At 40.0% G+C, this 144,179-nt stretch overlaps 7 protein-coding genes and 1 pseudogene across 7 annotated transcripts in view; 2 read left to right on the top strand and 6 right to left on the bottom strand.

Moving 5' to 3' along the window:
• The window catches only part of LOC146980856 (uncharacterized), a 9,022-nt gene extending 155 nt beyond the window's left edge, over positions 1–8,867 (bottom strand). The window contains exons 1-5 of the mRNA XM_085788030.1: positions 8,855–8,867; positions 4,956–5,591; positions 4,820–4,853; positions 3,219–4,441; positions 1–2,185 (exon numbers count right to left, since the gene is read on the bottom strand). The exon at positions 1–2,185 is cut by the window's left edge and continues 155 nt beyond it. Coding sequence (XP_085644156.1) covers positions 90–2,185; positions 3,219–4,441; positions 4,820–4,853; positions 4,956–5,591; positions 8,855–8,867 — 4,002 coding nt within the window. The 3' untranslated portion in view covers positions 1–89. The remainder of the gene's footprint in view (positions 2,186–3,218; positions 4,442–4,819; positions 4,854–4,955; positions 5,592–8,854) is intronic.
• Positions 8,868–20,042: 11,175 nt separating this feature from the next.
• On the bottom strand, positions 20,043–40,508 carry LOC146980855 (uncharacterized). Its single transcript, XM_085788029.1, has 5 exons — positions 40,490–40,508; positions 24,659–25,294; positions 24,518–24,559; positions 22,976–24,169; positions 20,043–22,469 (listed from the first exon to the last, which is right to left on the bottom strand). The coding sequence occupies exons 1-5, from the start codon at positions 40,506–40,508 to the stop codon at positions 20,389–20,391; spliced, it is 3,972 nt and encodes a 1,323-aa protein (XP_085644155.1). The 3' UTR covers positions 20,043–20,388.
• A 15,015-nt stretch (positions 40,509–55,523) lies between these two features.
• On the bottom strand, positions 55,524–65,806 carry LOC146980854 (uncharacterized; annotated as a pseudogene).
• A 4,069-nt stretch (positions 65,807–69,875) lies between these two features.
• Positions 69,876–71,234, bottom strand: LOC146980853 (sperm-associated microtubule inner protein 10-like). The gene is made up of 3 exons (XM_085788078.1): positions 71,126–71,234; positions 70,689–70,797; positions 69,876–70,072 (listed from the first exon to the last, which is right to left on the bottom strand). The coding sequence occupies exons 1-3, from the start codon at positions 71,158–71,160 to the stop codon at positions 69,878–69,880; spliced, it is 339 nt and encodes a 112-aa protein (XP_085644204.1). The 5' UTR covers positions 71,161–71,234; the 3' UTR covers positions 69,876–69,877.
• Positions 71,235–75,818: 4,584 nt separating this feature from the next.
• Positions 75,819–81,925, bottom strand: LOC146980852 (uncharacterized). The gene is made up of 5 exons (XM_085788027.1): positions 81,910–81,925; positions 81,515–81,568; positions 80,385–81,017; positions 78,685–79,869; positions 75,819–78,376 (listed from the first exon to the last, which is right to left on the bottom strand). Exons 1-5 carry the CDS (start codon positions 81,923–81,925, stop codon positions 75,819–75,821), a joined length of 4,446 nt encoding a protein of 1,481 aa, XP_085644153.1.
• Positions 81,926–88,387: 6,462 nt separating this feature from the next.
• Positions 88,388–89,161, top strand: LOC146980851 (nuclear factor 7, brain-like). Its single transcript, XM_085788026.1, has 2 exons — positions 88,388–88,536; positions 88,606–89,161. The coding sequence occupies exons 1-2, from the start codon at positions 88,388–88,390 to the stop codon at positions 89,159–89,161; spliced, it is 705 nt and encodes a 234-aa protein (XP_085644152.1).
• Positions 89,162–99,235: 10,074 nt separating this feature from the next.
• On the top strand, positions 99,236–106,210 carry LOC146980850 (NXPE family member 3-like). Its single transcript, XM_085788077.1, has 6 exons — positions 99,236–99,493; positions 100,463–100,891; positions 101,661–101,956; positions 103,928–103,998; positions 104,806–105,000; positions 105,666–106,210. Exons 1-6 carry the CDS (start codon positions 99,338–99,340, stop codon positions 106,205–106,207), a joined length of 1,689 nt encoding a protein of 562 aa, XP_085644203.1. The 5' UTR covers positions 99,236–99,337; the 3' UTR covers positions 106,208–106,210.
• Positions 106,211–109,502: 3,292 nt separating this feature from the next.
• On the bottom strand, positions 109,503–113,573 carry LOC146980849 (uncharacterized). The gene is made up of 3 exons (XM_085788025.1): positions 112,808–113,573; positions 111,281–112,114; positions 109,503–111,178 (listed from the first exon to the last, which is right to left on the bottom strand). The coding sequence occupies exons 1-3, from the start codon at positions 113,571–113,573 to the stop codon at positions 109,560–109,562; spliced, it is 3,219 nt and encodes a 1,072-aa protein (XP_085644151.1). The 3' UTR covers positions 109,503–109,559.
• Between the last annotated feature and the right edge of the window lie 30,606 nt (positions 113,574–144,179).

Genomic DNA, 144,179 nt, shown 5'->3' with positions numbered 1-144,179 from the left:
AAAGAAAGTTGCCCTTGTACCAGCAGAGTGTTTGTTTCTGGTCTAACTTGATGTTATCTCAGTTTTTCTCTGCACTTTGGATCTTTTCCTCATGAAATCTGACAGGGCTGCTGCTCCTCTGGGCCCAGAAGTTTCTCTTTCAAATCAACAATTTCCTTTTCATGTTTTTTCTGCAGTTCCTCCAGGTCTTGCCTGTCACTGTCTTCATCTTGGGTCGCACTTTTCTCTTTCAACTCTTTCATCTCTTCCTCATGTTTTCTCTGCAGCTCACCCATTTTTTCTTTCTCATTTGTTTCATTTTCTTGCAGAAGTTTCTGTTTTAATTCATTCAGTTTTTTCTCGTGTTCTTTCTGTAGTTTATCCAGTTCTTCTTTCTGCTTTTGTCGCTGGTGTTTCAAAAACTTCAGTTCCCACTCTTTAATTTCTTGCTCCTGTTTGATGGACAGCTCAGCTCTTCTCATCCTCTGATCTTCTTTACTTTGGTTCACTAATTCTTTCTCCAATGAGTTCAATTCTTCTTTGTGCCTTCTCTTAAATTCCTCCAGTCTCTCTTTCTCTTTTCTTTGGTTTTCAAGCGGATGTTCTTTTAGAAGATCATCCATCTCTTTTTTCTGTGTGTCCTGAATCATCTTTATTCTTTTCCTGTTTTCTGCTTTTTGTGTCAGAAGTAGAAGAACCAACTCAGTCACCTCTTGTTTACTTTTGTCCTGTAGTTCATCCATATGTTGTTTCAGATTTTTTTCTTTGTGTTCTGAGAGATCCTGTAGGTTTTTATATTCTCTCTGTTTCTCTTCTATGTCGTTTTTCAGATCCATCACTTCCTTCTTGTATTTGTCTATCAGAGCTGCAAAGTCCTCCTCCTTTTTCTCTCTGAACTCATTGAATTCTTCTTCAGCTTGTTTTCTGGCCTCCTCCTCAAACTTCTTCTTCATCTTCTCCATTTCTGTTTTATACTTTTCCTCTAATTCTTTACGCTCCTTCTCTTCCTGTTCTCTTCTCATTCTGTCCTCTTCTTTTCTTTTGTTTTCAGATTTTTCTCTTTCTTGTTCATATTCTTCTTGGAGTTTTCTGAGTCTTGTTTGTTCTTCCTGTTGTCTCTGTTCATCTTCTTGTTTTCGTTTTCCCCACCACTCTTCTTGTGTCTTCTCCCAGGCCTCCTGTTGTTTTTTCATCTCCTCTTTACTCTCCTTCAGCTTTTTGTCAGTGATCTCTTTTGATTCAGATTCTGATCTTATTTCATCCTCCAGGTCTTTTATTTTTTGTTCCCACTTTTGTCGTTTTATTGCTTCATGTTCTCTTTTCTTCCTGTCTTCTTCTTCTCTCTCTTCCCTTTCTATCTCTCTCTGCTGACATTCCTTATTTATCTTGTCCTCCATTTCCTTGAGTTGTTTGTCTCTTAGTTTTCTCTCTTTTTCGATTTTTTTCTCTCTGTCTTCCATTCTTCTTTCCATGGCTTCCTTTTCTTCTTTATGTTTTCCTTCTAGTTCCTCCTTCTCTTTCTTGAGCTGTTCGTTCTCCATCAGGATCCTTTTAATTTTTCTCTGTATCGCTGCTTCAGCCTCTTCCAGCATCTCATTGGTGTAGCAGCTTCCTCCATTTCTCTTCACCATGGTGTCGATCTTCTTTATCAGCTCTTTGACTTGTGTACAATTTCCTTCATCATAGTTATTAAACACATGGTATCTTCCTCCACAGTCTGAGATCAACTTCTTAAAGGAATCATCACATTTTTCTTTAATGTACTGATCAATGGACCGCTTCTCACGAATCAGTGTATCTCCTCTTGTAAAAAGAATGATGGTGAACTTCTCTGAATTCTTCCCAAAGACTTCCTTAATGAATTTCAGTGTCTCCTTCTCCTCTGCTGTGAATCTTCCGATCTGTAACACCAACAGGAAGACATGCGGACCTGGAGCCAGAAGATTGATACATCTCACCATCTCATCATTAACTTCTTCATGGGACAAGGTTGTGTCAAACAAACCAGGAGTGTCGACCACAACAACAGGACGACCGTCCACTTCGCCCTGAGCTTTCTGACAAGACCTAGTGACTGATGTTTGACTTGATTCAGCTATAAACGGTTCTCTTCCCAGTATGGTGTTTCCTGTAGAACTCTTCCCACTTCCAGTCTTCCCTATCAGGACAATCTTGAGACAGTCAGAACTTTGCTTGTCTTCATCACCTGTGAAATGAGAAGATCTGGAGTTATTTCAACAACTTAGTATTTGGACATTATAGATTACAAGATGTAAAGCATAGATTTTAAACCCCTTGATGTTTTTCAAATTATGCTATGTGAAAGCCAGCTGTAAAAAAAGAATACATTTTAGCAAATTTATTGAAAAGGAAAAGCTGAAATATCATGTTCACTTAAGTATTTAAGCACTTTGTGTAACATGTGAAATCCAGCTCAGTTTCCTCCAACCTCTGATCACCTTGATCTACCTGTGGTAACTTTCTGGGCATGGGCTACAGAGGTCAAAGAGAGGATGATGTCAGTGATCTGGGATAGGCTACTACTACAGTATGTTGACTTTTGCCAAAAGCAGAATGACCTTGATCATTCTTGGAACTTTGTTCAAAATGGCTAGTTAGCCATTTGGCCTCAACTCTAAGCTTCATTTGGACGCATTTTCTCACATCATTTTCTTGTTGCAATAACAGCAGTCTTTGTTCATAATACTGAGCTGATTACCACTTCCTATTGAAAACCGTATTTAATTCAGACACAGTCACAATCACCATAATTCACTTTGACCCTCACATCGATTGAGGAAAAACTCCCAAGAAAACCCTTTTAACAGGGAAAAAGTTCAAGAAACCTCAGGTTGAGAGACAGAGGAGGGATCACTAACCCAGATGTGCAATGAATGTTGTGTACAAACAAGAAAACACTTTACAACACAGAATGTGGGAAGACATGGAAATTGTAAGTGAAAGTGATAATGAAAGAAAGCAGGTAAAATGCACATTTTGGCTGCTACAGCAGACACATAAGATGACATGTGCATGGGACCATGAATAGAGACATAGATTCCCCAAAAATCTTCAACAGGTATGAAGAGAACCATTGTGAAGCTGTGGTCAATATTCCTACCAGTGTCTTGGTCCATCAGTCAGGACCTGTGTGATTTTAATTATTGTGAAATAATATTATATTAATAGACACAAACACCATTCCATGTCATATTTTAAATAGGTTTTACATTACTTACAGCCATCTTCAACATTTTTTGTCCGGTCCTTAAGTTCATCCTGTAGTTTGGTGATGTGTTCCTCTTGTTGTATGATCTTTTCTATTTGCACATGTGCAAATGTCTCAGTTGTGTAGCAGAATGGTTTGTCCTTGTCAGCTCTCATCTTGTCCACAGTGTCCAACAGCTCAGGGATCTGCTGTTTGTCCTTGATGTTGACAACAACAGATCTTCCTCCACAGCTCTGACAGAGCTCCTGGATGTCTCTGTTATCTCTGACAAAGTTAACAACAGCTGGAGCTGTAGGATCTGACTCCACAGTGAACATGATCATGGTGAAGTCATTGACTCTACAGCTGAATGTGTTCTGAATGGTCTCTAACTCTTTCTTGTCTTCATCAGTGAGGGGACCCACAGGTAGGACCAGGATGAAGCCATGGACGCCCTCAGGATCACAGAGGGAGATACACCTGAGTGATTCCTCCATCACTTCCTCCTGAGGTTTTCCGTACAAGGCAGGAAGCTCCACCAGGGAAACCTGACGTCCACACACCTCTCCCTGGTGTTTAACACACTCTGATGAGTTGGAGACTGAATGAAGCTCTGTCTGACCTAAAATGGCCTCAGCTGCTGAAGTCTTCCCTGCTCCTCTCCTCCCACACAGAACCAGGTTTAGAGCTGGTTTCTTGGGTTCAGACTTTGTTCTCCTGGTCTCTTCAGTGAAGGTGAGGAAGGTTCCTCTGTTTGTTTGCACAATGTTCTCAATCTTCTCCATCAGCTGATTATGGTCATTTTCAAACATGTTGTATTGTCTTCCTCCACAGTCTTGAAGCAGTTGATGAACAGTAGATTGTGATCCACTCTTCTTCTCTGTTAAGACGACCATCAAGTGTTTCAAAGCATCTTGACCAAACAAACTCAGGATGAAGTTCAGAGTTTTTCTTTTCTCCTCAGTGAACTCAGAAGGCTTCACCAACAGCAGCAGAACATTTGGTCCAGGAGAACAAAGAGACACACAGTTCTTCATCTCTTCTCTCATCATGTCCTTAGTCAGACTGAACATGTCTGGAGTTTTCACCACTTTGACTGATTTTCCTCTCCACTCTCCTTTAGTAGCCTCACATGGCTTTTGTGGGTTGAATTTAAAAAAATCTAAATGTTTGCTGCCAGTGATCCATTTGGTGAATGTTTTCTTATTGTCCTTGATTTTACCAATCATCATGATCCTCAGTTCACCTGCAATGACAGCCCAAAAACTAATCATTAGGTTGCAGAATAAAATAAACAAATTGTTCACGTCTTAATTCATCACATTAACTGTAACCCACCATTAGTTACACAACAACAAGGAGGGATTTACACAAAGCCTCTTATTGTATCAAAATTGAAATGCCCCTTAATTTGATAAAATATGAACATTTTATGTCACAGTCTCTCAAGTAAGTTTTTTTCTTCTTCTTTAAAAAAAAAACATTTTTAGTGAGTTTATTATGGATTCTTCTCAGTCAGTTACCTTGTCATTAACCCCAAATTAATATACTATAGATCTCAGTGTTGTGTTGTGTTGTGAATTATCACTGTATTTACCTGGATAATAATGACATGTTATACACTTACATGGTTGGGTCATTGAACACTCACTGGGAGCTTTCACATCTGTCAAAGACACAGTAATGTCAAGTACAACAGTGGGATTCTGTTTTCAGTGATTAATAATTAAAGCTGTAATTTACTGAGTGATTGTCCTCCTGCACTTACCAACAGATTTTGTCAGAGCCGAGTGAAAACTGGTTCCTTCCTCTTGTTTCAGGTTTTCCTGATCACATGTTAAACCTGGTGCTGCTTCTTCAGAAACATCCCAGTCCACATGTCCATTGTTTTCCTTCACAATTTGACCCATTCTTGTTAACAGCTCTGGAAGTTCAAGGTTCTCCTGCTTCAAGTATCTGTATCTACAGATTCTGATCATGTGTTTTAATGGTGGATGGTTCATGTAGTTTTCACCTGAACTCTCCTCTCTGGGTGTTGATATCAGTATCAGTGAATGATCAAATGATTGATCACTGACGAGTGTCATGACTCTGCAGAGCCTCAGGTTGTGTTCCTCAGTGAAGTCTTCAGGCTGTAGAACCAGCAGGAACACATGAGGTCCAGGACCAGAGAGACTCACACAGTCCTTTATAAACTCTGTCAGTTTGTCTTCAGAGATGTTTGGATGCAGCAGATCTGGAGTATTAATGAGGACTATTTGTTTCTCCTTCCACCGTCCACTGACTCTCTGACAACAGTCTGGTTCTTCTTCAGTGTTGAACTTGGTCTCTCTCAGTATCAAGTTCCCCACTGTACTCCTCTCAGACCAGCTGTTCCCCAGCAGAACAACCCTCAGCTCAGACACTGAAGAGAAAAGAAAATGAATTCTCTCAATGGCAGCAACAAAAAGCTTTTTTAATAGTGCAATGACATTTTCTTTTTACAGTGTTAAACATTTAATTTGTGACAGAATCAAGATTGTTCCACGTATACTTCATATTTAATATTATTTTAAACCCTATCAGTAAATGTTTGTACTTTGATTCATACATGTAATCACTCTCAAAAACTTTGCTACATTTTTTCTCTCCACCCTTACCTCCGATGCAGATACTGCTTGGATTACGAATGACAAAATACAGTAATCAATATAGGAAAAATAAGCTCAAGTTAATTTTAATTATATATTATCTTAATGGACATACAACATGAATGGTATTTACAAAATCTTGGGACAAACACCAAACACTGTCAGTTCAGTTTGACTCACTGTCAGATGGCAGGTAAGGATTCAGAGGGTCCGATTCTTCTGTAACTATAAGAATATGAAAATAGACAGATTAAATGTTTCATTATTTATTTTACATGTAACCTACTGTAGCACTACCAATGGCATCATGGAAAACCAGAATTGCTGAATATTCCTACACTAAGCAGTAGGCTACTGATATTACTTAATGACTGTTTAAATAATGAAGAGCACAGTAAAGATTATTTCAATTCTCAGAGAGACTGATATCTCATGCAGTTTAACTCACAGTTAGGGCGGATGAGGTCAGGGCTGCTGCTGCGCCTCTGGGAGATTAATTTATAATCGTCTATAAAACCACAGAAAATAAAATAAAAAAATAAAAATCATTAAGTCAGCATCAATGTGCTGACTTGAGTAGACAAAATGCAGAAATTGTTGTTATAGGTAATCTCAGTGATGGTTCACTTGGGTTTGGTCTTGCAGATTATTTTAAATTCACTTCATGAGTTCATTGTGTGGATCATTATCCAACAAAGGGAAGTGTAAACACATCTATGATGAAACTTGCTCCAGGTATCAGATCCATGATCTACGGAAGCCGTTAAGGGTCATAGATACATACATTTTAATTCCTCCGTTGTCCTGTGATAACGAGATATTTTTCCTCCGTTTTCCCGAGATAACGAGATAATTAATTTTAATGAATAAAGCCTAGTTCTCTGTTTGTGTTTTGTGCAAGGAATGAATTAATATTAACAGCTGTTTTTTCAGCTCGCTTGATGGCTTGCTATTAACGTTATTAGGGTCCGGGCAGCTAAGCTGCCGGGACACTATTGTATTCCTAGGAATTCTTCTTCTTCTTCTTCTTCTTTCTTTCTTTCTTCTTCTTCCAAGGAAGTCATACTTCCCATGGGCGAAAACTCACCAAACTTTGCACAAAGGTTCAGTCCCATGCCAGATTCACTCAACTCCAAGGACATGTGCCCCCCCCTCCCAGGGGGGGCACAATAAGCGTTTAAATTTAAAAACTTTAAAAATTCCTACCAAACCAATGGTAGATGTTACAGTGTTGAAACTTCACCACAATGTAGCCTCAATACTGCTGAAACTTTTGTCCACTTAAACTTATTACAAATTATGAAGTCCATCACTCTGTTTTTTTCAATAACTGTAAAACTTTTAAAATGTATCTCCTCCCACAATTTTTGCTCAATTGACACCAAACTTGCTACAGAGCATCTCCAGACCGTCCTCCACAAAACTTGTTTCTCGGATTTTTGATTAAGCAAAAATTGAGCCTACAGTGCATGAAAACGTTTGACTGTAAACAGTACTATAAACATATACCATCAAATTCTTGCTAAATACATTTTCAAACTTCCTGGAAAAAAAATGAGAATATTCTGGAGTCATGGTTGATGAAGTTTGGCAAATATCAGAATTTTAATTCAAAAACTGAATTTTTGAGAACATTTTGAATTCTGCTCTCATGGGAACAACTGCAGTCAATGTGAGACTGGAATTTATAAACATCATATTTTCTCTTATGAAGCAAAACACTTATCATTAAAAACAAATCACCAACATTTCCATGCTGTCAAGATGCAATTTATGTATTATAAGATTTTTGTTTAGATGACTGAATTATTGACATTTTGACCATTTCATCACAACAGCTGCCCGGGCACTGGCTCACCTGAGTGGATAAATGAAGCTACACAGCAGGTTTCACTACCAGCTAATTAGCTCAGTGGGTTAAGAGCTGGTTCTTGGTGTCAGAGGTTGTGAGTTCGAGACCCAGCGAGGGTGAAGATGATGATGATGACAGTTCGAAATGGCAGATGTCCTCAAGCTATTTTGCTGTCTAAATGCAATTTATGTATTAACAGATTTTTGTTTAGATAACAGAAATCTGCGTTCACAACTGCTGCCCGGACACTGACTCCCTGAGTCTATTTGAGAAGACACACACCATGTCTCACTTCCAGATAATTAGCTCACTGAGTTAGGAGCTGGTTCTTGGTGTCAGAGGTTGTGAGTTCAAGACCCAGCCAGGGTGATGATGATGATGACAGATCAAAATGTCAAATGTTCTCAACACGAAACACAAGACAATTGTCCTAATGGTGGCATCACAGCATGCTTCTAAATTTAAAAATCCAAATAGCTTGGACTGGACCATGTGCGAAGGCTCCTAATATCTTAGACTCATAGTAGATGTTTGACAGATACATATCATTATTTTACCTCAAAAACAGATTTTTCTTTTTCTGCCTACACGACAGTGAATGGCTTACTCAATTTGTGAAGCCACTGTTGAATGCAATTTGTCAATTAGCTCAGTACGATAGACAACGGTCTTTGGTTCCCGAGGTTGTGGGTTCAATCCTCAACTGATGCAAATTGGACATTATAAGGACAACTGTCCTGTCTTCCTATTCTCCTGTTTGTTGCTCAGAATTGCCTAAATTTGCCCAAAAGTAGCCCGGACCCGACCCATCGCTGCGCAGCAGCTATAATCTATATTGGTCTTCAAGGAGACGTCAGTCAGCATGACATGTCACATGTGTTGGAAATCTCAGGCCTATCACATTTCATTCATTATCTCTCAAATCAATAATCCTGTTATCTCTGGAAAACGGAGGAAACAAAATGTATGTATGTATGGCCCTTTGGGCTTCCGTAATGATCAATGCACCCTGTGAGGACAATAATTGTATTCTGTTTGTTACCAACTGACCTTCTTTATTTTTTTCATGTTTGTTTTAATCTTCAGGTGTTGAGGGAGTCTGTGTGTTTCAGGTGTCTAGACAACTTAACATGCTGCAACATGTTGTTCAAGTGTGAAATAAAATATGATGCTTCACCGACTCACCTGTTGCAGCCATCTTTGTTGAAGACATCAGGACCAACTCGGCTGGAGGGAACAGGAATAAGATAAGTTTCTGTAACACTCAAATCTGTTATTTACATTACACACTTGGACTCATTTATATTGACCAAGTTTTCAGTTTTTACGGATGCATGGTCGGCCTGATATTGAAAATTATCGCCCGAAAATACACAGGTAAGTCCGACAATGACATCACTGGAAGCTAATGATAATTAGCCAACATCACCTTGATTTGGCTCATTTTCAGTCCGTTACCTGAGTTGATTTGAAACAATCTTTAAGGGATAGTTCACCCAAAATTGAAATGTCAATTTCTCATTATCTACTCACCCTCATGTGGACTAAGGGCTGGGAGAAGTTTCAGAGTCCTCCGTGGCTTCTCTGAGTTACAGGGGGTCTCGGCGTAGCAGTGCATGTCCATATAACAATTTCGCATTTCGTACAATACAAGACAGACATTACATACGAGCAGCATGGAAGTATTTTGATGTTTTTTGGTGTGTCTTTTTGTTACGAAGACAGTTGGTATCCATTTGCAACCGTTATATGGACATGCACTGCTACGCCGAGACCCCCTGTAACTCAGAGAAGCCACGGAGGACTCTGAAACTTCTCCCAGCCCTTAGTCCACATGAGGGGGAGGAGATAATGAGTGACATTTCAATTTTGGGTGAACTATCCCTTTCATTTTTGAAGAGTCATAACTGTTCTTGTTGTTGTTGTGATTATAACAGTGGTGCCAGTTTTATTATTTGGTTAAAGCAGAAGTAAGCAATATTAAAGTCCCTGGAAAGTGAAATTGGAGTTTTGTTTCAAAATATATTAAAAGTGTTCAAAATGTATTGATAAAAACATGCAAAAAGACTCATTTTTGTGCAGTGCTTAATTTTAGAGGTTAGGGTTTCACAGTTTCACTCTGCTTCAGTGGTCTTTGTTTTTAAGGGCAGGCTTACAGAGGGGGCGCCGTGACGCACTGGCGTCCCTACTTTCATAACTCCTCCCATGTGCACAGTAATATTATAAATACTTCAAGAATGCTAACGAGCGTCTGCTGCCACTACCCCTGGAGCTACCAGCGCCGCCGGAGCTACCAGTCCACTAGCTTGGTCTCTGTCTTAATAAAATGTAATGCAGACTTATCAGGTCATTGTAAAACATTTATTTATTGATGTAAATGTGGTGTTATTTGAACATAGTCTAGATCCCAGAGGCAGTGCTGCTCTTATGTGAAACATGAAGCTCCACTTTTAATTCAAACAAACTAATGAGACTGCCACCATGGGACCAGCCGGCCCCCGGTGGCAAAACTCTAAAAGCTAAAACAGCCACAGTCCAGGTGAACCTCTGCAGCGTCCGTCCCACAGCTCACCGACACAGCAACGGCTACACCGGCAACAAAACCGTGGGCCGCCGCCGTCAGCAGACGAATCTCCGCTTGCCCTGATAGCATTAGCTCGGCGGCTAGCACTAGGCCCGTCGTCCTGTTCTGACGGTGGCGGCCCTCATTGTTGTTGTGGTGTAGCCTTCAAGGCTCCCGTTGCTGTGGCGGTGAGCCGTGGGTCCGATGCTGCAGTGGCTCGGGACCATGGAGGCTCGGGGTGAACGAACGGGGCTAGCCGCCGAGCTAACGGTTAGCGCCGGGCTAGTCGAGCTAACGCGTTAGCGCCGGGCTAGTCGAGCTAACGCGTTAGCGCCGGGCTATTAGCCGCCGAGCTAACGCTATCAGGGTAGCGGAGATCCGTGTGCCCCCAGCATATTTCCCTCACTGCTCAGTGTGTATCGGAGACATTCAGATAAGAGCTGGACTCAGACTCGGGCTCAAGCCCGTAGCTGCTCGGGTACGATGTGACAGTTAGCAGTAGGCCATTTGATTGACAGTTGAAACTTGATGAAGCTCAGCAAGTGGGCGGGGCTTTGGTGCCTGCAGCAGACATCCAGAGCTGCGAGAACTGCCTCATTTAGTCATGATTTTAAAACCTAATTTCACCTACTAAACGAATTTTTCTAGCATCCAAAATTGGCAGGATGGTTAATAGGACATATGTCTGGGATGTGATTAACTCAGAAAACGAATCCAGTGTCACTTTCCAGGGACTTTAATATTAATATAAGTCTTAAATAGTTATATCTTCCGACAGCAATCACTTACATAGAGTGTTTGGTCTGAAACACGGGTCTGTCAGTCACTCTGCTTTGCTCTGAGCCGAGGAGAAAACTTTTCTCGTATCCTACAATTTTTATCCAATGAGGAGAGAGAACGGCATGCAGGGCTGTGTGTGCAGCCAAAGGGATGCGCCTGAATTTGGTGACGTAGTGACGAGGACTGTTATGGTGCGTTCAGGGCAACCCGTAACTCGTGTTTTTCCGACCTGTGAAGTGGTACCAGTTCGATCAGGTACGAGTTCACGGGTCAGAAGTTACGAGTGGCCGTTATAGTGACTTTCACAGGTAAAACAGGTCGGAAAAACATGAGTGGGTTGCCTGAAACGCTACAAAGTTGTAAGTTGTGACTTGAAGCTGTAATTTACGGTTTCAAAAGCCTGCCTGGAACGCAGCATTAGCCAAAACAACCGGACCGCTTACTTCTGCTTTAAAGTCAGGGTTGGTGATCCTGGAAAAACGGTTCTAGCATGCCGCATTTTGAAAATACCACAAAATGCCACAGAATAAGATCCCCAACCCTACCTTTAAGTCAGACACAGAGCAGCTATAATGTTAAATTCATCTATACTCACTACATCTTAGCCTTAACCTCAGGTGTTACTACAAATGTTATCAATTATCAATTAGAAGCAGGAAGTTATCAGTATCTGTGGTTAAAAAAAAAAAAAAAAGAGTTATCATGAATCCCGGTAAAATCTAAACAGGGAAGAGTCAACTCTGTCTCACCAACATGTCATCACTATCATCATGAGTCAAAAGATATAGCCTAAAGATCAGTGAGTAAGATTCGACTTGGCTTTTCATTATAAAATAACAGTTCCACTGCTTGTTTAGGCCTACGTCTTAACATAAATCACATTTAACTTCTAAAAAAAAAAAAAAACATGCGGCACTAGGACACCGGAAACCATATAAGGTAGTCTAACTGCCTCATAGCCAGCAGGAATGCAGTCTTAAATACTTTGTCTCAGACGTGCGCCATCTTTGGGTGTTGGCTTCTTGTTAGTTACTGTTACTTCTTTGCAGTTGAATCTTAAATAAGCACAATACCAAATAAAGAGCTATGACTGGCATCGCCTCTTCCAACGCCGCTGTGACTTAAACCATTTTTGCTGCTCTTGAAATTAAGCATTTAACTCTTCACATAAGACCTGATTTAGAGAAGTGTTTCCTGCCCTGATCATGATTTATGTAACCCTTCTTCCTGATTCTACCACTGAAATCTGAAATATCAAATCACTAGTGCTGTTTTGCTATCCTACTGATCCTACGTATTTCTATCACAATTTCATATCAGTTACGTTTCCTGACTGTCTCATGCAGGTTGCGACGCCATCACAGTGACAAATCCAGTCCACTGACGGACATTAAGATCTGAGTGACTAATCAGATGTAGAAATTAGATGATGAAATGCACTCACCTGCGGATGATCAATAATCCATCTCTAACGTCAGCCTTTCTCCTGATTTGATCAGATTTCCTCACTACTACGATGAATTTTTAATTGAAGTTGTTCAAGTTGCTTCGACATCTGAACTTCATGTTGTAACCAGTCCGACTCCAATCCGAAAGTGAAAGTTATCTATTGACTATAAACAATTTATTTGACTAGAAGCTGCTGAGATCTAAATATTTACACGTGTACATCCCGTTTCATAAATATCCCCATCCCTCTGACGTGAAGTTTACTACAAATAAAAAACAAAAAAACAGCTCAGGTAAACATTCATGAGGCACGGACAAATTAAAAATCAAGTCTGAAACGAGAAAGCTTCTAACTGATTGTGATTTAAACACATTGAACCGGGCAGGAAATATTTTAAAGTTGTGCAGCAAATACTGTGTTAAAGTTGTTAGGGGAGAGTGGGGTAAAGTGAGACACTTTTTACATTTGCTCCCCTCTAAGCGAGCTAAAATGATTTATCAGTAAAATTTACACATTTCCCATTAATTCAGGATGTTGCCTAGCAATGGAAATTATCATAATGTATTTAGGATGAAGGACAGTGAAAATAAGATTGTTTTAAAAAAAGTGGTCTTGTGTCTCACTTTACCCCAGCTCAGGGGTAAACTGAGACAAACCAGAGAAATCAATGGGGTAAACTGATCCACTTACTTTTTCTACTCTGAAACTACCATAACAACACATGTTGTCACAGTTAGAATCCTGACAGCTGCTTGACAACCACACATCCCAGAACTAATGTCGGACTAGTAACAGAATCATGGGGATTGGTCAATTAAGCACTTTTGTTTTCTCAACACAAAGTGACTCAAGACCAAAATCATATACAACACAGAATGTTTTAATTAACATTCAAATGACAGATAGAACCAGTCAGATAGTCTGGGGGTCAGGTTGTAGGCCCCGACAATCGTGACCATTTTGATCAAAAGTCCTCTTTTATGTGGGGGGAGCCGACAAAGTGGAATGTGACTAAAATTGAGTTAATTAACCAATAAAGAAGTGAGCTGACTGAAGAGCACATCATAACAAAGCAGTGTGGCTACAGATCATGTTTGATCACGCAAGATTTCTGGCTTGGGGGACGAGATTCTAGTGTGAATCTTTGTGTGTGGTGCTCACAGTGTCTCACTCATGGATTTATTATAATACATCCATGGTCTCACTTTACCCCGCAGCATTTGTCTCACTTTACCCCAACACCCCCATTTTAGAAAAAACGACCTCTCTTAGAAATTCAGGCTAATTTTCAGCCAGCATCATCACATGGTTTTATATGTTGGTAGTTCATCATCATGTATCATATAAGTTTTTCTACCTGAATCCATTTGCTTTGGCACAACAGTTGATTAAATTGACACCAAGAAAATTTACTTTTACATGCAAAAATTATATTTTTGTGAAAAAAACATGCTTTCCAGAGCATCATGAGGTCCTCTCCTTCATGACCATGGGGAAATGGAAGGGGCTTGAAAACATAATGGTCAGATGACCAAAAATGTGTTCCGTTTTCTAGATACAGGGGGTGTCTCACATTACCCCACTCTCCCCTACAGACTCTGCAGACAGTAACAAACCACCTGTTTGAACAAGCGCTGACGTGTGGAGCTCTTTTCATTATGTCAGAGCTCCACCTGCTGGACGCAGAGAGGCATCAGACAGTCAGCTCACTGAACAGACTCCACTCAAACAAGTAGCCTATATTAACAAGTTACATAAAACGTTTTGCTCTTACCTTATTAGCATGACATGAGAACCCAGCAGCCCACAGGTTCAGACAGCTCCAGGGCTACAGCTACAGAGACACAAAGCAGCAGACTAAGAAATAAGAAACAGAAGAACTACAAAGCAAAGCAAAGCGACAACAAAAACAACAGAAAACAAATCAAAACTGGCCATAAAGAGACAGAAAGAAAAAGTGAGTGTCATAACTACACCACAAGAGCCATATGAGGAATTTGGTTTACGGATGGCCAAGGAAGAGGGGGAGATAAGGGAAGGGGAAGAATATTATTATTTTTCTTTTCTTTAAAAAAAAAAAATCTAATTTAATTTAATTACTTTTTAATTTTTTCTCTTTTGTCGTTTATTCTTGATTTTACTCATTTCCTTGTCATGCTTCATTGAGTAATTCCAGCTCAATCCCCAGCACATACTCCATACTTATCTAGGCACACACAGAACACACACACATACTCACATGTCGTATACTACCACAACATATGTAGTTTTGTCTAATTTGTCTTGTCAAACTTTGTAACTTTTGTATGTCCTTCTCTGTTTGTGTTGTTTGCCACTTGTCCTAGCAGCAGCTAAAACAAACAAAAAAGGAAAAAAAAGACAACAAACAGACAAATGAGCTGCAGACAGCAACTCTGATCCCAAGAACCATACAACAGTTAAATCACGCAAGTCACCTTAAGATGGCAGTCACTACAATCATAATTTGGAGGAAAACAAATAACCAATCTTGCGATTTTATCAATTACATTAATATTTTAGCATAAAGAGATGCCAAAAACGAGCAAAACAAGAAGCAACCAAAAAATTAGTAGCCTACAAGGAAACACAAAACAACCACAAAGAGAAGTAAAATAGACCAAAGGAGATGAAAAATGACACAGAATCAGTTACTACTCTCTCAGACAGCTGGTTTGGACCCAGTCTGAGCTGAACTCCACTCACTTTCATTCTGGATGTTTGGCCCCAGTGTAGTAGGATTGTGAGATCCATTGTCTCAGAACCATCCATGTCCATATTACCGTCATTATCTGGAACATAATTTCATAAATCCATCAACATGTAACACAGACCTGAAGTCACACTACAGCCCAGAAACACATCAGCTGCTCTAGACAGTCACAACACTGAGCACTGACACGGTGGTGCGATCAATACTGTAGCCTACGATAGGCCTTACATTAGCCTATACATTTTACAAAAACCTGACAAGAAAATAAATCTGGACTCAAATGTGGAATAAATATATTTCGCTTTTGTAATGCAACACAACCTATTTCTTGACAAACTTCACATCATTCGTCACACATCATTTAGAACAAGAGCCGTGTTCCTGTCCTGCTCAGTGTCGCCAAATTGCATTAAAATTTCAATAGAAATACAGCAATAAAAAAATCTATTTCAATGTAATATTTAGAAAGTATATTTTTATAAGTAGCCTATACAGTAAAATCCACTGTAGGCGGATAAAATCTTAAATATTTATCATTCTTTTGTGAAAGAGAGACATTTTCAGCGGCATTCAGTCTTACTTTTGTTTTGTTTGTTTTTTAAAAATAGGTTCAAATGTCATTTCAAATGACATACACCCACCATGAATACAAACTGTAGCCTACATTTTAACATAGGGATCTGGTGCATGCTTTTAAAATGTTTAATATTTCTGAATTGCTCATCATGCCAACATGTCACTGATCCAACTATAGCTAGTAATCCCACCTAATCCCCAAAAAACAAAACAACAAAACAAAGAAATAGACAGAGGGACTGGGGCAGAGTTAAATGTGGTGAGAAGGACTAAAAGTTCACTGTTAGCATCGTTAGCATGACTAGCTGTTTGGGCGGTTACTACAGTAACTGGTTCAGGCTATTACCTATTTAAAGAACTAAGTTAGCTGGTTAGATATGTGCAGAGTGCAGACATATGCCTTAAATACCTGCCAATTAGTGCTGACAACTTAATTAAATGATACTAGAATTTCACTCACTTCAAAACAGGAGAACAACAACAACAACGAGCCACACTGTCCGATCCTTCAAAAGACACCGACACCATGAACAGTTGTGTTTAGCTAAAAACAGTCACTAGTAGCTAACAGCTTTCAAACGGTCGCGGTCACCTGTCAATCAAAGCGGCCCCGCCCTCGATGACGTTTCACTTAACGAGATCACATTATTTTGCTCCAGACACAGAAATAGGAATAATCCGATTCTGAGAGACTTTATTGACAGGTCCAGAGAACAGCCTGACATCAAAATGACATTTTATCAGAGGTAAGATCAGCAGGAAATGGAAAGCGGTGACTTTGTTCAGTTTCGGCAACAAACTCTCGTGAGATTTCACAACATCTCTCATCTGTTCATAACTGCTACAGTGATAGAAACGCTTTCAAAACACAAATGTTCTTCTCAGGGACCTATGTGAAACCCAGAATTTATATTAAAAACTGAAACAAAACTAGTACTTTTTCATTCAGTTGGCTTTTATTATCAGTGTAGGTTTCTGGAGTGAAAACAGTCTATCCAATTCCACTTATGGACCGCCTACCTCTACCCGAAGGAGACACACTATAAAAAGTAGAAATAAAAACACTATATATTTTTTTATTATCAAAATACATTTATTTTTCATTTATATTAATAATTTCCATATCTATTTATAAACACTTGTGTTTTTTTCATAGCTTTCTGACATTCTCTTATTCTTATGCTTCTTATCTATAAAAATAATGTATTTATTTTTCATAAGGAGTCTGCTCACAGGGAAACAAACCAAATCAAAAATGAACACAATACATTTCCCATAAACCTCTGTGTGTGTGTGAACACAAATCTGTGTGTATTACAGCATACAGTAAAGTAAAGACATCTGGCATCGCTGCTGGTTACATACTGTTTTCCTTCCATGTCTATTTTCAGTTGTTGTTTTTTGACAGAGAAAGACAGAGAGAGAGAACCTGCAGGCATAGCCCTTAAATATAAGTGGTAGTTCAGGCTTCAAAATAATTGACACACTGTTAATGATTGACAAAATCAGCAAAAACAAACATAAATGTTACAGGCCCCAGACTGTGGTTCCACGTGAACAAAGCATTTATCTGTAAAAAACAGTTTTAAAAAAAATATAGCTGCAATGAAGGCATGGCGTGCTCTGCCAGTGTCTGCCGTTGGAATTTCTCCTGTATTTAAAATTTACAAACTCAATATACAATATTCACACATTTCAAACATTATATTTCTCATACAGTCCATGTTAACTGTGGCTTCAGGTGAGTGCAACATCCATACACCTATTATTATGGTCTTCCTGATTCAGCTTTATCATCAGATATTGGGGTTGAGCTGTTTTGAAACCTCACATGACTAAAGACCTTTCTTTACTCATTGACAGGTTAAGGGGTAAAAATGTATTTTGTTCCGTCAATGGTGATTTATATTTTCCTTGCAAACTCATCTATCATCTCTCATTATAGATAAATTTTGTCCGATATTTATCTATGTCAAAGAATCTCATCAGATTAAAAAAAAATGCTTTCTTGTTTCTGAGCTCTGAGGTTTTAATAATCTATAAACATGAACACTCGCACATGACCTGAATGCAGCACAAACTAAAACAACAGTGAGTAAATTCAGTTGATAAGTGAGAGCAATTTAATATACAGTAAAACAAAAAACAGTGCAAACAAAACAAACTTCAGCAAAAATAAATCGTGGAGAAAAAAAAAATCCCTAACAGAGGGAAATAAAATCACTAAATGAGTTTGATTCTTATTACAGGATCACAGTGATGCTCATCTCTGTAACAGTCCATGAAGTGTCTCTGTTCAGGATGAATCTCTTTACTCTGCTGCCACCTGGAGGCCAAACCACAGAACTACCACCAGATCAATATCAACTCTGATCATCAATAATGATAATAAACTCAGGAGGCTCTCATTTCATTCAGTCAGAGGACCAACATGGTGTAAACTCACTGAATCTGTATTTTGAAGTACAGCATGGTGCGTTCAAGAACAACTCAGACAAATGAGAGCTGGCTGCTGAACAACCTCTCTTCCTTGTTCTTGCTCAAGTCAAATTGTTGTGTTTTCGCTGGATGGATCGGTGTCCATTACGCTCCGAGGTTTGGCACGTGTCCTGACGCGTCCAGGAGGAGATGGAGAGGAAGAAACAGAGAGAGAGAGATAGAGGGATACTTGAGATAGAGAGATAGGGGGTACTTGAAAAGATAAAAGACCATCAGAGATTTTATTTAGAATTTTTACTCCGTGAACGTTTTTCTTGAGGAATCGGAATACAGTGAAACAAATTAGGCCTACCAAAGCTTAACACAACAAAACATGTGTGGATATAAAGCTATGTGTGTGTTATAGCATAGTAAAGACATTTGTCATCCCTGCTGGTGACACGCTCAGAGACCTAGGCACGCAGGGAAGAGCGCGTGAGTTGTGTGCGCGTGCAGCAGCAGCATCATTAGCATAGAGAACAACAGCTGCTTTCTCTGTCTAAGTTCTTGATGCTGAAGCCAAACACTGAACAATGAGGACAGGGACAGAAAGACAGGAACCAGCTTTACCAATTTAACCAGTTTAACTTTATTACATAAAAGTTCAGATTACATGTTATACTGTATGTCATCATGAATTTGCTGAGAGTGAGTAATGACAGCATTCAACATTTGCTGAATAATACTTTAGAGTAAAAACTTTTAAACCAGGGGAAAAGTTCTTCAAAATGCAACACTAACTGAATTTTAAAATGGAAATTACTCATATTGTGCTCTTGTAAGATAACAAGTACTTTAAACACTTGATCAAAAATATTTTGTTTCCAGTACATTAAACAAAGCATTTACTGCTATCAAACAGAAAAAACGGACATCAACTATGACTCAGTCAAAGAAAAACAAACAAAATGCATGGAGTGCTGCTTGGGTGTAGAAAAGGGTGAAAAAGGAAAAAGGTTTAGGGATCCAAGTAGAACTTATAGAGGCACTCATGAGGGTAATAATTAAAGCAGAAGTAAGCAATATTTTTGTGTTAATATAAGTCTTAAATAGTTCTATCTTCCGACAGCAATCACTTACATAGAGTGTTTGGTCTGAAACACGGGTCTGTCAGTCACTCTGCTCTGCTGTAAGCCGAGGAGAAAACTTTCCTTGTATCCTACAACCTTTATCCAATGAGGAGAGAGAACGGCATAAAGGGGCGGTCCTCTCAGTGTGTGCAGCCAAGGGATGCGCATGAATGTGGTGACGTAGGGACGAGGGCGGGGACTGCTAACTCCATCGGCTGACAGGAAGTTAGACAAAACCACCGGATCGCTTACTTCTGCTTTAAAACACCTTAATTCGTGGCTAGTCTAATAAAAACATGCCAACGCATTTCAGCCAAAAAGGCCTTCGTCAGGACAAAGGCAAAATGTTAGTTAGTCAGCTCAGTTCATGGTGAAATAGGTAATCAAATATGGCTGCTCAGTGTGAACAGGTAGGTGGTCACATGATCAGCTTGACCTACCAATGACAGAGTGATTCGTACCCGTGCAGGGAAGTTACATAGTGCAGTTTCAGCCGACGCGACCCCGCTCAGGCTGCAGCGGCAGCACCATTCATCCTATTAACCATTTTTCTACCATTGCAATGAGTCTGGATTCTGGAAACATTATTTTAAGGCCGAAAAACTCCGCAATGTTACTTTAACATCATTAATTCAACAAGTAATAATACAGTATAAATCCATTTGTGGACATCATGAAAAATCGAAATAATTATTTAACATGATCATATAGGGGAATCTACAAACAAACCAGTAAATAGTTTCAACAGCCAGTTGAAGTAAAGAATAAAAGAAAATGAATTTGAATTTGAAAAAAAAAAATCCTTTGCAGAAAACCCATGCTTTGAAAATTATTCAAATTCAATTGTATTTATATAGCACCATATAATGCAGATGCAGTTCAGAGTAGGCTACTTTACATAAAGATAGGACAACAAATTAAAAAGCAAACAGCATAGCAAATTATCCTTGAAAGGCAATAAAAACAAAATAGCTGGCAAAAGAAAGTTGCCCTTCTACTAGCAGAGTGTTTGTGTTTTTCTGGTCTAACTTGATGTTATCTCAGTTTTTCTCTGCACTTTGGATCTTTTCCTCATGAAATCTGACAGGGGTGCTGCTCCTCTGGGCTCAGAAGTTTCTCTTTCAGATCAACAACTTCCTTTTCATGTTTTTTCTGCAGTTCCTCCAGGTCTTGCCTGTCACTGTCTTTATCTTGGATCGCAATTTTCTCTTTCAACTCTTTCATCTCTTCCTCATGTTTCCTCTGCAGCTCACCCATTTTTTCTTTCTCATTTGTTTTATTTTCTTCCAAAAGTTCCTCTTTTAATTCATTGAGTTTCTTCTCGTGTTCTCTCTGTAGTTCATCCAGTTCTTCCTTCTGCTTTTGTCGCTGGAGTTTCATAAACTTCAGTTTCCACTCATGAATTTCTTGCTCCTGTTTGATAGACAGCTCAGCCTTACTCATCCTCCGATTTTCTTTACTTTGGTTCACAAGTTCTTTCTCCAATGTTTTCATTTCTACTTTGTGTCTTTCTTTAAATTCAACCAGTTTTTTCTTCTCTTTTCTTTTGTTTTCATGTGAATGTTCTTTCAGAAGATCATCCACCTCGTTTTTCTGTGTTTTTTGCATCCCCTTGATTTTCTTCCTGTTTTCTTTCTTCTGGGTCAGAAGTATCAGAATCAACTCAGTCATCTCTTCTTTTTGTTTGTCCTGCAGTTCATCCATATGTTGTTTCAGAGATTTTTCTTTGTGTTGTGAGAGATCCTGTAGGTTTTTATATTCTCTTTGTTTTTCCTTTATTTCTTTCTGCAGATCCATCACTTCCTCCATGTATATGTCTATCTGAGCTGCAAAGTCTGCCTCCTTTTTCTCTTTGAACTCATTGAATTCTTCAGCTTGTTTTCTGGCCTCCTCCTCATACTTCTTCTTCATCTTCTCCATTTCTATCTTAAAGTTTTCCTCTAATTCTTTACGTTCCTTCTCTTGCTGTTCTCTTCTCATTCTGTCCTCTTCTTTCCTTTCGTTTTCAGATTTTACTCTTTCTTGTTCATATTCTTCTTGCAGTTTTCTAAGCCTTGCTTGTTCTTCCTGTTGTCTCTGTTCATCTTCATGTTTTCGTTTTTCCCACCACTCTTCTTGTGTCTTCTCCCAGGCCCTCATCTTCTCTTTACTCTCCTTCAGCTCTCTGTTAATGGTTTCCTTTGATTCTGATTCCGATCTTATTTTGTCCTCCAGGTCTTCTAACTTTTTTTCCCACTTTTGTCGTTGAATTTCTTCCTGTTCTTTCTTCTTCCTTCCTTCTTCTTCTCTCTCTTCCTGTTCTCTCTGTTTCTCGTCACGTTCTTCCTTTATCTTTTCTTCCATTTCCTTAAGTTGTTTGTCTCTCTGTTCTCTCTCGTGTTCAATTTCTGCACTTTGTTCATCCATTCTTCTTTTCATGTCCTCTTTTTCTTCCTCATGTTTTCTTTCTAGTTCCTCCTTCTCTCTCTTCATCTCTTCATTCTCCTTCAGGATCTTCTCCATTTTTTTCTGTATTGCTGCTTCAGCCTCTTGCAGCATCTCATTAGTGAAGCAGCTGCCTCCATTTGTCTTCACCGTGGTGTCGATCTTCTTTATCAACTCTTTGACTTGTGTGTGATTGTGTTTATCATAGTTAGCAAACACATGGCATCTTCCTCCACAGTCTGAGATCAACTTCTTAAAGGAATCATCACATTTGTCTTTGATGTACTCTTCAACAGACAGCTCCTCATGGTCCAGGTCATCTCCTCTTGTCAACAGAATGACGGTGAACTTCTCTGAATCCTTACCAAAGACTTCCTTGATGAGTTTCAGTGTCTCCTTCTCCTCGTCTGTGAATCTTCCGATCTGTAACACCATCAGGAAGACATGTGGACCTGGAGCCAGAAGACTGATACATTTCACCATCTCATCATTAACCTGTTCATGGGACAAGGTTGTGTCAAACAGACCAGGAGTGTCGACCACAACAACAGGACGACCGTCCACTTCACCCTGAGCTTTCTGACAAAACCTGGTGACTGATGTTTGTCTTGATCCAGCTTTGAACTCTTTTCTTCCCAGTATGGTGTTTCCTGTAGAACTCTTTCCACTTCCAGTCTTCCCTATCAGCACAATCCTGAGACAGTCTGAGTTATTCTTCTCATCATCACCTGTGAAAGATGAAGACTTGGAGTTTATTTAAATGCAGACAGTATTACTTATTAGACGGCAAAATGAGGAGAGAGAACGGCATGCAGGGCTGTGTGTGCAGCCAAGGGACGACGTGAATGTGGCGACGTAGGGACGAGGACTGTTATGGTGCGTTCAAGGAAACTCGTATTTTTCCGACCGTGAAGTGGTACCAGTTCGATCTGGTACGAGTTCACCGGTCGGAAGTTACGAGTGGCCGTTATAGTGACTTTCACCGGTAAAACAGGTCGGAAAAACACGAGTGGGTGCCTGAAACGCTACAAAGTCGTAAGTTGTGACTTGAAGCTGTAATTTACGATTTCAAAAGCCTGCCTGGAACGCAGCATTAGCGAAAACGATCGGACCACTTACTTCTGCTTTAATGTCTAAAAATGGTTGAAAAAAATAATTTAAAAAACATGGTCCAAAATGGTTCAAGTTCTCATTATATGCCTATTTACATACCCAATAATTGCTCAGTACTTACAACTCATTTTGCCTTTTGTTCTCCACTCCTCCAGTTCCGTTTGCATTCGGGTAATTTTTTCTATTTGCACATATGCAAACGCCTCAGTTGTGTAGCAGGATGGTTTGTCCTTGTCAGCTCTCATCTTGTCCACAGTGTCCAACAGCTCAGGGATCTGCTGTTTGTCCTTGATGTTGACAACAACATATCTTCCTCCACAGCTCTGACAGAGCTCCTGGATGTCTCTGTTATCTCTGACAAAGTTAACAACAGCTGGAGCTGTAGGATCTGACTCCATGAACAGGATCATGGTGAAGTCATTGACTCTACAGCTGAACGTGTTCTGGATGGTCTTTAACTCTCCTTTGTCTTCATCAGTGAGGGGACCCACAGGTAGGACCAGGATGAAGCCATGGACGCCCTCAGGATCACAGAGGGAGATACACCTGAACGCTTTCTTCATCACTTCCTCCTGAGGTTTTCCATACAAGGCAGGAAGCTCCACCAGGGAAACCTGACATCCACACACCTCTCCCTGATGTTTAACACACTTTGATGAGCTGGAGACTGAATGAAGCTCTGTCTGACCTAAAATGGCCTCAGCTGCTGAAGTCTTCCCTGCTCCTCTCCTCCCACACAGAACCAGGTTTAAAGCTGGTTTCATGGGTCCAGACTTTGTTCTCCTGGTTTCTTCAGTGAAGGTGAGGGAGGTTCCTCTGTTTGTTTGCACAATGTTCTCAATCTTCTCCATCAGATGATTTTGGTCATCTTCAAACATGTTGTGTTGTCTTTCTCCACAGTCTAGAAGCAGTTGATGAGCAGTGGATTGTGATTTATTCATCTTCTCTGTTAGGACGACCATCGAGTGTTTCAAAGCATCTTGACCAAACAAACTCAGGATGGAGTTCAGTGTTTTTCTGTATTTCTCACTGAACTCAGAAGGCTTCACCAACAGCAGCAGAACATTTGGTCCAGGTGAACAAAGAGACACACAGTTCTTCACTTCTTCTCTTAATTCTTTCGCAGACAGACTGAACATGTCTGGAGTGTTCACCACTGTGAATGGTTTTCCTCTCCACTCTTTTCTGGCAGCCTCACAGTGTTTTTGTTCTTTTTTCCTTTCCATAATTAATGTTTTGCTCCCAGTGAAAGATTTGTAGAGTGTTTTCTTTTTGTCATCACTTTTACCAATCATCACAATCCTCATTTCATTTGCTAAAAAATCATAAAAACACATTGTCATTATTATTACAGTTCATTATATTGGGTGTATTCAATCATTACTTTAACACAGATGTATACATAAATGAGTGATTGCCTAATATGTATCAACATTTGTTTTCAATGTAATTTTAAATACACAAATCTTCTCTCAGTTACAGTCTATCAAATGGGCACCTGTGGATTTAATTTCCAGTTTGTTATTTATGGACCCTTTTCATTAAGTTACTGATTCTACAGATGTAAATCTGTATCTGTAAAGTCAGTCAGAAATGTCTCATCTAAACATTGTGTTACATATTGCTGCTTTATTTTCCTGGATAATAATGATGTTACACTTACATGGTTGGGTCATGGTTGAACATTCACTGGGAGCTTTCACCTCTGTCAAAGACACAGTAACATCAAATACAAAAGTATGATTCTGTTTTCAATGATTGAAAATTAAAGCTGTAATTTACTGAGTGATTGTCCTGCACTTACCAACAGTTTTTGTAAGAGCCAAGTTAGAACTGGTTCCTTCCTCTTGTTTCAGGTTTTCCTGATCACATGTCAAACCTGAAGATGCTTCCTCAAAAACATCACAGCTCACATGTCCATTGTTTTCCTTCACAATTTGACCCATTCTTGTTAACAGCTCTGGAAGTTCAAGGTTCTCCTGCTTCAAGTATCTGTATCTACAGATTCTGATCATGTGTTTTAATGGTGGATGGTTCATGTAGTTTTCACCTGAACTCTCCTCTCTGGGTGTTGATATCAGCATCAGTGAATGATCAAATGATTTATCACTGAAGAGTCTCAGGACTCTGCAGAGCCTCTGTTTGTGTTCCTCAGTGAAGTCTTGAGGCTGTAGAACCAGCAGGAACACATGAGGTCCAGGATCAGAGAGACTCACACAGTCCCTTATAAACTCTGTCAGTTTGTCTTCAGAGATGTTTGGATGCAGAAGATCTGGACTGTTGATGAGGACTATTTGTTTCCCCTTCCACTGTCCACTCTCTCTCTGACAACAGTCTGGTTCTTCCTCCGTGTTGAACTTGGTCTCTCTCAGTATGAAGTTCCCCACTGAACTCCTCTCAGACCAGCTGTTCCCCAGCAGAACAACCCTCAACTCAGACACTGAAAAGAAAATTAATTCTGTCAATGGCAGCAACACAAGCCTTTTTAATAGTGCAGTGTGTGTACAGTAAATCAGCTTAACTATGATAGTCTATACTATGAAATTGTAATGTTAAATCACCTGTGTGTTGTTCTTTTTTATATACCATGTTAAACATTAATTTGTGACAGAAACAAGATTGTGCCTCATGTTCAATATTATTTTATACCTTATCAGTAAATGTTTGTACTTTGATGTTGTCAGTCATACATTTAATCACTCTCTAAAACTTTGCGCATTTTTTCTCTCCCCCCTTACCTCCGATGCACACATTGTTTAAATTACTAATGACAAAATACAACTAGAAAAAACATTTCCAAGAATGGAAATGGTGTGAATGCTTCCAGCAATGCTGAATGAGCTGAAGAAATTGTTGAAAGAAAGATTGAAACAAGAGAGAAAAAAGAAAAGGACAGAAAGAAAGAAAGAAAGAAAGAATCAAACAAACAAAGAATCAAACAAACAAAGAATCAAACAAACAAAGAAAGAATCAAACAAACAAAGAATCAAACAAACAAAGAATCAAACAAAGAAGTAAAAAGACAGAAATGGAGTGAAAGAAAGAAAGAAAGAAAGAAAGAAAGAAATGGAGTAAAAACAAAGGAAGAGAAAAGGAGTAGAAAAAAAGAAAGAAAGAATCAAACAAACAAAGAAGTAAAAAGACAGAAATGGAGTGAAAGAAAGAAAGAAAGAAAGAAATGGAGTAAAAACAAAGGAAGAGAAAAGGAATAGAAAGAAAGAAAGAAACAATCAAACAAACAAAGAAGTAAAAAGACAGAAATGGAGTGAAAGAAAGAAAGAAAGAAAGAAAGAAAGAAAGAAAGAAAGAAAGAAAGAAAGAGAGAGGGGGATGATAGATAGAAAGAGGTAGATGGATGGATGGATGGATGGATAGAGAGGGAAGGATAGAAAAAGTTACATAAAATACAAATGAAGGAGTAGAAGAAAGAAAGAAAGAAAGAAAAAAAGGAGACAGAGGGGTTAAAAAATAGGGAGGGGTATAGATAGATAGATAGATAGATAGATAGATAGATAGATAGATAGATAGATAGATAGATAGATAGATAGATAGATAGATAGATAGATAGATAGATAGATAGATAGATAGATAGGACACATGTTAAAAGCTGCATCCTCTGTCCTAGGCTCCACCTGTAATTACACTACTATTTATAGAGGTGGAAAGGTTAAATGTCTGAACTGAAAGAGAGAAAAAAATTAATTGTTGGAGATGTTTACATCAAAAGTATAAAATAATTGAGAGGCTGATGAATTTGAGCTGAAAACCTGTGTGTGTGTGTCTGGGTGTGTGAGTCTGACGGTCTCTCTGTCTGCGTGTACATGTGCAGAAAGTAAAACTGTTGATAAGCGCCACAGAACTCCTCTCTCCCTAATGATCTGATTGATTACACCTGTGTGGCAGCCTGCCCTCAGAAGTTACCATGGTGACTCAACTAACTGCTTACATTTTACTGTGTGGAACAGTGTTGTGTTTGTGTGTTTATCTGTTTGTGTATGTGTGCATGTGTGACTGTGTGTGAGCGTCTGTGTGTGTCTGTCTGTGTGAGTGTGATGTCTGTGTGAGTGTGATGCCTGTGTTTGTGCGTGGACATCCTCTGTCAGTCTGGTTTATCATGTGTCTGTGTGGGGCTGTGTTTAAAAACATCTTAACGAGCGGCCAGGCTGCACCTGACCTGTTCTATTAATAGACTTTGATAACGAGCTGGCCCCAACAGCTGGACCAACTGCACACAGAGCAGAGCAGAGCAGAGAGATTTGAGCTCTGTGCAGCTTCCCAAAACAGCCCATAAAAAGAGAACCGTAAATCTCTTATCAGAATGTGGTCATGACTACTGGGCAAGGAGACCTTCCTGAGCACATTGATGTGAATTAAATGTTTGTAGGGCAAAAACTTTTCTTGCCGTCGCAGGGTAGAAAAGGGGGGCATTTCTGCTTTTCTAAAAAAATCTGCTCCTACTTTTATATTGAAATGGATGAGCCACTGGAGCGGGTCTAGCTGGACAATTAGGCTCACTGAGACAATTCTGTAAGTCTGTTTGCTGTTTTCAGCACATCAGATGAGAGACGACAAGTGTGGCTACAAACCGGTGAGGAAATCATGTGTCTAGAGTTTAATTTGTGGCCGTGCTGGCAATTTATCCAGAAAAAATCCTGAATGTTTTTTCGATCCCTCTCACTCTAATGATGATGTCACTCACTCTAAGCCCTGCTCGTTAAACGCAATACACAACCATTATAAAGTTGGATTTTGTCGAAAATTTTAATGATTTTAAAACAGCCAAATACCTAAAAACTGTTGAAGATATCAATAAGCTGAGTAATATGTGAATAGATTAAAAGTTTGTCTACAGTTTAAAAGTGAAATGGAGTCTGTGGGAGAAAGTATGCTGAAGTTTTAGAGGTTCAAAGTAGTAAGAAGATTTTAAAAGTTTGAAGATGTTTTCAATGCATTCCTATGGGAAAAAAATTGCAGAAAAAGTTAAATATTTTAAAAAGTATAAATAGTTAAAAAGAGAAAAGTAATGCCGATAAAGTTCAAAAAAAGCTGCACGTTTTGATATATGAATTGTTGAAGTCGCACAAAGTATGAAGGACTAGTTAAAGACCGTAAAAAGGAGGAAAGTAGTAAGAACTAGAAAAAGCATTTCCAAGAATGGAAATGGTGTGACTGCTGACAGCAACTGAACGCTGTTGCAGAATTAGCAAATAGTGCAAGCTGTGATCACCATACAAATGTTTGACCAAGGTCAGAATCGAACCCACATCCTCATGGTCATTAGACTTCCACTCTGCCTCTAGGCCACAGTGCACACACAGTTGCAGAGACTGTTGTCTGTTAATGATCTGCACACTGTCAACATCAAGAAAGCTTGAGAGTCAAGCTTGAATGACTTAGAATGAAAATGTCTGTGAATTTCAGGCTGAGCACTAACCATATGGCCACAGAGAACCTGAGTTACAATGAGCTTTATACTATGAGGAATCAAAGACTGTCCAATGACAGCTGAATAATTGGAATCAAAAGTCAAGCAATGAAGTGAAAAGACTGAGGCAGGAATCGAACCCATGACCATATGATCACTAAACCTTTACTCTGCCACTCGGCTACAGAGAGCACACTGCTTTCAAAACTGTTGTCATTCATTGTAATGTGATGATGTGCTGCAAACTGGTATGAGTAATCAAGGAGATAACAAACACCTGTAACCAATTGAAGGCGGGGGAGGAGAGCAGAATTCAACATAACATAACAAGAATTCTTCCCTTGGATTCGAACCAGTGACCTTAGGGTTGGCAAACATCCACCCTAACCCCTACACTACAGTGGAGTTGTGAAGAAGAGAGGTTGAGACTTTGATGAATGTGAGATTTTTTGTGAAAAAGTTAAATATTTGAAAAAGTATAAATAGTTAAAAAGAGAAAAGTAATGCCGATAAAGTTCAAAAAAAGCTGCACGTTTTGATATATGAATTGTTGAAATAGCACAAAGTATGAAGGACTAGAAGGAGACCGTAAAAAGGCGGAAGAAAATGGCCAAACAGAAGAACAATAGTGTGACTGCTTCAGCAGTCACACTAACTAGAAAAAGCATTTCCAAGAATGGAAATGGTGTGAATGCAATGCTGAATGAGCTGAAGAAAGAAAGAAAGAAAGAAAGAAAGAAAGAAAGAAAGAAAGAAAGAAAGAAAGAAAGAAAGAAACAAACAAAGAAAGAAACAAACAAACAAACAAACAAACAAAGAAGTAAAAAGACATAAATGGAGTGAAAGAAAGAAAGAAAGAAAAACAAAGGAAGAGAAAAGGAGTAGAAAGAAAGAAAGAAAGAAACAATCAAGCAAACAAAGAAGTAAAAAGACAGAAATGGAGTGAAAGAAAGAAAGAAAGAATAGATAGATCAGAGGGGTTAAAAAATAGGGAGGGGTACAGATAGATAGATAGATAGATAGATAGATAGATAGATAGATAGATAGATAGATAGATAGATAGATAGATAGATAGATAGATAGATAGATAGATAGATAGATCAGAGGGGTTAAAAAATAGGGAGGGGTATAGATAGATAGATAGATAGATAGATAGATAGATAGATAGATAGATAGATAGATAGATAGATAGATAGATAGATAGATAGATAGATAGATAGATAGATAGATAGATAGATAGATAGATAGATCCTATGTCCTAGGCTCCACCTGGAATTACACTACTATTTATAGAGGTGGAAAGGTTAAATGTCTGAACTGAAATTCATGAGAAAAATATAAATTGTTGGAGATGTTTACATCAAAAGTATAAAATAATTGAGAGGCTGATGAATTTGAGCTGAAAACCTGTGTGTGTGTCTGGGTGTGTGAGTCTGACGGTCTCTCTGTCTGTGTGTACATGTGCAGAAAGTAAAACTGTTGATAAGCGCCACAGAACTCCTCTCTCCCTAATGATCTGATTGATTACACCTGCGTGGCAGCCTGCCCTCAGAAGTTACCATGGCGACTACCATGCTTACATTTTACTGTGTGGAACAGTGTTGTGTTGTGTCTGTTTGTCTGTTTGTGTATGTGTGCATGTGTGACTGTGTGTGAGTGTCTGTGTGTGTCTGTCTGTGTGAGTGTGATGCCTGTGTTTGTGCGTGGACATCCTCTGTCAGTCTGGTTTATCATGTGTGTGTGTGGGGCTGTGTTTAAAAACATCTTAACGAGCGGCCAGGCTGCACCTGCACTGTTCTATTAATAGACATGATAACGAGCTGGCCCCAACAGCTGGACCAACTGCACACAGAGCAGAGCAGAGCAGAGAGATTTGAGCTCTGTGCAGCTTCCCAAAACAGCCCAGAAAAAGAGAACCGTAACTCTTATCAGAATGTGGTCCTGACCATCGGGGCAAGGAGACCTTCCTGAGCGAGCCAATGTGCATTAAATGTTTGTAGGGCAAAAACTTTTCTTGCCGTCGCAAGGTAGAAAAGTGGGGCATTTCTGTTTTTCTAAAAAAATCAGCTCCTACTTTTATATTGAAGTGGATGAGCCACTGGAGCGGGTCTAGCTGGACAATTAAGCTCATTGAGACAATTCTGTAAGTCTGTCTGCTGTTTTGAGCACATCAGATGAGACACGACAAGTGTGGCTACAAACCGGTGAGGAAATCATGTGTCTAGAGTTTAATTTGTGGCCGTGCTGGCAATTTATCCAGAAAAAATCCTGAATGTTTTTTCGATCCCTCTCACTCTAACGATGATGTCACTCACTCTAAGCCCTGCTCGTTAAGCGCAATACACAACCATTATAAAGTTGGATTTTGTCGAAAATTTTAATGATTTTAAAACAGCCAAATACCTAAAAACTGTTGAAGATATCAATAAGCTGAGTAATATGTGAATAGATTAAAAGTTCGTCTACAGTTTAAAAGTCAAATGGAGTCTGTGGGAGAAAGTATGCTGAAGTTTTAGAGGTTCAAAGTAGTAAGAAGATTTTAAAAGTTTGAAGATGTTTTCAATGCATTCCTATGGGAAAAAAATTAGCAGAAAAAGTTAAATATTTTAAAAAGTATAAATAGTTAAAAAGAGAAAAGTAATGCCGATAAAGTTCAAAAAAAGCTGCACGTTTTGATATATGAATTGTTGAAATCGCACAAAGTATGAAGGACTAGTTTAAAACCGTAGAAAGGCGGAAAGTAGTAAGAAGAAAAACTAGAAAAAGCATTTCCAAGAATGGAAATGGTGTGACTGCTGATAGCAACTGAACGCTGTTGCAGAATTAGCAAATAGTGCAAGCAGTGATCACCATACAAATGTTTGACCAAGGTCAGAATCGAACCCACAACCTCATGGTCATTAGACTTCCACTCTGCCTCTAGGCCACAGTGCACACACAGTTGCAGAGACTGTTGTCTGTTAATGATCTGCACACTGTCTCACTCTGACATCAAGAAAGCTTGAGAGTCAAGCTTGAATGACTTAGAATGAAAATTTCTGTGAATTTCAGGCTGAGAGCAGCAGTTTCAACATGAAGCAAGTTATCAGAAGTCAACAGAGGACAACTGGGAAAATAATTCACTATAATTGTTGTTGAGGCAAGATTTGAACCAGCAACCTTCAGGTCTCCAGACCAGCAAGCTAACCACTAGGCTACAGACAGAGACAGTATGTGAGGGGTAAAGAAAACCTTTGATAAGAGGATCACTGGCTTCTGCTTAAAAAGAAAAGTAAGGAATCGAACCCATGACCTCATGATCAATAAACCTTTACTCTGCCACTTCGCCACAGAGAGCACAGACATAAGCATGTTTCAGACAGAGTTGTGGAGAATTCTCAGCATTGGGCTGAATGAGAGCAGAGAGCTCCCTGGCTGCATTTAAAAAATATTTAAAATTATTATCTAAGTCTCTTTGCATTTTTGACCAGAATTTTAGCCAGAAGACAAGTGTGGCTACAAAACTGGAGAAAATAATTTGTCTAGAGTTTAATTTGCAGAAAAAGTTAAATATTTGAAAAAGTATAAATAGTTAAAAAGAGAAAAGTAATGCCGATAAAGTTCAAAAAAAGCTGCACGTTTTGATATATGAATTGTTGAAATAGCACAACACCTAACACACTAACCATATGGCCACAGATAACCTGAGTTACAATGAGCTTTATACTATGAGGAATCAAAGACTGTCCAATGACAGCTGAATAATTGGAATCAAAAGTCAAGCAATGAAGTGAAAAGACTGAGGCAGGAATCGAACCCATGACCATATGATCACTAAACTTTTACTCTGCCACTCGGCTACAGAGAGCACACTGCTTTCAAAACTGTTGTCATTCATTGTAATGTGATGATGTGCTGCAAACTGGTACGAGTAATCAAGGAGATAACAAACACCTGTAACCAATTGAAGGCGGGGGAGGAGAGCAGAATTGAACATAACATAACAAGAATTCCTCCCTTGGATTCGAACCAGTGACCTTAGGGTTGGCAGGCAGTTACCCTAACCCCTACACTACAGTGGAGTTGTGAAGAAGAGAGGTTGAGACTTTGATGAATGTGAGATTTTTTGTGAAAAAGTTAAATATTTGAAAAAGTATAAATAGTTAAAAAGAGAAAAGTAATGCCGATAAAGTTCAAAAAAAGCTGCACGTTTTGATATATGAATTGTTGAAATAGCACAAAGTATGAAGGACTAGAAGAAGACCGTAAAAAGGCGGAAGAAAATGGCCAAACAGAAGAACAATAGTGTGACTGCTTCAGCAGTCACACTAACTAGAAAAAGCATTTCCAAGAATGGAAATGGTGTGACTGCTGACAGCAACTGAACGCTGTTGCAGAATTAGCAAATAGTGCAAGCAGTGATCACCATACAAATGTTTGACCAAGGTCGGAATCGAACCCACATCCTCATGGTCATTAGACTTCCACTCTGCCTCTAGGCCACAGTGCACACACAGTTGCAGAGACTGTTGTCTGTTAATGATCTGCACACTGTCAACATCAAGAAAGCTTGAGAGTCAAGCTTGAATGACTTAGAATGAAAATGTCTGTGAATTTCAGGCTGAGCACTAACCATATGGCCACAGAGAACCTGAGTTACAATGAGCTTTATACTATGAGGAATCAAAGACTGTCCAATGACAGCTGAATAATTGGAATCAAAAGTCAAGCAATGAAGTGAAAAGACTGAGGCAGGAATCGAACCCATGACCATATGATCGCTAAACCTTTACTCTGCCACTCGGCTACAGAGAGCACACTGCTCTCAAAACTGTTGTCATTCATTGTAATGTGATGATGTGCTGCAAACTGGTATGAGTAATCAAGGAGATAACAAACACCTGTAACCAATTGAAGGCGGGGGAGGAGAGCAGAATTCAACATAACATAACAAGAGTTCTTCCCTTGGATTCGAACCAGTGACCTTAGGGTTGGCAAGCAGTTACCCTAACCCCTACACTACAGTGAAGTTGTGAAGAAGAGAGGTTGAGACTTTGATGAATGTGAGATTTTTCGTGAAAAAGTTAAATATTTTAAAAAGTATAAATAGTTAAAAAGAGAAAAGTAATGCCGATAAAGTTCAAAAAAAGCTGCACATTTTGATATATGAATTGTTGAAATAGCACAAAGTATGAAGGACTAGAAGAAGACCGTAAAAAGGCGGAAGAAAATGGCCAAACAGAAGAACAATAGTGTGACTGCTTCAGCAGTCACACTAACAAAGAAAATGGCCGAACAGAATAACAATAGTGTGAATGCCTTTTGCATTCACACTAACTAGAAAAAGCATTTCCAAGAATGGAAATGGTGTGACTGCTGATAGCAACTGAACGCTGTTGCAGAATTAGCAAATAGTGCAAGCAGTGATCACCATACAAATGTTTGACCAAGGTCAGAATCGAACCCACAACCTCATGGTCATTAGACTTCCACTCTGCCTCTAGGCCACAGTGCACACACAGTTGCAGAGACTGTTGTCTGTTAATGATCTGCACACTGTCTCACTCTGACATCAAGAAAGCTTGAGAGTCAAGCTTGAATGACTTAGAATGAAAATGTCTGTGAATTTCAGGCTGAGAGCAGCAGTTTCAACATGAAGCAAGTTATCAGAAGTCAACAGAGGACGACTGGGAAAATAATTCAGTATAATTGTTGTTGAGGCAAGATTTGAACCAGCAACCTTCAGGTCTCCAGACCAGCAAGCTAACCACTAGGCTACAGACAGAGACAGTATGTGAGGGGTAAAGAAAACCTTTGATAAGAGGATCACTGGCTTCTGCTTAAAAAAAAAAGTAAGGAATCGAACCCATGACCTCATGATCAATAAACCTTTACTCTGCCACTTCGCCACAGAGAGCACAGACATAAGCATGTTTCAGACAGAGTTGTGGAGAATTCTCAGCATTGGGCTGAATGAGAGCAGAGAGCTCCCTGGCTGCATTTAAAAAATATTTAAAATTATTATCTAAGTCTCTTTGCATTTTTGACCAGAATTTTAGCCAGAAGACAAGTGTGGCTACAAAACTGGAGAAAATAATTTGTCTAGAGTTTAATTTGCAGAAAAAGTTAAATATTTTAAAAAGTATAAATAGTTAAAAAGAGAAAAGTAATGCCGATAAAGTTCAAAAAAAGCTGCACGTTTTGATATATGAATTGTTGAAATAGCACAACACCTAACACACTAACCATATGGCCACAGAGAACCTGAGTTACAATGAGCTTTATACTATGAGGAATCAAAGACTGTCCAATGACAGCTGAATAATTGGAATCAAAAGTCAAGCAATGAAGTGAAAAGACTGAGGCAGGAATCGAACCCATGACCATATGATCACTAAACCTTTACTCTGCCACTTGGCTACAGAGAGCACACTGCTTTCAAGACTGTTGTCATTCATTGTAATGTGATGATGTGCTGCAAACTGGTATGAGTAATCAAGGAGATAACAAACACCTGTAACCAATTGAAGGCGGGGGAGGAGAGCAGAATTCAACATAACATAACAAGAATTCTTCCCTTGGATTCGAACCAGTGACCTTAGGGTTGGCAAGCAGTTACCCTACCCCCTACACTACAGTGGAGTTGTCAAGGAGAGAGGTTGAGACTTTGATGAATGTGAGATTTTTCAATGATGCTTAAAATAAAAATAAATGAGTATACATTAGCCACACCAAGTAAGGAGAGGACTTTTTTGTGACCTGTGACTATTTTTTGGTGAATTAAAATGAATTAAAAAGCACTTAACAGCAAGTTACAAAGTTGAGCTCCTTCTCCTGCTGATGTGAAAAAAATGCATTGAGCTGAATGGGAGCAGAGAGCTCCCTGGCTGCATTTAAAAAATATTTTAAATTATTATCTAAGTCTCTTTGCATTTTTGACCAGAATTTTAGCCAGAAGACAAGTGTGGCTACAAAACTGGAGAAAATAATTTGTCTAGAGTTTAATTTGTGGCCGTGCTGACAGTTTAGCCAGAAAAACTCTAGAATGTTTTTTTGCCTCTATCCACTCTGACACCACTCTGGCTCTGCTCGTTAGACGCAACACACACACATTATAAAGCTGAAAAAAATCAGAAAAAGTTAAATATTTGAAAAAGTATAAATAGTTAAAAAGAGAAAAGTAATGCCGATAAAGTTCAAAAAAAGCTGCACGTTTTGATATATGAATTGTTGAAATAGCACAAAGTATGAAGGACTAGAAGAAGACCGTAAAAAGGCGGAAGAAAATGGCCAAACAGAAGAACAATAGTGTGACTGCTTCAGCACTATTGTATTGTAATACTAACTAGAAAAAGCATTTCCAAGAATGGAAATGGTGTGACTGCTGACAGCAACTGAACGCTGTTGCAGAATTAGCAAATAGTGCAAGCAGTGATCACCATACAAATGTTTGACCAAGGTCGGAATCGAACCCACATCCTCATGGTCATTAGACTTCCACTCTGCCTCTAGGCCACAGTGCACACACAGTTGCAGAGACTGTTGTCTGTTAATGATCTGCACACTGTCAACATCAAGAAAGCTTGAGAGTCAAGCTTGAATGACTTAGAATGAAAATGTCTGTGAATTTCAGGCTGAGCACTAACCATATGGCCACAGAGAACCTGAGTTACAATGAGCTTTATACTATGAGGAATCAAAGACTGTCCAATGACAGCTGAATAATTGGAATCAAAAGTCAAGCAATGAAGTGAAGAGACTGAGGCAGGAATCGAACCCATAACCATATGATCACTAAACCTTTATTCTGCCACTCAGCTACAGAGAGCACACTGCGTTCAAAACTGTTGTCATTCATTGTAATGTGATGCTGTGCTGCAAACTGGTATGAGTAATCAAGGAGATAACAAACACCTGTAACCAATTGAAGGCAGTGGAGGAGAGCAGAATTCAACATAACATAACAAGAGTTCTTCCCTTGGATTCGAACCAGTGACCTTAGGGTTGGCAAGCATCCACTCTAACCCCTACACTACAGCGGAGTTGTGAAGAAGAGAGGTTGAGACTTTGATGAATGTGAGATTTTTTGTGAAAAAGTTGAATATTTGAAAAAGTATAAATAGTTAAAAAGAGAAAAGTAATGCCGATAAAGTTCAAAAGAAGCTGCACGTTTTGATATATGAATTGTTGAAATAGCACAAAGTATGAAGGACTAGAAGAAGACCGTAAAAAGGCGGAAGAAAATGGCCAAACAGAAGAACAATAGTGTGACTGCTTCAGCAGTCACACTAATAATATTAAAAAAAGAGAATAAGATTTGAATAACAATAGTGTGAATGCTTCCGCATTCACACTAATAATCAATATAGGAAAGGTAAGATCAGGTTAATCATATATTATCATGCCATATCTTAATGGACACACAACATGAATGGTATTTTCAGCATCTTTGGACAAACACCAAACACTGTCAGTTCAGTTTGACTCACTGTCAGGTGGCAGGTCATGAAAGCTGCTGCCGCACTCAGGAGTTTGAGATTCTTCTGTAACTATAAGGATATGAAACTTGAAAAGTAAGTATTTATTTTACATGTAATCTAATACAGTGGCATCATGAAAAACCAGAATGTGTGTAGGTTCCTACACTACTGATATTACTTAATGATTGTTTGAATAAAAAGGAGTAAAGATTATGTAGTTCCTCAGATGAACTGATGTCTCATGCAGGTTTACTCACAGTTTGGGCGGATGGGTGGAGGGCTCATGCTGCGCCGTCTCGGGGAGTTTGATTTACCATTGTCTAAAAACATAAATATAGATTTAACCTCAGACATATATTTAAAACCTTTCAAATGATACAACTATTTTCACAAATATGGTCCATGGGAAGAAGAAGAACAGGGAAGAGATTTCAGTTAATGTGCTGCTGACTTTGATGAAACAAACAGCAGTAATACTATTAATATTACTGTCACTGTATTAAGCTCACTGTGGATTCAGATCTCATGTAAAAACAGACTTACTGTTGGGTGCCACAACTAAGAGCTGCCACTGCCACAGTGCCTCAGATGCATCCCATAATTTAAAGAGATGTCAATATTCAGTCTGTTATCTACGGAAGCGTATTGCATTCACTTGAATAATAATAATTATTAAAAATCATTTTTTTCTGAGTAATTTGTTTTGGTTTGTTTTTTAAATATTTTTTTCTGTTCTTCTGACTATTTTTTTTCTGTTTTTTGTGGTAATTTTTTTCTGATGTAGCTATTGAGATTTTAAAATCCCACGGGAAGCTCCCACCTGCAAGTAACGTAAGGACTGATTTCAAAATAAATGTGCTACATCAGACTGCTCTTTTCTGAGTGACACTCTCTGAGGTGGAGTTCTGTAATAACAGGTAGCTAGTTTCTTTTCAATTTGAGATTCTTGTGTAACTATGAGGAAGGATATGAAACTTGAAACATTTAAAGTAAGTACTTATTTTACATGTGATCTAATACTATAGCATCATGAAAAACTAGAATACATGTAGGTTCCTACACTAAGCAATACTGATATTACTTAATGATTGTTTGAATAATAAGGAGTAAAGATTATTTAATTCCTCAGATGAACTGATGTCTCATGCAGGTTAACTCACTGTTCGAGCGGATGGCTGGGCTCCTGCTGCGGTTCTGGGATTTGTCTAAAAACATAAATATAGATTTAACCTCAGACAAACTATTTTCACAAATATACACATTGCCCCATGGGAAGAAGAAGAACAGGGAAGAGATTTCAGTTAATGTGCTGCTGACTTTGATGAAACAAACAGCAGTAATTACTGTCACAGTATCAAGTTCAAAACACTGAATTGGAGAAGGATAAATAATATTCTCATTTGTCCAGGTCATAGTTATCTCAAAGAAAGCCAAGCCAAGAGGCTTCATCAGTTCATGTTCACACTATATTGCGCTAAATGTACAGTATTCAAATTACCCCGCAATCTCTTTTTTCAATTTAATAGCAAGAGCTACAATGCAGCACAGAAACTCCATGTTGTAGACTCGTTGTAGAATAACATTTTTTATTAAAAAATAGGAACAGAAAACCTTGTTGTCCCAGTTTGTGATCCTCAAAAACAGACTGCGACTTATTCCAGCGCGATTTATATTACGGTAATGTCCAACTATCAGAATATAGTGACAGTTCCAGAAAATATGACTGAATAATTTTTACCAACTGAAGCTTTAAGAGTGTGTGTGTGTGTAAGATGAGAGAATGTGTGCATTTTTAAATAACATTGGTTCTGCTTTCAGCCTTGCTGCCTCTATGTGGGAAACACAGACTCAGCTATCCATTTTGTGTCCTCTTTTTCTTTCTCCTTTTCCTTCCATCTGCCTAAGCTCATGCATCGCACACACACACACACACACACACACACACACACACACACACACACACACACACTTTGTTTATGTTGTTTAGTTATACAGGTTATACAGTAGTTATCATTGTGTATTTTGACATATTAGAATTTAACATCCCCTCTTGTTTCGTGTTGTAATGAATATTTACACTTGTATTGTTCCCTGTTTCATGTTGTCTTATCACCTGTATCGCGCTATGTAATAATACAAATAAAAAAAATAAAATAAAAAAGTTTTAAAAAAAGTTATGCATTTTGTGACAACCACACAGTTGTGCTGTGAGAAGGCCGCACTGTACTGTATAAGATTCATAAGTTGACTTACAAGTTGAAGTAGAGCCTTTCAAGCTCGCTATATTTAAAGCAGAAGTAAGTGATATATTTGTGTTAATATAAGTCTTAAATAGTTATATCTTCCGACAGCAATCACTTACATAGAGTGTTTGGTCTGAAACACGGGTCTGTCAGTCCCTCTGCTCTGCTCTGAGCCGAGGAGAAAACATTTATCGCAGTTTTTATCCAATGAGGAGAGAGAACGGCATGCAGGGCTGTGTGTGCAGCCAAGGGACGCCGTGAATGTGGTGACGTAGGGACGAGGACTGTTATGGTGCGTTCAAGGCAGCTCGTAACTCGTGTTTTTCCGACCTGTGAAGTGGTACCAGTTCGATCTGGTACGAGTTCACCGGTCGGAAGTTACGAGTGGCCGTTATAGTGACTTTCACCGGTAAAACAGGTCGGAAAAACACGAGTGGGTTGCCTGAAACGCTACAAAGTCGTAAGTTGTGACTTGAAGCTGTAATTTACTATTTCAAAAGCCTGCCTGGAACGCAGCATTAGTATCATAAGTGGTCAACCAACTCATTAACAAACCTGGGACATTCATCTCTGTTCCATACTCAACATTCGTAACAGTGACCGCAACTCACGCTCCAGTAATTACATCAGTGGCAGCTGGTGGTGACATTGGTTGGGTGGGCTAACAAATAGACATTAAATGGTAAACACAGCAGTAAAAATAAAATTAATCTGACTGTCAATCTGTCTAGCTCTCACACACAGACACACACTCTCTCTCACAGTAACACACGCACACGATGATACAGCTCATATCGTCAGCGTTTCTGGGATGCACACATGTCGCCATGACATTGAAGTCTGGTACTTGATACAGACATAGCCGGTGCATTTAAGATGGCACTGTGACCGGCTGCGATCGCTGTGTGACATCACGTGATATCTATCTATAAGCACTGCAATATTTACCAAGGTCTGGCCATGTAAAGTGTATTTAGTCTGTGATAGATGTTTATGAAAGGGGTCTGCACTGCTTGAGGGCCTGCAGGCGTCTCCAGTGGTCTTGACCTTTGTGTCAGCAAGGGTTGGTATACATATGTCATTAGTACGAACTCGAGTTCGAAATTAAGTAAAACGTTTGGGTTGTGCTACAACCCTGGTTTTATGAATGAGAATGAGAGTAATCAGACCTTGCTGACATCCACTCAGGAGCTGAATTACAGTTACACGAGGACGGTAGGCGGTTTGTGAGGGTTTTTATACTGCAGGACAGGTGCAGTGACGTAGGCCCAAGTGGCCCAATCACAGCCTGTCACAGCCAAGTGTGCCACTTGGTTGGGTGGAAAAGGCTATTGCTTTATTCGGTGGTAATAAAGGAATTAGTACAAACTCTAGTTCGCATTCGTAAAACCAGGGTTGTAGTACAACCCAAATGTTTTCTGATAAACCTTCACACTCGTGGATCTGTTCTTCAAACTCACATCATCTCACCTACTGTATGTTAGAGTAATATAGACTGAGTGACTCACCAGGTTGTTCAGGATCCATGGTCAGCAATGGTTTATGGAGAGAAGAAACCTAAAGAAACAACAAACATAAAACACATTTATTTTACAACTAATGTTCCACAGGACCTCCATGTTTGGCATATATAATGTGTTTTCATTCAGATATTCAACTTTTGATGCCTCTATGGTCAGGACATCATTCAGTGTCCTGACCATCCTCTCCATGCCGAGTTTGAGCTCCTTCCCTCTGGCAGGAGATTTAGATTGCCAAAAGCCAAATCAAATAGACTGAAAAACTCATTCATAACACAAGCCATTACCCAACTTAATTCAAATTCTAAACAGTCATGATACACCCCACTTACTTATCTATTTTCGATTGTATGGAACAGCTCCCAGTTTGCCATCTGGGATACTTGTCATTTCAATGTTGTGTGGATGTACTCTATATGTTCTGTGTTTTTTTTTTTTTACCTTTCTGCAACATGAATTTCCCCTAGGGGACAATAAAGCTGAAGTTGAAGTTGAAACACTGTGCTTAGTAATATAAATAATACTTATAAAAAATAACAACCTTACAAGAGATAGTTTTCAAAATGATTTTACAGACAAATGAGAGAAAAAATTAACAGCTGTTTTGATGGAAATGTAGTGTATTATGTACATGTGAGGAATAGTGACAAATGTACGATATAATATGGAGAGTTTCTTTTTCAGCTGATGATGCATTCAGGCGAATTTCTGTATTCCTGTTGGTATAATGAGAGTAAAGTCAAGTGGTTTCCAGCTCTGATGGTAAACTACTGTGAGGAAGCAGTTACAGAATGATGGCAAACAGAACAAAGCACACACAATAGAAGCAATAAAAAGGGTAATAAGAGAGGATAAGGGTCATACTGATAGAAATTGGGTGTATTTGTTCATACTGTATGTGAGTTCATGTGGTCTGTGATATGACATCAACAACCTGTAATGAATCTAAACTGTATAGCCTAGATTTACTGTCTATGATGATTTTTATATTGCTATAAGGAACTATTTTATGTGGTGTGATTAGAACTGTGTTGTATTAGAATGTTAGGGCGGAATGATCTCAGGGTGAAGTGGCTGTTGAGGCGAGAGGAGAAGAAGAGAGTGATGGGCGAACCTCGGTTTTTTATTGTTTTGGTCTTGTTGTGGCTAATAAACCATCATTGTTGAGCTAATCCGGAGTTCCCAGGCTGTTCCTCATCTACAACCCACAGATCTCTCAGATTGGGGTGATGCCAACAACGCAGCGTTACATTTAATTAGTCTATGCAAAGTTTCTCTGTGACATCTGCAGATCAGTTGTGGTTTTATTGTTGTTAAATATGAACCATCTGCTTTATGGTTCCTGTAAAGAGGAAGAACAACCTCTATAAAAAAACTGTATCCGTCTGGTTTACAGCTCAGACTGTGAGTACTGTTTAACCTGAACATACAGACAGATACAGGTTGTTTATAGAGGCTGTTCTTTATGGTCCAGACCATCAAGAACAGCCTTTATGAACAACCTGTATCTGAGCTGGTTGGTTTCCTGCTCAGGCTGTGAATGTACTGTGAGAACAAAATTACACAGCCTTTCACTGTTTGTTTGTATGTCAGTAATTTTATATTTATTACTGTAAATAAATCTGAAATAGTTGAAATGTGTTTTAAAGTTTGTCTTTACTATTATTTTATGGATTGCTATAGTTTCTGAAAGTGCTGTCTAAACACAAAATGTTACTTTTCGTCTTAGTCGACCTAGTTAGCACTATTTACCTCTGTAAAAATATGATCTTGATTTTCAGGTGAAAGCTGATGTTTCCAGTTGGTGTGGAAACTGCAAATATACTATAAAACACTGAAAAAATTATAAGATATGTTAATTTAACTGTTACAGTTGGTTTGTTTGCCATTAGCAGTAGAACCACACTGGAAAGCAGAGGCACTTGCTTTCCAGGCACTTGTTTGAAAAAAGTGTGTTTCTGAACATTGTTTCTTCTTTTATCTTTTTGGAAAACAGCTAGTGAGATGTTTTCAGTTACATGTTTGAAAGAAGCGTTTCTTCAACCACACGCTAGGAAGAACAATGACACCATGTAGCAACTCATAATGTAAAAACGGCTCATAATGTAATAAAATCATGAGCGCATAACGTAATAACGTCTTTGTGCATGATGTAATAACTTATTACATTATGAGCCATACTGATGCTGCTCATAATGCAATAACAGCTCATGATGTAATAATAACTCATATTGTAAAAAAAAAAGTGTTGTATTATCATCATTTACTTCTCAAACAGAGGTGCAAATATATGGAGCCAGGTCGCTGACATTAAAAACAGAATTTGGCATTGTAATGAAAAAAAAAAGCAAAGCAAATATATTAAAAAAAAATTGTCCCATATTTTAGTTTTCCTTATTCACCTTTAACTTATTGACAACAAATTTTACAACTAAACTCAGTGTAAGAAATCTAAAAGCAGTTTCATTGTCTCGTGCAGTCACAGAAACAGAAATATGCTGTCAAGACATGTTTGCAGTCAGATTTATTTTGCTTTATGTTTTGTTACAAGCGTTTTTGTCATAACTGACAAGTCTGTAAAGATTCTCGATAACTACAGTGCATTTGAGTTCAGTAAAAGCTGAATCTGCCAGTCAATTTTCCTTTCTATACAAAACACCAGTATCAGATAAATTCACATAAATGTTGAAGTTCACTCACCAGCTGCAGCTGATGCTGCACCTCCAGAGACAGGACAAGACAAGAAAGAGAAGTAGAGGAGGATGCACTCAGTTGTTGTTGCTGTACTGCTGTGGATGCTGCTGAGTGAGGTGGTAGAAATAGAGAACAGCGACTTACTCCATGTGTGACACTTGCATCAGAGCACAAAACAAACAAACACCTACTCTTTCAGCAATCCAATAAACTGAATTTCTCATTTTTATCACACTCAACCATAACTACATTTACAATTAATTCGAGCATCCCTGGCTGATCAAAGGCATCTTAAACAGTGCAGAAATAATCTAACGCCATTATATGTAGCCTATAAGTAACCCTTCTGACTGGATTGATATCACCCGCAATGCCCCCACTCTACTTTATAATCCTTTTTCTTTTAAAGGAGTCATCACCTGGTTTTTTATGTATCCAATCCCCCTTAAATTGCTTTTAATCAGCTCTTAAAACTTATTGGAAACATTTTTTTTTTTTTAATTCAAACATAGAGCTTGTTCTGACACTTTTTCATATGGCAATTTTCTCTCGTGAGAGTAAGCACGAGGTTTTGACTGGTCCGGATGTTCATTGTATTAATATGTAATGAGGCGCGCATTGATTGGACGCAGGGAGGACAGAGCCGGAATGGTGGCTGGCCCTGTGGGCTACATGCAGGCTGTATTGGAAACCGCATACCTATGCTGCTCTGTCATGTACCGTAGCCATGTTATAACTTCATAAAATAAAACAACATTTTATCGGTTCATTGTAAAACATGTATTTATTGATGCAAATGTGGTGATTTCTGTACGTAGGCTACAGAGCCCCGGTGCAAAGCTGCTGCTGCTCTGTGTGAAGCTTCACTTTTCATTCAAACAAACTAATGCTACTGCCACAATTGTTAGATTTCATCAATGAGACCAACATTTATCGCCTAAAATAATTTAACCAGTCGGCGGTAAACCTCTACAAACCTGCGGGTAAGTTAATTAACGACCGTTTCCTCCGCGGGCATGACAGCGTAGTTTGACCGGTTAACGAGCGCTGCAGGCGGGTTGCTGACGAGTCACTCTCCGCTCCTCTGCCTCGCTGGAGCTGCACTTCTCCCAACGCGGAGCAAACTTCTAAGCCGTCATTTGGATAAACTAACCGCACATTGGCGTTCTAAACCCTTACTTTCTCGCATGAAAAAATATTAAAACTTAATAAATTAACGACCGTTTCCTCCGGCGGCATGACAACGTCATTATCGGCCGGCTAAACGAGCACTGCAGGCGGGTTGAGGAGTCACTCCTCCTCCGCTCCTCTGGTGCTCGCTGCAGCTGGCTGCACCTCACTTCTCCCAACGCGGAGAAAACTTCTAAACAGCCGTCATTTGGATAAACTAACCGCACATTGGGGATCTAAACCCTTACTTTCTCGCATGAAAAATTATTAAAACTTAATAAAGTGACGAAATAACAGCGCTACAGTGGGAAATAAAACAATAAGTAATGGCGGCGCGGCAGAAGTCGGGGTGGTGGAAGAGAGGTGTGTTTATGAAAGCAGGCGCCACGGTGACGTCACCGTAGGCGCAGAATCAAAATCTCGTAATGTTGTGGTGTGCAGCCTCATGAGCTACTCTGGCTTAAACAAAGAGCCCAAACGAAAAAACTCAGCCACTTTCAAACCCCAGGTTTTCAGGCAAGTTTCCACTGAGGTCCAACACCAGTATACATGTTCTAACAAGGAAATATGCGATTTCCGGGTGATGACTCCTTTAAATCAGACAATAATTTCAAATTTCAAAAATGAACATGACTGAAGAACATAAGCATACAGCAAAGATACTAGTAAGTTGATCTCTATGGTCTTAAAGGAATAGTTCACCAAAAAATTAAATTCAGTCATTAGTTACTCACCCTCATGCTGATGAATACTCCGGAGTAGTATTGCCTCTGATCCATCTCACCCTGCACACTATGCCTCCCAGCTGCTGCCCTCTGGGAGGCGCTACAGGACAATTGCCTCCAAAACAACCCGCTTCAGAAACAGTTTCATTCCCACTGCAATAAATATCTTGAACTCTGAACGCTGCAAGCACGGCCCTATATGCATCATGATATGTTTGTATGTATGTCTATATGTTTGGAACCTGTACCAATGAGCTGTACTGGAAGCAAATTCCACCAGCCTGGCTGTGTGGTGATTAAAAGAATCAATCAGTCTAAATGTGGTGATTTCTGTATGTAGGCTACAGAGCCCCGAGGCAGCACTGCTCTTCTGTCCAATACACACATGAAGCTTCACAGGAGGAAGACAGGTGGGCTTATGCAAGTAGCCTCCTGTGGTGACGACATCACAGGAACAGAATCAAAATTTCCCGTTTTGGTGTGCGCGCACTTGTGGGCCAACAAAAAGCCTAAACGAAAAAGACTAAGCCACTTTCAAACTCCAGACTTTCAGGCAAATTTCAACTGAGGTCAAACACCAATATAATATGTTTTAACAAGGAAAAATGCGATTTCCAGGTGATGACTCCTTTAATTAATGACACTAGACACATGAGAACCACTGAGGCTTTACAGACGCCTTGTGGTGAACATGAGTACTGTAGGATCTTTTTCAATACAATTATTTAAAAATACTCAATTACCTGTACAGCTAAAAGTCCTGAGTGAAAAGTGAGCACCAAAAAACATAAAAGTAAAAGCTCTTTGTCAATGACAATGTGTCCTGCAACTAACATTGAATTACCAAACATTTAATCAGCAATATAACATCAAGAGGACATGATGAAATATACAGTATTTATATTTTTTCAGTACAAAGCATAGTTAAATGCTTTGCTTTTAAATGCCCCGCCCTCGTCATGGATCTATTGGTCCTCGTCCCTACGTCACCACATTCACGCGCATCCCTTGGCTGCACACACAGCCCTTCATACTGTTCTCTCTCCTCATTGGATAAAGGTTGTAGGATACAAGGAAGTATACAAGAAGTTTTCTCCTCGACTCAGAGCAGAGCAGAGTGACTGACAGACCCGTGTTTCAGACCAAACACTCTATGTAAGTGATTGCTGTCGGAAGATATAACTATTTAAGACTTATACTGTATTAACACAAAAATATCGCTTACTTCTGCTTTAAGCAATTGATCCAAATACTGAAAATAAAATGTCCATCACTCCAAAATTAGCTTCTTATCTTTTTCAAAGAGAAAACTGGAAACCAAAATCTATTTCTATTGAAATCATAAAATGAGATAACTGTATTATTACAAAATACCTAAACAAATGTAAAGCAAAATATAGCAAATATAAAAAGTGTTAACTGGACTCGAGACATACAACTACAGTATGGTAAAATCCTAAAATACATGCATGCCAGTGGCGAAAGATCTACTCCTCTAGGTTCAAAAAGGTACAACAAACAGCTCATAAACAGCAGTTGCAGTTAGAAAACACAGGTGCTTGGCCCCGTAGAAAGATGCTCTGCATGCATATTGTGCATGTTACACAGGATGCTCTACAGAAAAGCTTTACACCAGTAACCTGTTGGCATGTACCAACTGTTTCAGTTAGGCAGGATGTTGTGGTCAAGTGGAGGCTGCTGTTGTATCTTCATCCAGCAACTTCCTGCACCAGCTGAAGACATAGTTCATTTTTAAATTCTTTAGTTCATTTGACCGCTTTCCTCATATTTTCCCCCCAAGGGGATTTAAGGGCTGAAATTGGTTGGCCATGTCAGATTTCAGCAACTGAAATCAGTTCACAGTGTAAACTGAATACATTTATTTTCATACACAGGTCTTGAAAAAGAAATCCAATCTCAACAAGCCTGTAATAAACATTATAACTATGCAGTTTGTGATGATAAAAAGGTACAATAGGGTTGTCAAAGACGATGTTTACATTGCTGCTGTGTGTGTGTGTGTGTGTGTGTGTGTAAGGTTGTGAACAATCCTCGATGTGTGACCGGAGGTTTCTGTCTCTCTCCCCTAGGTAACTGATGTTTATCACGGTATGAATCTGTGGGCCGGTCGGAGGAGGATGGGCTGTAGGCAATGAAACAGAAAATTGACTAAGTAATGTCAGGTTGTTGTCGGCTGATCCAGTGAACGATACTTTCCCGATTCAAAGTTGCACTTACCAGAGAAATTCACCAGCCGACTCTTCAGCTGAACACAGGGGGCTCTAAGATCCTCGTCGAGAGGGGATCACAAGGTTCAACAGCGAAATTCTGCATTTGCTCAATCTGCCTTTTCTTTTAAAGCCACCAACGAATGGAACAGACTCCCCATCGACTTAAAAAACACTGTAAATCAATTAACCTCAGAATATATAAACAAGGATCTGCATTAAATCTGGCTTATATGATCTTACTATGCTTCATCTCTCTATTACACCCAAAACATTAAAGCAGAAGTAAGCGGATTTTTTTTGTTAATATAAGTCTTAAATAGTTATATCTTCCGACGGCAATCACTTATATAGAGTGTTTGGTCTGAAACACGGGTCTGTCAGTCACTCTGCTCTGCTGTAAACCGAGGAGAAAACATCTTGTATACTTCCTTGTATCCTACAAGCTTTATCCAATGAGGACAGAGAACGGCATGAAGGGCTGTGTGTGCAGCCAAGGGATGCGCGTAAATGTGGTGACGTAGGGACGAGGTCCAATAGATCCATGACGAGGGCGGGGGCTGTTAACTCCATCGGCTGACAAGAAGTTAGCCAAAACAACCGGATCGCTTACTTCTGCTTTAAAAAAGGGATCCAATGAACATGTATGAAGCACAGAAAAATTAAACATCATGGGCCCTAGTTTTGTAGACCGGGTGAAGTCTAACCTCAGTGCAGCTTCGCCACGTCAACTAGGCGTAATTAATTTGGACTCAAATGTGGAAATAAGTATTTCGCTTTTGCAATGCAACACTATGTTTCTTGACAAATACATAATTTGTCACGCATCATTTAGAACAAAAGCAGTGTTCCTATCCTGCTCAGTGTTGCCAAATTGCATTAAAATTTCAAATACAGCAACCAAAAAATCAATTTAAATTTAATGTTTCCAGAAGCAGCCTACCTGCTACTGTAGGTGCTGACAACTAAATGCACTAAATGATAGGCCCTACTAGAATTTCACTCACCTCAAAACAGGAAAACAACAACGGGCCACATTTTCCGTTAGCCTGCGTGAGAAATCCTCAAAAAAGACGCTAACAACACCACAAACTCGGCCGAGGTTACATTCAACAGTTTGTGTTTAGCTAAAGAGTCACAGAGGAGACGGTTAACAGCTTTCAAACTGTCGTGGCAGTCACCTGTCAATCAAAGTGGCCCCGCCCTCGATGACGTTTCACTTCTGGCGGGTTGACTGCACAAGCAAGTGTGTTCACTCCGGTTTAAAAAGTGAACGAGATCACACAGGTTACCAATAGGCTGTTCTTTAGCTCCACAGACAAGAAGTAAATAATCTGATTCTGATGTTACTGGCAGCCTGATATCAAAAGCACATTTTATCAGAGCGAAAGATCCGGAGGAAACGGGTGACTTTCTTCAGTGTCGGCAACACAGTTTTGCGAGATTTCACAACATACCTCGTATGGAGTGATGCAGAAGCTTTCAAAGCACAGCCGTTTTCAGGGACCTATATGTCAAAACACAAATTTATATTTTAAACTGAAACAAAACTAGCACTTAAAATATTATATACCATTAACTGTTACTCTTGTTATCATTATACTGTTTTTAGAGGGAAAATAGAGAGTCACCCAGCTAACCACTCCCACTTGATGTACAATCTGTAACAATGGTACTGTTTCCACACGGACTGTGTTAGTTGAGACACAGCACATGCGCAGTTGTTGTTGTACCTGGAAAAGAGCAGAGACCACATTGTACTTAGAGTGAGTTACGGAAAGTGTTTAATAAAGTTCCCTGTGAGTAAGGGTAATACTCAACCGTCCAGTTTGTATAGTTTATTACAGAAGACAGAACAAACTGAAACATGGTGGCAGCGGTCCGGCTGACGAACAGCGGATTTACAGCGTGAGACACCGTAACTACGAGCGGTCCGGACAAGTGTGGAAGACAACGCACGTGTGCACGAGTGAGGCATGGAGGGATTAAAACCGCCCGCACAGTGGGATATGGACGCAAGTAACCTAGCAAAGTCCTGGAAATCATGGAAAGAGGAGTTTAATCTCTACATGGGACTGGCATTACCAGAAGCGGAAGAGACAGCCAAAGTAATGCTGTTTCATTACCTCATCGGGGAGCGTGGAAGAGAGCTCTGCAACACGCTAATGAGCGGTGTGAGTACAGAAGACAGTACTGTGGCTCGTATGATAGCAAAGTTTGATGAACATTGTACTCCTAAAATCAATGAGACTGTCGAAAGATATCGTTTTTTTGCAAGAAATCAAGGCCCAAATGAAACGATCGACAAATATGTCACAGACTTGAGGATGTTAGCCAGCACCTGCAACTTCGGTGAGCTACGAGACTCCCTTATTAGGGATAGGATTGTTTGTGGCACACACAGCTCGAGTTGGAGAGAAAGACTGCTCAGAGAGAATGATTTGACACTGGATAAATGCTTATTGGTGTGTAGAGCTATGGAAATCTCTCGTGAGCACAGCAAGACTATTGAAGGACAAGTAGTTGAGGAAGTACATGCTTTCCAGCGGAGAACAAAGACAGACAAAAGTACAGAAATATCATGCAAGTTTTGTGGAAGAATGCATGAAAGACAAAAAACAAAATGTCCTGCTTTTGGGAAAAGATGCAAAAAATGTGGAAAAGAAAACCACTTCGCAGTGACGTGCAGGAGCAAAGCGAGTCACGGAGAACAGAGGAAGAAAGTGCACGCTGTCACTGAACAAGATTCGGACTCGTGTGAGGATATAATGACAGTCACAGCAGTTACACAAGAGATGGAGGCTGTGAATCACATAAAGGACATGGGAATGGCACAAAATGAAAAGCAACAATTGTTCACTGGAATGATGATCAACAACAACCTGGTGAGCTTTCAAATTGACTGTGGAGCGACATGCAATGTTTTACCAGTACACATGCTGAATCCAGACACACAGATAAAGTGCTAGTGATGTACAACAAGTCAAAGTTGCGTCCAGTTGGCAAATGCAAAGTAAAAGTGAGAAATCCCAGAAACCAGAAGTTGTATAGACTGGAGTTTCAAGTTGTGGGAGAGGACTGTAAAACACCCCTGCTTGGCAGGAAGGCTAGTGAAGCCATGAAACTCATAAAAGTACAGTATGAGAACATATTTGCCACGGATAGCATTGTTTCCACAACTGACACCAGTGAGTCGACATGGACTTTGGATGAGATAAAGACTGAGTTCAAGGATGTGTTCACAGGGGATGGATGCTTGGAAGGTGAATACAAAATAGAGATTGACTCCACTGTGGAACCTGTGAAACTCCCAAAGCGAAGAGTCCCTGTGGCTATGATGAAACCTCTTCGAGAGGAAATACAGAGTCTTGTGGACAGAGAGATTATTGCATCCGTTGACTGCAGTACGGATTGGATAAGTGGCATGGTGTCGGTGCAGAAACCAAATGGAAAGCCCAGAATCTGCATCGACCCAAGACCGCTAAACAAAGCTCTGAAACGACATCATTTCCCACTACCAACGATAGATGACATTTTGCCAGACATGTCAAAGGCAAAAGTTTTCACTGTGTGCGATGTAAAACATGGGTTCTGGCATGTGAAGCTAGCAGCGGAATCAAGCTACCTTACCACTTTTGCCACACCTTTTGGGAGATTTAGGTGGCTCAGGATGCCAATGGGTATCAGCCCAGCGCCTGAGGTTTTTCAACGCAAGCTGATGCAAGCACTGGAGGGCTTGCCAGGCATCCACATCATCGCGGATGATGTTCTCATCACAGGAGAAGGTGAAACAATGCAGAGTGCGAGTCTAGACCATGACAACAAACTCCGGCAGTTCCTTCAGAGATGCAGGGAGAGGAACATTAAGTTGAACGCGGAAAAACTCAAGCTCAGAAAGCAGGAAGTGTCTTACATTGGACACCTTCTCACAGCCGAGGGTTTGAAAGTCGATCCGGAGAAGGTTCGAGCCATCACGGACATGCCACCACCTACAGACATTAAAGGTGTCCAGAGACTGGTAGGGATGGTGAACTATTTGGCAAAGTTTTATGAACACCTCTCGGACGACTGCGAGATACTGAGACAGCTAACACACAAGGAGAGTCTGTGGGAGTGGTCCGAGGTGCAGGAGAGTGCATTCAAGAGACTAAAAGACAAAATAACACAGGTACCGGTCTTGAAATACTATGAGCCGGAGATGGAGCTCACACTGCAATGCGACGCCAGTGAAACTGGGCTGGGAGCAGCTTTGACGCAGAATGGCAGGCCTGTGGCGTATGGTAGCAGGGCACTAACACCAACAGAAAGGGGCTACGCCCAGATTGAAAAAGAGTGCCTCGCCATAGTATTCGGGATGGAAAAGTTCCATCAGTACACTTACGGCCGACCTGTTAATGTACAATCAGACCACAAACCACTTGAAAATATCATCAAAAAACCACTGTGGAATGCACCGAAACGTCTTCAGAGAATGTTGTTAAGACTGCAAAAATACGACCTAACTGTTACTTATGTTCCAGGTCGTGACATGCTACTGGCTGATACATTGAACAGAGCGTATCTGAGAGACAGTTACAAAGGCCAGAGAGACTTGGAGGTTGAGGTTGTCAACATGGTGGCTTTTGTACCAATCTCAGCAGAGAGGCTGAGTGAGATACGTGCTGCAACACAGACAGACAAAAAACTGCAGACCCTGATCAACACCATTCAGAAAGGGTGGGAACAAAACAAGAAAGATGTACCTGTTGACATAATGCATTACTTTTCCTTTCAGGATGAGCTGAGCACCCAGGATGGACTTGTTTTCAGGGGAGAGAGAGTTGTCATCCCTGAATCACTACAAGGTGACATCACCAAACGGATTCACTCATCACATCTAGGGATTGAGGGATGTCTGAGGAGGGCAAGAGAATGCATTTATTGGCCAGGTATGAATGAACACATAAGAACATTTGTGACAAAGTGTGATGTGTGCAGGTCAGTAGATCATAAGCAGCAGAAAGAGACACTTCAGCCGCACGAGATCACAAACAGACCATGGGCTAAAGTGGGTACGGACCTCTTTAGTTTTGAAGGCAGAGATTATCTGATAACAGTAGATTACTTTTCCAACTTTTGGGAAATCGATTACCTCCCAGACACAATCTCAAGCACTGTTATCAGGAAGTTAAAAGCACACTTCGCCAGACAGGGGATTCCAGATGTTGTCATTTCTGACAATGGGCCCCAGTATTCATCCAGAGAGTTCAAAAAATTCAGCCAAAATTGGGAATTCACTCACATTACTTCTTCACCGGGCTACCCGCAAAGTAACGGGAAAGCAGAATCAGCTGTAAAGACAGCCAAGCGGCTTATGAAGAAGGCAAAGATGTCTGGACAGGATCCATACCTGTCTATACTTGATCATAGGAACACTCCAACACAAGGGCTGAATGCAAGTCCAGCACAGAGGCTCTTGAGTAGACGGACGAGGACTCTGCTGCCCATCAAAGAATGCCTTTTGGAGCCAAAAGTGATGGACATCAAAGAAGGACTCATACACAACCAACAAAGACAAGCAAAATATTACAATCGTACAGCAAAAGACATGAACACTCTTAAGGCTGGGGACTGTGTGCGAGTTCAGCCACTTGAGCCAAACACAACATGGAAGAGAGCAAGGGTGGTGACCCCAGTGGGTCATAGATACTACAAAATAGAGCTGGACTCTGGCAGTGTCCTGAGACGGAATCGCCGCCATCTCAGGCGAGCCATGGACACTGAGAGAGTTACTCCAACACCAACAAGGCCTGTGGATACAGGAGAGACACAGGTGCCTGCACAGGACACTGGTAACAATCATAGTGTCAGTACAAGGTCTGGACGTGTAGTCCAGAAACCCAGATACCTGAATGACTTTGTGTGTAACTGACGACATATGGATGAGAAAAAAAAAAAAAAAAAAAAGAAAGCAAATGTGAATGTAAAGAACAGAGAATGGAGGAAAGGTTAAAGTAAATAGCATGTGGGTTCTATAAAGTGAAGAAAAGAAAGAAAAAAAATGTTCCTGGACTTTCATACTGTAATGTTGTTTGTTTATGAAAGCTGCACTAAATAGAAAGTATAATTTAGCTGGTTGAAAGCTGTGGGTAAGTTTGCAATTTATATCCAGAGGATGTTGTATCTGTTAATAGCAATAATAGTGTTTAAAGAATTGACACAAAGATATTCTGCTATTATTTAATTTAAGAGGAAGATGGAAAAAAAAAATGAGTAAATGAAAATGTGTTTTCTATTACTGTTGTTTATTTTTGTTTAAAAGAAAAGGGATGTAACAATGGTACTGTTTCCACACGGACTGTGTTAGTTGAGACACAGCACATGCGCAGTTGTTGTTGTACCTGGAAAAGAGCAGAGACCACATTGTACTTAGAGTGAGTTACGGAAAGTGTTTAATAAAGTTCCCTGTGAGTAAGGGTAATACTCAACCGTCCAGTTTGTATAGTTTATTACAGAAGACAGAACAAACTGAAACACAATCCACCTACCTAATTACCATATGGAGACAGAAACATTATTAAAAGCAGAAGTGTTACAATAAATATAAACACAAATATGATTTTTCATTATCAAAATACATTTATTTTGCATTAAACTATTTCCATATCTATTTGTTTACACTTACATAATTTTCTGCCTTTAGCTTCCTGACTTTGTCTTGTCTTATTCTTCTTATCTATACAATAGTAGGTTTGTTTTTTATAAGGAATCACAGGAAAACACACAAAATCAAACATGAACACATAGGTGGCTACATTTCCCATAAAACAATGTACGCCTCTGTGTGAATATACATCTGTGTCTGTATGTTATAGCATTAAATGAAATCTCCCCGCTGCTGACAGACCATTTTCCGTTTTTGAGAGAGCGAGCGAGAGAGAGAGAGAGAGAGAGAGAGAGAGAGAGAGAGAGAGAGAGAGAGAGAGAGAGAGAGAGAGAGAGAGAGAGAGAATCTGTAGTTAGGCAATACACTGTTAATCATTGACATAGCTAAAGTTTACGAACTCAAAATACAATACTGACACATTTCAAACATTAGATTTCCCATTACAATAATCAAGTGAGAGCAACATACATCCATACACCTATTATCCATTATAACATCTCACATCTTCCAACAAAAGCATTATAACTTATATTTCTGGTGCACTGCACTGCATGTGTATAAGGGCTACAACATACAGGCTGCAGAGCAAATTAAAGAATTATTTTACTGTAATTCAACCTGGCAGGCTCTGGTCATCTGCTACTGGATGTACACACTTGATTCACACATTATTTTCACTCATGAAGGAATATGAACACTTTCAAAATGAAATCAGAAGGCTATAGAACCATATCACAATAACATCACATACAATAAAACATCCATGGTCATCACTACACTTACCACCACTAAGTTGTTTTGCATGTCATTAATTAACTGTCCGATCAATGCAAGCAAGTAAAAACCGTTTTTGTTTAACGGATAAAATGGTGGTAGTTAACCAATACCTACAAATATAATGTATCTACAGTAGTGACCATTCAAAGTTTAGACCAGTTGATCTTTATCCCCATGACCTTCTGCTTCTGTTGACCCTCTGTCTCTGAGGGTCAGAGGTGTGTGGTCAATGTGTGTCTTTCAGAGGTCAGCTTCATCATCAGGTGTTGGGGGTGGACTTGTTTTAAAACCTCAGATAAAGTCAACAAACCGCAGCCTGACACAAGAGTCCTTATTCTCCAGGTGGGACGGAGCTGGGTGGAGGACAGATGTTAGAGGTGTCTTCAGATGAAAGGTTGGGGAGGTAAGGAAACTGTTGGGCTGAAGCATGACTGGGCAACTGGATATACTGTACCTCCTGTAAGACAAGTACCTCAAAGCATTTCATGATGGCTTGGGGGAAGGAAAATCTTCATTATCTGCACGTTAAAGTCACATCCTGGACATTGTTGTTCTGCTCATCTGGAGGGGAGGTAAAAAGCCTGTGGTGGGACTTGTATTCTACTACAAAGATCTACAAGCAGTGTCTGATAATAACCTGATGTATTTTTTCCCCCTCTAGACTTTGGATTTTTGCTCATGAAATGTAACAGGGCCGTTGCTCATCAGGCATCTGAATCTTCTCTATCAGTTCATTCATGTCTTTCTCATGCTGGTTCTGCAGTTCCTCCAGTTCTTGCCTCTCACTGTCTCCATATAATTTCAATTTTCTTCTCATTCATCTCTTCTGTGTGTTTCTTCTGCAACTCATCAATTTCTTCTCTTTTTTTATTTTTCCCCAAAAGTTTCTGTTTTAATCCTCTCAGTTGTTTCTCGTGTTCTTTCTGTAGTTCATCTAGTTCTTCCTTCTGCTTTTGTCGCTGTTGTTTAAAAAACTTCAGTTTCCACTCGTTAATTTCTTGCTCCTGTTTCATTGACAGCTCATCTCTGCTCTTCCTCTGATCTTCTTTACTTTGGTTCACAAGTTCTTTGTCAAATGATTTCATTTCATCTTTGTGTCTTTTCTTGAATTCGTCCTCTTTTTCTTTTCCCTTTCTTTTGTTTTCAAGTGAATGTTCCTTTAGAAGATCATCCATCTCTTTTGTCTGTGTTTTCCTCATTGTCACTATTTCTTTCCTGTTTTCTTTCTTTTTAGTCAGAAGTTGCAGAACCAACTCAGTCATCTCTTCTTTGTGTCTGTGTAGTTCCTCCCTAACTTCTTTCAGATTTTTTTCTTTGTGTTCTGCAAGATCCTGCATTTCTTTCTCGTACTGTAGCTTCAGATCCATCATTTCCTTCACGTGTTTATCTATCAGAGCTGCAAAGTACTCCTCCTTTTTCTCTCTGAACACATTGAATTCCTCAGCTTGTTTTCTGGCTGCTTCCTCGTACTTCTTTTTCATTTTCTCCATTTCTGTTTTATAATTTTCCTCTAATTCTTTACGTTCCTTCTCTTCCTGTTCTCTTCTCATTCTGTCCTCTTCTCTTCTTTTGTTTTCAGATTTTTCTCTTTCTTGTTCATATTCTTCTTGGAGTTTTCTGAGTCTTGTTTGTTCTTCTTGTTGTCTCTGTTCATCTTGTTTTCGTTTTTCCCACCACTCTTTTCGTTCCTTCTCCCAGGCTTCCTGTTGTTTTCTCATCTCCTCTTTACTCTCCTCCAGCTCTCTGTCAGCGATCTCTTTTGATTCTGATTGTGATTTTATTTCCTTTTCCAGGTCTTTTATTTTTTGTTCCCACTCTTTTCGTTCAATTTCTTCCTGTTCTCTCTTCTTCCTGTCTTCTTCTTCTCTCTCTTCCTGTTCTCTGTTCTTTTCTTCATGTTCCTTCTTTATATTTTCCACCATTTCCTTGAGTTGTTTATCTTTCTGTTCTCTCTCTTGTTTAATTTCTGCTTTCTGTTCTTCCATTCTTCTTTTCATGTCCTCCTTTTCTTCTTCATGTTTTCTTTCTAGTTCTTCCTTCTCTCTCTTCATCTTTTCGTTTTTCCTTCAGGATCTTATCCATTTCTTTCTGTATTGCTGCTTCAGCCTCTTGCAGCATCTCATTAGTGAAGCAGCTTCCTCCATTTCTCTTCACCATGGTATCAATCTTCTTTATCAACTCTTTGACTTGTGTAGGTTTTTGTTTATCATGGTTATTAAACACGTGGTATCTTCCTCCACAGTCAGAGATTAACTTCTTAAAGTAATCATCATTCTTTTCAATGTACTGATCAATTGACAGGTTTCCATTTTCCAGCTTGTCTCCTCTTGTAAAAAGAATGATGGTGAACTTTTCTGAATCCTTACCAAAGACTTTCTTGATGAGTTTCAGTGTCTCCTTCTCCTCTGCTGTAAATCTTCCAATCTGTACCACCAACAGGAAGACATGTGGACCTGGAGCCAGAAGACTGATACATTTCACCATCTCCTCATTAACCCCTTCATGAGACAAACTGTTATCAAACAGACCAGGAGTGTCGACCACAACAACAGGACGACCGTCCACTTCACCCTGAGCTTTCTGACAACATTTAGTGACTGATGTTGGACTCAGTTCAGCTTTAAACTCTTCTCTTCCTAGAATGGTGTTTCCTGAAGAACTCTTTCCACTTCCAGTCTTCCCTATCAGCACAATCCTGAGACAGTCTGGACTCTTCTCGTCATCATCTCCTGTAAAAATTAAGACTTGAGGTAAGTTTAAGTGCTGAGAGTTTTACCAAAGTTTTTGCAATGTTGTTACAGAATGAAAATGTTACAGACCCATTGCATCAAGAGTCAATAATTACATTTCATTTTTTTTTTTTTTTATTTCAATGCATACGGCTCAAGTAAATCATAACTCAAGTGTTTAAACTGTAGTAAAATGTATTGCTATTAATTTATGTTCCAGTACTTACCACAGATTATGTATTTTGTTCTCCATTCCTTCAGTTCAGTCTGCAGTTGGATGTTTTTTTTTATTTGCACAAGTGCAAAAGTCTCAGTTGTGTAGCAGGATGCTTTGTCTTTGTTGAGTCTCATCTTGTCCACAGTGTCCAACAGCTCAGGGATCTGCTGTCTGTCCTTGATGTTGACAACAACAGATCTTCCTCCACAGCTCTGACAGAGGTCCTGGATGTCTCTGTTATCTCTGACAAAGTTAACAACAGCTGGAGCTGTAGGATCTGACTCCACAGTGATCATGATCATGGTGAAGTCATTGACTCTACAGCTGAATGTGTTCTGGATGGTGTAATGGTAAATTTCAATATTCCTTTGGTTTAATCACTTGTGACGTCCCTACCCCCTGCTTTCCTCCCAAGGTATGAGAACTCCTTTGTTTGTTACCCATTTGTGTATTCTAATGTCTAGACCTCTAAACATGTAACCCTGCAGGATGCCCCAGGTGTGAAAATACACCCTCGGGGGTCGGTGCCAATACCTCCAACAGACAAAGAGCATTGAAAACACACTGTCTGAGTATTGGACCGGCCCCTGCAGCAGACAAAGGGGTGTGGCATACCTGAGGAGGTGTTTCCTCAGCTATAAGTGTTTCGGTCGCCCCATTGTCTTTGTCTTTTCATTAACATCACCCACTCGGGTCGAATGGACCTTTCCTTGCAAGGAAATAAAATCATGATGGCCGGCCAAGTCTCTATTTCATTTTTCACCAGCAACAGCGACAGAAAATTTCCACGACAATTTGGGGGCTCGGTCCGGGATTCCTCGTGCAATCGTCTGGGATGGACGGCTGGCAGCGACAGGCCAGCCTGGAAAGAGAAAAGTTTTCCAGCCTCCAAACCTCAAAAAGAGGGGAGGGCTGCTACTGTCGTCCTGGATCATTGCCGCTGGAATTCTGCGAACTAAGTCAGGGAAATTCATCTGGTGAGCACTGAAATATTGACATTTAAATTATTTTTCTCTAAAATTTGGGTTTAATTAGACATAACATTTTAATTTCTCATGTTATCCACAATCGGTCGGCTTTTTGATCACTTGTAGCACAAACTAAGAGATCTGCTTTTTGATCACTTTGTAGCAGGGACAAAGGGATCGGCTTTTTAATTGTTTGTAGCCTAAACAAAATAATTTGCTTTTATCATTTGTAGTATTCAAATTGATCGGTTTTTGAATTACTTGTAACCGTAAAACTAAGTGATTTGCCTTTTGTCGCTTGTGGCATAAACAAAGCGATTCTGGTACTTTTCAATCACTTTGTAGCCTTAAAGAAAGTGATTTACTTTTATCGTTTGTAGTATAAACTAAACGACTGGTTGTTTTTAATCACTTTGTCACCTTAAAACAAAATGATTTACTTTTATCGTTTGTAGTATAATCGAAACGACTGGTTGTTTTTTAATCACTTTGTCACCCTAAAACAAAATGATTTGCTTTTATCGCTTGTAGCATAAACGAAGTGACCGGCTTTTTATCGTTGGTGCCATAAACGAAGCGGTCCTTACAGAGACGTCTGTATTGAATTGTCGTGCACGATCTCCATTTGGAATGGGGAGTATTCCGTTGAGGGGGAACCTCCGGAGGGACCGATTGTGGATGTTATGAAAAGGGAAAATGTGGGAACTAAAATTTTAAATATTTGAAATGTTTGTACAGTTGAATTTGGATTCCCAATAGGGGAATCCCTTAAAAGGAAATTAGTATTGAAGATAACGGTAACAAAAAGTGAAATGAGGAAAAAAGTCTGTAAATTATGAAAGGTTAAAATAATGTTTACAGATGGGGAAAGCAACACAAGAATTGCTTAAAAAAAAAAAAAAAAGAGAAAATTTTGAAAAAGAAAGAAAAATGCAACTCACACTAACACTACAGCACCAAGCTTGTAGATTTCCTTTTCTTTGTTTCCACAGTTGACAGCTTTGAAGCTGGATCCAGACCTCAACGGCCATCCACCATCATCCCTCAGCTCCACCGTCATACAACTCTGCAACACCCAGCAAGGGAAGAGAAACAGACTCCACCACGCCACAACAAAGAAGCTCAACAAGCTCAGGAGCAGCCCAATCTGGTGTGCCTGTTCCATCATCTTCTCCAATTGCACACAGACTACACCATTCCAATCAAGATATAGCCTTCAACATGCCCATGGTTGAAGAGTCAGGACCAGAAGGTACAACAATGGTTTTCTGTGTATGGACTATGGACATCAACACAGTCTGGAAACATGGGCAACTCAGTCATGGACACAAAAAGAAAGGACACAGGAACTCAGGAAGAAAAGTTCCCAGTGACGCCTGTATCATTGTCGCCAACATGGACATTGGATACGTAACTGTCCCCTAAGAACATCATCAACTCCAGCAAACAAACATAGACTGAGGATGATCCGGGATGGTCGGAGGGGAATGGATCCTTGCTGACAAGCTTAACCAACCTGTGAAATCTGAGAAAGGTACTGCACCACATTCACACACACCATAGAGTGTATAGATTATACACATAACTACAAATTGTGTTTGAACACTGACACTGGTTATGAAAGAACTGAGCAAAAATTATGTGTTGTGTTCATCAGGTCAAAATAGTTAGAGATACTATGGGCTAAAGTCAAATTTCAAACATGCATTCATGCCCTCTGAAAACTACCCAATTAACCTGATGGGCAGATACTTGATGTGCAAATTAGGCCTTTGTCTGGTCTCAACCCCAGATGTAGCAAAACAAACTGATCTAATTTGGAGCCAAATGTTTTTCACACTACTTTGTTCACCACACCCTAGACCTGCAGTATGCATATCAATGGAAATTGCAACCCTTAACGGCCTTTTCCAAGCTTGTTACAGAAGCCAGAAAAACAGTTTTGACACCAGAGGAACTGCATTGAACCTCTTGTGTCACCAGGACCTGATGAGACATTTGAAAAAGGTTGGTTGGGAAAGAGAGTTGATACTGGAGCACACATCTACCGGACAACACAGATGTGTTTTATCATTCTCTCTCACACCAATTCAATTTTGACATGTACACCACAAACCATTTGGTTCTACACATTTACACTTATAATTAGAGGGAAGATTGGGACCCATTTAAGAAAAACAATGTAAGCGCACAGCCAATTGGCAAGAAAACATCTGATCAATCTAGAGCTATTCTTAAGAGTTTAACATCTGTTGTGCACACTCAAAGAAAATCCAGCTGGTACCTAAAACACTTTTTAGGTTTGTTTGTTTGTATGTTTGTTTGTTTGTTTATTTGTGTGTTTGTTTTTGTCTGAAACAAGTTAAAACTATTTCAGCCCTACAGGAGGTCCCTAAGACACTGTGGGTTGTCAGTCACTGTGATGTTTTGGCCTCATCAAATATGAACCTATTGCGATCACTCCAAAATCAAGAAGCTATCGATTTACATAATGCCAGTCTTTGAGTCTTTTAAAGCAGTAGGAGGGATTGTTCCCTGTAAAGACTCCCCAGTTGGCACACCTTTGTTCACCTCTCCACAGCACGATGACTAAAATTTGACACTGTACTTTTAGAAATGTCCAACATTACTGTCATAAGATGCAATATTTTAAACCCTATCACTCTTTTCCCCCCACCAGATGATGGAAAAGAACATAACTGAATTGCTATCTTCCAACAGGTTGACTCCTGACTGGACCGACAAGAATAACCATTAACAAACTAACAAACTAACTATCTAACCTGATTTGGTTCTTTCTTTTGGATAGATCTGTTTAAGTTCACTCTCCTCTTACTATTTTACTCCCACTAATGTGACACATGGGTAAAACCATGTGTCAAAAGGGGGGGTATTGGATGTGTATGTTTTGTTTATACAACAGATGCAGCAAGTGAAAATCAGCCTTTTCACAACCAACGTCCACACCACTCCATGATTTCCAGCTGTGAAGATGGTCACTGCAGGAAAGAGCCAACAAAGGGACCAGCTGTGAACCAGAGCAACACAAAGAGGAACTCCATGGAATCAACAAGGACCATCCAGATGCATAGGTCCTTCTCCATCACACCTAAGACCCATCCAGCACATCTGAGGAGCAACACAGGCCTGATGGCCCAGAAGACGAAGAACCTCATTGAAGCAACTTCACCTACCAACAGAGCTGAGGAGCAATGCAGAACCAACGGCCGATAAGAAAATGACAGACTTCCTTTAGAACACAACCATCAAGAGATCAGAAGAACAGTGCAAGCATAGATATGATGCCCAAAGAATACATCCAAGAGGATTACATCAAAATTTTACTGCACCAAGAGACACACAACCCCAACTCATGAACCATTGTCCTCAACAACCAAAATCCCACTGTCATGTGTGCAGAAGGACTCCTACCTTTACCATACTTCAACTCCATCCATGAACATTCTGCCAGCCCAAACTCACCACAATTAAGAAATTGTACCCAACCTGAACCATGGTCAGGCACTGTTCCATATTTCTACCTTAAAGACATTTGTTCGGTGGAGGAACCAGCAACAACTCTCCTTGCCCCTTTCCACTCCCTTTTTCACTTCTCCACTTCTCTCTGAAGAACACCTGGACAAGATTTGTTGGTGCCCTCAGACACCAAACTACAGAGCCACATAGACAATTGAGAATCTTGAGAACTCTACAGAAGACATGCCCCTGCTTTCACAAGCAATGACTGCAATAAAGTTCAAGATGTTACAGAATCGTGTTACACATAACTACGTTCTGACTACATCAGGAAACCTCACTATCATCAATGGACTGAATATTACATGTTTATTCAAGTTAACAATGTAACTTGACATGAGACAACATATGATGTGTGACAATATTACAGTCGATTACATAACTTAGACACCACAAATTCATTTGGAAGGTTGACAAGTCAAGTTTCAGTAGACTGTCTAACATGTAGAATTTGTACTGCTTGTTTTGGTAATTACTTGTTTTGTCAGTGTGAATTTCTGAAAATCTTTACATTTGAAAACCACATTTTAGATAACCTTCTATTATAGACAACCCTACCGCTCAATGCAGAACAACTTATTTAGAACATGTTTAGAATTGACATAATTGTTTTCTTTACCCTAATCGTTTTATTGTAACTGATACCTGTTTTTCCTGACTATGATTTCTTACTTTTTCAACTTTTTCCTTTTTCTAGCAACTGTAATGACGATTAAGTTGTGACTTTTTCTTGTGTGATTTATGAATAATCAAAAGGAGGAATTGTAATGGTAAATTTCAATATTCCTTTGGTTTAATCACTTGTGACGTCCCTACCCCCTGCTTTCCTCCCAAGGTATGAGAACTCCTTTGTTTGTTACCCATTTGTGTATTCTAATGTCTAGACCTCTAAACATGTAACCCTGCAGGATGCCCCAGGTGTGAAAATACACCCTCGGGGGTCGGTGCCAATACCTCCAACAGACAAAGAGCATTGAAAACACACTGTCTGAGTATTGGACCGGCCCCTGCAGCAGACAAAGGGGTGTGGCATACCTGAGGAGGTGTTTCCTCAGCTATAAGTGTTTCGGTCGCCCCATTGTCTTTGTCTTTTCATTAACATCACCCACTCGGGTCGAATGGACCTTTCCTTGCAAGGAAATAAAATCATGATGGCCGGCCAAGTCTCTATTTAATTTTTCACCAGCAACAGCGACAGAAAATTTCCACGACAATGGTCTTTAACTCTCCTTTGTCTTCATCAGTGAGGGGACCCACAGGTAGGACCAGGATGAAGCCATGGACGCCCTCAGGATCACAGAGGGAGATACACCTGAGTGATTCCTCCATCACTTCCTCCTGAGGTTTTCCATACAAGGCAGGAAGCTCCACCAGGGAAACCTGACGTCCACACACCTCTCCCTGATGTTTAACACACTCTGAGGAGTTGGAGACTGAATGAAGCTCTGTCTGACCTAAAATGAAGTCTTCACTGCTCCTCTCCTCCCACACAGAACCAGGTTTCGAGCTGGTTTCATGGGGTCAGACTTTGTTCTCCAGGTCTCTTCAGTGAAGGTGAGGAAGGTTCCTTTGTTTTCATGCACAATCTTCTCAATCTCCTCCATCAGCTGATTATGGTCATTTTCAAACATATTGTGTTGTCTTCCTCCACAGTCTAAAAGCAGTTGTTGAACAGGGACACTGATTTTAGTCTCCTCATGTGTTAGGGCGACCATCGAGTATTTAAAAGCATAAACTCAGAATGAAGTTCAGTGTTTTTCTGTCTTTGGTGAACTCAGACGGTTTCACCAACAGCAGCAGAACATTTGGTCCAGGTGAACAAAGAGACACACAGTTCTTCACCTCTTCTCTCAATGCTTCCACAGACAGACTGAACATGTCTGGAGTTTTCACCACTGTGAATGGTTTTCCTTTCCACTCTCCTCTAGCAGCCTCACATCGCTTTTGTAGGTTGAATTTTAAAGGTGGAAAGTCTTTGCTGCCAGTGATAGATCTGAAGAGTGTATTCTTTTTGTCCTTACTTTTACCAATCATCACAATCCTCAGTTCATCTGCTATAAAATCATGAAAATAAAACATTAAACATTAGGTTAAAGAATACAATGAACATATCGTCATTAAAGCACTTTGAGTAGCCATAAAGATTAGAAAAGTGCAAGTCCATTCATGATTTACTACTCAATTCATTATTTTGACTGTAATCAATCATTTCTTTAATAAAGATGTAGCCTATACATTGCTGAATATTGCCTCATTATTGTGTATCAAAACTGATTTTCACTGTAATTTTAAATAAAAAAAATATTTGGCTGTTAATGTCTATCAAATGAGCACCTGTAGCCTACATTTTTACAGTTTCTTCATTATGGATCTTTTTCAGTCAGTCAGATAAATAAACAAATTAACTTTTCTAACTGATTGTACTGTACAGATGTAAAATATGGTAAATCAATATTTGGGTCCTTGTACATTCACTGGTAGTTTTCACCTCTGTCAAAGACACAGTAACATCAAATACAAAACTTCTGTTTTCAGTGATTCATAAATAAAGTTGTAATTTACTGAGTGATTGTCCTGCACTTATCAACAGTTTTTGTAGGAGCCAAGTTTAAACTGGTTACTTCCTCTTTTTTTGGGTTTTCCTGATCACATGTTAAACCTGGTGCTGCTTTCTCAAAAACATCACAGCTCACATGTCCATTGTTTTCCTTCACAATTTGACCCATTTGTGTTAACAGCTCTGTGCGGTCCAGGTTCTCCTGCTTCAAGTATCTGTAGATTCTGATCATGTGTTTTAATGGTCGATGGTTCATGTAGTTTCCACCTGAACTCTCCTCTCTGGGTGTTGATATCAGTATCAATGAATGATCAAATGATTGATCACTGAAGAGTCTCAGGACTCTGCAGAGCCTCAGTCTTTGTTCCTCAGTGAAGTCTTGAGGCTGTAGAACCAGCAGGAACACATGAGGTCCAGGATCAGAGAGACTCACACAGTCCTTTATAAACTCTGTCAGTTTGTCTTCAGGGATGTTTGGATGCAGCAGATCTGGAGTATTAATGAGGACTATTTGTTTATCCTTTAACTGTCTACTGACTCTCTGACAACAGTCTGGTTCTTCCTCAGTGTTGAACTTGGTCTCACTCAGTATGAAGTTCCCCAATGAACTCCTCTCAGACCAGCTGTTCCCCAGCAGAACAACCCTCAGCTCAGACACTGAGGAGAAAATCAGTTCAGTCATTTAAGGAAAACTATGGGTAAGTAGTAAAATGTGTGCACAGTACATACTTGTGCAATCAAACGATTTTAGCCCAGTTGTATAAAGTTGGTAATAAACCTGAGTGAAAATTTAGTGACACTCCTTGTACTCAGTTTCTATAAAATGCAACATCAACGTGTTTTTACAAATTTTCCATATTCACAACAAGCATCCCATTCCAGAGTAAAAATAAGACTTGAAAAATACACCTTTCTGGGTAAATTGAATCATAGGCAACCAGACTTGTTTTGCATACAAGGAGGGGCTCAACTCACTGTTAGGTGGCAGCCATTCGAAGCTGCTGCTGCGCAACAGAGGTTTATCTCCATCTGTAAGGACACAGAGATATACAACCATTTATTATTCATTTTTTCCACGCAATCACTGACATTAACAACAGTATAACTAAAATCCAAAACGACTGAGTGTTCCTGCACTAAAAGCTATGATTTATAATTTCCAGTTATACTCATATATGTTTAGTTGAGTATAGTACTGTGCGGATTTATCCTGAAATATCAATACTTCTGATTCCAAATGATCCCGTTCTGGGATCACATTAAAAGATCAATAAGTTAACTTGTAAACTGGGGGAAATGAATGTGTTTTATTATCAACAAGAACCCAGTAGAAATTTCAACACTATCACTGAGATCTGGTCTAAATAATATCAACTACTTGTGCCTACTGTGGCTGAATGCAACTACGTAAATTGTGTGTTGAACTTCTCAAGTTCTGAGAACAACAAGGCAGTTTGCAATATGTATGTGTCCTTCAGTAGTGTCAGGTATCATCCAGATACAGACAGATAACAAAGCTATTGATTGGCAACACTGATCACTGTCACTGACTGTGGAAAAGTGATTCACATCTGCCCAGGATTCAAACAAATAGAGGCCTGAGTGATCAGTGTGTGTGTGTGTTCTTAAATTGATATAGATAAATATGCCAGTTAAATAAATAAATGTGTTGAAGTAACTAATCAAACAATCACTGACTTAAATAGATCAAGACTGCAACTTTGAATTCAACCAAATTTATTTTTCTTTAAAGCAGAAGTAAGCGATATTTTTGCGTTAATATAAGTCTTAAATAGTTATATCTTCCGACAGCAATCACTTACATAAAGTGTTTGGACCGAAACACGGGTCTCTCAGTCACTCTGCTCTGCTCTGAGTCGAGGAGAAAACTTTTCTCGTATCCTACAAGTTTTATCCAATGAGGAGAGAGAACGGCATGAAGGGCTGTGTGTGTGTGCAGCCAGAGCCAGTCTGGTGCAGCCAAGGAATGCGCCTGAATGTGGTGACGTAGGGACGGGGGCTGCTAACTCCATCGGCTGACGAGTGGGTTGCCGGGAACGCTACAAAGTCGTAAGTCGGGACTTGAAGCTGTAATTTACGGTTTCAAAAGCCTGCCTGGAACACAGCATTAGCCAAAACGACCGGATCGCTTACTTCTGCTTTAATTTAAAATTATAGTAATTATAGTACAGAGTGATCTAATGTCTTATTTGAAATGGTTAGCATCTTGCTTTTGTACAAAGTACCAGAGAGGAAAGGCAAAGGCAAAGGCATTGCATATTACAACTGAGTATCCAACACAGTTGTGGCTGTAAAAAGGATCCTATCCAATTTAAATTGAGCTAATTCATAAGATAATTAGGGGGCTCATATCATTACCCAAAAAACATAAATCTAAGGAGAGACCATTGCACTGTTCTAATAATAAAAACAGATATAGAAAAAAAAAATAGTCTCTGCCCCCTGTGAGAATAAAAGCACTCCAGAGATGTAACATAATTATACTGAGAGTAATGATCTGTTAGTTACAGGGATCAGATCCCTGATCAAACCACTGAATGATCACATTATTTTCCATCCAGCTACGATTATGAATTAAGATGATGCTTCACTGACTCACCTGGTGCTGCAGCTGCCATTGTGAGCTCTGAGGAAAGCAGGACTAATTCACCTGGAGGGAAGAGAGAATGGAGTTTAGCTTCTGTCACACATTCAAATCTTTATTTTATTTCATCTATTTATTTTTATTTTTTACTGGAGTGTTGTATGGGGGGATTCAGGATCGATAGAGCATTGTAGTGTGTGAGTGTGTGTGAATGGGCGTCTGTGTCTTTATATTGTATCATGTGTCTGTTCTCTTTTTTGTTTGTTTGTTTGTTGTTTGTTCTGCTTACTTTCTTTGTATATTATAATGTACTAAGTATGTTTGTATTTCCGTTGATAACATGGACCCCCTCGAAAATGAGATGGCACATCTCAAGGGGCTATCCTGTAAATAAAGTATAAATTGTGATTTGAAAAGAAAGACACCATCTCATTGAACCAGACAGGTGAATGTGATAAAGCAGGGTAATGAATATTAGGTCTACAAAAAGCCACAAAACATCTTGCTTCACAGTCACTACAGTCTTCAAATAACTCGAGCATTGAGACAAAAGGTGGGGGAAAAAATACACAAAACCATGACAAGTTCAACAAGGAGTTGTACTCATTATGTTAGAGCTCCACCTGCTGGACACAGAGACATCAGCCAGCCACCCACTGAACAGACACCACTCAAACTAATGTGGAATAATAATTTCAGAAAAACAACAAAATTTACACATCTGTATATTGATAGTAGAAAGAGTGTGGGTTGTGTTAGAAAACGGAAGAGGAGAGAGATTATGTCTGCCCCCATCCTGATTCTTTTCTCACCTCAGCTGCATTGTTCATGATTAGTTTTTTTTAAGACAATAAAATTGTTGAACACTGACTAAAAGTGAGGGACGTCTTCCCACATCTGTGTGTCAGAATGGGACCAGTTGATCCAGACTTACATGAAAGTTGCTGATCCAGGCAGTCTCCCCATTTAAAGATGGCTTCTTCTCATTGTCCAGTGCTTGCTTGAAGAAGGTCAACCGAAACGTCGCAAAAAAATAAAATATTTGTGCAAGTTTCACAGTGTGCAGGATTCCTCCCTTCACACTGGCTAAAGAAATAATATACCCGAGGATGTGTTAAAGAGGGAATCATCCAGCCATCTAATGGTAAAGTAGACATATATGTGACAACAAAACAAACACATACAACCTCAAAATTACCAAACCACAGTAGCCTAAATAAATGCCACAAAGAACCACAACGACAGAAAAAGCACTGCAAATAGAGCGAAATACATGATCTTGATTCCAGACTAATCCGAAAATAAACTTAACCGTGACCATTTTGTGTAACTGTCATCATCTAACCAAAGTAAAACACAGACATGTAGGAGGAGGAGTGGGGCAGAGACCGCGGTGTCGGTTAAATTCATGTGGTGAGAAACTATTCTCCTGTTAGCATCGTTAGCATGACTTGTGGTTTCGGTGCCGTGCTTAACTTAACATCACAGGCTAACCCGGTTAATAACATAGTTAACGAGCAAAGCTAACGTCAGTAACATGCGCAGACATCGATACCTGAGCTCATTAGCGCTAGAATTTCACTTACCGAAAAGACAGGAGGACAACAATGAGTCATATTGTCCGATGGTTACATGAGAAATCATCCAAAAGACACCAACACCACGAATGCAGCCGAGAGACTGTTTTGTTTTTTTCTTTAGCCGTGTTGAGCCGAGGAGTCTCCAAGTGGTAAGGTAACGTTAAAACGGTTCCAAACTGTAACGGCTGTTGTCACGGTGACCAATCTGTCAATCAAAGTAGCCCCGCCCCATTGACGTTTATCTTCTGGCGGGTAAACCTTTCAGTGGAAAGTCAGTTCACGGAAGAAGTGAACGAGATCACTGGTTGACAGATTCCCTCCACAGTCTTAGAAATAAGTAATCTGAGACATTTTTCGGGAGCTATGGACATGGAACAGACTGAATTACATCTTACCAGAGCCACGAATAAGTCATCTTGGCCGCCTGGCCGTCTCAAAAACCAAGTCTCGCGAGATCACGTCCCTCCGTTTGTTTACATCCGGTTTGACTTCTGCAGGTGACGCTTTTAAAATGCAATATGCTCTTGTGAAAGCAAGAACTTGAGATTTAGACTCAAACTAAACTAATATTTATTGCAGAATTGTGGAAATACACAATAACTAGACAAAAAGAACAATTTTATCACCAAAACGAATTTATTTATTAATTTACACTTTACATTTTCTTTTAATCATAGCTTCCAGCTTTCTCTTCATTGATTTGAAAACTGGACTGAAGGACTATCCACCTCATTACTGTAAAGATTATTTCTCAGCTTGAGGAGCAGGTGAGTTTATTGATGTCTGTGTGATCTGACTTCAGGTTTGATAGAGACGTCTGATCGTCACCACGGAGCTGAGGAAAACACAGATGACGTCGCATTGCATTGTCCATAAGTTGCTGACTGTAAACAAACTGGAATTTTCCCAACACGACCTGAATGCAGCACCAGTCTGAGGTGTTTTACCTGGAGAAGTGGGAGGAGTGATGAGCTGTCAGTCCCATCTGGTTAAGAGGAGCAGAGGAGGAGGAGGAGGAGGAGGAGGAGGAAGATGAAGAGCAGTGGTCGGTGTCCTGACTGTGGCAGAGACGCTCCCGTCCACAGAAACACAAAGACTCCTCAAGAGGATCCACAGGAATCCCTGCTAGAGCTGCGTTCTGACACACACAGAATTAAAATGGACTTGAATGGGAAGGTGCTAAAATCCTTAAATAATACTGTCATCTAGTGTCTGTTCAGTAAAAGTAGAGCTGATAATCAGACATTTAACTAAAGGAGATGTATCTGGAGTCTGGTTTCACTCAGACCTCAAACAAACAAGTGGACGTGTCAATTTAAACAAAGATCAGAGTTTATAGTTAAATACATTAAGATTAACAACAAGATAATGACTCAAAGTCTTATTTATAAGTACAAATTTGAAAAGAGAGTAATAAAAATGCTTTCTAAAGATTTCTAACCACATGTTTTGAATGGATCTGTTGGTTTCACTGGATCAAGGTTCAGTTTTTTTTATTGGTTCAGTTCCAATCTCTTCATGATCAGACTAGAAATCCTTTTGGTTTCATTTGAAGGTGTCACTGACTGATGTGACATTTTAAACCTCTGACTGTAAATCTGCAATCTCTAAACTTTGCAGTAAAATACTTTCATGCTCTAAAGGGAGGTCCTTTATAAAATGGTGCAGAACTAAACCTAAACATGTTATTGAGACTTTTTGTCCCCAACAGGAAGTGAAGTCTGACTCTTTGTTTCCTGCTCTGGTGTCTATACCTTCATCAGGAGCCTCTGGTTCTTCATGTCCTGTTTCCATGGCATCACGTACAGTCTGGGGATCATGGGATGTCGGGCCGAGAACGTCGGGATGTGGGAACAGGATCGACTATGAGGAAATGTGAGGAGACCGTTTGTTTATTTTGACCTTTGATCTTCTCTGTCACTTTTATTTTTAAACCCAGAAAAACACCCTTTCTTTACTCATTGACAGGTTAAGAGGAAAAATGTATTTTGTTCTATAGATGATGACTTATATTTTCCTTGCAAAATCATTTTATTCTTTATAGGTAAATGTTGTAGCTCAAATACATTATTTAGTTCGAAGAATCACATCAGATTAAAATATCTAATTGTTTCCTTGTTTCAGAGTCAAACAAAACAAACAAACATATTTAATGTAGTTTTGACTCATAATAATCTATAAACATACTCACTCATGTTGCTGAGAGCTCCCTGCAGATTCATCCATGTTTGTTGACGGTCAGAGTCGCCCTAGAAACCCCCCCACTGATGCATCATGGGTCTTGGGTTGGATTACAAGTGGAGACTGTAGTGAATCAGTCGGCTGTTACTCAGCTCTGCTGTAGACTCACCTGGCTGCAGAAAAACTACAAGTCGTTAAAGTTCCAGTGTTTAAAAGCTGCAGACCAGTGACTTTCTGGAAGGATTTTAAATAAGAGTTAGCTACATACGGACTAAAGTAACAGTTATGTAAACCAGTCTGATTAGCAGAGGCTATGATCAGGGCTAAGAAACTCCCATGTGACCTGAATGCAGCACGAACTAAAAAGCTCTGAAACAACAATGAGTAAATTCAGTTGAGCAATTTAAAGGACAATAGACTTTATGCACAGCTCCACTACTTCCTGAAATAAGCCAGCTCCTTTATTTCCTGTCTTACATTATTGGACAAACTGATTAATCCAGGTGTGTCTGACCTCACAACAATGGTCAGACACACCTGGATTAATCAGTTTGGCTTATTTCAGAAAGGAGCTGTGCATAAAACCCATTCCGGGCAAATTCAATTTGGGGGTGTATTTTCATATCATTTTAAAGTCTAAAAGAAGGAATCTGAAGATTTTCAGTTTAATGTCTCCTGTTTTGTGGTAGTTGTGTCTGTCCCCGCATCGCCACGGCAGCAATGAATGGGAGCGGATTGAAGTTCCGCTGTTTAGGCTGTTTCCAGCCCTCAAAGCCGCAATTTTTTTCCGCAGACAGCGTCAGATGGCGACTCAAACATGCACCAATTAGTTTATTTACTTCAAGCAAGCCAACATGTTTGTAAAACTAGATCTAATTCAAAGTCTCCCGGAGTCTCGCGCGAGACCCAAGTTGCCGTGTGCGGTGTGTTCAGGTGCGGTGGGAGCTACCGTATGTGTCATAAACACAGGAATATCAACTCTTGACTTGCTTCAAGTAAAAAAAACTTCTCGGCGCATGTTTGAGTCGCCACCTGACGCTGTCTGTGGAAAAAAATTTACACTTCAAGCAAGTCAAGAGTTGATATTCCTGTGTTTATGACACAAACGGTAGCTCCAACTGCATGAAATCTTCAGATTCCTTCTTTTAGACCTAAAATGTTAGGAAAATACACCCCCGAGTTGAATTTGCCCGGAATTGTCCTTATACATAAAATTAAAAAAAAAACAGTGCAAACAAAACAAACTTCAGCAAAAATAAAAAAAAAATTAAAACAAAAAAACTTTATTCCCTAACAGAGGGAAATAAAATCACATCACTAAATGAGTTAGATTCTTATATTTACAGGATCACAGTGATGCTCGTCTCTGTAACAGTCCATGAAGTGTCTCTGTTCAGGATGAATCTCTTTACTCTGCTGCCACCTGGAGGCCGAACCACAGAACTACCACCAGATCAATATCAACTCTGATCATCAATAATGATAATAAACTCAGGAGGCTCTCATTTCATCCAGTCAGAGGATGAACACGGTGTAAATTCACTGAATCTGATTTTGAAGTACAGTATGGTGTGTTCAAGAACAACTCAGACAAATGAGAGCTGGCTGCTGAACAACCTCTCTTCCTTGTTCTTACTCAAGTCCAATTGTTGTGTCATTTCATGTCAGTTGCTACAACTACAAATTTCCTGTTCGGGGACAATACAGTTTATGAGTAAGAGCTATAAGCAGGCCTTTATATTGACTTGGCGATAAAATATGTAGCCTATGAACTGTGCTGTTCAAACAAAGCACATTTAGAGTCCATTAACCTCTGCTGTGGAGGAGTGAGCTCAGGAAGTTCTGCGGCTGATGTGATAGGTCGCTGATATTGAGATATTACGATTACGATTAAGAGTCTCTGTTTAAGTGCCTCATAACATCCTCATATTATTCTTTAAATTAACTAATGTTGGTTTATATGTTAGCTACATTTTGCTGGTAATAAAGTATTGAGTGCATCTTATCCTCTTTAACACCCACTGGCCCGTGTGATAAAGTCTCTCACTTTTCGTTGATTTTACTGAATGAGGTAGTGTTTGATGTTCAATAATTGAAAAACATCTTTTGAGGTTGTTACTTTATCGAGCTTGAAGCAACCGCCGCTCTTCAGGGACGGTTTCTGTTCTGACTAGGGATGTCACAATTACTTGTTTTCACAATTAATCGCGGTATTAAACGCCACAATTAATTGATCGCAAAGATTGCTAACTACTGTCACTTTCCAAAAAAAGATGATATGTATGAACCATATCGGCAGATGTGCGCCAAAGTAAAGGTAAATGCACAGATACTGGTCCATTTACCTAACGTAGCATTGAATTGGTAGGAATTTAAATGCTAGAGTGTCATTTGTATTAAAAAAAAAAAAAAAATTTACTTAACAATTAACAATTAATGACTTCAATATTTCAAACACTTCCTCTGGCAGATTAATAATTGGTCATATTTTAATAGATATTTAAAATATTTTATAATTAGTAATGTTTATTTTAACTAAATTTGATTTTACACGTTAATAGTGTTGTGAAATTAATTCATGCATAATAATCGTGATAATCGTAATACCATGATTATTTCTCTGACAATAATCGTACCGAAAAAATCTATTATCGTGACATCCCTAGTCCCGACTTTATGACGTTAAAAAAGAAAAAACAGCCTAAAGAGTCCTTGATGCTCCGAGAAACAATCGGTCACCGTGAGAGGGAGACCTGCTCGGTGAGGTCCAGGCAGCAGCGCCGCAGCATTCAGCACCGAGCGGCCGGAGAGGAGCCACAGACCGAGACACCGGAGCACCGACACAACATCTGGAGACAGTGGTTCACTCCTCCGCTCTGCTCCTCTCGGTGCCGGATGCGCCAGGACGCACGGAGGTGACCTGTGTGTGCTGCGCGTAACGGACACCAACCAACTGCGTCTCTCCGTCTACGAGTTGGCGGGAGTGTCGTCCCCTCGAATGGTGACTCAAACGGTTTATTGTCATCGCTCTTTCTCTCTCCTCCTCCTCCTCCTCCTCCTCTCTGGACTCTCGAGACATCCCAGCGTGTCGGGAACACAACGGAGGAGAGAAGAAGAGGATGGATCGGTGTCCATTACGCACCGAGGTTTGGCACGCGTCCTGACGCATCCAAGAGGAGAAGGAGAGGAAGGAACAGAGATAGAGAGATAGAGGATACTTGAGATAGAGAGATAGAGGGGATACTTGAAAAGATACTTAGACCATCAGAGATTTTATTTACAATTTTTACTCCGTGAACGCTTTTCTTGAAGAATCAGAATACAGTGAAACAAAGTACCAAACACAACAAAACATGTGGATATAAAGCTATATGTGTGTGTGTGTGTGTGTTATAGCATAGTAAAGACATTTGTCATGCCTGCTGGTGACACGCTCAGAGGCCTAGACACGCAGGGAAGAGCGCGTGAGTTGTGTGCGCGTGCAGCAGCATCATTAGCATAGAGAACAACAGCTGCTTTCTCTGTCAAAGTTCTTGATGCTGAAGCCAAACACTGAACAATGAGGACAAGGACAGAATGACAGGAACCAGATTTTAACTTTATTACATATAAAAGTTCAGATCACATGTTATATGTCATCATGATTTTGCTGAAAGTGAGTAATGACAGCATTCAACAGTTGCTGATTAATACTTTAGAATAAAAACTTTTAAACCAGGGAAAAAGTTAATCAACAAATCAACACTAACTGAATTTTAAAATGGAAATGACTCATATTGTGCTTTTGTAAGAAAACAAGTACTTATTACTTACTAAATTATTTTGTTTCCAGTACATTAAACAAAACATTTACTGCTATCAAACAGAAAAAATGGACATCAACTATGACTCAGTCAAAGAAAAACAAACGAAATGCATGGAGTGCTGCTTGGGTGTAGAAAAGGGTGAAAAAGGAAAAAGGTTTAGGGATCCAAGTAGAACTTATTGAGGCACTCATGAGGATAATAATTAAAACACCTTCATTCTTGGCTAGTCTAATAAAAACATGCCAACGCATTTCAGCCAAAAAGGCCTTCGTCAGGACAAAGGCAAAATGTTTGTCAGTCAGCTCAGTTCATGGTGGAATAGGTAATCAAAGATGGCTGCTCAGTGTGAACAGGTAGGCGGTCACATGATCAGCTTGACCTACTAATGACAGAAAAAAGGTAAAAGACTCTGTTGAACGGAAGGGAAATCTGCACCACACAATTTAACATCATTAATTCAACAAGTAATAATATATAAATCCCTTTGTGGAGATAATGAAAGATCAAAATAATTATTTAACATTACCATAAAGGGGAATCAACAAATGCACCAGTAGGCCTAAATAGTTTCAACAGCCAGTTTTTTTTAAGAATAAAAAAATGATTTGAATTTGAAAAAAACTGACAGAAAAAAATCCTTTGCAGAAAACCCATGCTTTGAAAATGATTCAAATTCAAATATATTTATATATATCACCATATAATGCAGAAGCAGTTCAGAGTAGGCTACTTGACAACATATTAAAAAATAAACAGTAAACAGCAATAGCAAATTATCCAAAGGCAATAAAAACTAAATATCCTGGCAAACGAAAGTTGCTCTTCAACGAGCAGAGTGTTTGTTTCTGGTCTAACTTGATGTTATCTCAGGTTTTCTCTGCACTTTGGATCTTTTCCTCATGACATCTGACAGGGGTGCTGCTTCTCTGGGCTCAGAAGTTTCTCTTTCAGATCAACAATTTCCTTTTCATGTTTTTTCTGCAGTTCCTCCAGTTCTTGCTTGTCACTGTCATTATCTTGGGTTGCAATTTTCTCTTTCAACTCTTTCATCTCTTCTTCATGTTTCCTCTGCAGCTCACCCATTTTTTCTTTCTCATTTGTTTTATTTTCTTCCAAAAGTTTCTGTTTTAATTCATTGAGTTTCTTCTCATGTTCTTTCTGTAGTTTATCCAGTTCTTCTTTCTGCTTTTGTCGTTGGTGTTTCAAAAACTTAAGTTTCCACTCGTTTATTTCTTGCTGCTGTTTGATAGACAGCTCTTCTCTTCTCATCCTCTGATCTTCTTTACTTTGGTTCACACGTTCTTTGTCCAGTGATTTCAATTTTTCTTTGTGTGTTCTCTTAAATTCATCCAGTTTTTCTTTCTCTTTTCTTTTGTTTTCAAGTGAATGCTTATTTAGAAGATCATCCACCTCTTTTTTCTGTGTTTTCTGCATATCCCTGATTTCTTTCCTGATTTCTTTCTTTTGTTTCAGAAGTAGCAGAACCAATTCAGTCACCTTTTCTTTGTGTTTGTCCTGCAGTTCATCCATACCTTGTTTCAGAGTTTTTTCTTTGTGTTCTGAGAGTTCCTGTAGGTTTTTATATTGTCTATGTTTCTCCTCTATGTTTTTCTCATGCTGTTGCTTCAGATCCATCACCTCCTTCATGTGTTTGTCTATCTGAGCTGCAAAGTCCTCCTCCTTTTTCTCTCTGAACTCATTGAATTCTTCAGCTTGTTTTCTGGCCTCCTCCTCGTACTTCTTCTTCATGTTCTCCATTTCTGTTTTATAATTTCCCTCTAATTCTTTACGCTCCTTCTCTTCCTGTTCTCTTCTCATTCTGTCCTCTTCCTTTCTTTTATTTTCAGATTTTTCTTTTTCTTGTTCATATTCTTCTTGGAGTTTTCTGAGTCTTGTTTGTTCTTCCTGTCGTCTCTGTTCATCTTCTTGTTTTCGTTTTTCCCACCACTCTTTTTGTGTCTTCTCCAAGGCCTCCTGTTGTTTTTCCATCTCCTCTTTACTCTCCTCCAGCTTTTTGTCAACGATCTTTTTTGATTCTGCTTTTGATCTTATTTCCTCCTCCAGGTTTTTTATTTTTTGTTTCCACTTTTGTCGCTGAATTTCCTCCTGTTCTCTCTTCTTCCTGTCTTCTTCCTCTCTCACTTTCTGTACTTCTTGTTTTCGTTTTTCCCATGACTCTTTTCGTTCCTTCTCCCAGGCCTCCTGTTGTTTTTCCATCTCCTCTTTACTCTCCTCCAGCTTTTTGTCAGCGATCTCTTTTGATTCTGCTTTTGATCTTATTTCCTCCTCCAGGTTTTTTATTTTTTGTTCCCACTTTTGTCGTTGAATTTCTTCCTCTTCTCTCTTCTTCCTGTCTTCTTCCTCTCTCACTTTCTGTACTTCTTGTTTTCGTTTTTCCCATGACTCTTTCCGTTCCTTCTCCAAGGCCTCCTGTTGTTTTTTCATCTCCTCTTTACTCTCCTTCAGCTTTTTGTCAGCAATCTCTTTCAATTCTGCTTCAGATCTTATTTTGTCCTCCAGATCTTTTATTTTTTGTTCCCATTTTTGTCGTTTAAATTTTTCTTGCTCTCTCTTCTTCGTTTCTTCTTCTTCTCTCTCTTCCTGTACCCTCTGTTTCTCTTCACGTTCCTTCTTTATCTTTTTCTTAATTTCCTTGAGTTGTTCGTCTCTTAGGTTTCTCTCTTGTTCAATTTTTTTATCTCTGTCTTCCATTCTTCTTTCCATGGCTTCCTTTTCTTCTTTATGTTTTCCTTCTAGTTCCTCCATCTCTTTCTTGAGTTGTTCATTTTCCTTCAGGATCTTCTTCATTTCTTTCTGTATTGCTGCTTCAGCCTCTTGCAGCATCTCATTAGTGTAGCAGCTTCCTCCATTTGTCTTCACCATGGTGTCGATCTTCTTTATCAGCTCATTGATTTGTGCACAATTTTGTTTATCATAATTATTAAACACATGGTATCTTCCTCCACAGTCAGAGATCAACTTCTTAAAGGAAGCATCACTGTTGTTGATGTACTCTTCAACAGTCTGCTCATCATGTTTCAGTGTATCTCCTCCAGTTAAAAGAATGATGGTGAACTTCTCTGAATCCTTCCCAAAGACTTTCTTGATGAGTTTCAGTGTCTCCTTCTCCTCTGCTGTAAATCTTCCGATCTGTATCACCAACAGGAAGACATGTGGACCTGGAGCCAGAAGACTGATACATTTCACCATCTCATCATTAACGTCTTCATGGGACAAGGTTGTGTCAAACAGACCAGGAGTGTCGACCACAACAACAGGACGGCCGTCCACTTCACCCTGTGTTTTCTTACAAAACCTGGTGACAGATGTTTGATTTGATTTGGCTTCAAATTCTTTTCTTCCCAGTATGGTGTTTCCTGTTGAACTCTTCCCACTTCCAGTCTTTCCTATCAGCACAATCCTGAGACAGTCTGGACTCTTCTTGTCATCATCACCTGTGAAAAATGAAGACTTGGAGTTCATTTAAGTGCAGACAGTTTTACCACTCTTTAGACAGCAAAATACATTATACTGCAAGTTTTGCAATGTAATTAAAAAAAGGAACATTTCTTTATATTACAGACTCATAAAGACTTCAGTTAATAATTTTTAATTACTACATGTCCTAATTTTTGCTTTTTTGAAAATTGAAAACTTAATGTCTAAAAATGGTTGAAAAAAATAATTTAAAAAACATGGTCCAAAATGGTTCAAGTTCTCATTATATGCCTATTTACATCCCCAATAATTGCTCAATACTTACAACTCACTATGCCTTTTGTTCTCCACTCCTTCAGTTCAGTTTGCATTCGGGTAATTTTTTCTATTTGCACATGAGCAAATGTCTCAGTTGTGTAGCAGGATGGTTTGTCCTTGTCAGCTCTCATCTTGTCCACAGTGTCCAACAGCTCAGGGATCTGCTGTTTGTCCTTGATGTTGACAACAACATATCTTCCTCCACAGCTCTGACAGAGCTCCTGGATGTCTTTGTTATCTCTGACAAAGTTAACAACAGCTGAAGCTTTAGGATCTGACTCCACAGTGAACATGATCATGACTCTCCAGCTGAATGTGTTCTGGATGGTTTCTAACTCTTTCTTGTCTTCATCAGTGAGGGGACCCACAGGTAGGACCAGGATGAAGCCATGGACGCCCTCAGGATCACAGAGGGAGATACACCTGAACGCTTTCTTCATCACTTCCTCCGGAGGTTTTCCATACAAGGCAGGAAGCTCCACCAGGGAAACCTGACGTCCACACACCTCTCCCTGATGTTTAACACACTCTGATGAGCTGGAGACTGAATGAAGCTCTGTCTGACCTAAAATGGCCTCAGCTGCTGAAGTCTTCCCTGCTCCTCTCCTCCCACACAGAACCAGGTTTAAAGCTGGTTTCATGGGTTCAGACTTTGGTCTCCTGGTTTCTTCAGTGAAGGTGAGGGAGTTTCCTCTGTTTGTTTGCACAATGTTCTTAATCTTCTCCATCAGCTGATTTTGGTCATCTTCAAACATGTTGTGTTGTCTTCCTCCACAGTCTTGAAGCAGTTGACGAACAGTGGGTTGTGATTCGCTTTTCTTCTCTGTTATGACGACTAGTGAGTGTTTCAAAGCATCTTGACCAAACAAACTCAGGATGAAGTTCAGTGTTTTTCTGTTTTTTACAGGGAACTCAGAAGGCTTCACCAACAGCAGCAGAACATTTGGTCCAGGAGAACAAAGTGATACACACTTCTTCACCTCTTCTACGAATGCTTCCACAACGAGACTGAACATGTCTGGAGTCTTAACCACCGTTAATGGTTTTCCTCTCCACTCTCCTCTGGCAACCTCACGTTGCTTGTCTGCATTCGTTTTAGAAACTTGAAAATCTTTGCTGCTGGTGAAGGATTTGTAGAGTGTTTTCTTTTTGTCATCACTTTTACCAATCATCACAATCCTCAGTTCATCTGCTGTAAAATCATAAAAATAAACCATTAAACATGAGGCTGAATAATACAATGAACATATTGTCTTTGAGTAGTCATAGAGACTGGAAAAGTGCTATGCACGTGCAAGTCCATTTACCATTACTATTCAGTTCATTGTACTGATTCTAATTAATAATTAGATGAAACATACAAATTAATGTGTGATTGCCTCATACAAAATTATTTTGTAATTTAAAAAACACAAATCTTTGTTAACAGTCAAATCAAATGGGTACCTGTAATTAATCAATTACTGATTCTACAGATGCACACCTACTGTATCTGTAGAATCAGTCAGAAATGTCTCATCTAAATGTTGTGTTACATATTGCCACTGTATTTTTCTCGATAATATTATGTACTTACATGATTGGGTTGTTGAACGTTCATTGGGAGTTTTCACCTCTGTCAAAGACACAGTAATGTCAAAGTGTGATTCTGTTTTCAGTCATTAATAAATAAAGTTGTAATTTATTGAGTGATTGTTCTGCACTTACCAACAGTTTTTGTAGGAGCCAAGTTAGAACTGGTTCCTTCTTCTTGTTTCAGGTTTTCCTGATCACATGTTAAACCTGATGCTTCTTCAAAAACATCACGGCTCACATGTCCATTGTTTTCCTTCACAATTTGATCCATTCTTGTCAACAGCTCTGGAAGTTCAAGGTTCTCCTGTTTCAAGTATCTGTATCTACAGATTCTGATCATGTGTTTTAATGGTGGATGGTTCATGTAGTTTTCACCTGAACTCTCCTCTCTGGGTGTTGATATCAGTATCAGTGAATGATCAAATGATTGATCACTGAAGAGTTTCAGGACTCTGCAGAGCTTCAGTCTTTGTTCCTCTGTGAAGTCTTCAGGCTGTAGAAGCAGCAGGAACACATGAGGTCCAGGATCAGAGAGACTCACACAGTCCTTTATAAACTCTGTCAGTTTGTCTTCAGAGATGTTTGGATGCAGCAGATCTGGACAGTTGATGAGGACTATTTGTTTATCCCTCCATCTTCCACTGATTCTCTGACAACGGTCTGGTTCTTCCTCAGTGTTGAACTTGGTCTCTCCCAGTATCAAGTTCCCCACTGAACTCCTCTCAGACCAGCTGTTCCCCAGCAGGACAACCCTCAGCTCAGACACTGAAGAGAAAAACAATTTCATTTATACAAGGAAACGTGTGAGTTCCGTATGAGGTAGAAAAATGTGTGAAGATTCTGTGACATTGCTCAGCTAGTTTCTATGGAATGCAACATCAAATCTCCATGTGGACTTTACAAGGATTTTTAGGGTTCCACAAGTTGTCTGGGATTGAACTATTATCAGTTTACTTTAGTCTGATATACTTCTTGGTATATGAAACTAAAATAAATTAGATTCCGATAGTTCATAGCTTTTGCTGTGGTTCACTTTAATTCAGATGCAAATTCAAGTAATGCAGGTTTTTGGGAGCACAAGGTCCCGATCATGGCTGCTTGCAGCTTTAATCTTGTGTAATCTTAAAATTAGATTCACTTTGAATATTTAATCATTAAAACATCTCTAAACAGTGTCCTTTTACAGTCCAGCTGCTAAAATCCAGAAAGATGATCATCATACTATTATAAACAACACTGTGATTCAATTCAGTTTGACTCACTGTCCGGTGGTATAAATTCAAAGCTGCTGCTGCGTTTCAGAGGTTCATCTTCATCTGTAAGGATATGTAAACATGTCAAACACATTATCAGGATTAACAGATTATTCCTTACAATCTTTTTATTACAAGATTCTGTTGCGAGGTCTTTTCTCATCAGCTTAAATTGAGGAAAATGTGTCTTTTATCAACAAGAACACAGTAAAAGTTGTGTGTTAAACTTCTGCAGTTTTGAAAACCAGAATGCAGTTAACAATGTGTATGGAAAGACATACTGTGGTGACACCACAAGCCCTGTCAAACACCGGAGATGTGATCACATGACATGAAGTGGAGAAGAGAGGTGCTGCAAAGGCTTGGAAGAGAGAGAATCAAGCTCCTAGATGACTGTCACTGACTGTGGAAGTGATTCATGTCTGTCCAGGATTCAGTTTGTGTGTTAATGTTCTTGGACTGATAAAAATAAATATGATTATTAAGAAAAGAATAAATAGATGCTTTAAATAACTATATAAAGATCGGAAACTTTTGAATTCAACTAAATGTATTCTTCTTTGGTTTGAAATAATAAAGACAGAGTAGCCTGATGTCTTATTTAAAATGATAATTATTTTCCTTCTCAGAACATGAGGCTTTTGTACAGAGTATCGGTATCTGTGATAACGGCAAAGGCACTGCATATCACTACTGAGTATCCAACACAGTTTATTCATGAGTTAGCCTAATTAGGTGGCCCAAAAAAGATAAATGTCAACATACCTGAGGCCAATTTATTTCACTTCATCCAGATGTTGTAAAGATTGTAAACCAATCTATTTCTAGAATATGTACAGTATAATCAGTAGGTCCTCTTTGATTCTATTCTTATAGAATTAAATCATGTGGTCTCTGTCCCCTGTGAGAATAAATGTGCTCCAGAGATGTAACACAAATAAATATACAGAAATGTTGTACCTGTTAAAGTAGTTACAGATATCAGATCCCTGATCAGTGGAACCACTGAATGATCATATTATTTTCCATCCAGCTACGAGTATGAATTAACATACGATGTTTCACTGACTCACCTGGTGCTGCAGCTGCCATTGTGAGCTCTGAGGAAATTAGGACTAATTCACCTGGAGGGAGGAGAGAATATAGTTTAGATTCTGTCAAATATAAAACTGTTATTTACACACTCAGACACAAGTCTATATGATTAAATGTTCAGGTAAAGTCTTTTAACAAGCAGTGAATAGTGTTACAGCACTGTGTCACGGGCTGTAAAAAACAACAACAACAACCTTTTTGTCTTTAAATAAAAGTGACTCAATGCAATCATTTACGTTTTAGTTTAGGATTTATTTTTAATGCCAAAATAAATTTAGTGTCACCATTCTATGTGCTCCTTAAGCTTATTTTCCATATGAAATACATTTAACACTTCATCATATTGAACTCTAACTCTGGTAACATTTTCTTGTCCTGTTAATATTTAACTCTGAAGTGGAATCTAAAATGGGGGGATACTAAATATGTCAAATTAGTTTTCTTTTCGGACACTCAATCCAGAAAGCTCTCTCTTGCTGGATAATGGTCCCCCCCCCCCCCCAATTCCCGCACCTCTCATTCTCCAGAATATGTACATTTTTGCTTAGCCTATAGATTTTTTACGTTATCTTTCTGCCAATATAAAACTGGGTCACCAATATTCTTATCTTACAAGAAATTTAACTTCAAACTATGTCACCGGTATGCTTAGTCTGTTAATGTCTGTGCTGAATTATAGAGACGGCTTTAATATGTGAGCAAATGCTTCTCACAATGAGTAATTATTGGGTTCTTGAAATGCATTGTCATCATTTTTTATTATGTGTAAAACGTTTTTTTTTATGGTAAAATGCCTACAACACTGTAATCATATCCTACAATACGTACAGTAGTCTGGAGAATGGCACAAGCTTTTTTTTGCATCACTCCTTCACATTCTCTTGAAACCTATATTGTATCAAACAATAATTGTGTGAAAATAAATAACAAAGAACGTTCCAAAAATTGAGTCTGGACACTCACCTGTGAATGATCAATAATCACTTTTTGATGTCCAATAATTGCTTCTGATCGAATTTTATGTTAAGGTCGCATTTCATTTGGAGCTGAATTTGTTACTACGCTGTCACTCCATTTTGATCCTGAGCTGTTTGCAGTTATTGTCCCGATACCTGTAGGATAATAAAAAAATAAAAAGGGAGTAGGAGAGCTCATATGTTCAAAGGTGATTGAAGATGAGAAGAGTGTATTGGTGCTTTTCAGAAGTGGTTGACTCTTAAATGAAGAGATGAGTCCAAGGTCTAAACTTCAAAGTGATTCATCCCCACCACTACAACATGTGTCATGTGATTTAGAAATAAAATGGCCATAATTGTTGTTCAACGGTCAGTCAGGTGAAATAAGTGTGAGAGCCATAATATGTAAACTAGAAAATTTCCTCTGGGAAATTTTGAGAGGGCCACGGGAGCTACGGCCGGTTTTGCCATCTCTGTCAACATGGGAATCAAACCCACGACAGACACATGATCATCTTTCTATAAGCACTGATATGGAGGAGCTGTAACCACATTAGGTTACCTGTGCGTGCGTGCGTGCGTGTGTGTGCGTGCGTGCGTGCGTGCGTGCGTGTGTGTGTGTGTGTGTGTGTGTGTAATCACATGAAGTTACCTGTGCGTGTTGGAGTGTGGGAGAGGAGTGCGCGCTTACTTATATAACCAGGATGACTACCAGGGATTTTTAACGTTCCAAAATCGCCGAGCAGTGTACACCCACCTCCGATAGTCACCCTGGTTACGGAATAAACTAAGGCAGCCTCCTCTCGTCGGACGCCGGTGTAGTAGTAGGCCTACCCGGCTCCAAAGTGGGTGGAAGAGGCTAAAACCCAGTGCTACACCCAGCTGCTTTCCCTGGAGCAGCTGGGGGAGAATCAGATTAATCAGCAGTCAGTTTCACGCCTTGTTCAACTGTGAGGACTAGTGTGAGGAGGCTGAGGCTAGTGCTAGTGCTAGCAGGAGCCCAGCCCACCACAACGGCTCTCATGTCTGTTACAACATAAAGTTGCCGGTGTTTACAATCTGCATGAACAAAACGCCACACTCTACCTATATTAATTCATAACAATTATTATAACTATTTATTGTTCGTTTTCAAGTGGCACCACATCGTCTGGACCCCACTTTTGGGAGATCTGTCATCTGTTTGGGTTGCACTGCACTTCCGGCTATCAGCTGCGCCGTGACATAGGCCTATTGACTCAGCAGCACCACCTGTTGTTGTGGAGTGCGAGTTACAGGTCTGGCTGTGAGTGCAAGTGTGTGGATCAGCGTGGAGGGTGGAATATTACTGCCAAAAGTCACTTGACAGTTCCATAGTTGTAGAATTGTAGTTGTAGTTGCAGAATTGTGTTTGTAGTTGTAGAATTGTGGTTGTAGTTGTAGAATTGTGTTTTTATACTTGAAGGATTTTTTTTCTTTTACTTGAAGAAATATGTTTTTTGTTTCTGAAGCATGGTGTATTTATTCGATAGGTGCATTTCTTATTTGTGAAACAAAATGCATTAGTTTGTGAATGATGTTTTGTATTTGCAAAACACACTGAGTTTGTTTGTGAATTGTTGGGCGTGAGTAAAACATGCTTTGCGGGTTTGTGGGGTTTTGGCAGTAATTTCACCCCATACAATTCTCTATTGTGTCTCCGATACCCCACACTCTGCCACTGAAACCCTCCAGCAAGCCTTCAACAAACTCCAGTATTCTCTCTTCAATCTCAAACTAATTCTCAATGCGGACAAAACCAAGTATATGATCTTCTCAAAAGCCATAAACACCAACTTCTGTATTACTACTTTATCTGGACATAACATACAAAGAGTCACTGAATAAATATGTAGGCATCTGGTTGGATCAAAAACGTACTTACAAATACCATATTGACAACCTTGCAGTTAGTTGATATTTTTATAGGAATAAATCTAACTTTCCATTGACTTACAGAAAGCGCATAATAGAGGTTAGAGGTTCAGTTTTTCTGCTGCTCATACCTGGAACTCTTTTCAACGATCTCTGAAAATGAACTCATTTGTTACCCCGGGCCAGTTTAAAAATATGGTCATAAATATGCACACTTCTGAATGTAACTGCTTCAAAAATAATCCTAAAATTGTTGATAATGCGCGATTATACTTCATGTAACTGCTGCTTGATTTGTATTATAATTAATGCAACTGTTATGTGATTGTTGTTTTGATTTGATGTGCTCTCGACGTCATTGGAAATGAGGGTTTAGATCTAAATAAAGGTTAAAGAAAGAAAGAAAGAAGCAGGTCGGGCAGAGCGGTCAGTTAGCCGGTGTTGCTGGGTAAATTAGCAGCCTCGGAGACACGGGTCCGACCCGCCCTAGCCCCGCCCTCTTGTCCAAATATGGTTTCTTCTGGCTCCAAAAATCAAAGATGGCGGCACCCTGTAAGCCAAACTCCTGGCTTCTAAAACGGCCCTTCACAAACCAATGGGTGACGTCACGGAGGGTTGCCACTTGGTCACCATGTGCTTTTGCATACCTGACAGTTGATTTTTTTTAAAAACGAGGACAGCGCTGCAGAACCGTCAGAGGAGCGGTCTGCTGTTCCTCTCTCTGGTGTTTGGCTGCACTTTGTATAAAAAGAGTTCAAAAACTGTCACCCTTGGTGCCCTTCTGTTAAAGAATGAAAAACCCACGGTATCCTCATTGAAGCCCATGTGTACTGTTTGGGGTGGCCCAACATAGATACATACATGAAGGCACGGACACACATACACACACACACACACACAAACTGAGAGCGGCCAGATGTTGCCTGAGGTGCCAGTCTCCTCATATCGGTTATGCTCATAACGTCACATGTCGCCCCTGAATCTAACTGGCATCTCTGGGATCCCCCATTTATCTTAATGTTGACAAACCATTTCTTACCACATCCCTGAACTGCCCCAATGCTCTGTGCAGTATATATGTGTGCTTCTGTGTCAGACGGGCTCATATCCTCCGGGTATTCGGTGTCTGCTGTGTTGAACTGTCTAGTGGTTTGGCCCTTCTTCATGCACATTTTTGCGAAGTGGTTTGCTGTTCCACAATAGCGACAGTTCTTGCCATATGCGGGGCAAAGTTCACGTCCACGCCTGTGTATGTTGCCACAAAACCTGCATGTTGCGCCTTTGCTCGCGCCAGGCGGCTGATTCTGAAACCTGTCGTGGCGGGTCTGCCTGGGTGCAGCCCACGGCCGACGGCTGTCTGCTGCATGCACTGTCTCCGGAGGTCTGTCGTGTGTCATTGCTTTCAAACTCATATCCGTCAGTTCTGCCGCCCGGCATATTTCTATGGCTGATGCGAGTGTGAGCTTTTTCTCTCTGAGCAGGCGACGGCGCACAGCCTCATCACACACGCCTAGCACCAGTCTGTCTCTTATCAGATCCTCTTTAAGGTCTCAGCCCTCTCTCGTAGGCGCGTTACGAATGCATCGATGGGTTCTCCTTCGTCCTGCTTGCAGTTGCCGAAGATGTATCTCTCAAATATCACGTTCCTGGCTGGCTTGAAATGCGCCTCCAAAGCGTCAAGGATAGCTGCGGGGTCTTTCGCCTGCTCCACTGAAAGTCCCAAATTATGTTTATATATGTGTCGACATTCACTGCCCATCACCCGTCTCAGGGTTGCTGCCTGTACATCTTTTTCTTTTTCGTTTAGACCCGTCGCCAGCATGTAGTCTTCAAACTCCGACCTGAATTTGTCCCAGTTGTTTGCGAGGTCGCCGGTCAATTTCATCTCTCCCGGTGGTGGTATTGCGGACGCCATCGTGATGCTGATGTCTTCTTCGGTGTTGCTTAGCTATTTGACTTGGTTATTTACTTCTGACACCATGTTTGTGTGTAATAAAGGAGAGGAGACATGGAGCGTGTCTATCACATGAACTGTATTGAGAACTCGCGCCAGAGACATAAACAACACAGCACTTCCTGCTTTCAGTCGGGCCATACCATTTCCATGCAAACGCTAGGGGGGGAACCACCACTATAGAACAGTCCCATAACACCAGACCCTAACCTTTTATACAGTCTATGGGCCAGACACACATATCCACATGCACTCACAGACACACACAGATACTCTGTTGACACCACCCACTGTAGAGACTGTGCCATGTCCCCATGAGGCATGTGGAACTGAAAACAGTTGAGCAGAGTCCAGGAGGATCACATTACAGGTTTGGACCATGACTGAACAACACAGACTCAGTGGATCGTACGGAGAGAGTCGAAGGGGGTAAACTTTGGTGAGTCGTGTTGCTTTGAAGGATTCTGAAAATCTGAAAAAATGGCTGAGAAAATCACTTTTGTTGAACATTTCCTGAGTTGCCACGTGTGTTCAGAGACTTTCAGAGACCCTGTGTCTCTGAGCTGCGGCCACAGCTTCTGTTCAAGCTGCCTGCAGCAATCCTGGGAACAAGCTAAGAACAAAAACTGTCCCATTTGTAAAAGGAAATCTTCAAAAGATTTTCCATGGGTGAATTTTACACTGAAGGATCTGGCTTATGCCTTTGCTGAGAGACAGAAAACTGAATCATCAGAGGCTGAAGAAGCAGTCAGAGACCTGAAACAGCAGCTGAAATCTGACTTAAAGTCTCTGCAGGACAAGAAGAACAAATACAAACAAGTGGAGAAAACATACAATGAAATGATTCAACACTCCACGAGGCAGCTGTTGTCCACAGAGAGGCAGATCAGAGCAGAGTTCAACAAGCTCCACCAGCTCCTGAAAGAGGAAGAGGAGTCCAGACTGGCAGCTCTGAGGGAGGAAGAGGAGCAGAAGGGGAAGACTATGAGCAGAGAGATGAAGATGATTGAGGAGCAGATCTCCTCTCTATCAGACAGTATCTGTGCTGTTGAAGAAGAGCTGCAGAAACACAAGGTGGCGTTCCTCAGCAGTTATAAAGCCACTCAGACCAGAGCCAGAGCCCAGTGCTCACTGTCAGATCCACAGCTGCTCTCAGGAGCTCTGATAGATGAGGCCAAACACCTGGGCAACCTGTCCTTCAGAGTCTGGGAGAAGATCAAGGAGAAGGTCCACTTCACTCCTGTCATCCTGGACCCCAACACTGCAAATCCCTGGCTTCATCTGTCTGATGATCTGACCAGTGTGAGATGTGGAGACACATATCAGCAGCTTCCTGACAATCCAGAGAGACACAGTAAGTATCCAGATGTCCTGGGATCTGAGGGCTTCAGCTCAGGGAAACACAGCTGGGAGGTGAAGGTGGGAGATCATCCTCACTGGAATGTGGGTTTGGTTATAGAGTCAGTTGGCAGGAAGGGAGAGCCATGTGTTTCGAAATCTAGAATCCGGTGGTTTTTAGGTCACCGTGATGGAAAATACACCAATGATGGTTATAAGCCTGTGACAGAGAAGAAGAGTCTCCAGAGGATCAGAGTCCAGCTGGACTACGACGGGGGGGAGGTGTCCTTCTACGACCCTGAAGACATGACTCACATCTATACTTACAAGGACACTTTCACTGAGAAACTTCTCCCCTATTTTTATATTGTAGATTCTGGTGATGCTAAAATCACTGATATCAAAATATGTCACATTTAGGTCTGTGATGTTCAGTTAGTTTTTCTACCATGATGGGTTTTTTGTTTGTTTTTTCTAGAACATGCGCTTCAACTAGTAGCAGCAATGTCTGGCAGCTCTGAGTTTTTACTCAACCTTTGCATTGCTTTTGTTAAAGGGATAGTTCAACATTTTGGCAAATTGTCCCATTGCCATAATCCCTATAGTCATAGCAGTAGGTTTGTTACCTTTAATTGTCGGTGCAAGCTATTTTTAGAACAGCGGAGCAGAGCCGCGAGCTGTTCAGAGCTACTGAGGCTCATGGGATTTCTTGGTTTCTCTTCATCAAACTCATCAAATACACAATCCAACAACTCCAAAACGCTCTGGTGGACAAGTTGTGACCTGCACATTCACCACGCTATGAGATAATAACAGAACGTTACGGGACAGAGTTGTTTTAGAGGTAAATTCATGCAAAACAGGGCAGTTTTTCAGCAAGCAGTCTCTGCATTTACCTCAAAAACAATTCCCGTCTCGTAACGCTCTGTTATTATCTCATATCTCATCTCACTGCTTTGTTTATGTTTTTTGTTTCATGGACGGAGGAAGGGCTTCCTTAATATTTTGTCATTTGTCCACATCTGTGTTTCTTTGACTGTACTTACACTGACAACTTGTTATTGGTTTTTGCTTTAAGAAAGTGTGAGTTTATTGTGGTAAAGAATTCTAGTGTTGTGTGAAAAATAATGAGGTGAGATGTATTTCATCCAGAAATGTGTAAATAAATCCTGGGTGGATAGTCCACTGCTGTCGGGACCCTGAGTGACACTGCAGCTGACAGGACCAAGTGAGAGGACAGTTCCTGTAAAGTCCCACTCCTTGGTGGAAACTTGGCTGTGGTGCCAGAGCTTATTTTAGTCCAAATGTCAAGTGTTATTTTTATTGTGTGTACTCAGGCCAGGAACTGTTACAACACACACAAGTTCAGATCTGAATAAACAAGCAGATAAAAGTAGGTTCAAGAGATTTTCTTTGTGTCTTTGTGAGATTACTTTAAAAACAGACCAATGGTGATGAAAAAGTAGCATTTTTAACAGTTTGAATCTGAATGTGCCAAATAATGTTTTATCTTAATTTCCTCATAGCACTGTCTTACACAAACTACTGTTACTGCTATATTCAGCTATTCAAAAGTTGTCTGGAAAAAAGAGCTGATCAAAACTAAATTATGTTGCTAGGAATAAAAGGGAAAATATGTAGTTTACATGCTGACAACATTGCAGACCCCCGTCTCCATCTGTCTGATGATCTGACCAGTGTGAGAGGTGGAGACACACAGCAGCTTCATGACAATCCAGAGAGATTCATTAGATGTTCTGGGCTCTGAGGGCTTCAGCTCAGTGGGAGATCATCCTGATTGGATTGTGGGTTTAGCAAAAGAGTCAGTTGACAGGAAGGGAAAGATGTTTGCTTGTCCAGAATATGGAAATTGGTGTTTATGTCACCATGATGGAGAATACACCAATGGTCAGGACCGAAGAAGGAATGAATGCACTGAAAAATGAACTACTGAGGCAAAACTGGAACAATGTTTACAATGAAACAGATGTGAATGATGCATATGACTCCTTTTTGCAAACATTTAAAACACTGTATGACAGACACTGTCCTATGAAAAAAAGACACACAAATCAGAACAAGGAGGGGAAACCATGGCTCACAAAACCATTGATAAATGCCTGCAAGAAGAAAAATACTCTGTACAGACAGTTCCTGAAATTAAGAACGACACAGTCAGAAGTGAAATACAAAAGATATAGAAACAAACTACATAGCATTTTGAATGAACGCAAGAAAGAATATTACAGCAATCTACTAGCAGAAAACATGAATCACACTAAAAAACTATGGGATATTTTAAACAATGTGACAAAAAATAAAAGGGCAAAACCAAGCTACCCTCCGTACTTCAACTATAACGACATGCAGGAAGATAACCCGGGAGTCATAACAAACAGATTCAACCAATTCTTTGTAAATATTGGGCCAGAGCTGGCCAAGGACATTCCTGACTCACCCCTGCACTGGGACCACTTTGATAAGGACGGAGACAGAAATCCCAGCTCAATGTTTCTCTCACCAGTTAAGGCCACAGAGATTACACACCTGGTCAACAAGTGTGTAGGAAAAACATCTACTGATATTAACGACTTTGACATGAGGCTAATTAAAAAAGTTTTATCAGGTATCATCATACCGCTAACATACATCTTCAATCTGTCGTTTCAAACTGGGACATTTCCCACCAAAATGAAAGTTGCAAAAGTTGTGCCACTGTTTAAGAATGGGGACACACATGAGTTTACCAACTATAGACCAATCTCAATACTGCCACAACTGTCAAAAATCTTGGAGAAGCTTTTCAACAGTAGACTAGACAACTTCATCAACAAACACAAACTGCTATATGACAGCCAATATGGATTCAGAAAGAACCACTCAACTGCCTTAGCTCTAACTGAGTCTGTGGAAATAATCACTGACGCCATTGACCGGAAACTACATTCAATAGGTATCTTCATAGACCTGAAAAAAGCATTTGACACCATTAACCACGATATTTTAATAGCTAAACTGGAGAGATATGGCATTAGAGGTATAGTTCTGGAGTGGGTTAAGAGCTACTTACACAAGAGATCCCAATATGTGAAAATAGGTGATAACACATCAACTTGCCTGGACTTAATCTGTGGGGTCCCACAGGGGTCAGTTCTGGGTCCGAAGCTATTCATACTATACATAAATGATATATGCAATGTGTCCAATATTCTGAAATTAATATTATTCGCGGATGATACTAATATCTTCTGTTCTGGGGGTGACTTGAGCCAACTTGTGGAAACAGTAAGCTTCATGTGTGGTTCAATATAAACAAATTATCACTAAATCTAGGGAAAACTAAATACATGCTATATGGGAAAAAAGGTTGTAATAAGAGTATTAACATCCAAGTAAATGGAGTGAATATTGAAAGGGTCAGTGAGAACAAAGTACTGGGAGTAATTATTGATGACATGTTAAGTTGGAAACCACACATAAGACACCTAAAAAGCAAGCTAGCCAGGAGTGTGTCCATACTCTGGAAAGCACAAAAAATAATAAATCAAAAAGCACTTCACCTGCTGTATTGGTCACTAGTCACCTGCAATACTGTGCAGAGGTGTGGGGTCACACATATAAAGGCTCCACTCATCCCTTGTTAATACTCCAAAAAAGAGCTCTGAGAATCTTGCATTATGCCAACTATAGGGCACACACAAATCAATTATTCGTGGATTCAAGAATACTCAAACTATATGACTTGATAAATTACCGCACAATACAAATGATGTACAAGGCCGCGAATAAAAGCCTCCCAATGAATCTGCAAATACTTTTCCTAGAAAGAGAGGGGAGACACAATCTTAGAGGGAACAAGATTCTCAGACAAAGAAAGGTTCTGACTACGTTAAAATCCTTTTGCTTGTCGATCACAGGTGTCAAACAGTGGAATGCATTAGAAGATGAAGTTAAAAACTCAGAGACACTGAATGTCTTCAAGAGAAAGTATGTCAACTCAACTATTAACCGGTACAGAATAACACAGGAGGGCTGATAAAGGTCAGAGACACGAGTCAGCAGACACTGTGCTGAGACGGCATGGGAGCATAACAAAAAACATTTTGTACCCAAACAATACGTTTAACCAGAGAAAATTGTATGTCAAAGGTCTAAGCCTGACTGTTTGTGCAGGATGTTGTTATAATGTCTATCAACAAAGTGGAGATAAATTGGGGTGCTAATGCATGCTGTGACATTACTGTGAGAGATCAGAGTACTGAAGAACTCAACTGAGCCCTGTCAATCGATAAGCTGAGTTCAGTCAACTGGTCCACGATGGATTTGCTGAGCTGGTCACTGAATGCCATTGACAGAGTGTTCTCAACAAGGCGTGCAGGCTCTGGAGAACCCAGATGCCCGGACGGAACCTTCATCTCCGGCTACATCTTGGATGGATGGGAAAAGTGGAGAGTCCTCTGCCTTGCCGCACTGGATGTGGAGGATGTCGAGGACGTGTACATATTCACGTTCATGACAATCGGGATGTTCACCCTGGGATGCGGTATTTTCATGCAATATCGGAAAATGAGGAAGATCGCCTCTGAGCAGAGCAATGCGAGGGCGGACAACGCCACTACTCGAGGTGCTGTGGTCGGGATACGATCTGACATCACAGCAGTTCGTGAATTCGTGTCAATATTGCGAGCTGACATGGCCAAAACTCGGGAGGATATGGCCAAGTTAAGCGCGGCAAAGGCTGCAGAGGAGATGGATGAATAAAAGAATATGGCAAAAAAGGGCTCTTACTCCACACCACACCATCCCAACAAATAATCAGTACACTGGACTTTGCTCTCTGTCAATTGGACCATTCTGTGACTTTGTGACATGCCAAGCTACAAGATGAGACTGTTGTTCACTCATGACGGACAAATATGGACACATGTGCAAACACACACGTAATCTGTATGTACTGTCTAGAGCTAAACTTCAGCTCTGTATACTGCCTGCTGCCAACATGTCATGTCAAATGTCATAAGTAAAAGTATGTTATATCAAAATGTAAAAAAAAAAAAAAGCAAAAACAATGAAAAAAATTATGTTATGATCTGTATACTATCTACTACCGTAACATGTTATGTCAAAATGTCATAAGTAAAAGAATGTTACATCAAAATGTAAAAAAAAATTTATATATATATATATATATATATATATGTATATATATATATATATATATATATATATATATATATATATATATATATATATATATATATTTATGTGTATATATACATATATATATATATATATATAATAATAAGAAAAGAAGAAAAAAACCAAAAGATATGTATGTATGACAAATATTCTTATTCTGTGGGTAATGGGGGCGGGACTAGATAAGCTTTTGCTTCTCCCGCTTTTCCCTTTCGGCCATGTATTGTATTATTTGATGATGAAGTGTGATGATGATGATTTAAATTGACATGCCCGAAATAAACAAATTGATTGATTGATTGATTGATTGATTGATTGATTGATTGATTGATTGATTGATTGATTGATTGATTGATTGATTGATTGATTGATTGATTGATTGAGACTGTGACAGTGAAGAAGAGTCTCGAGGATCAGAGTCCAGCTGGACTATGACAGGGGAGAGGTGTCCTTCTACGACCCTGAAGACATGACTCACATCTACACTCACAGAGACACTTTCACTGAGAAACTCTTCCCATATATTAATATAGGAGAAGCTGGAGATTCTAAAACTACTGATATCAAAATGTGTCCCTCTGAGATCAGTCTCTGACGTTCAGGGACATTAGTTTTTCTATCATGATGGTTTGAGGTTTATTAAACTCTGAACTCATCATGACACTTTACAGCCAACCTGCTTCTACACCTGCTCACATGTCATTTTGTCTTAAAATCACATTTTATTTGATGTTGAGGGTCACTGAAATATTTATCTCACTGATTTTGGGCTCTGAATCATCCAGAACTGTGTTAATGTACAAAACTGAAACAACTCAACAACCGAATGAGATCAGGTGATGATCAGATGATTTTGTTTTTATTTACCAACAGTGTAACATTCACTGTAATTACTCTATCATGTAGCTACTTTGTATTTTTTTTTTTTTTTAACTTCTATCATCATCTGTTTTAGTTTGTAAGGTTTATGTTTCACTGTTATTGATTATTGGGTCACATACTGATTTTATTCTAGAAATTAATAATGTGAAGTGTTTTTTATATTCATTTCTTGGTGTCATGGAAACTTAGTGCCTTATTGTCCCCAAACTGGTGTTTCTACATGAAAATAATTTATTTCTAGTTTTGCTTTATTTTACATGATTGAGCGCAGTTGACAATACATATAAAACAAACATGTAACCAATGTTTACACAATATATTGTTGAATTTGGATCAATGAATGATTAAAACTTAATTTTTCTCCCAGTTCAAGTCTCCTCTGTCTTAGTAGCTACAGCTGTTAACTACATTTCTTCTTTCCCTGTTGTTTTAAGACTCAGCTGTTAACTCAGTTGGATGCACATTAAAATATAAATAACTCAACTGGTGCAGATGCTGATAATATCTGAAGATCACTGGATATGACAAGCTGTCTGCCAGGGCTCATAATCCAGTGATAATGGTATTGTTATTATAATACTGGCTGGTCTTAAAGGAGTAAAAATTGAATACCGGTATTTTAATATACCTGCTTGAACAGTTTTAATTGTCGTTTGACTGTATTACATGTTACCTCAGCTGTCTTACTTGTCTACTACTGTATATGATTGAATAATTAATGGGAGTTGTGTACGAGCACATAGACTAAAACCAGTGGCGGCTGGTGACTGAAAAAACTGCGGAGGACGGGAGGAACACCAGTCCATGGCGTCTTGTTATTTGATACTTGTTGACTACTTATCCCTACTGACTAATATTCAATGTACAGAAAATGGGCTTTATGCATAGCTCCACTACTTCCTGAAATAAGCCAGCTCTTTAATTCCTGTTTTGTTTTATTGGACCAACTGATTAATCCAGGTTCTAAAAATAGCTTGCACCGACAATTAAAGGTAACAAACCTGCTGCCACGACTACAGGGATTATGGCAATGGGCCAATTTGCCAAAATGTTGAACTATCCCTTTAACGCCTGTAAATGTCTCAATGGGAATTGTGGGAACACCCTCTGATTTAAAAAAAGAAAAAACATAAAACCATGAAATCTGGCATTTCGGGGCTTCAATACAAGACGGACATTACATACGAGCAGCATGGAGGTATTTGGATGTTTTTTGGTGTGTCTTTTTGTTACGAAGACAGTTGGTATCCATTTGCAACCGTTATATGGACATGCACTGCTACGCCGAGACCCCCTGTAACTCAGAGAAGCCACGGAGGACTCTGAAACTTCTCCCAGCCCTTAGTCGACATGAGGGTGAGTAGATAATGAGTTTTGGGTGAACTATCCCTTTAAAACAAACCTCATGGGATGTGTCCATAACTGAATTAATGTTAATAAATATGATAATATATACAGTAATAGATATAAGAAAAGACAGAAGTATTTTGTGTAAATAGAAGCTTTTATTTCTGATACTCTCAGTTTATTTTACTTGTAATACCTCTGTGCTTTTAAATAGGAAATATGTCAACAGCTCTTCTACCACTGCTGTATCCTATAGCTCACTATTTATTCATAGGCTAACATTGAATGAATCCATACAGGTGTGATGCCAAGAGGAATAGGTGTTGTTGTCACATGGGTAAGTTGTCTCAACCAAAGGGGGCAACTAAAAAGTGGACTACTAGTTTTCTTCCTTTACATGTCAGGGGTCATATCCTGTCTGAGAAGACAATAACGCATTGTAAGCTGTGATGAGCACCTAGTTATCAGTTTCATATATTTTAAAATAAGCTTCTTTCAGATAAAAATCCTAACAGTGATGTCAGCATAATGCTGAGAAACAAGCATGAAAACATAACAAAGCACTGACAAATAAGACTGATGTGAACATTGATATTGAACTCATCACACAAGCCAGCTTAATCCTGGACGACGCTGTACCACTGGTCCTGCTGCATACCTGACACGGTGCAGTACACCTGGCCAATGTAAAGCTTCGCCTTTCGGGTTAACTCCTTCACCACGACGGACCGATACAATGACTGCATTACTGCGGCCGCTGCACCGATCCGGCTGTCAATCTCGTGTTCCATCCTTTCCTCACTCGTGAACAAGACCCCAAGGTACTTAAACTCCTCCACCTGAGGCAGGAACTCCCCCGACCTGGAGGGTGCAAGCCAACTTTTTCCGGTTGAGAACCATGGCCTCGGACTTGGAGGTGCTGATTCTCATCCCAGCCGCTTTACACTCGGCTGCAAACCAGTGCTTGCTCGAGGTCCTGGTGCCTAGAAATTCTGTCCATGAAAATAATGAACAGAACCGGTGACAAAGGGCAGCCCTGCCGGAGGCCGACTTACTGCCGGCAATGTGAACCAAGCTCCTGCTCCGGTCGTACAGGGACTGTGCAGCCCTCAGCAGAGGGCCTCCAACCCCATAGTCCATCTCCCACAATGCTTTCTCCAAGTCCAGCACATGTGGACTGGTTGGGCAAACTCCCACAAACCCTCGAGCACCCTGCGGAGGATGTAGAGCTGGTCCAGTGTTCCACGGCCAGGACGAAAACTGCATTGTTCCTCCTGAATCCGAGGTTTGACTATCGGTCCAGTACCCTGGAATAGACTTTCCCGGGGAGGCTGAGGAGTGTGATCCCCCGATAGTCCCCCTCGGTCCCCCTTTTTGGATAGAGGGACCACCACCCTGGTCTGCCAGTCCAGAGGCACCGTCCCCAACTGCCACGCGATGTTGCAGAGGCATCAGCCATGACAGCCCCACAACATCCAGAGACTTAAGGTACTGGAGGTACTTGAGGCGGATCTCATCCACCCCCGGTGCCTTGCCACAGAGGAGCTTCACCAGGTGGTGATCAGTTGACAGCTCAGCCCCTCTCTTCACCTGAGTGTTCAAGACATACGGCCGGAGGTCAGATGACACAACTACAAAGTCGATCATCGACCTCCGGCCTAGGGTGTCCTGGTCCCATGTGCACTGATGGACACCCTTATGCCTGAACATGGTGTTCGTTATCAACAAAACTGTGGCTAGCACAGAAGTCCAACAACAAAACACCGCTCGGGTTCAGATCGGGGAGGCCGTTCCTCCCACGTGCCCATGTGAGCTTTAAGTCCCCCAGTAGAACAATGGAGTCCCCAGTTGGAGCACTTTCCAGCACCACTCCCAGGGACTCCAAGAAGGCCGGGTATTCTGCCCTGCCGTTCGGCCCGTAGGCTGAAACAATGGTGAGAGACCTATCCCCGACCCGAAGGCGCAGTGAGGCAACCCTCTCATTCACCAGGGAAAACTCCTGGGGAGCTATGAGCAAGCCCACACCAGCTCGCCGCCTCTCACCACGGGCAACTCCAGAGTGGAAGAGAGTCCAGCCTCTCTCAAGGAGTTGGGTTATGGAGCTCAAACTGTGTGTGGAGGTGAGCCCGACCAACAAAAATATCTTTCAAGTACAAAACACAATTCTACAACTACATAACTGTCACGTGACTTTTGGCAGTAATATTATGCCTTGATGATCCACACACAAATCATGGATGTATTAGTATAGACCTGGATATGGAAATCTCAGCCGATTTTTTTCCCAGTGGCCTGCACTCATGGTATTGCAAATCATGGTAGGCCCAAAAAGCATTTTTCCCATAGACCGCAATAGTAAAAGAGAAGCTCAAACTTTGGAATGCCCTGCCTCTCTCTTTTAGTTTAAGATGTTCAGAATCTGTGGACTCTTTTAGGAAACAACTGAAAACGTTTTTATTTAAGCAGGCTTTTAGTTAATGTGTTAAATTGTTTTATTCATTGTATTTTATTTTTTAGGTTTTTACTGCTGTATTTTATTTTATTGTGAAGCACTTTGTGATTGTTATCTGTCAAAAGTGCTATATAAATAAACCTTACTTCCTTCCTTACTTACTTACTTACTTCAGGGTTATTTAAAATGTCCAAATTCCATACTTTTTCCAGACCCTATAATTTCCAGACTTCTCGGGAAAAAAATTCAAATAATTTGTGATATTTGAGTAAATAGATGTGCATAATATAAAAAAGCATGTAATTAACCTTTTGTTTTCATTATTCTGAATGTGTATGCCAATATGTAACCAAATAATTTCCAGGAGATTGTAGCTAACAGAATAATTTAACAACATTAACAACATTAATAATTTCAGATAAGACCAAAACCAGATAAGTATTAAGATAAATATATTTCCAGACAATAGTTTCCATTTTCCATACTTTTCCAAACCTGGAAATGTATAAAATCAAATTTCATACTTAGGAACCAGACAGACATGACAAACTATTTGGATAGTGAGAATTTTACAATTTGAGTTTTACATTATTTCACAAGAACAAGTTGTGGGTTACAACTTTCTTTTGTTTGATTTTTTACTTGTAGTTCCAGATTAACTGGTCACAGTAGGTTGCAGCAGCCAGAGAAGAAACGAAGACAGATTCCTGATCAGGATGGTCCAGGCTTGTAAAACAAGGGAGGCAATCTTTTGCCTTCCAAAGTACGGAGTCATCTTCCTGTTACTGGCTGTGTTCGTTTTAATCTATGTGCTACATGACATCACCTTAGAGGAGGGGAGGACCTGCCCTTTTGAAAAAAGCCAATCTGAGGTGAAGTAAATTTATACAATTTGTGTTATTAACAATTCAATTTCAGGTTCGTATTTTTACACAAATAGGTTTAGTTTTAAATGTATTTGTGTTAGTTAGAAACAAAGGATTTTTTTCCCAACAAGAATGAAAAAGTAATGCAAGGCAATCTTCTTGCGTTCATAATCTCAACCAAAAAAACCTTGTCATCTTTATTCTTTTCTACTCAACACCAAATACCCATCAGCTATTGATAAAAATAAAATGATCTTACATGCATATTTCAATATTGCATTAACTACCAGAGCTACTTAAAAGAGTTGAGGCAATTTGTGCATAATTTGTGTAGATCAAGCATGATTAATCTTTGTTTAAACTTCTCTCTTTTTTTGTACATGAAAAAAACCTTTGTAAATTTAGCCATTTAGATTCAACAAAGTTAAACTTGGTATGAATTACTTTATTTTTTATATGTTCTATGAATGAGCAAAGAGACAAACAGCACACGGTCATATTCACACACTGCAGTGGCCAAATATCTTCCTTGCAAGTTTGACAATGTGCAGAGTTTGGGATCTGCTTGTCACTGTCCCATGCACCTGCCTGAAAATAAATGTGTTCAGTATTTTTTTCTTTGAATAATTCTTTTAAAAATAAAGTTTTTATATAAGTAGTTTGTGTAGTGGCATGGTGGTGTGACGGTTAGCACATGAGCTTCCCAACCAGGAAGTTCAGGGTTTAAATCAAATGATTTAATCTTGCCTGAGATACATAAATTAATTATTCAAAGAGTTGCCCCAACTTTTTAAAGTAGATCAGTGTAGCTGACCCTATTTGAAATGTTCACTGTTAGTTTTCACATGCACACAATTTAATGTCTTACAACCATAAAAAACTTCAACACCACAAGTGACCAACAGTAATTTCATACTGTGTGGCAGGAAACATCTTCCTCACTGGCTCAATACTTTCTCTCCGTCTCACTTTCAGCATGAAGTCAACTCCACCATGATCCTCCCAAAAGTTTTAACTGAACCTTACATGCATCGCGGCTTCTGCACCTTCAAGCCACTGACCACGCAGGACGCTCAGGAAGAGGACCTCATACTGGACTCCATTGCGTGGCCTGAAACCGCAGCTCTGGTTTCTTTGGAGCAGACCAGCGATCCTGCTCACAGCACCTTCACACTCCTCCCAAAGACGGGAGGAGGACAGTGGCGTGTAGGAGATCAGCTGGAGGTTCTGATTAAAATGTACGACTTCCGAGGCCAACCCAAGCAATCTGGGGGGGACTTCTTAGTCAGCCGTCTACATAACCGGGAGCTTGGTGCAGGTGTGGCTGGGAAAATGGAGGATCACCTCAATGGCTCCTACTCTGCTGTGTTCTCTTTGCTCTGGGAGGGGAGCGCTGAGGTTGAGGTGACGCAAAAAAAACTCAAGTTCAGTAATGTTGTAAGTAGGGATGTAACGATACACTCAACTCACGATTCGATACGATTCACGATTTTTTGTTCACGATTACGATTTTCTCACGATTCTTTTTAAATCAAAATGAGCTACAGACAAATTATGACCTAATAAAATTATGCTTTATTCATAAGAGAAATTGCAACTGAAATAGTCACCTTTCATTACAGATACACTGCACATCACCATTTATCACCAATTCACGTCGGCTATCACTGCCACTGCGGTCAGTTGGAGCAGCAGTCCACTGCAATCAGAGCCTCGCACCGCTGCATGCCGCTGACCAACCAACCTCAGCTCAGTCACTAACTCACCTCATCTACCGTGTTTATTGGTGATAAATAATAGTAATTAAAACCTGACCGGACCCAACACTGCCAGACTCATAAGCAACGAGCGACCGCAAGGGGGGAGGGACAAGAGAGAGAAAAGAGAGTGAATTAGTATGTGTGTGTGGTGGGCGTCGTCGTCTGGTGTCGAACAAGTGAATCAACCAGTGACTTTTGAGATAATGTAACCTACTTCTCACCAGAGACTTTGTTCTAACGGAACGCGTTTTTATTTATTTCAACCGATGCAAGTATTTGTACTGATTTTTATTCATGTCACAATGCATCGTTACATCCCTAGTTGTAAGTCTTTATTCAAATTGAACCCCACGCCCCCTCTAGAGGCCTGTGCTTGTTTTCTCAGTGAAAGCTCTGTTTCTCTATCCCATCAGGTGACACTGGTTCACTCTAGTGAGGCTGTGACCGTCCTGCAAAGACTGACCAGGGAACAGCCAGACAGGATTTACTTTCAAAGCACCTTCCGCTCAGGCTCGGTGTCAGAGAGGACCACCTGTAACGTCTGTCTGCATCCGACCCGGCAGCCGCTGTGCAACTACACTGACCTCCAAACAGGTGACCCGTGGTTCTGCTACAAGCCAAAGAAGCTGAGCTGTGACACCAGGGTCACACACTCTGTGGGAGGGTTCAGAAGAAATCTCACAGCTAAGGAGGAGCAGCTTTTTCAAAGGTGAGGGAGGGGTCATTCTACGAAACCGGTGCCATTTCAACCTTCAAATTTTCAAAGATTTCATGGCGAGATTTTTTTTTTTTTTTTAAGCCACAACATGAAATATATGTTAATCCTCCCAAAAAAGATATTTTCCCACCTCAGGCATAAAATCTTTATTAATATTATCATTTTTTTCAAGACGTGGGAGATATTCATTTACCACCCCGTCACGGACAATGTGTACACCATTTGAGTAAAAATGCATGAAATAAATTATAAAAGAAATATGTTTTCTAAACAGTTAAATGTCCTTAATCAGGAATCCATCTATGTAAAGTATGTTATTTAATCAGATTTTTTCATTTTTAGATGTTTGATATTGAATTCTGAATTTAACATGTCATCGATCACATTGTTTGTACAAAAAGTACTACTTCACTTGATTAAAAAAAAAAAAAGTTACATTAATTTCATTTGTCCACAAAAAAAGAACATTAATAAACATTAATTTATGGAGAATTTCACTCCCTTCCCATAATTTCTTTGACAAAATGACTATGTGACGGGGTGGTAAGTGATGTGACGGGGTGGTGTACTGTGACGGGGTGGTAAAAACCTATATGATCTGTGGTATTTTAGCTTTCATGTTACATGAGAAACTTTTGTTGATTCTAGATATCACTTGGAAACACTTTTAAACACTTAAAATACTTGAACACATTGAAAACTGCACCTTGCTTCAATGACTTGAAAATCTGGATACTTGCACATTCATTAACTGGATATAGCTACAGTACTATGCCAGTACTATGCCTACCACCCATTACCACCCCGTCACATACCACCCGCGTCACACTAAAACGTGACGGGGTGGTATGTGAAAGGGTGGTAAATTTCATGCCAAAATGATTGCAGTTCTCCATATGGTCAAGTTCCAAGAACAAAACTACATGCATTCAATTTGAAATATAATTTTCTTTCTAATAATATTGAAAAAAACTGAATAAAAAACGGTTTTCCCTGTCTAATTTGCATGACGGGGTGGTAGGGTCATGCTTGACCAACCCCATCTAACATGAAAAAACAACAAATAAACAATATAAAAGAATAGCAGAATTTGCTGGTTTTTAGTCCTGGCTGCTCCAAAGACCGAAATGATGTCACTTCCTTTTTGTGATGTAATTTAAAACAAAAGTACAGTATGGTAAGGTCCAAAACAAGTTAGTGTGACGGGGTGGTAGGTCAAACTGAGGGACGCACACAAATCATAACATTTTAACAAAAAATAATGTTATTATTTTGAATAAATATATGTGATGTAAACAGGGATACACATATAATCCTGAAGATAATAAAGTTTTGAGAAAAAATTCAATATTTTTGGGTGAAATTTTACATGCAAATGTCATGTTGGACAATACGGACACATGAAAATGACCATGTACAAATGAAAAATGATTATAAATAGTATGTTTATGTTTAAAGAATAGCATTTTCTGATATATCATGTTAATGATAACACTTGATTTAATAGCTGTAAGCTTTGAAAACACAATTAGACAATTTTTTTTTGCTTTGTGCATCTCATCAAACATTGCGGACACAAATGGCACCCGTTTCGTAGAATGACCCGGAGCAGAGAGACACGTAGGACCGGCCTTTTGAATGACTTTACATCTGTATATCATGTATACATTTTTATATATTTGTTATTAAAAATTGTGTTTCTTTTTCTTTATTCTAACTATTGGTCGTATTTTTCTATTTGTATTGTGTTTTTTGTGTTATTTGCTTGCTGCTGTAACACAGTCATTTCCCAGCCTGGGATCAACAAAGTGTATCTTCATTTTAGTCTGGAATACATACATATACAGTACAGTAGAGTATTACCTATAGCTAATAGATGTGCATATTTAAAATAGATTTACAGTTTTTGAAGCAGCAGTCTGCTGTAACCCATCTTATTATGTTCACTCTGTTTTCCATCAGTAAAGTCAACATGAAAGTCTCTATTAATCCTTCAGGACCTGCCAGTGTCACTGTGTTGCCAAAAACAACAGGTAAAGCAGGATTTTGACAATAATGATCAATGTTGTTCTACTTTAAATACAGTATACGACAGGTTGTTAGAGGTAAATCAGGCAGGAAGCTTTGTGCAAACAGAACCGATGTTTGATTGTATGTGTGGGTGGTGGTGGGTATATGCTGCTCAATCAGTGTTTTTATTCACCATTTCCATATGTTTTTCTGTATACTTGTGTGTGTTTCTCGTGGCTGTGGGAAAGCGAAGCAAAATTTCCTGCACAACAGACAATACATTTACCGGTAATCTTAATTTTCTCATGCTAGCTTCAATGCAACTTACAGTGAAAAACAAATCAGAAGGCTGAAAGTAAAAAGTTGCACCAGCTATTGGAAGTTGTATCGAAAGCCCACATTTTTGTAAAAAAAAAAAAGTTTACATGCACGGTTACGCAGAGAGGAAAGGGCACAATTAGTGATGCAAAGTGAAAATCAGAATCAGTTTTTTGTCATTTCACAAAAAGCAGTACAGTGGAATTTAAAAAATGCTTCTATGAAAACATCAATGCACAGTACATATAATTCTCTCCTTAAAACCTAGTCAACAATAATAATAATAATGTAATGATAGAAGGATAAATAAATGCAGATAATGACCAATACATACTGTATTGGACATTGAGACAGAGGGAGAGAGATGGGCATAGGGAGGTTTAAAGATTGTTGGCTGATTTTGGTTCGGATAAAGATTTGTTTTCAGTGACAACACATTGACCTGAGCCCAAATTTAAAAAAGAAGACTTACTGGCGTCTCTGTCCTTCACACTTCCCCTCATGTCCAGCAGAAGTGAACATCAGTGATGTGAAGTCTGGACACGCCGGTTATTACTACAAAGGAAGTTGGAGAGCACTGAGGGGAGCCCAGTTTCAACAATTCAACACCTCCACCATCGGTGACTGTCTGAGAGGCATGCAGGTCCACCTTTATGGAGACTCCACCATCAGACAGTGGTTTGAACACCTCACTACAGCAGTACCAGGTACCTGACCTGCAGGTATTTCAAAATCAATCAATCAATCAAAATAAACTTTAATGTCCCCAGAGGGAAAATTGTCATGGACATTCAATGCTGTACATCCTGCATACAGATTTAAAAAAACCATACACCATTTCACATACTCACACACACAACCAACAGAGATCACTTACAGACAGTACGACTAAGTTCCTGGTTAATACAAGTAATAAATAATTATAGTAATAAATAATTATTGCACTTTCTCCTATAGCCTATAGCCTATTGCATCTTGCCTCTCAGTATTGCCACAATCTCTGGGTCTAAATTGCACCTTTTGTATGTGTGGACTCCACCATCAGCATCAATTTAAAGGTGCCGAAGGATTAGTATATGTATCTATCTATTAAAGGAGCATTATCGCAAATACAGCAGTAATAGCATAACGAGGCTCCTCTCTCTCTCTGACAGCTGCCCACTTGTTTATATCTGATAAGCTCCGCCTGGCTCCATCTAGTGGCCGAATTAAGAATTTGGACTTGCGATAATGCTCCTTTAAAAAAAAAGATATTAATATAACAATTAAAATGATGGATATAATACAGCAACACCCTTAAACATCATTTTCTTCTGTTTGATGTTATTGTCGCTGTGGAATTAATTCTTCGTTTCTTGTTGAATGCTTCCAGATCTCATTGAGTTCGACCTGCACAGTCTGAAGCAAGCTGGACCTTTCATGGCTTTACATGATGCTCGCAACACCTTGGTGACGTACCGCTGCCATGGTCCTCCTCTCCGCTTTGGTAATGTTCCCACGAGCCAGCTCCGTTACATCGCCAATGAACTAGACGGTTTAACTGGAGGCAGAAGCACCGTTGTAGTTTTTGGCGTCTGGTCTCACTTCAGCACTTACCCCATTGAGGTATACATCCGCAGGCTGCAGAGCATCCGCAGGGCGGTGGTGCGGCTGCTGGACAGAGCTCCAGACACAGTGGTCATCATCCGCACTGCAAACCCTAAAGCGCTGACGCTTGATGTTACACTGACCAACAGTGACTGGTACTCTCTGCAGAGTGATAAGGTGCTCAGAACCATTTTCAAAGGACTGAACGTTCATCTGGTGGATGCCTGGGAGATGGTCCTGGCCCACCACCTGCCACACAACCTCCACCCACAGCCTCCCATCATTAAAAACATGATTGATGTCGTTTTGTCCTACATATGTCCTTAATATGGCGTCTAGTTTTTCTAATCTTTTTCTGAGCCAGCACAAAATAAAGGGTTTGGGTCGGCTTTAACAGAAATAACCACTGCTGAATCATCTCATTTAAAGAGGAACTATGCAAGATTTTTTTTTACTTTAACTATGCTTCATTTTTAATTAAACAGCTTTGGAGTAATTGTGATGGTTAAATGATTTGTAACTTGTTATAGGGAGAATGGAGGCTCTCTGCCTTCCACCTAGCGTCTCTTGGCTGAAAACCAACCTTGTAAGATCAGAGCCTCCGACCTCGTGTCCTAGCTCTCGTCTCTGCGGCACCGCCACACAAACATGTCCTGTGACCAATCTCTTGTTTATCATCCTGTAATCTCTTGTTTATCATCATATGAGGACATTATACATTTTTGCCTCTTAGCACCATGATACTCCATTTTTAAAAACTTTGACCTATTAGCCACATTTAGGGACACTGCCTGCGCCATCTTGTGGTGATATCACAAATTACACCAATTTCTTTGGGGGGAAAAAATGGCGGGAATTTCAGCCGGAGCCTTCTATGGCAGTTGTGCAGGGCACAAGGCTGCACCGGGAAAACCCGTGTGAGATGCATCATGTGCACCTGTGTTTGCAGAGTGGGCGTGACTGCTTTGCCACATTTCACACCAGCCAGTAGGGCTATTCCAAACAGAGGAGGTAAAATAAAAGCTATAAAAAGCTCATTTTCTGATTTATTCTGTTTCTATTCTAGTAATATGCATTATTCACTGTTGTTTTATTAAGCCATGTTCCAAGTTCAAGTTCAAGTGAGCTTTATTATCAATTTGTGAGTTAGTGAACTTTATTGTCAATCACACTATGTAACTGTGAATTACACAGGGGATCGAAATTACGTTTCCCCAAACTCCAAATGTGCAAATTACTGTAACATTCAACATACATTTACATTTTATTATTATATTTTAACATTACAAATGAACACAGATATCAACAATATTAAAAATAAGCACAGATGTGAAGACAGACAGACAATGGTCTATGATATTGTGATGAAATAATAAAGTGCAATGTGAAAAGTGCAGAAGCAGCAAAGACGTGTATGTTATACTGTATGAATGTTCACGTATGTTCACGGGTGTTGCAAGTAACATAGCCAGCACAAGAAGAAGCAGAGCACCGGTGTGATGGTGGTCCTCCTGCCTCTGGCCCCCCAGCGGGCCCCGGGTCAGCCTGGTGACGATGACGCAGTAACACACCAGCAGGACCAGGCCTGGGATCACCAGACCCACCAGGACCAGCTGGAGGTGGAAGACCACGACCCAGAGAGGAGCGTTCTCCGCTGGGTAGAACCGCTGACACAGGGTGACCCCCTCCTCTCCCTCCTGGGTCCTGGGGTTACATGCTGCCACTCCGACATACCGCCATTCTACTATTCAGACATATCACCAGTCCGCAGACAAAGATATTTCCTGCGTGGCCTTGTCAGATAGGCTATAGAAATTAGATTATCAAATACACTCACCTGTTGATGGATCAATAATCCGATTCTAACGTCAATCCATCTCCCGCTTTCCAATAATCACGTTTCCTCATTAGTCCGATGAAGTTTCGTTGAAGTTGTTCGTGTTGCTTTGACGTCCGAACTGTGTCATCAATCCCAGTCCATTCCGAAAGTGAAAGTCGTGTGAATTATTTGACTCCTCTCTGGTTATATCTGTTAAGATCTAAACATATTTACACGCGCATATTTATTAGTATTTCTATTTTTACATCCCATTTTCACCATAAACATACCCATCAATCTGACGTGCAGTTAACTGATATTTTGTTTAAATCGACTATTCTGTGCTTTGCTTTGTATTGAATTTATTGCAGAGAAATGTCGCAAACGTGTTCTTCCTCACGTCTAAAATGATCATACAAACAAGGATCTGCATGGTTTTTATTATGCTTCATCTCTCTATTACACTTAAAACATTAAAAACGGATCCAGTGAACAGTTATGATGCACGGACAATTCAAAACAGTGAAAAAAAAGTAAGAACATTTTTTTTAATGATTGTGATTTGAACACATCCGGGCAGGAAATGTGATAAAGTTGTGCACCTTATATTTAAGGTGATCTGCATACAGCAACAAACGTTTGGTGTTCAAAAAAACCCAACAAACAAACAAAAAAAGCTGTTTCAACAATCAGTGAGATGTGGAGCTCTTTTCATTATGTTAGAGCTCCACCTGCTGGACGCAGCGAGGCATCAGACAGTCAGCTCATTGCACAGACACCACTCAAACAAGTATATAAACAAATTAAATACAGCATTTTGCTCTTACCTTGTTAGAATGAAAGGATTACAGAAAACCCAGTACCCCAAAGGTTCAGACAGCTACAGCCAAATAAGAAACAGAAGAACTACTGTACAAAGCAATGCAAATTGTTATTGTACTGGGGTCTTCAAAGTGGGTCAATGATGTGGTCAATGTCGAGTGGTGTTCCAGTATTTTTTCATAAAAATCTGACTATATACAGTAAAATAAATCTGGACTCAAAAGTGGAATAAATGTAACTCACTTTTGCAATGCAAGACTATGTTTCTTGACAAATTTTAAATAATTTGTCACACACTGCGCTATTTAGAACAAGAGCAGTGTTCCTGTCCTGCTCAGTGTTGCCAAATTGCATTAAAATTGAAATATAGAACTCCAGAAACTGTAACAGTAAGTGAATGAAAAAGTACTAGTTTTGTTTCAGTTTTAAATTTCTCTGTCTAAGTTCTTGATGCTGAAGCTAAACACTGAACAATGAGAACAGGGACAGAACGACAGGAACCAGTTTAACCAATTTAACTTTATTCCATTTAAAAGTTTAGACCACATGTTATGTCATCATTCCTGATGCCACAGAGTGAGTAATCACATTATTTAACAGTTCAAATTTCTTTAAACCTTTAAATTAATTGAAGTTATTTTGTTTCCAGTGAAGAAAGCTATCAAACAGAAAAAAACTGACATCAATTATGACCCATTTGAAACGAAAAACAAAGTTAAAAGATAAAGTATACAGTAAATCACTTTGTGGACATTATAAAATGTCAAAATAAGTATTTCACATTATCATAGGGAAATGAACAAACAAACTAGTAAATAGTTTAACAGCCAGTTTTAGAAGAAAAAAAAGATTTGAATTTCAAAAATACTGACAGAAAAAAAATCCTTTGTGGAAAACCCATGCTTTGAAAATTATCCTTGAAAGGCAATAAAAACAAAATATCCTGGCAAACAAAAGTTGCTCTTCAACGAGCAGAGTGTTTGTTTCTGGTCTAACTTGATGTTATCTCAGTTTTTCTCTGCACTTTGGATCTTTTCCTCATGAAATCTGACAGGGCCGCTGCTCCTCTGGGCTCAGAAGTTTCTCTTTCATTTCAACAATTTCCTTCTCATGTTTTTTCTGCAGTTCCTCCAGTTCTTCACTGTCTTCACCTTGGTTCCCAATTTTCTCTTTCAACTCTTTAATCTCTTTTTCTTGTTTCCTCTGTAGATCATCCATTTTTTCTTTCTCATTTGTTTCATTTTCTTCCACAAGTTTCTGTTTTAATTCATTCCGTTTTTTCTCATGTTCTTTCTGTAGTTCATTCAGTTCTTCCTTTTGCTTTTGTCGCTGTTGGCTAAAAAACGTCAGTTTCCACTCATGAATTTCTTGCTCCTTTTTAATGGACAGCTCAGCCTTACTCATCCTCTGGTCTTCTTTGTTTTGGTTCACAGGTTCTTTGTCCAATGATTTCATTTCCTCTTTGTGTTTTTTCTTAAATTCATCCAGTTTTTCTCTTTCTTTTGTTTGGTTTTCACGTGAATGTTCTTTTAGAAGATCATTCACCTCTTTTTTCTGTGTTTTCTGCATCGTCTTCATTTTTTTCCTGTTTTCTTTCTTTTGGATCAGAAGTAGCAGAACCAAGTCAGTCATCTCTTCTTTCTGTTTGTCCTGCAGTTCATCCATACGTTGTTTCAGAGTTTTTTCTTTGTGTTCTGAGAGATCCTGTAGGTTTTTATAATCTCTCTGTTTCTCCTCCATGTTTTTCTCATGCTGTTGCTTCAGATCCATCACTTCCTCCATGTGTTTGTCTATCAGAGCTGCAAAGTCCGCCTCCTTTTTCTCTCTGAACTCATTGAATTCTTCAGCTTGTTTTCTGGCCTCCTCCTCGTACTTCTTCTTCATCTTCTCAATTTCTGTCTTATAATTTTCCTCTAATTCTTTACGCTCCTTCTCTTCCTGTTCTCTTCTCACCCTGTCCTCTTCTTTTCTTTTGTTTTCAGATTTTTGTCTTTCATGTTCATATTCTTCTTGGAGTTTTCTGAGTCTTGTTTGTTCTTCCTGTCGTCTCTGTTCATCTTCTTGTTTTCGTTTTTCCCACCACTCTTTTTGTGTCGTCTCCCAGGCCTCCTGTTGTTTTTTCATCTCCTCTTTACTCTCCTCCAGCTTTTTGTCAGCGATCTCTTTCGATTCTGCTTTTGATCTTATTTCTTTCTCCAGGTTTTTTATTTTTTGTTCCCACTTTTGTCGCTGAATTTCTTCGTCTTCTCTCTTCTTCCTGTCTTCTTCCTCTCTCACTTTCTGTACTTCCTGTTTTCGTTTTTCCCATGACTCTTTTCGTTCTTTCTCCCAGGCCTCCTGTTGTTTTTTCATGTCCTCTATACTCTCCTCCAGCTTTTTGTCAGCAATCTCTTTCGATTCTGCTTTTGATCTTATTTCCTCCTCCAGGTTTTTTATTTTTTGCTCCCACTTTTTTCGTTGAATTTCTTCCTGTTCTCTCTTCTTCCTGTCTTCTTCCTCTCTCACTTTCTGTACTTCTTGTTTTCGTTTTTCCCATGACTCTTTTCGTTCCTCCTCCCAGGCCTCCTGTTGTTTTTTCATCTCCTCTTTACTCTCCTTCAGCTTTTTGTCAGTGATCTCTTTCAATTCTGCTTCTGCACTTATTTTGTCCTCTAGATCTTTTATTTTTTGTTCCCATTTCTGTCGTTTAAAATGTTCCTGCTCTCTCTTCTTCACTTCTTCTTCTTCTCTCTCTTCCTGCACCCTCTGTTTCTCTTCACGCTCCTTTTTTATCTTTTCCTTCATTTCCTTGAGCTGTTCGTCTCTTAGTTTTCTTTCTTGTTCGATTTTTTGATCTCTGTCTTCTAGTCTTCTTTTCATTGCTTCCTTTTCTTCTTTATGCTTTCCTTCTAGTTCCTCCATCTCTTTCTTGAGCTGTTCATTCTCCTTCAGGATCTTCTTCATTTTTTTCTGTATTGCTGCTTCAGCCTCTTGCAGCATCTCATTAGTGAAGCAGCTCCCTCCGTTTCTCTTCACCATGGTGTCGATCTTCTTTATCAACTCTATGACTTGTGTACGGTTTCCTTCATCATAGTTATTTAACACATGGCATCTTCCTTCACAGTCAGAGATCAACTTCTTAAATGATTCATCACATTTGTCTTTGATGTACTCTTCAATGGTCAGCCTCTCATGTATCAGTGTATCTCCTCTTGTCAAAAGAATGATGGTGAACTTCTCTGAATTCTTCCCAAAGACTTCCTTAATGAGTTTCAGTGTCTCCTTCTCCTCTGCTGTGAATCTTCCGATCTGAAACACCAACAGGAAGACATGTGGACCTGGAGCCAGAAGACTCATACATTTCACCATCTCATCATTAACCTCTTCATGGGACAAGGTTGTGTCAAACAGACCAGGAGTGTCGACCACAACAACAGGACGACCGTCCACTTCACCCTGAGCTTTCTGACAAAACCTGGTGACTGATGTTTGTTTTGATTCAGCCTTAAACTCTTTTCTTCCCAGAATGGTGTTTCCTGAAGAGCTCTTTCCACTTCCAGTCTTCCCTATCAGCACAATCCTGAGACAGTCAGAGCTTTGCTTGTCTTCATCACCTGTGAAATGAGAAGATCTGGAGTTATTTCAACGACTGAGTATTTGGACATTATAGATTACAATATGTAATGCATAGATTTTAAACCCCTTGATGTTTTTCACATTATGCTATGTGACAGCCAGCTGCAAAAAAAAAGAATACATTTGAGCAAATTTATTGAAAAGGAAAAGCTGAAATATCATGTTCACTTAAGTATCTAAGCACTTTGTGTGACATGTGAAATCCAGCTCAGTTTCCTCCAATTTCCTCTGAACACCTTGATCTACCTGTCCTAACTTTAGCTATCTGGGCATGGGCTACAGACATCAAAGAGGGGATGATGTCAGTGATCTGGGATAGGCTACTACTATTTGACTTTTGCAAAAAGCAGAGTGACCTTGATCATTCTTGGGACTTTGCTCAAAATGGCTAGTTAGCCATTTGGCCTCAACTGCTTCATTAGGAAGCATGCGCTCACAACATTTCTTGTTGCAATAACAGCAGCCTTTGTTCATAACACTGAGCTGATAACCACTTCCTATTGAAAAACGTATATAATTCAGATACAGTCACAATCACCACAATTCACTTAGACCCTCACATTGAAAGAAAACCCCTTTAACAGGGAAAAAGTTTGAGAATCCTCAGGTTGAGAGACAGAGGAGGGATCCTTAACCCAGATGTGCATTGGATGTGGTTTTACATTACTTACAACCAACTTCAACTTTGTTCGTCCAGTCTTTAAGTTCATCCTGTAGTTTGGTGATGCGTTCCTCTTGTTGTATGATCTTTTCTATTTGCACATGTGCAAATGTCTCAGTTTTGTAACAGAATGGTTTGTGTTCGTCAGCCAGCATCTTGTCCACAGTGTCCAACAGCTCAGGGATCTGCTGTTTGTCCTTGATGTTGACAACAACAGATCTTCCTCCACAGCTCCGACAGAGCTCCTGGATGTCTCTGTTATCTCTGACAAAGTTAACAACAGCTGGAGCTGTAGGATCTGACTCCACAGTGAACAGGATCATGGTGAAGTCATTGACTCTACAGCTGAATGTGTTCCGGATGGTTTCTAACTCTCCTTTGTCTTCATCAGTGAGGGGACCCACAGGTAGGACCAGGATGAAGCCATGGACGCCCTCAGGATCACAGAGGGAGATACACCTGAACGCTTTCTTCATCGCTTCCTCCTGAGGTTTTCCATACAAGGCAGGAAGCTCCACCAGGGAAACCTGACGTCCACACACCTCTCTCTGATGTTTAACACACTCTGATGAGTTGGAGACTGAATGAAGCTCTGTCTGACCTAAAATGGCCTCAGCTGCTGAAGTCTTCGCTGCTCCTCTCCTCCCACACAGAACCAGGTTTAGAGCTGGGTTCATGGGGTCAGACTCTTCAGTGAAGGTGAGGAAGGTTCCTTTGTTTGTTTGCACAATGTTCTCAATCTCCTCCATCAGCTGATTATGGTCATTTTCAAGCATGTTGTGTTTTCTTTCTCCACAGACTCGAAGCAGCTGATGAACAGAGGCACTCTTTTCAGTATCCTCATGAGTTATGACAACCATCAAGTGTTTAAAAGCATCTTGACCAAACAAACTCAGGATGAAGTTCAAAGTTTTTCTTTTCTCCTCACTAAACTTTGAAGGTTTCATCACCAGCAGCAGAACATTTGGTCCAGGAGAACAAAGAGACACACACTTCTTCATCTCTTCTATCACTGCTCCCACACACAGACTGAACATGTCTGGAGTTTTCACCACTGTGACTGGTTTTCCTCTCCACTCTCCTTTGGTAGCCTCACGTTGCTTTTTGGGGTTGAATTTAAAAAAATCAAAATGTTTGCTGCTAGTGATGAATTTGGTAAATGCGTTCTTATTCTCCTTGATTTTACCAATCATCATGATCCTCAGTTCACCTGCAATGAAAGTCCATAAAATAAAACATTAGGTTGCAGAACAACATCAAGGAGGGATTTACACATCGCCTCTTATTGTATCAAAACTGATATTTTCATGAGACAGTCTGTCAATTAGTCAAGGAGGCAGCCAAGGCACTCTGATATGAATTAATATAAAAATCCTTTATTGAAACGAGGACCAACGCCTTTCGACAGACAAGTCTTCTTCAGGGTGTCACACTGTGAAGAAGACTTGTTATCATACCATATCTTATGGATACTTAACATGAATAGTATTTTCAACACCTTTGGACAAATCACCCAAAACTGTTAGTTCAGTTTGACTCACTGTCAGGTGGCTGGTCATGAAAGCTGCTCAGAGGTTGGGGGGCATCCATAACTATAAGGGTAAAGAAATATACAATATAATTATATTTTATATTCATTTGATATGTTGACATTTGATCTAACCCCTAGCAATAGGCCTCTTGCACAAAGTCATTTCCTACTTCCGGTACAACGTTGCTTCATGTATGCCTGTTTCCGGTTACCGTCTTGGTCACCCTTAGCATCGCAAACTTTACTGTCCTTCAATCAACCGTAGTTATTTTTCCCTGATCTCCTTGTAAATATTGTATTGTTATTTGTTATTAGTTTATAGTATTTTTAAATTAGTATATTTGTAGGGGTTTCACCGAATAGTCGAATATTCGACTATCAAAACCACTATTCGACGCTGTGAGTCATAGTCGAGTATTCGCCTTTTCCTTTTTTTTCTTTTATCATAAAGCCCGGTGCTGTAATAAAGCAGTGGAATGGCATCTACATTAATGCTCTACAGCAGATATGCAGCAGGGGGCGCTGTGGGCGTGTGTGAGACTAGTGTAGTGCTTGGGGTTCCCAGAAAGCAAAGCAGCTAAAAGCAGCTAAAAGCTGTTTTGATTCCCGTGGTAGCACTGTTAATATGTCACTTTATTATAAGTTTTAATATTTTTTCATGAGAGAAAGTAACCGTTTCGATCCTTAATGTGCGGTTAGTTTATCCAAATGACGGCTGTTTGGACATTTGCTCGGACTTTTTTCAGATCAGTGAAGCTCCGCCTGTGTCACCTTTCCCAGGCTGCAGAGCTGGTCGGCCGCCCAGGGCCGGCCCCTGGCATAAACACTCTATGCGGTTGTTTAGGGCCTCAGCCGACAGGTGGGGCCACATGATCAGAAGGTACTGGGGTTCAATTCAAGTCATTTTAACACTGCGGTCGGCGCGCGCGTTTACGCGACGGTCTTGATATGTTTTTGTTTATATTTCGGTCATTTTACGCCGTAGAAACGCGGTTTAACTGCTCCTGTGCCCGAGGGACGGCTCTCCTCTTTCAAATACACCCGCCCTGAGCGCCCTCGACAACCTATGTTATTCACAGCCAGGGTTTGAGAGCCAATAACAGAGCATGGTGCACGCATTGTCCCCTCTCACTGTGCGTAATTGGTTGAATCCGTTGCCCGTCAACTTGAGATTACGTGATTGGTTGAATCGCCTGTCAGTCAACTTCGGCCAACCAATTGGCACTCCGGGATCACTAAGGTCCTTCCTATCACAGTTTTAGCTCCATGGTTTACCTACAACGGCTGGCATGGAGAGAGACGGCAGAGGAGACCGAACCTGTTAATTAAAACAACGGTGAAGCTTCAAACCCGCAGAATCGTTAGGAGAGAGAGAGAATCAGTGATGGCGGTGCTTCAGACGCTGAAAGTTTTGACTCATCTGATGAGCATGATTATTTAAAATTAATATATATATATGAGAAAGTTCAGACTTAAACTCAGCTCCAGCTCTGTATACAGACCTGTTGAGCTCTTACACTTTTTTTTTTTTTTTTTACCTTTCACACAGCACAGACACAGTGACAACACACATTATATGAACAATGTAAATTGTGTGTTTTCCATTTATTTATTTCATTGCACAACAATTCCATTTATTTAGTAAATATTTTTGTTTTAATTTCTCACTTAAAAAAATCTGATGAAGCTTTTAAGTCAATATTCAGCTTCTTTTATCTCACATTTGAGACATTTGGTGAAAATAGAACGGCAGAATGACAACATTTATGCTCAATTTATGCTGTTTTCTACACGTATCTATTACTGTATTCATATCCTATTTCAAGCACCAAATGAGTTTGTTCTCATGACTGAAGGAGTGTTTTCACAAGGGATTTGAAATTTTTCAGAAAATTTGGCCTAAATTATTTCTTTATACAGTGTTCTAGGACAAATTGGCCTCAGTGTACTTAGAGCGGAAGATTAGACATAAAACACTTGAGTATTACATCTGTCTATCAAATATGTCTGTATTCAGTTTTAAGCAGTGTATGTGATTTGGTGTTTGCGCTTAGAGTGGGCCACAAACAAAAATCTTGTTTAGGGCCACCAAAATGCTAGGGCCGGCCCTGCGGCCGCCCAACGTCCGTCGTCATCCCGGGAGAGAAAACGGTCGCTAATTAACGTACCCGCAGGTTTTAGAGGGTTACCGCCGGCTAGTTAAATTATTTTTTCATTGATGAAATCTAACAAACAACATTAGTTTGAATGAAAAGTGAAGCTTCAGGTGTGTAATTTATTTGACAGAACAGCTGCACTACCCCGGGCCTTTGTATGTGCAAAAATCACCACATTTACATCAATAAATAAATGTTTTACAATCAGTCAACATGACATTTTATTTCTAAGTTCTATAGCATTTAACAACGACCGAAGGTGGATATAACTTAAAGCAGAAGTAAGCGATCCGGTCGTTTTGGCTAACTTCTTGTCAGTCGATGGAGTTAGCAGTCCCCGCCCTCGTCCCTACATCACCACATTCACGTGCATCCCTTGGCTGCACACACAGAGAGGACTGCCCCTTTATGCTGTTCTCTCTCCTCATTGGATGAAGGTTGTAGGATACAAGGAAAGTTTTCTCCTCGGCTTACAGGAGAGCAGAGTGACTGACAGACCTGTGTTTCAGACCAAACACTCTATAGAAGTGATTGCTGTCGGAAAAATATAACTATTTAAGACTTATATTAACACAAACATTCCGCTTACTTCTGCTTTAAGTTAGGCTTCATATGGCTATTTAGAGCGGAGGAGTGTCTGACGCAGCTCTGCTTATGACCGGCAGATAAAAAAATATTTATTTTAGAACGTGTTGCAATGAATAGCAAATAATAGTGAGACTTCCTAATGTATATCTGTAAAGACAATAATCTATTAGTTGTGAACAACTTGCATACAGCATTGCACTCCTTTTCTAGCTCTCTAACCTACCGTAAAAAGAAAAAATGGATCTCTGAAGTGGACTATTGTCTAATCAGTGCAAGTTACATCAATCGTGTTCAAAGCTTTGAGGTGAACCAAAACATTGACATGCCATCTGACCATGCTCCTTTGTCTATAGAACTCATGTTCCCAGAAGAAATGATTAACGCAAAGATACTTTTACAGCGTGCTGAAAATTTATGTAGGCGTTCTGTCAAGACTCACCTTAACAACCCCAGGTGTAGGAAACCAGTGCCTTTACATAAAGTAGACGCAGACCAATTTGCTCTCAGCATAAGATCATTGGAAATCCCTATTATTAGTCCTGATCAAAACTTAGATGACATGGCTGTGTGGTTAGCAGAGTCAATGGGCCTCATTCACCAATATCTTCTTAAGAACCTTCTTAGATTCTTTCTTAAGTTGTTCTTAAGAGGTTCCTTAAGAAAACCCTACGTCAGATTCATCAACGCGTTCGTAAGCCTCAGAATTGTTCGCAGCTGTGTTCCTACTTGATGAATGCCATCTCCTCGTAAGTTGAGGGCGTGTGCCAGGTGAGTCTAATTAACATAGGATTAGCATAGGTAACAGCCCCATCAATGCCCGTAAAAGGGCATGAGACTGCAGGGCCGTGTGCACACAGCAACCACAGGCACTGAGCAGAGAAGGTGAAGTAAGAAAGAAAGTTGAAATGCGCAAATGAAAATCTGGGAGGGAGCACCAGACTCCAAACATAAAAAGAACTAGTGAAATGGCGCTACTGTGGCAGGAATGAAACTAAGAAACAAACAAAAGGCTTATATTTAGTTTATATTTTTATATTTATTTTTATATTTATATTTATATTTATATTTAGGCTATATTTAGTAGCCAGCAGTGGATGCAGCTCTTCGGGTTCTTATCAGAGAGACCACACTCTCACGTGTGCCATCATAAATATCATCATATTATCATATATTTTAAAAAAATTATAAAAACAGTTGTGTGTAGTGTGAACACTTAAAATAAAAAAACTGATATGAATTAAGTGTCTATAATGTTTTTTTTAAGAAACTGCAATGATTTGTCAATTATTATTATTAATATATAATTATTAAAAACATCATAAAAGATAAGAAAATAATTCTTATTCAAATCATATAATATCATACAACTGCAGAACAAAAGAAAACACTATAATCGGTTATTTTTGCAGAAGTCTCAGCACTTAAAAGTGTGTAAGTATACTCCTGACTGTTCGTAGATTTTGTTCTTAGTTAAGAACAAATTCTGGATAAGAAAACATTCATGAATGCCACAATCTTCGTAAAAACTTCGTAAGTAGGACTTAAGAACAAATTTGTTCTTAAGAACGGTTCGTGAATGAGGCCCAATGTTATGTGTGCAGCTCAAAGTAATTTAGCCAATCCTAGACCTTTGCCACACAATCCATCCCAGGCAGCACTTTCACCTTGGTGGCAACGCATATTAGAGAGTAGTGATGCTAGAACATTATGGCGTGCAATTGATTGGAAAGGAGAGTTTTCCTCAACCCCTCACCAAGAGATGCCATCTGAAGCTGACTTCCAGGAACATTTGGAAAGACTGTTAAACCCCCCTCAAGGAGAGGGAGAAATTCCACCACATGTAGAGGATTATAATGTGTATATGCCTCTTTTAGATGACCCTATCACACTATCAGAAGTCCAACATGTGATCGACCATCAGCTGAAGCCAGGAAAAGGAGCAGGCCCGGATGGTATAAGTCCAGGCCTTTTCAAATTGTTGCCAGGTGAATGGCTGGTATTTTTGTGCACACTTTTAAACTCTATTTTTGTATCTGGCTACCCACTGAGCTGGACCCCTGCAAGACTGATCATGTTATTCAAGAAAGGTAATCCCCTGAATTGTGATAACTTCCGGGGGATAAGTGTGATCAATAGTGTGGCGAAGTTGTATGACTATGTGCTAAATAATAGGCTGATGGCCTGGTACAAGCCATCTCGGGAGCAAGCAGGAGCCCAGCCAAAGAGAAGCTGCATTGAACATATTGTGGCACTCAGGCTTCTGATAGAATGTTGTGTGAGAAAGAAGGTGCAACTGTACATTGCTTTTATAGATTTCTCCAAAGCTTATGACAGAGTCCCACGAGGAAAATTGTTCAGAATGTTAAAAAGTTTGGGGTGTGGTATTATTATGATTTTAGCTTTGATGTCTATGTATAATGTTACTACAAACATCTTAGGCTCCACAACAATAACATCTTCAATTGGTGTAAGACAAGGATCTCCCACACCCTGTTTCTTGTTTGTAATGTTTGTTGACAGCCTTATTAGACAGGTTAAACAACAGTGTGGAGACGATGGATTTCTGAAGTGGCTGCATGTTTTAATGCTAATGGATGACACTGTCATCCTTGCTACATCCAGAGAAAAGTTGATAGAGAAACTGAAAAGTGTGGAAAAATACTGTGAAGAATATGGCATGCTGGTTAATGAAGATAAAACAAAGTTCATGGTTATTATGGGAACCGATGAAGACAGGCAGCAGATTGAATTCATTTATTGTGAGGCATTGCAACAGTTATATGTACCTTGGAGCCATTTTAACTGCTGATGGTAATGCCCGAAAGTCTCTTGACTTACATGTCAAAGATAAAATGAAGCACTTAAACAAATTGATTGTTTTTCTATCAACTAACTATGATACTCCATTTTGTGTTAAATTAAAAGTGTTTGAGGCTGCCTTTTCATCAGCTATTTTGTATGGTTGTGAGGCTTGGTTGAAAATTCCCTTAAAGTCTGTTGAATCTCTTTATATGACTGGGGTGAAATCTGTACTGGGGGTGAGGTCTACCACACCTAGCCTTATCTGTTTGGTGGAGGCGGGGCTCCCTTCAGTGCAGGCCCTAGTCAGACAAAAACAAGCCAGATTCTTGACTAGGATGATGCAGCGTCATGGTAGTCAGGATGACCCCTTATGGTATGTTTTTGAAATGACACGAAAAGAAAACAAGGTTATGGACTCATACCTAAAGGAGTTACAGTTTTTCTCAGTCGCTTTGGTGCTTTTCTCAGATCAGAATGAAAGTTCTCATAACTATTAGTTCAACCTCCACAACATGTAGTCATTTGTCCACATCATAGTAGCAGTTTCTCCTTCCTCTGAACAAATTGCAAATGCTTTTGGACATGTATCAGTTGCTTTCATACAATTCTCTGCTGTTTTACAACATTATCATTTGTTTATGTCATGTCAGTCAAAATGAACTATACTTGTGAACGCTGAATAGTCTTTCCCTATAAAACTAATAGTCCTCATTTCATTGCTTGAGTCATTACATACAAAATTGTTGAACTAGTTTTCAAAATCTGTCAAACTAATTTTAAATGTTGGGAGAACCACTGTGAATTCAATTATTCAAACATTTACAGTAAGGAACAACAGGTATGTAAGGTATTGGACAGTAATTCAGCACTAAACAATCTGCACTGTGTCATGTTCGTGTTCCAAGGATGAGGCCGTGTTGATAGCAAGTAACTTAGTTTAATGTCTCCCGTTCTCAACAACATACATGTGGCTTCATGCAGTCTTGCTCTACCGTGCTATATGGTACGGTAAGCTGACTACTAACCCGTACTGCCGCCTAGCGGTCAAACATGTAATAACATCCAATCATAACATCCCCCCTTTTCTAAGGTAAAATGCATTAACATGAATTATCACATTAGCTGTGTCAGTTATTTCAACCATTTCACTTCAGCATAACTCTGCAACACATAAGCAGTATAAACAGTTTATATCAGATTGCATAACTCATATCTAAGCCAACACTCGACCATTTAGAACACATTCACAACATCAATCAATATACATTTTGTTCAACATCTTTAACATGCATATTGAATTTTTTTTGTTTATAAGTTCAGTCTATCAGGCTTTCTGATTTCTCTTGTGGACCTTCTTAACTCAGGTTCGCTTGGAGTAGGTGTGTGAGAGTCAGTGTTACAGTCCATAGCAGGTGTAGGAATTACCTGAGATTCACCACAGGTTACACTGAGCTCACCAACAGTCCCTTGAGGAGTCTTTAATAGACTGCGACGATTGCGTCTGAGGATTTGTCCATCATCAGTTTTCACCGTGTACGATCGTGGAGCAACTTCTTGCAGGACAGTTGCTTTTGTACTCCATCCATCAGCATCCTCAATCCTGACTGCGTCGTTGGTAGTCAGTGGAGGGAGATGCTTGGTTGTTCTGTCATAGAATGACTTTTGCATCATTTTCTGATGTCGTAGCTTATGTTCAATCTTTGAGTGATTCTTTTGCTTGAATTTGTCGTTTTGATGACTCGGCAAAGTTGTTCGTAGCTTCCACTTCATCAGCAGTTCAGCTGGTGATAGGCCGCACTGAAGAGGTGATGCTCTGTAGCTCAATAAAGCCAGATAGGGATCCGAGTCACTATCAGCAGCTTTCTTTAGGAGTTGCTTGAGAATGTGAACTCCTTTTTCAGCTTGCCCGTTTGACTGTGCATAGTGTGGGCTTGACGTCACATGCTTGAAATCATATTGCTCTGCAAACTTCTGCCATTCTTTGCTGCTGAAGCAGGGGCCATTGTCGCTCACCACGATGTGTGGGATGCCATGCCTGGCGAAGATAGATTTAGCATGTGTTATGACACAAGTTGATGTTGAGCTTGTTAGTAGCGCCATCTCAGGGAAGTTTGAGTAGTAATCCATTACCACTAAATAGTCTTTACCTCTGAGATGAAACAAGTCCATTCCTACTTTGTGCCATGGTGCTGTTGGCACCTCAGCTACCACCATAGGCTCTTTGCTCTGCTTGTTCCTGTGTTTCTGGCATGTTTCACATTTACTTATAATTTCAATGTCTTTGTTCAGTCCGGGCCAAAACCGTGTCTCTCGCCCTCCTTTTGCACTTTTCGATGCCGAGATGGCCTTCATGTATCCTGTGCAACATGTCCATTCTCAAAGCCCGTGGAATAACAATCCTGCCCTTTTTCAACAGCAGACCATCCACAGTACTAAGCTCACCTCTGACATGGTAAAATTGTGGACACGAACCAGCTGGCCATCCCTCATCCATGTTCTTCATGACATGCTGTAGCTCAGCATCCTTTGCTGTAGCCTCCGCTATTTGTCTTGACTTTGTGTCAGACACAGGCAGTGTAGCCGACACCATGTTCACGTGACACTGTATGTCTTCGTCTGTTGCACTCACACTGTCGCCTGTAGTTGCTCTGGATAGGGCATCAGCAACGACTAGGTGTTTACCTGGAGTATATATCAGTTGATACACTCTTTCCACAAGCCCCAGTTCTTCACAGGCTCTGTCACCCAGAAGTGATTCACGTCCCTCATTCACAACAAAGAAGGATAGGTGGTGCACTTTTCCTTTAGCTGTGACATTCAACCTGCATGTGCCCAAACATTTGATTGGCCGCCCATTGTAGTCTTTCAGTCCAGATTCTTTTCTTCTTATTTGTGGCTTATTTTTCATTGCCTTCACATCACACATGCTTATGAGATTTGCTTTGGCACCAGTGTCCAATCTCATGGTGACTACAGTCCCATTTATCATTAGAGGAGCTATCCACTTATCTTCTGTAGTGACATCATTTACATTGTCTGGCTTATTTATTTGTTCACTTTCACAATTCACCATTCCAACAAAGAAAGTGTCACTGAGATCAGGCTCGTCTATTAAGTTTACAGTTTTTTCTTTTTTCCACTCTTTCCGTTTGGAGAAGCATTGTTTAGCAAAATGATTCTTGCCTTGGCAACTGGAGCATTGCTTACCAAACGCTGGACACTGTCTGGGCTTGTGCTGTGAGCCGCAGCGCTTGCAGTTTATCATCACGTCCTCCTGCTGTGCAGGCCGGGTCTGTGTGCGCCGTCTCCGCTGATACGACACTGCTCCAACCGCTGCCGCGCTGTCGCTCTGCGCCGAGGCGACTGCAGACATCTCGCTGAACGTCCTCACGTGCCTTTGGGACAGCTCACTGGCCTGGCAGATCTTAATGGCTCCTGCCAGCGTCAGCTCTATCTCCCGTAGTAGCCTCTCTCTGACCTTTTTATCCGCCACGCCGTAGACAATCTGGTCCCGGACCATGGAGTCCAACAGCGCCGCGAAGTTGCAGGACTGCGCCTTTAGCCGCAAGTCCGTCAGGAAGCTATCGAAGGGCTCATGCTGCCGCTGTGTACGAGACCGAAACACGTACCTCTCGTACGTCTCGTTCTTCTTCGGAGAACAGTGAGTATCAAACTTGCTAAGCACTACATCCAACTTTTCATTATCTTCAGGACTGTCAAACACGAACGTGTTAAATACTTCTATGGCCTGTGGCCCTGCTATCGTTAGCAGCAGCGCTACCTTTCTTGCCTCCGGCTTTGCCTCGAGTCCCGTAGCAGCAACATAAAGGTGAAACCGCTGTTTGAAGGTGCGCCAGTTCTCGTCGACATTCCCCGTTAGTTTCAAACTTTCCGGTGGTTTTAAATCCATGTCGTTCATTCGAGTTTACTCCTGGTACCATGTCATGTTCGTGTTCCAAGGATGAGGCCGTGTTGATAGCAAGTAACTTAGTTTAATGTCTCCCGTTCTCAACAACATACATGTGGCTTCATGCAGTCTTGCTCTACCGTGCTATATGGTACGGTAAGCTGACTACTAACCCGTACTGCCGCCTAGCGGTCAAACATGTAATAACATCCAATCATAACACACTGCTGTCATTGTGTCAGGCATTACTGTAAGATACAGTGGGACAAGAACTTTTTTACATTTACATTTAGACTTACAGCTTCACTAGAGAACAGATTTACTGTATTGTAATGTATTACAGCAAACACAGTAAAGATTTCCCATCTTTACAGTACGGTACTGTACTACAGCATTTTACAAGTAGGAAGCACTTTTACAGTATTGTACACTACAGTAATAATGGTTGATGCAGTACATGTACTATACATTACTGTAATTTTACTCTGCATCACATAGGATTACAAGACAACCTCACAGAGGTGGAAGAGACTGAGCCCTTTTTACTCTGCTACAAGAACAAGACATTTGTGCAATGGTGATTACAAACAATGGCATAAGGTTGAAAGAGATACAATGTAAGGATGACATTACTGTATCTTTGGGAATATTGAATCTGTTTCAATCGCTACAATTGACAGAGTGATGTAGATGAAAATGTGACTGGAACGTCTGGATGTGCAGGAATGATTTACAGTACTCTGTAGGTTCAGTTGTACTACAACATTGTTTACGTAAAGTTGTACCCAAAGAGTGTTTCTTATGTTTGTTGTAGATGACTGTAGTGTATTTTTCCTTTGCACAACGCTGTGAACAAATCAGAATTGCAAAGAGCTATGCAGTAGAAATGTGAAACATACATATTCAGTATCTCCACTAAATACAGTAATGTGCAACTTTACTGTAGTTTTCACATGGCTGTACAAGTAGTGTATAGTGCTGTCTTGAGCATGTTCAGGTAGTATCATCACTTTCTGCATTAGAAAACACTTAGAGAATAAAGTGTCCTAATGAAAACATGACAAAGCCATTTGACTATCTTGTTCATAAACGATGGTGTCAGGACTTCTCATTTTGACGACACTGACAGTTTCATTGACATGAGTACTTGCTTTTGAGGGATGGACTATCCATTTTGAGCAAGTGACGCGCTTTTGCAGGTCATCCACTAGGTTTTGCAGTTTGTGATAATTGTTCTGAGAAATGCACTAACTGTTGTGCAAATGTTAAGAGTGATGTGAGAAAAGCACCAAAGCGACTGAGAAAAACTGTAATGGAGGAACAAGATCATATTGAGAGAGATCGCGCAGACATGATTGTGAAAATATGCTCTAATGAGGGAACAAGATACAAAACCTACCAAGCCATCAACCCAGACATGTCCATCCACCCTCTCTACTCCAACAGTGCCCCATATATTGAGGATCATTTACTGTAAGAGTGACTTTCACACGGTTCCGGTTATCCTCCCATAGGTTGCGTGTAGAGATGGGGAGGTGGAGCCGTACACCCCCGCATCTACGTGTGTGTCACTGTAATATGGGCATACAAAATGAGGAACATTTGCTCTTGTGCCCTCACACAAGGGACATTCGTGCAAAATATGGACATGACTCCACAGAGCTGAGCTCTCTTTTTACAAACACTGATAAAAAGATTTTAACTATGTTACAGGCTTGTTTGACAATGTTAGAAAAATAGATGGGAGATGGGAGGGCATATTAAGTGTCATTCCCTCTTTTTCTTTCTATACTTTTCCTTTTTGTGTGTGTGTGTGTGTGTGTGTGTGTGTGTGTGTGTGTGTGTGTGTGTGTGTGTGTGTGTGTGTGTGTATGTGTGTGTGTATGTGTGTGTTGTGCTGTTTATTGTTTGGACCCAAATGTTATGTTTTTAATGATTTGTGTCAATAAATTAACTAACTATAAAATATTAAATACATGTAAATGCTTATCCACAATGGATGACAGCGAATACATTGTGTATTTACTATAACAGAAGCAAACAGTGATACATTGTGTATTTACTATAACAGAAGCAAACAGTGTAGAGAGAGAGAGAGAGAGAGAGAGAGAGAGATAGAGAGAGAGAGAGATAGATAGATAGATAGATAGATAGATAGATAGATAGATAGATAGATAGATAGATAGATAGATAGATAGATAGATAGATAGATAGATAGATAGATAGATAGATAGATAGATAGATTTACTTTAGTATTTCAGTATTTATTTCGCACAACAACACACATGACATTAGTAGACAGAGCAGAAAAGAACAGAAGCAGATGTGTGGAGCGCCAGGTCTCCCCAGAAGCTATTTAAAGCTTATGGCGGGAGCCTCAAACGTAATACTAACGTATTACATATTCATACAATCATGATAGAAAACAAGACAAAACATACATCACAGAAATGACAGAGACAATGAGACAATACATAATACCAAACAATGCATATCATACAATCACAAGACAGATCAATAACTCACAATAGACAAAGACATAAAACAGACATACCCAGATTACGATGGTAAATATGAGTTCAGAAGTTGCACCTTTAACCTTTTCTTGAAGACTGTGATAGAATTGGCTGATTTCAGACTCTCATCCAGCCCATTCCAGATCAGCGGCCCCCTGGTGGTGATACATAGGCTAGTGCGTTTTAAACGTCTCTTTTTTCCATAAATGAGATGTAAATTTCTGGTATGGTAGCCATGCACAGGGCTGCTGACTGGAATGAGCATAGACAGTTTAGGATTCAGGTTATGTACAACTTGGTAAATCATTGTTGCGTTCTGATGGATGTTGAAATCTGTGAGCCTCAAGAGATTAAGACTATGGAAGAGTGGACGAGTGGGAGTGTTGAAGCCGGAGTGAGATATGGCACGTATAATTTTCTTTTGTAAATTTTCTAATTTCCTAAGATGGGTGGGAAAAGTGTTACACCATAATACATTGCAGTAAAGTAAATGGGGCTCAAACAAGGATTTATATAGAATAAGTAAAGCAGATAAAGGAAGAACATAACGGAGTTTGAAAAATAAACCAACATATTTGGACAACTTTACGAGAAGATGTTCGATATGACATGTGAAGTTAAGTGCTTCATCCAGGAGGACCCCAAGGAATCTTGTGGATTTCACTCTTTCCAGCTCCCTTCCATCAATCTTGAGGGTAAAGTTGTTCACAGGTTTTTTATTTGAATGAAATAATATAAAATTTGTCTTGTTGATATTAAGGGATAATTTGTTGCATTTAAGCCAAGTCACCACTTTATGTAGCTCTATATTGAGTAGGTCTTGAAGCTCATATGGGTTGTTGTGGGACATGAAGATACTAGTATCGTCAGCGAAAATGACTTTATGCAACAAACTAGAAGAATTGACAAAATCATTGAAATAAATAATAAAGAGCAATGGTCCCAAAATTGAACCTTGGGGTACCCCGTAGATGACCTCCTGTTTTTGTGATTGATGATTTTTAATGTCAACATACTGTTTTCTGCCATGTAAATAACTATAGAACCATTTTAAAGCCAGCCCTCTAATACCATAGTGGTGCAGTTTCCCTAGTAGGATGTTGAAATCTATAGTGTCAAAGGCCTTGGATAGGTCCAAAAACACTCCCACTCCACAGTTCCCCTTGTCTATAGCATCATTAATTTTATCTATAAGATCCAATATTGCCATGCAGGTTGTATTTTTTTTCCTGAAACCGTACTGAGAGCTGTGGAGGATGTTATGCTTGTCAAGATATATATTTAATCTTGTAAAAACAACTCTCTCAAAGATCTTGGAAATAGCAGGCAGGACAGATATTGGACGGTAATTAGTAATGCTATTTTTATCTCCTGATTTGAATATTGGTAATACTCTTGCAATTTTGATCATCTTTGGCACCACGCCAGAAAGTAAAGATAAATTAATACAAAATGAGAGTGGTTTGGCAATCACAGAAGCAATGGCAATCAGTATTTTATTATTGATTCCATCTATGCCAGCTGTATGAGAGTTGTTAAGGCCCAGTATGATTTCATTGACTTCCACAGAGTCAGTCGGTGACAGAAAAAAGGAGGATGGGTAATCACCTGTAAGGTACTGGTTGAAAGAAGTACCCTGAGGATGGCTAATATTTTTTGCTAGGTCAGCACCAATCGAAACAAAATAATTATTAAATTGATTGGTGAGTTCCTGTTCAGATCGATTAGCACCATCGGGAAGCACAAAGGGTTTTCTTCCCCTATTCAGGACATTATTTAAGACTGACCACGTCCTCTTAGTGTCACCCTGAGCTAGCCTTAGCTGCTCAGTAAAATGTGCACATTTGCTTTTTCTTATTAAATGAGTGAGCTTATTTCTGTAGGTATTATATTTAATTTTATTTATGATACTTGGATTTTTGATATACTGTTTATAAAGTTTATTTTTTTGTTTAATAGAAGTTAAAATCCCTTTAGTGAGCCAAGGATTATGCTCTTCAGCTCTGCACCTGACAGTCTTCACAGGAATGGTAGAACGGATGGATTCTGATAATTCACTGATTAGGCTGTCATATGCAGTATCTGGATCCGAAGCATTATATACACGATTCCAGGACTTAGTCTCGAGATTGACACAAAGCTGCTCCAGAGTTCTATTATTTAACACTTTGATTGTTTTCATACTGGGAGGGAGTGTAGGTTCACGGGCTAGGTTTACAAACAACACAATAGGGAAATGATCAGTTATGTCAGACAAAACCACTCCAGACTCCAGCCAGGAGTTATGAATGTTGGTGACCATATTATCTATAATTGACTTAGATGAGTTAGTTATTCTTGTACAGATGTTTATCATTGGAAAATAAGAAAATGAATGGATAGTATTAATGAAATCATTTTTAATTGCATTTTCTTTAGAGATGTCTATGTTAAAATCGCCCATAATTATGCAATTATTGTTTTTCATGTTTATGGCATATAGTGATTCTTCAAGTTTATCCCTGAACACACTTGGGTTTGAATCAGGGGGCCGATAAATTATTCCAACAGTGAGTTTTTTTACATTTGGAAGTTCAATATCAATGAATAGAGAATCGGAGGGGTCATCAAGGTCAACATTTGCATTTACATTAGCTCGGAGTCTGGAGTTCACATAAAGGCACACTCCTCCCCCTAGTTTCCCAATTCTGTTCTTGTGAAAAAGTTTATAGCCCTTTAAATTGAAGAGATCGATATATGACATGTCATTAAGCCAGGTTTCACTGCATCCAATGATATCAAATTTACACCCAGTAGTAGTGAGTAATGCAGCAAGATCATCATAGTGTTTGGATAAGCTTCTAATATTCAGATGAATCAAGGAGAACTTGGACTCTGTGCTAAAGCCTGCCACACACATAAAGATTTTATAAATCTCAACCGATTTATTATCTGTGAGAGACCCCACACATGAAGATAAAAAATCTGTGATTGAACAGTTTTGATCGTATTGTGTGTGGTGTGCTGTGATATTCCAAACACAACACACCACACACATTAAGATTTTTCAGAATCTTGACCCTCTGGTCAGAAAACAATCCGGCATCAGCAGCGATACCAGGGGTGTCGTTGTAGCTACTCTTTCGGGTCTATTTCCGGAATGGACAATGAGAGCGACGTAATTTTTTTTTTAATGAAAGCGGGACACTTCAGCCTTTACAACGATCCCATCGGTGTGTGTCTGTGTGTCTGTGGCTCCGGACACCGAGCAGTCAAGCGGCTGTCCAATAGGGAGCCGTGCTGTCACATGACGGGCTGTGAGCGGCGGTCACATGATCGTTTAAACATGGCTGCTCTATTGCCGGCTGTTGCCGGCTACGAGCGCTACCGTCTTTGCTATCGGCTATCAGGAAACCTCCTGTGTATGCGTGAATGTGTGTGTGGACCTCATGTAACACCAGGGCTGCACCGTGGCTCTCTGTGAGGTTGCCGGTGTTGTGCGGAGAAGTGGCTTGTTGCCGCGAGCAGCAGCATGCAGAGCTCGGCCAGCAGAGCTCAGCAAGCAGGCGCTTCTCCGCACAACACCGGCTCTCCACACACAAGATGACTTTTGATTGAAACGGCCACCGAAGTCGGCCCCGATAATCGTAAATATTGAACATGTTTAATACTTACGATTATCGGCGCCGAACGTTTTCCGAGCCGATTGTCGGGGGAATTTTGACTCTTAACACACCACACACTACAAGAGAATCTTATAAGATAATCTTAAGACCTTAAGATAATCGGGCGGTGTCTGTCCGTGGTCGGAAGGGGGAAAATCGGGGCAAAATCAGCCCGATTATCTTTATGTGTGTGGCAGGCTTTAGGGAAATAAGTTGCTCAGGTTCATATTGTTTGCATTTTATATTTCTTCCATCAAGGCCACATTCATGTACACAATCCCCATCTTCATTTTTCAAGTTATGGAAACCCATATGGATAGCTTTGCTAATTTCATGGCTTCTGGGTACAGTTTACATTTATACAAACACACAGGACAATTGTACAAACACAAAAGACCATTCAACCACAGACAAACATACATACATACAACAGTTACAAAACAAAACTCAAACAAGAATAAACCAACAGAGAAACGAAAACAGGCATAGCACCGTGCCTTCTGACCAGGCATCCTCACATTTTGTGCCTGGGCCCCCACGACCCCTGATAGTAGGTGACTACAGTTTGGCTCATATCCTCATTCAACAGAAAAAGGAGAGAAAGGGAGTGAAGAGGAGAGATAAGAGAGAGGGAGAGGGGAAGAGAGAAGGAGATAGGGAAAAAAAGGAGAAAAAAGGAAAAAGAGAGGGAAAAGAAAAAAGAGAGAAGATGATATTTTTTAAGATTTATTTATTTGTTTGGGTTTTTTTTTTTTTTTTATTTCCCTTCCTCACCCCGTTTCCCTCCCCCCTCATTCCCCTCCCTCCTCCCACCCTCCTACTAAGATTTGTCCCTTTAGTCTGGCATGACCCCAAGTCCAGATCATAGCATTCCATGACAGCCAGGTGATTCAGATTTGTATAATGTCACAGCAGATGCATTTGAAAACATCATGGCCTCAGTCATGTAAGACAAAATCAAAGCTTGACTGACTGCCATTTCGGGACAGCCAGACAGCTCAATACTTAGACATAGGCAGTCATGTCTTACAGACGTCGGTAATGTTACTTACTGTGGACCTTTGATCCCCAGAAGAGCTTGGGCTTCCTCAGCGTTGGTGAAGGAGTACTTCACTCCACCATGCGAGAAAAGGAGAGTAGCGGGAAGGGCCATGTGGAATCTGATGTTATTTTTAATCAGGAAGTTACAGACTCCGTTGAAGGATCTTCTTTGTTGAATGACTCCCTGAGATAGATCTTGTCGGATGTAGACTGGAACTCCATCGTATGTCAGGGGCTGCTTTGCTTTGTAGGCGGCCAAGATCTTCGTTTTGTCCGCGTAGTTATGCAGCTTTACTACAACCACGCGGGGTTTGTTGTCGCCTCGCGGAGCCCCCGGCGTCCTGTGGGCTCTGTCCAGCTTCACAGCCCCGTGCTTTGTGTCCAGGTCCAGAGCCTCAGCCAGCCAGGTTTTGAAGAAGTCGATGGGTTGTCTTCCCTCGATCCCCTCTTTTAATCCAAATATCCGGATGTTATCACGGCGGCTGCGACTCTCAAGATCATCGGTCTTTAAAACCAAAGCTGAGATTGTTTTTTCTGCCGTGTCGAGGCGCACTTTCAGTTTGATTACATCATCCTCGGTTGCGGAGATACGCGTTTCAGTTTCTTCAACACGTTTATCCACCCCTCCCAGTCGTTTATCAATATTCCCCAGCCTTATGGAGACAGCGTCCAGTGTTTCAAATATTTGGGCAAGTTTTACCTAGAGCGCCCACTTGCTTTGCAATTATTATTATTAATCCCGAAGGAAATTCAGGTGTGGTCAACTGCTCACAGAGACTCAGTCACACACATATGATAAAAACAGATTATAAATATCTAAAAATAAATACAATAACTAAAAAAACGGAGGTTAAACTGGCTTGAGGACAAGACAAAACCACACACAACAGCAGAAACAGAAACAAGAAGGACAGAAGTGTTCCAGCACTTCTGCCTTTAGATTAGATCCCCCCCCACACCCGCTTCTTGTGCTACTCCTATTACTCCCCCTCCCGCCTCTTCCTTTAACAAAACATCTCTTCCATCTAATATAGATGGTGTGAGTGGTCTTGATGAAATTGCACAGCTATGGCGGAAACAATATTTTGAACTGTTAAACTGTGTAAAGAGTAATCTGTTTGTAGTCAATAATGTAGAGTTTAATAAAGGTACTTTATTTGTCACATATACAGCTAGTACAGTGAAATTCTTTCTCTGCATTTAACCCATCTCTGAGGAGCAGTGGGCAGCCGCGGTGCAGCGCCCAGGGACCAACTCCAGATTATGAGACAGTGCCTTTGGTCAGTGGCTCTGACTGGAGGATTAACCTAGCCGACATGTTTTTAGTGATGATGCTACTGTCACTTCTGATGAGGTACATGAAGCAATACTGAAGTTAAGAGATAATAAGGCCTGTGGTCTCGATAATATTACAGCTGAACATATTAAGTTCGCCAGTAAGAAAATGTGCCCTCTGGTGGCTATGTGCTATACAGGTTTTTTTGTTCATGGAGTGTTACCTGATTCTATGATTTCTGTTGTGCTAGTGCCAGTTATTAAAGATAAAGTGGGGAAGCTGAACAGCTCAGATAATTACAGGCCAATAGCTCTGGCCAGTGTCATGTCCAAGGTGCTGGAGACAGTTCTACTGAGTAGACTTGAGAGATACATCATGTCTACAGACAACCAGTTTGGTTTTAAACAAAAGCATGGCACTGATCTATGTATTTTTGCACTAAAGGAAATCTTAGAGAAATATAATAGTCATAATTCTACCATGTTCTTGTGCTTCATCGATGCTTCTAAAGCATTCGATCGTGTTAATCATGTGAAATTATTTTTGAAATTGTCTAAAAGTGGGGTCCCTGGTTTTTTAATTAGAATCCTGGTCTACTGGTACTCGCATCAGACAATGCGAGTGAGATGGGGGAATGTAACATCTGATCCCTTCCATGTGACCAATGGTGTCCGCCAGGGCGGAATCCTGTCTCCCTTTCTTTTTAATGTGTACATGAATGATTTGTCTCTGATGTTGAATACATGTGGTACAGGTTGTAGAGTTGGTGACCTACTAATTAATCACTTTATGTATGCAGACGACCTGGTCATCTTCAGCCCTTACAGTGCTGGTCTCCAACAGCTATTGAGAACGTGCACACAGTATGGTGCTGACTTTGACATAAAGTACAATGCTGGTAAGAGTAAAGTTATGATTATTAGAAGCAGAGAAGACAGACAGTCAACCTTCCCTGACTTCCATCTGTCTGGTACTGCACTCAGTGTGTGCAGCGAGATCAAGTATTTGGGGCATATTATTGTTAATGACTTGTCTGATGATAAAGATATGTACAGGCAGCGTCGTAAGCTCTATGCACAAGCAAACATGCTGTGTCGTAAGTTTAGCATGTACTCTGTATCTGTAAAAATTGCATTGTTTAAAGCATATTGCACACCTTTGTACACAGCCCACCTGTGGTGCCGCTACAAACAAGGTAGTATAAGAAAGCTCACAGTAGCTTATAATGACAGCATGAGGCTACTGTTGAGAGCCCCAAGAAGCTCCAGTGCAAGCCATATGTTTGTTAGTGTCGGGGTACCCACCTGCTCTGCTGTTCTGCGCAATCTGATGCACAGATTTATGTGTAGGGCGTCAGAATCAGAGAATTAACTTATTAATGTGTTGGTTAATCCTGTACACAGTTCTGTAAGATTTTCGTCCAGACTGTGGAACCATTTTAGAACATGTTTGTATGCAAGCCTACACTGAATAGTGGGGAAAGCTCTGTACTTTGTATTTTGTATTTTGTGTTTTTTTGTGTTTTTTTTAATTCTGTCTTTGTTTTTATTATCTTATTCTGCTTTTATGGTGATATGGATCACCTTGGGTCTGAAATAAAGATTTAATAATAATAATAATAATTCCTCCCACTTAAGGAGTTGTGCAGCCTGATGGCTCGGGGGACAAATGACTTTGCGTGTCTTGTAGTTGAACAGTTCAGTGACCGCAGTCTGTTGCTGATGGTGCTCCTCTGCTGGTTGAAGGCAGAGCTCAGTGGATGGTCGGCATTGTTCATAATTGCCCTGAGTCTGGCCAGTGTCCTCTGCTCCTTCACCTCCTCAACAGAGTCCAGCTTCAGGCCCACCACTGTGCCTGCCTTCTTGATGAGCTAGTTCAGCCACTGGATGTTCCTTTTACTGCCGCTGCCACCCCAGCAGGATACGGCGTATAACAACACACTAGCCACTACAGAGTTATAAAACATCTGTAGGAGCTTAGTGCAGATGTTAAAGGATGCCAGCCTCCACAAGAAGTAGAGCCTGCTCTGGCCCTTCTTGTAGAGGTGATCAATGTTCTGAGTCCAGTCCAGTTTATTGTCCAGTATGAGTCCGAGGTATTTGTAGCAGGGCACTATCTCGACCTCCTCACCCTCGATGCAGACAGGGAGCGGGGCGGGGGGCTGGCGCCTGAAGTCCAGCACAATCTCCTTTGTTTTGGAGGTGTTCAGGAGCAGCTGGTTCTTCTGGCACCACCCCACAAATTCGCTCACCAGTTCCCTGTATTCCCCCTCCTCATTCTCCCTGATGCAAGCTACAACTGCTGTATCGTCCGAGAACTTCTGCATGTGACAGAGCTCAGAGTTGTGTTGGAAATCAGCAGTGTACAAGGTGAAGAGGATGAGGAACAGCACGGTCCCCTGCGGAGCTCCAGTGCTGCTGGTGATGGTGCTGGAAATACTGCTGCCGATCCTAACAAATTGTGGTCTGTTGGTCAGGTAGTCAGTTATCCAGGAGATGAGGAGGGGGTCCACCTGCATGTTGGATAGTTTTTCCTGCAGTCGTGGGGGCTGAATGGTATTAAATGCGCTTGATGTTACGTGTGGCCAGGAGGTGGGGCTCTGTGTGTGAATGTGTGTGTGTGTGGGCGTGTGTGTTTGTGCCTCTCTCCACCTTTCTCTCTCTCTCCACGCAGCCAGTCCCCAGGTGAGACTCATCACCTCGTCAGCTGGAGCTGACTTAAGGAGGCTGTGAATCCCTGTCTCTCTCTCTATTCTTCCCTGCAGGTGAACGGGTGAGGAGACCGAGGCTCCGGTTTCCCCCATGCCAGAAATCCTTTGAGCTTTTGTTATTTTGGTTTTTGGTTCGGAGGTTCCCGGTAGTCCTGTTTTCGGATTACCTTTTTCTTTCACTTAGGTTTAGTGGGTTATTTAGGCAGCCTTAGTTTCGGGGGTGAACACTGAGTACGACGGCCGATGGCTGGCTCAGTGTTCCCCTCTCTTTTGTTTGTTTTGGCCGGGAACCTCCAACCCTTTTGGTTTGTTGCTTTTCGTAGTTGTTTGTTTGAACCAATAAACATTTATTATTATTTAGTGGCAACAGTTGTTTGATTTGTTTATTTGATGTGTTCCGGGCCTTACGAGCCATTCTTTCAAGGTCCGTAACACTTGAGAAATAAAAAAAAAGAATCCTCACAGCGCAGCCTCCCTCTTCGAGATAGGAGTGGGTCCGATGGAGAAGGTACAGGACAGCATCCTCCACTCCTATCCTCTCCCTGTAGGCAAACTGGAGTGGGTCCTGGGTCTGCTGCACCTGTGACCTCAGACGATGTAGTACCAGCTTCTCCAACGACTTCATGACCTGTGAGGTGAGGGCGATGGGACGGAAGTCGTTGGGGTCCCTGGGTGTCTTGTCTTGGGGACGGGGACGATGCAGGATGTTTTCCACACCGAGGGGACTTTCCCCAGGTGCAGGCTCAGGTTGTATATATGGGCTGATGGAGGGAGGGGGGGGGGGGCTGCTGGAGGAGGGGGGGGGAGTGATCAGGTAGGGAGGGAGGGGGGGGGGGGCTGGCAGCTGAGGTGCCGTATGGAATAGGAAAAAAAATATTCAACTATTTGCCGATTATTGGTAAGTATTCAGCGAATACTAAAATCCAGTATTCGTTGGTTAAGTTAGCTGTGTTGACAGCAGCATGGGCACAACCTGCAGATTTTAAATTTAGAAAGGGTTTCCGCTACATGTAATTGATCGTGGCGCACCGCCACGGCAAAATAAAAGCCGCCACACCTTCAGAATGATGATTTTTTTTTTTTTTTTTAATGTTAAAACAATGTAAAGCAGGTTTTCCACTAGGGGTTTCACAGACTAGTCCCCTGCTCCACAATGACGTTTTGAGCTTGACGTCGACTAGTCGCTGATCATGTAACAGTAGGCTACAAGAGTAGCGGCTTGAAACAACAGCTGAGTGCGCTGAATGAAAAAAATACGAGCGCCGTCAAGCTGGATAGAACGAGATCGTACCAGACAGGAAGTCGGGCACAGAAAAGGCGAGAGAATCCGGTCAATTTTCAAAATAAAATAAATGATGATTAAGTTTGCTTGTCCGTCTATAAATATTTGTCAGTTGCGTCTGCACACAAGACACATCCATAGGCTACATACAGCGCTAGAGACAGACCTGTGTGTGTGGAAAACCGAGTAACCTACAGACGGGTCGATGTTTGACCAGCGTGGAGAGAGAGAGCAGGAGGAACTGCCGCTTCCGCGGGCAGTGTGTCCAGGCTGCCGGCAATTAAAAAAAAAAAAAAAAAAAACTCCGCTCGTATCGACAGCTTTACGTCGCGCACAACAACAACAGCAGCAACCAACCAGGAAAAACTAAAACTGTGAGTGAGCAGGACTGTGATGGTGACGAGGCCTGAAGAACACTGGAGTTTATCAAGCTTCAGAGACTAGAGCTAAAGTTAGGCTTCACTGAACGTCTCTGATACACAACCTAAACATGTACACGTCGTCATGAAATAAAGACGGGAAAGTGACCTCAAACACACTCCACCACACACCCGAGTCCTCAGCACTGACACAGCACATCCATTATGTGAATAAAAAAAAGGTTTTAGCTGCGGCAACAGATGTTGGTGTTTCTGATCCCCGGCTCCACCGTGTTGTTTACCCCGGTCTTCTCCCACCGGGACACGGCTGCTGCTCAGGTCGGACGTAACTGGCACCGGGCGGTCTGGACTCGGTACCAGATCTGCACCGGTGCAACACGCTGACCAGGAACGAGACGTAAACTTCCTGTTTACATCTCGTTCCTGGTCAGCGTGTTGCATCCATTTGCGTTGTGTGAAAAAAACTAAAGTTTTTAGCTAACGTTAGCTTCGCTTTAGCTTCAAGTGTCCTGACAGGAGAAGGAGACACTAGGAGACTGTGAATCATCTCTGGACCTGGTACCGAGTCCAGACCCGGACACACCGCGTCCGACCTGAGCACCAGCTGTGTCCTGGTGGGAGAAGACCGGGGTAAACAACACGGTGGAGCTGGTGTTGTGCCGTCGTATGCACCGGGATCATGTTGAAACACCTATGGCTGTTGCCGCAGCTAAAACCTTTTTTTTATTCTCACTTTGATGTGCTGTGTCAGTGCTGAGGACTCAGGTGTGCGGTGGAGTGTGTTTGAGGTCATTTCCCGCCTTTATTTCATGACGTTGTGTACATTGTAGTGTATCAGAGACGTTCAGTGAAGCCTAACGTTAGCTCTAGTCTCTGAAGCTTGATAACCCCAGTGTTCTTCATAGTACACGGCTTAGCACTCTTCATTGCTGGGTAGGCTTAACTGTAGCCAGTAAGATAACTTTGAAAATCAATTTAAAAACCACGAAAATCAATTTAAAAACCACGGTTATGGCCGTGCTGCTGTCAACACAGCTAACTTAACCTTAGCAATAAACGCTAGCTAGGCTACAATTCAAAAATAGGCCTACTACAAATATACTAATTTAAAAATACTATAAACTAATAACAAATAACGATAATTTAATTAAACTTATATACAATACAATATTTACAAGGAGATCAGGGAAAAAATAACTACGGTTGATTTAAGGAGAGTAAAGTTTGCGATGCTAAGGGTGACCAAGACGGAGACCGGAAACAGGCATACATGAAGCGGCGCTATACCGGAAGTAGGAAGTGAGTTTGTGGACGAGGCCTATAGCATCATGAAAAACTATGGTTACTGTAGGTTACCACTGATGTTATCTAATGGCCCGTTGCTGAATAATGAGGAGTAAAGATTATTTCAATTCTCAGAGAGACAGACATTTCATGCAGTTTCACTCACAGTTAGGGCGGATGAGTTTAGGGCTGTTGCTGTGCATCTGAGAGTTTGAGTCATCATCATCTACAAAACAACAGATAATCAAAAACATCTGCAACATGTAGTTCAGACTTCACAATTTTCCATCCAGCTCCAAGTATGAAATAAAATATGATGCTTTACTGACTCACCTGCAGCAGCAGCAGCAGCAGCAGCCATCTTAACCTCTGTTGAGAACATCAGAATTAATTCAGCTGGAGTTAAGAGGAAAGTCTTTGGTTTCTCAACCACTAAAATCTGTTACCTTATCTGTCACTTACACAATAACAAAGAAATTACCAAGTGTTCAATTTACATCTGAGGATAAGCAGTGAATGGTGTTTCAACTCTGTGTCACCAACATGATAACATCACTTTCATCATGAGTCAAAATATACAAAGATCAGTGAATAAGATTGAATTTGGCTGCTCGTTAAACCAACACTAAGTAACTTTTCAAACTTCATATAATATTTTCATAACTTTTGTGATGGTACGTCGACTTCCAACAGGTTGAATGACACCTCTGTCATGGCCTGAGGGGGTATCGCCTTCACTGGCACTAAACAGCTTCGAGGAGGATGGTAGGAACAACAAACTACAAATATGCAGACTGCTTTACAGTATATGTCACTTCCCCCTTTCCCCATTCGTTAAAAAGATGGAAGTCGAGGTGAACACCTAATGTGGGATTACCGCCATCATGGCAGAAGCAGCAAGAAAACCAAAGAAATGAAAAGTTCTGTCTGAGGAGACTAGAGGGAGAGTAACGCACGCACAAATATTACATCATCAGTATGATAGAAATGTGACTCAACAGTCACAACAAGAAATGAAATATGATCCTTGGTTGATTAATATCTTCAGCTTCCACTGCTTGTTTTTAACACAGGCATGGACACTGTACATTTTAATCTGATGTGAGCTGTTTGTAATAACAGAAAAGTGACAGGTTGAGACAGACATTGGGTAACAAATGTATGTCCAATTGGAATTTTAAACTTTGCGTTCTTCAAATGAATCTGCTCTGATCTGCAGTTTCAGACGGATAGTATGAATGAGGAAATGATGATAGAATAAGGCCCTGCATGATGAGATAAGGACAAACAAGGGTGTGTAACAGAAAACTTGTAGGCAAACAGGTTTACAGACTGTTAAGCACTCAATTTGTTAGGCTATCCGTCACAAAAATCCTGTCACTGCAAAAAGGCAGACATTAAGAAAAAAAAATCTCACATGTAGCATTACACACACATCATAATGCAAAAAAAGTATAAAGCTTGTAATACCATAATTATCTAGGCTATATCCCCTAATTCCATCATTCCCCCCCCCCCCTTTTTTTAGTTCAAAATGTACTTTTAAAATATATTTTTAGCCCAATACATATGAAGCTCTTTCTTCATAATAAAAAAACCTCTCGAATCTTTACGTAAAACTTTTTTCATCATATAAACCTCATTATGAACATATTGAAATCTGATGAATGTGAATTCTTCTTCCTCATGTTTTTAACTGGAATCTTATGGGAATAAGTTTCATGTGCTACTGATCAGAAATAAAATAAACCATTACAAGGTCTCAGAGAAACCACTCTGACTATTATTTAGTTAAAACATGCCTTTGGCTTCTCCTTAAATACAAAGCCCTCTATTTCAGCACAACAGCCACCAGTCCATTAAATGTCCCTTAATAATAATCAGCCTGCAATAAAAGTAATTATTCACACCTGCCTGTATTGACCAGAAACAAAACACCAATCACTGCAGCAAAATTTGTCCACATACAGTAAAATACAGATAAAATAGCCTACTGGTAAAGTACTAGAAACTGACATACAGCCATTTTCTGATCAGTCCGTGAAGTAACGTCCTCAAATTGAATCTAAATGCTCACCTGTGGTTGATCAATAATCCCTTCTCGGTTTGCATTCACCTGCTTTGAAATAATCACGTTGTTCGTTCATTCAGTTACAAGGTTGATGTACTTCATCTTTACTCTTTATGTTATGAAGTTATTCTTCATGTTTCTTTCCCGCAGCTTCATGTGTTGTTGCGCCATCAGTCCACGCCCATGCTGAAAGTGAAATTTAACACCTACCTACCTGAGAAGGGTGTGATGAAATGAAATAAAAGAAGAACCAACTGTGGCAAATAGTCTATTAATATTTTTTCATTCCCCCTTCACAAAATTGTCACTGATGACCTAAATATTTTCATAAACAAAGATTTCCGTTAAATGACGTTTTCCGGACTATAAAGACTTTTGATTATGCATAAAACATTAAGACGGAGCTTTAGCTTACATCTGTGAAGCACCGACAGACGAAACATGTGTCATATAGATTGTAATTTGAACAGACATCACTTTGATGAATTTATCTATCTATCTATCTATCTATCTATCTATCTATCTATCTATCTATCTATCTATCTATCTATCTATCTATCTATCTATCTATCTATCTATCGGAGTCTTATATTAAACCAAAGTTGGTTTTAGTTATAACCCGTATGTATCACAATAACTCAATTCTTCTTCAGATAAACCAGCATTCATAGAAAAAGTGTGCACACAAAAACATAAGAACAACAAGCAGTAATGTCACTAATGTGTGGAGCTTATTTCATTATGTTAGAGCTCCATCTGCTGAAAACCAAGAGACAATGCAGCTCAGTGTACAGACACCACTTACGTAAATATGGAAAGGAATAAAAAGCAGTAAAGGTACAAAGCAATACAAAGTGACAACAAAACAAACAAAAAAAAACTAAAGCGTAGAAAGCAATAAGAAAAAAAAACAACTACAAGAGTGATGTTATGATGATGACAAAGAAACTGCCGCAGGTAAGCAATAAGAGACAGAAATTGCCCACCAAAAGGATGAAAGAACATAATTAAAAATGCATTATGACATATAGAAAAGACACAAAATGACCACACACACACACACACACACACACACACACACACACACACACACACACACACACACACACACACACACACACACACACACACACACACACAGAGAAGTAAATAAGACTCACCAGACTCAGTTACTACTCTCTGAGCTCCACTCCACTCACTTTCATTCTGGATGTTTGCTTCCTGTGGTCCATTGCCTTGAATTGACCATAAACCCATCAACATCAACATGTAGCAGAGACACAGACCTACATTCACTGTTCACATCATTACATCCTGAGTGAAAATGGTCATCAACCTGAATAAGAGGTGGAGCTGGGGGAGCAGAGACCGCGGTGTTTGCCGGTTAAATTAATAATATGGCGAGCAAAGCAAACTCTCCCGTTACCATCGTTAGCCATAGCTGCTCACAGGCTTAGCTAGTTAACGAGCTAACGTTAAGCTATCTAGCAGATGTAAATGAGCTCACACATTGATACGTTAGAAGTGTCAAAGTAATAAAATGATACTATAATTTCACTCACCCTCAACACTGGAGAACAGCAACGAGCCAAACTGTCTGAAATCCTCCAAAAGACACCGACAACAACGAGCTCAGCAGCAGCAACACTACAGCCATGTTCAGCTAAAGAGTCACCAAGCGGACATGGTAACGGCTTTCAAACTGTCGCGGCAGTCACCTGTCAATCAACGCGGCCACGCCCACAATGACGTTTACACTCTAGGGTTGACTTGCATCTCTTCTCTTGTTCATGTCATTGATGATGAATTTAAATAAAGATTGAAGTTAAAAAAAAAAATCTCTTCTCTTGTTCACTCCAATGATATATTAGTAGGCTACAGTAAACTAGATATCACAGATTATTTTGCTCCACAATCACAGAAATGTAATCCGAGCCAAACAGATCCACAGTGAAGGGTTAGAGCAGCCTTGCCTCCGTATGTGTTATTATTTACCATATAGACCCACGATTCACACTATACCTAATAGTCAGACAGTAACATAACCACAAAAACATCAGAATGTAGCGTTCTATTGCTTATTTCTTGTTTAACTGCTGCAGACGTTTTCAGAGATAGGCCTATAGACATTTCCATGTAGGCCATCTATTTATAGACTTTTTAGCTTAGCTTCTTGATTTTCTCTTGTCTTTAGCCTAATTGAACTAGGATTTATTCATTGATTGCACCTTGACTTTACATTTTTTCCTTAGATTTCAGAATCCCATGAGAAGCTCCCACCTGCAAGTAGGCTAAACGTTTAACTGCTGCAGTCAAGCCTCCACTTCATCACGGATCTATTAGGCTACATCTTAGATCCATGAGATAGGATACATCCATGAATATGCTCCACAAAAAATACAGTTGAGCTATCACCGGCATTGTAGATTTTCAAAGGAAAACCACTCATTTTACTTATTTTCTCTGTGTTCCCAGTAAATTCAGATTTAGTAGGCTATATTAAAGGAGCATTAACGCAAATCCAAATTCTTAATTCGGCCACTAGATGGAGCCAGTGGCGGAGCATATCAGATATAAACAAGTGGGCCATCTATTTGACTTTTTAGCTTAGCTTCTTGATTTTCTCTTGTCTTTAGCCTAATTGAACTAGGATTTATTCATTGATTGTGTAGATGCCAGGTAGTGTGTGGTGTGTGTGTGTGTGGGTGTGTCACATCCGGGGAGGAGTCAGGTGGGATGCACGTCACCAAGCATAGTAAAATCAGCTGTTCCTCACCTGGGGATGAATGAACTGAGAGGGTGAGGGGGGAAGGTCTTACTTTTTGCTGACCGCTAATTTACACTGTTTTTGGATGTTTTTAGGCTTATGTGGGGTTGTTTCACTGATATGTTTTTAGTTTAATAAACTTTTGTAAAACGACAACCTCTGGAGCTTAGTTTTATTGTTGAAGCGCGTCCGACAAGTAAAAACACACTTCCCTCGCTTAGTCTCTCGGCGACCATTAATTCCATCCATAGTCGCCCTAACAGATTGCAACTTGAATTTACATTTTTTCCTTAGTGATGAAAAACCATAGGTAATTTCTCAGTTTGTAGATTGAACAGGCTTTTAGTCCATCTGTTCATTCATCCACGAGTGTCGGGAACACAACGGAGGAGAGGAGGAGGATGAATCTGTGCCAAATAAAAGAGATTTTACCTCAGAGAATTTCCATAAATCTGTTTTTTGTTTGTTGTTGTGGGTTTTTTTTGTAGCTGTCTGATCACAGTGAAACAAATGAAACCAATTTACTTCCGTGTGTATGTGTGAATATAGGCTATGTGTTAGCATCCCTCCTCGTGACAGGCTTACAACGGTCTAGACATGCAGGAAGGAGCGCCTAAACTAAACACTGAACAATGAGCAAAGGGTCTAAGCAACAGAAACCAGTCTAACCAATTTAACTTTATTTTTTTTTAAAGTTGAGCTCTCAAGGTATGCAAAAAACAATGAGACATGAAGTCCCCGAGAAGCATCTGTTCATGTTACAATATCATAAGTTGTATTAAGTATTTATAATAAAAAAATAAAAAATAAAAATAAACAATAATGATAATGATAAAGTAGCCCACTATAATGGCAAACACAGTAGTAGAAATGACAAAACAATATAAGTCTAACACATGAATCAACCAGCAATATGTAAATAAGAACTTGTTCTTAATTGATTCTGCCTGGTTAAATAAAGGTTAAATAAAAATAAAAAATAGAAATGTCTACATTTGGTCTGAAATAAGTATTTTCTAATAGTCTTTAAGTGCTGAACTGAAGGCAACTGGACTTCTTGATTGATTGAATACATTTCACCTCATCAAAAGGCTTCTTGAGTTCTGATAACAATAGCAAGAGAAAGTCAATAAAGTCAGTAATCAGCAGTAGGGTTGTTGGGATTAAAATAATTGACATACCATTTCATTTCATCAAGACATTCACAATAACAGAGAAAACAAATGATAAATCTGCACTGACATCAATCTATTCCCGCTCACCTCTCATATATAGGTTATTCTTAGAAACACTGACACCCAGTGGTGAACATGAAAACTGTATGGTCTTTTTACCAACACAACCATGTACAAATTAGTAGACATCCTGCAAAAAATGTGCTAGTGTTGTTACCTAGTGACAAAATGTACAAAAAGCATTACAGCGTC

Source organism: Trachurus japonicus, chromosome 9 (assembly GCF_045865225.1).
Source record: "Trachurus japonicus isolate A0001 chromosome 9, Traja_1.0".
Taxonomy (NCBI): domain Eukaryota; kingdom Metazoa; phylum Chordata; class Actinopteri; order Carangiformes; family Carangidae; genus Trachurus; species Trachurus japonicus.
This window is presented reverse-complemented; position numbering and strand designations above follow the sequence as displayed.

Excerpts from the sequence above, each read along its gene's own strand:
- LOC146980853 (XM_085788078.1), bottom strand. The coding sequence starts at position 71,160 with ATGGATGAATCTGCAGGGAGCTCTCAGCAACATGA. Across the intron at positions 70,798-71,125 it reads GGGAGCTCTCAGCAACATGA|TCGATCCTGTTCCCACATCC; the intron begins GTGAGTATGTTT and ends ATTTCCTCATAG. Across the intron at positions 70,073-70,688 it reads ACCAGAGGCTCCTGATGAAG|AACGCAGCTCTAGCAGGGAT; the intron begins GTATAGACACCA and ends TGTGTGTGTCAG.
- LOC146980850 (XM_085788077.1), top strand. The coding sequence starts at position 99,338 with ATGGTCCAGGCTTGTAAAACAAGGGAGGCAATCTTTTGCCTTCCAAAG. Across the intron at positions 103,999-104,805 it reads TGTGTTGCCAAAAACAACAG|AAGTGAACATCAGTGATGTG; the intron begins GTAAAGCAGGAT and ends CATGTCCAGCAG. Across the intron at positions 105,001-105,665 it reads CCTCACTACAGCAGTACCAG|ATCTCATTGAGTTCGACCTG; the intron begins GTACCTGACCTG and ends GAATGCTTCCAG.
- LOC146980855 (XM_085788029.1), bottom strand. Across the intron at positions 24,560-24,658 it reads GGCTCTTACAAAAACTGTTG|AGGTGAAAGCTCCCAGTGAA; the intron begins GTAAGTGCAGGA and ends TGTCTTTGACAG. Across the intron at positions 22,470-22,975 it reads AACAAAAGGCAAAATGAGTT|GTGATGATGAGAAGAATAAC; the intron begins GTAAGTACTGAG and ends CATCTTTCACAG.
- LOC146980852 (XM_085788027.1), bottom strand. Across the intron at positions 81,018-81,514 it reads TGAATTTATACCACCGGACA|TGTCTGAGCTGAGGGTTGTC; the intron begins GTGAGTCAAACT and ends TTTTCTCTTCAG. Across the intron at positions 79,870-80,384 it reads GGCTCCTACAAAAACTGTTG|CAGATGAACTGAGGATTGTG; the intron begins GTAAGTGCAGAA and ends ATGATTTTACAG.
- LOC146980851 (XM_085788026.1), top strand. The coding sequence starts at position 88,388 with ATGAGCAGAGAGATGAAGATGATTGAGGAGCAGATCTCCTCTCTATCA. Across the intron at positions 88,537-88,605 it reads GCCAGAGCCCAGTGCTCACT|AGTCTGGGAGAAGATCAAGG; the intron begins GTCAGATCCACA and ends CCTGTCCTTCAG.
- LOC146980849 (XM_085788025.1), bottom strand. The coding sequence starts at position 113,573 with ATGCTTGAAAATGACCATAATCAGCTGATGGAGGAGATTGAGAACATT. Across the intron at positions 112,115-112,807 it reads GAACAAAGTTGAAGTTGGTT|GTGATGAAGACAAGCAAAGC; the intron begins GTAAGTAATGTA and ends CTCATTTCACAG. Across the intron at positions 111,179-111,280 it reads GGAAAAGATAAAAAAGGAGC|ATCTAGAGGACAAAATAAGT; the intron begins GTGAAGAGAAAC and ends AAAAAATAAAAG.